The sequence below is a fragment of the Sylvia atricapilla genome, chromosome 3, assembly GCF_009819655.1.
Source record: "Sylvia atricapilla isolate bSylAtr1 chromosome 3, bSylAtr1.pri, whole genome shotgun sequence".
In the NCBI taxonomy this organism is placed as follows: domain Eukaryota; kingdom Metazoa; phylum Chordata; class Aves; order Passeriformes; family Sylviidae; genus Sylvia; species Sylvia atricapilla.
The window spans coordinates 56,560,396-56,681,986 of record NC_089142.1 but is presented as its reverse complement, the minus strand read 5'-3'; the positions used below and the strand labels follow the sequence as shown (position 1 = coordinate 56,681,986).

The following is a 121,591-nucleotide window of genomic DNA, read 5'->3' as shown; positions in this document are numbered from 1 at the left end:
AATTCAGCCATGCATACCTGTATTGATTTATAAGGAGCAACTTCTATTTAATCTCATGGTAAGCATGATTATAAGATTCAGATAATATTAACACTGTAAAATAGTTTAATTTCACTTCTTTATTAAAGAATTCATTTTTTGCTGTCTCCTTGACCTAGAGCTTTCATTTTTTTCTTCTATTTGGGAGTAGGACTTAATTTTAACTTAGTTTAAACTTTAGATTTAAGAGGATACTCTAAACCTTAAACATTAAGTTTAAGAATCATAGGTAGCAATTTAGTGTTCTTCCTCACCAGACATTTCACCTCACACTGCATGCACAAACTTATCCAGTGAGGGTGTCAGACTTTGTTCGTCTTTGAGTTATCCTGATTTCAACATCAGCTCACTCTGCATTTCCCAGGCAGCCTTTACCTTGGAAAAGTTGCACTGAAGTACCATTTCATGGCTTCTCATGCATGTTAACTCTCTGCTGTTGCTTCCAAACAACTTATTGAATCAAATGTGCTAGTGACTCACCAGAGGCAGGAGCAGGATGAATACTGGATGGGGAGAACAGACTTGAATGGCCACAGCTCCATCGTGCAATTAAATCTTCCGCAATTGAAGGCCAAAAGTTTACAGAATCAGGACTTGCTTCTAAAAACTAATGAGACTGTCCACTTCTGTGTCATCCTGCCTGCTTTAAGTAGAAGTTACACAGTACTTAGGGCTTGGGATAAAGCTGGGAGTGCAGGAGTAAATACGTGAGAGAGGCTTTCTAACATGAGAAGATTAATCTATATTTTATTGATTATGTGAAAAATTTAAAGCTGATCCTGCTTGTGGTCCTATGCTATTTTTCTCCTGTAGGGTAATATAATATCATACTATTTGGTTGCCTTCTGTGCTTCAATCTGTTTTAATGCAACTTGTGAACAACAACAAAGCAAGGGATATCAGTAGAGGTTTGGGATACCACAGATGTTAAGCCAGAGAAACAAAGCAGATGGGCCAAGGAGAGGAGCTGACTGGAGCTGGACTTAACTCAGGGAAACGTTTGAAGGGTGAGAGGGAGAATGGGTTGGGCATAATGCAATTATATGTGGGATCAGGCTTATCAGGTTTTAGGAATAGTTTCTCATTGAGAAAGAAGGGTAAAACAAAGGAGCAGAGCACCAGATAGGCTTTACTAGCAAGCGGGCTTTTGAGAGCTATTCAAGTCTGGTTTAGCTCCACGTTTTTAACAATCTTAACCTCATTTGCAATTCTAGCTCCAGATCCTGTTTTCTGTCTCTCTTGCTCCACACCCCCTGACTCCCTGGCTACAAACACCATCTGCTTACCAATCCCTGTGCCTCTTTCCCATCAGATACTATCAGATAGTGGGTCTTTTTGTTACTCCAATGGAAAATTTGTTTTCTGCTCAGCCCTGCCCTCTCCAGCGTCTTTGGCACGTTCCCCATTTTTCTGTATCTCCCGTTTCTACTGAGATAGTCATTGGGTTAGTGTGTTAGGTGCACATCTGGTGGTAAAAGTTGAAGAAGCAAAGATGCGTAAATGAGTGTGAGTGCAGCTGTTTCTGCTGCGTGGAGAGGTTTGAAAGGCTGTGAGTCTTACCTGAATTTGTAGAACATATCAATAAACAGAATCTGCTAGAAATTTTAATCAGATTAGCTTTTCCTGCTGGTTTTCAAAACCAAAGAAGCTAATTGTGGTAGCCAAAGGTTTGTTAACACATGTCCAGGATAGTTCAGGAAAATTTGCATGCATCAGGTAAGCAAACTCTTTTGCAAGCTTTCCTCATGTTAAAGATCTAGATATAGTCCTTCACAATCTATACTCCTTCCTTGTAGTCTATAGTTGTTGCCACATTTAGGCTTGGCTCTGGCTCTTCTCTCAATCTCATTGTCTCAAATCTGATTAAAGTGCACCTACATTGGTGTGAATGCTCTGAAGAAAGCAAAGAACACTTAGATTGCCATTTCATTCAAAGATGGCAATGCAGATTTGAAGAAATCTTATTAATCTCTGTCTAAATGGATCTGATCCTGGAAAACTGGACTTGAGAATATTGTCAGCAACTGTTCCTGGTAGAAAAACAGTCATTCTGTAAGCTTTCCAGAAGAAAATGACAAAACAGAGGTGCCTTATCTGCCACACTGGCACTCCTGCCTGTTATCTTGTGACAAGGATGTGACCTGTCAAGGCATTATGTTGGAGAGGATCTCTTGTAAACTGTTGATTTATCCTCTTGTGGCTTTCCTTCTTTCCTCTTTTCCCTCATAGATGCACACAGTATCTAAATCTCCCCCCAGTTCTGGTCTTGTGGTGTTTGTTCTCATTTATTTGATCACTGTGAGGCCCACCCATAGGTGGAAGTTTATCAGATCTTATTTCAGAGTCAGGGTACATTAGTTAGCATAGTGGTTAAAATATAAGCAACAGTAGGAGGCTTTTTAAATAGAAGTTGACCCTTGAAATTGGGTGTACTGTAAGTTCAGCAAAATACCCCCACAAAAGAAATTGCGAACAATGTAAGAACACAGAGCACATTTTTTTAAATAAAATTCTCTTAAACATAAATTCTCTAAATTTCAGAATCAGAAAATACCAGAAAACTGAGATATCACTTACTTGCTAAGACTAAAGATATTTAGTTATCTTTAAATACCTTCAAAGGAAGGAAAAATTTCAAAAGGCATCTCTAAGGCATTGCACATCTGCAAGACTGGAGCACGAAATGAAGGAATTCATGTAATTGTTCCGAAGAGTAAGGCCATGACATAGCTGGGAAAAAAGGAAGGTATTTTTACTTTCTTTTCAAATACCTTCAGAAAAAGTAACAAAAGTAAGACATGTGTAGCCCTGCTCCATAGAGCCAGAGGGAACTTTGGGCAGCAACCCCAGATGGATAATGTGGATGGCTTCTAAGAGCAGATGCTGTGAGTGTAAGCTGGGAAGAGTTCAGGAGGAGGAAAGGTAGCCAAGTTAAAAATAAATTCTGTCCTTGCTCTGCACATGAAAGAACACAGAGGGCAGAAGGTCAGCTAGATAACCTCATGTCTGTGATTTCTGGCCACAGAGGCTAATGGATCTAAGGTAAAGAAAATTACAACAAGGAGATACAGAGAGGAGTTTTTTCCCAGTAGCGAAAGCTTCTGTCTCTAAAATGTTCATTTGTTCTGGCTGCTGCCAAATCTAAGAAACCAGCAGAATATAGTCAGACAAATGAGAAGCTAGAAGTGAGTAAACTGAGTATCACCTTTATAGTGGAAAGATCTAAAGAATTAATTAGTGAGGCTTCTGCATTGCTGAAAAAGTGTCTGGAAATACAGGGGCTGTGCAATTGCCTTTAACAGAGGTGTGGAGAGCATTACAGCCATAGAGAATCTGACAGCCAGCACTTAGCACACAGTGTGCTACAGGTCTTTGCACATGGGGACAATTGCATCATGTTGGTGCTAGACAAGAGGGTTAAACCCATTCTTCATTTCCTAGACAGAGAAGATCAGAGAAGCCACAGCTAAGCTAAAGGACTGTGGACAGCAGAGGGATTGAGCAGCTTTGAGTTCTGCTTGAGTATCCCACCGTGTTACATCCAGCACTAGCACTGTTTTGGGAAGTGGCTCAGCAAAACTGCTGTGGTGGTCTGCTGTAGCCTGCTCCATGTTGCTGTCAGGGGGAGCACACCCTGCACCCAAACTTGTCCTTCCTTAATTTTGTTATTCTCCTGCTGTACTGCTGTCACCACCCTGCCTAAAGAGTGCTACCCACTCTGTACATGTGAGGCTGCAAAACACAAACAGAGAAGCAGCACATATTAGGGCCTGATATACAACCCATATGTCTGATTTTCTTTTTAGTTCTGTTCTCCTTGGAAAACTCTGTAAGAAAGTGAGAATCTTTTTGTATTCAGGCTCCTCAAAGAGGTCATTGCTGCACTTCATGCCAGGTCATGCCAGGTCATTCCTGCACTTCTTTGTGTTTAGCAGGCGAGCAGTTCCTGTCTCTGCTGTTCCAAGTCACAGGACTCAGCTGTGAGCTTCATTCTGGAGTCCATGCAGAGGGAGGGTTGTTGAACTCTTGTCAGTCCTCCTCTGGCACCTCCTGGTGTAAATTAACCCTTTGACGATCCTATTCAAAATGTTTAGAGTTACTGGAGTGTCTTTGGATGAGGGTAAGGGCAAGTTGGCAGCAGAATGTGGAAAAGAAAATGAAGAAAAGAAGCATAATGATTATTCCACTCCTGGTTAGAAAAGCAGAGCAGAGACTGTGTGGAGAAATTTTGCATTTTACTCAATGGTTGTCCAAGCGCTTCTAAAGACCCCTGCAAATGCCTGCTATTTGTAAGGTGCTGTTTGGGTCTTTTTCTACACACTTAAGCAGTTTTACACAGTAAATCCATGATCAGTGCTGCAGCGTTTTGCTAACAGATGGTTCCAGCTAGTGATGAAATCAACTGTCTAGAAATGTCATTGAAATAAGACGAATGTTTATAGTTCCTTACTTCTATGATAGTTTCAGAGAAGAGGGACAAGCCACCTCCATTTTCCACACAAAGTATATATTGAAATTTCCAAGTGCATTTTCTGCTTGTCACTTACATGTAGGTTTATTTTCACGCTCATTCTTGACTCATTAACTTGCATAAAGGAGGGATGTTCTAATTTAAAAATTTAAATTTTCAAAAGGTTTAATCTTTTTGAAAGTCAGTCTTGATAGAGTAAGGCAGAAAACGTTGTTAATATTCCATTCAGGACTGTTTGGAATGGGATCAGTTCAGGACACTTGGGTCAGAGAGATTTTCAACAATATGTCAGCAAGGTGAGAATATTACCTTCAGGTTTAGTTTAATATTTTGACAAATTTCAGTGTGTGTGTGGGCATGCAAACGTGTGTGTTCATGTGTGTGAATATAACCTACTATAACATCTTTGCTTACAAAAAGTTAATAAAAGTGTTTATGACAGTTTCAGTTAATTAGATGTTGTATAAAACTCCTCTATTCTTTAATCACTTTTATGTCCCTATGCAAAAAGACCTTGTCATTATATTCCACAGCTTGTGTTTGCTGAAAACAACATTCAAAAACTTGCTAGGTTCTTTTTATCTTGACTCTCATGTACACTCCCCAGCTGAGATCAGGAAATTTTGCATTAGAAATCATGCAAAATTTGCTGATCAGCTTTATCATTTTCTCCTATTGCATTTAAATTCAAAGTAAACTTCTGAAAGATATGCCATTTACACATGCTGTGTGTCCCAAAGACTGTAGCATACCATGTTCTATTTTTGGCATAGAAAGTGCAGAAATATGAGTAATCACAAACAGTGAGATGGAAGGCGGATGAAAATGGGGTAAAAATTTAAACAGATGATGCTGTCAGCAACTGGAATTATCTTGATAACATTTTCTAAACTTGTTTTTCAAACTCTTCAGCACCTTCCCTAGTTACAAACTACCCATTAGTCTTCTGACATCTTGTGTAAGATACCTTCTTGGAAAAAAAAAAAAGCTTTTCTAGCATTCAAAAAGCTTTAGAATTCTGCAATTATCTACAGGGTTAAGACACAGGGAAACAAAAAAAAATCCAGTGGTACTACATTTGAAAATGTGACAGAATATAAGCACATACAGATCACCAAAGCAGAAGAAATGAGGAGGATGGTACTTGTGTGCCAAGGATGCAGAGTCCCATCCAATGACAAAATCTTGGTGTTATCATCAGAATCAGAGTCCAAGTTCCTACATTCTATGACAATATATTGATACAGTCCTAGCAGTAATGACACAGTCCTAGTATTCAACTGTAAATGTGAAAAAAGATTTATTATTTAGGCACATGAAAGGCTGGAAAATGCAGGAAATCTTGCCAGAAGTATCACCTGAATATGTGCCTGAATTAGGACAGATGACTGATAGTAAATAAAAAATTCCCATGCTGCTAGAAAACAGATAAAACTGAAACAATTTTCTTAGCTGGAGAAAATAATGCAAGATATCCAGACTGTATTCTCACTAAAGCAAAACAATATCCTAAGTCACAAAACTACACATAGGAAAGACTCAACTGTGGAATCAAGTCAAAGAAGATTCACAGAATATTGCTAAGTGAAGGCCTGACAGTCATTAGCTCCTGAGAACATCCTATACTAAGAGAATGGGCTGTTAATGAGCGACACAGATCTCTGGGCAAGATACCTGATTTCCAAATGAGATGCTTAATAACATGAAAATTGTTATTCTGACAATCATCCCAAAACTACACCAAAGAGCATGGAGAGGTAAAGTGTCTTTTTTAAACTTTAAATCAAGGCCAACAGCCTTTGGTTTACATGAAACAGCAGCAGCATTTCAGTGACAAACACAGGGGGTTGCTGGGTTCCATGGGGAGTATGCTGCACGTCTGTCCTGCTGTGATCTGTGCCTTACAGGCAGACTGTGCCAGCCTCTGCAGGCAACAGCATTACCTAGCGGGGCACATCCCCAGCAGGCACAGTTCAGCCTCTGCTAGCAAAAGACAGTATCAAATACCAGAAATTTCCATTAGACAATGCCCACAGGACCTGCAGAATGTCTCACAGGAACCAAAAGCAACAGGAACAATTTTTGGGTCCGGCCAGTTATTACAGAGAATTGGTGCCAATGTTTTTTTAAAGAACAGCACTACTGGCAGAACTTTCAAAGCCAACAGTACATGGGGGATAGAAAGAAAGTGCCAGATGGCAGCAAGCCTTTTGTGTGCTCTGGGAAATGTGCTCAACACTTCTGAAAACATCCAAATTTACCGAGCATGAAGCTCAAGAAAAGCTTTTGGGGCTATAGTACAACAGGAGAACTAGGGAGAGACACACTGAGTACTATGCCTGAGCAAGGGGAGCTCGTTTTGAGTTCACATCCCAGGTTTTTCTCTGACCTTGTCCCACTGGTTGATTAGTGAGGGAAATGGTAACAGCAGGCTGCAGAGGTGGCTGTAGGCTGAAGCACGGTTCAGATGGTCGCACAGGAAAAGGTGGAGGGGAGCCACCAGCATTTCCAGCACCCTGTGTGAGAGTACAGGGGTCTGTGATGGTGTGAGAAACTCCACACTAAGGGCCACATGCTTTGAAAAGCTAGCCTGTTCATACGGTGGGGATACTAATGGCAGACTGAATGGGAGAGCAGGAACTTGGAGACTGGAACAGTATCCAGGACTTGGAAGGTATCCAAGAAAAAGATGCTTTCAAACAAAAGAAATTGATGAATGGGTCAGAATGGAAGCCATAAACCATTGACGAAGATTATTAAGGAGTGAGTGCAAACATTTTTTTTTTTTTGGCCGTAGCTTTTTTTAAATTCCCAAACCAAGTTTTTGCAGAGCCTGGTCTCCATAGGGTTCTTTATAGCATTAATAAAATACCTAAATACTAGGTATAAATTTATAATTTACTTTATATGAGGTGTTCAACAGGAAGGCTTAAAAAATATAGATATCCTTGCTCAGATTTAGAGGTCCATTTCTATTGGGCAAGTGTACATTTCTGTCCTATGTAGGTTAGTATATATTCTGTTTGGAAGTGGTATGTTTTTAAATGATATACAGAAAACTAGAACAACAGCTAAAAATTCTGGAATTAGATTTGATTACTGACTAGGGAATCTAGGTGTCAGGTGTATTTCTGTTGATTTTTGTTGTTGCTGGAACAAGCCCCACTCAATTTCCTTTGGTCACTGCAGTACTGCTTGAAGGACTAATGAAGACTTCCCTGACACTTCCAGTGGCAATTTCTTTCCATTGCTCTGGGTGGCACCCAGACCCAATTCTATGGTTCTGGGAGGCTTGACTAACCTCTGGGTGCTCCATTCTCCATTTCCCTGCAGGAGAGTTCACCTAGATTTACATTGATTTGAACTCTTTCAAACATAAGGTGTTTTCCAAACAAGCAAGCTTTTGTGAAACCAAGGTTGAATTTTCCCAAAGTACAGTTTATTTAGATGTGGATTCTGTCTCTGCTCTCCCTCCCATACTGATTTTGTGACCAAGCTGCATGACATAGCAGGACACTCATTCCCACTGCTTAAATGCAAAAACAGTGTGTTGGTTTTCCCATTCTAATAGACTTCAGAAGAAATCTAGACTGTAGCATTTGTTTTAGGCTGTGATCACCAGAAGATAGGAAGTAGATGCCACCATGCGGCAAGCTGAACAAAACCAAACCAAAACAAAACAAATTGCAAAATAAGAGCAAAGAAAAAGGTGAGAGGAAAGCCAATAACTACTATCTATGCCAGAGAAAAGTGTTTCTCAATAATGCTGATGATTTACACTAATATTAGAGTGACTGTTCTTGTATTTATTCTCATAACATCAGTTTTGTTGCTAAATGACACGAGAAGGGGAAGAAAGTACAGCAACCTCTGGAAGCTTTATGGTGAAACTCAGAGACAGGAACAGGTTCTCTTCTTATTTTTTGTATTTTTGGATGCACATACAAAGAAGAATCCTTGGCTTTGTTTTACAGGTGGAATATTAAAAAGGTGGGTCTGGCAAATGGGGTGGGAAGGACATCCCTTGCATATAGCTCAGCAAGGCCAAGTGTGCTTGTGGGAGTTAGTTATAACAGAAGAGTTATAAGAGCATATAACTCTTATAACTCTTAAACTCAAAGGACTACAAACTAAAGTCTCCAAACTGACTTGATTAAAAAACCAATCCTTTAGAAGAAAGAAAAGATATCTGATGAACCACATCAACAATTACTTTCTAAAACAAAACTAGTACATTTCAAAGAATAAATACTTTCCCGAAAAAAGATTGTGGGAATTAGTCTACAAATAAAATACTATTAACCACAGGATACAATAGGGATATTCAGGATATCTGTTACTCTTTATTCAAGCTTTTTGTATAGCTAATAAACAACACAAAAGGAAAATAATTTAATTAAAACACATCCAAAGATGGACTAACTGTACAAAGAAAAAAACTGTATTCTGAAAAGTTAAAAAGCAACAGTGCTGCACTTGGTTACAGACAAATTCTAGCTCAAATATCCAAAGCTTCCAGAACACTTCACAAATATTAGACTTAATAACATGTGCGGTTACAGTGCCATCCGGTGGCGAACTACCTGAAGTTTTCTGAGAACACAAGGGTTTTCCAAATGATAACCTGCTTTCAAAAAGACTTAGCATTCTTGTTCTGAAGACAAGAAAACATCAGTAGAGATTTAGCTATACCTCAGGATTTGTTGCTCAAGAAACACTAATACTGAAAACACAATAAAATTTTTCTTCAGAGGGTTCATGACCTCGTCGTCTGTACACACAATTTGAACCTGTGGCTTCTGAAACCTCAGTTTATGGCAGTGAAATAAAATGTGTTTACCTTCCTTTCCTCATGTTGCAAAATACATAGACATTCTAGTATGTTGTCATCCGTCTCTACCCACCAAAACCCCAACCAAACAAGTCGGTGAAAGAGGTCAGATTTATTCTCCTCTGACATGGAAAAATGGGCCTGACCATTGCTTGCCTCTAGATCTCAGAAGGCACAAATGCCTTGTGTTTGTCAAAGGTGTAGTGGTCATAGAAGTCTCAAAGATATTGTTTTGAAACAACTGTTCCTGGAAACTTGACACAAGCTTTTGGGAGTAATAGAAAACCTGTTGATGTCTCATGCCAGGCTTATTCAGAAGGCTTTATAGCCCATTACTTCTGGTCAAATTAGACAGTATCAAATCAGCTTCCTATGTAAATGATTGAAATTTACTTGATTTGAGTTTGCCATAACTGACACCCTCAGATGCCAAGAAGGCAGTTAGGAAGGAACATCTGGATTTCTGGTCCAATCTCTTGTTCAGTGCAAGGCCAACCTGAAAGTGAGACCAGGTCGTTCACGGCCATTATTTCATGGAGTTTTGGATACTACAAGGGACAGTGAGATAAAAGAATGGAGATACACTAAGGATAAAAAGAAGCACAAGAATGCTGAGAAGTTAGGGTTTGTTTGTGTTATTCCAAGGCAACCCAGGACACCTGCCTTATGAAACAAGAAATATTTCTACCTATCAGTTGAGTGCATGTAAGCATTTGAGAAAGTAGAGGACAGGTAAGTACAAAAAGAGACAGTAGTGTCTGCCACTAATAATACATGACGAACAAGGAAGCCAGGTTGCAGAAGGATCATCCTTTTGGAAGCTAGTGTAATTCACTGACAGAATTTGAGGGATGCAATATTTGGGAACTATGTCATAAACTCAGGATCACAAACATTTGCTGACCTCTAGTTTGTGCAAATTGCTGTCAACTGAAGGCTAATTTTACCCAACTTGACTTCCGAAAAAACCTAATTACGTTAATTGAAAACCTTGCACTGATTTCTCAAACCTTCTAGTGCATAAGGGACCTTCGACATCTACAGTTTTAATAAATTTTTTACACATAAGAAATTAATATACAGTTTTTTAATGACAATTATGCTTAAGCTTAGTAGGTAATTATCCCTAAGAGGAAAAAAAATCCCCCAAAACACTTCTCAAATCAACTACTAGATCAGGCTACAAATAAAAATTTCTCCAGTATCTGCACAGCTCGAGGACATCCATTTGCGCTGCTATTTGCAGAAAGTTTCTGTGCAATCCAAACACTTGTCACTTGCATTCCGAACACTTGTCACTTGCCCTGCTGAGCGCAACAGAGCCCATCATGTGATAAAGTGTGTTTGTTCACTAAATCTGGGTGAAGGGATATAGATGCTTTGCTCACTAGAAGGGTGAAGGGAAATAGATGTTTTATTCACTAGAAGGGTAATAGGATATAGATGTAATAAAGTACATTTGTTCACTAGAAGGGTGATGGGATATAGATTGTAATAAAGTACATTTGTTCACTAGAAGGGTGATGGGATATAGATGTAATAAAGTACATTTGTTCACTAGAAGGAGTGAAGGGAGATAAGTAAGGTATGTCCGTTCACTAAATCAAGGATGAAGGGAGATAGATAAAGAATGTCTGCTCACTAAATCAAGAGATAGATAAATTGTATAACTTTACTGACCCCTTCCTGTTGAGATAAACATTTTCAGGGACACGCTAATTGCGATGATTAACTGCATCTGAGGAAAGGCTAATCAAGACCCTAGCAACACAGGATGGACATGCGCAGAGTACATCGAGGACAGTCACGTCGACAAGGAACAGAACTGTATAAGAGGACACCAGAGACCCCGGATCGGCGCGGCGGGTTTGTGGGACGAAGAGCCCACCTGTCGCCCAGCGCTGAAACTGCTTTTGCTTTGCTTGCTGTAATTAATAAAATTTCAATTGGAAACCATAATTGGCTTTTGGTCATAAATTGGTAACACATCAGCCAGGGGCTTTAATCTTCCGCAAGCAACTTTGGTTAGTCTGAACTCTGAGAGGTAGAAGTACTATAATAGCTAATAGCTTTTAAGTACTATAGACACTTTTTTTTTTTTTTAAGGACCACAAATTACCCGTGGGAGTGCTGCCATTTCTGACGCTTTTCTTGTCTGTCTGTCTGTCTGTCTGTCTGTCTGTCTGTCTGTCTGTCTGTCTGTCTGTCTGTCTGTCTGTCTGTCTGTCTGTCTGTCTGTCTTAGTTTGGTTTTTTCCCCGCGTTTCCCTGCGCGCCTGCGCCGCGCGCGCCGTTTCCTTGGGAGCGGGGATTGTTTTGGGCGGAACCACCTGCGCGGCGCTGCGGAGGGGGGCGCGGGGGCCCGGAAGAGCCCACTGGCGGAGGGGAGGGGGGGAGGCGGGGCGGCCGCAGCAGCCGCCGGGACAGTCGCGGCCGCCGCGGGAGCGGACGGGGCCGACGTGAGTGATGCCGTCGGCGGGGAGCGGGGCCGCGCCCCGGGCCGGGCCCCGCCGGGCGTTTGCCGCCGCTCGTCCCAGTGCGCGGCCCCGGGGGCGGGTAGGGCTGGGTAACGCCTCCCCGCCGCTGTTCCCTCCCCCGGCTCCGCTTCCCGCCCCGGGGCGGGGGTCTCGGCCGGGGCTGGGCAGGGTCTCTGCCGCTCGGGGCCCGCGCCGGGAGCGCCGGCGTTGGCGCGCGCGGGCGGGGAGCGGGATCGGGATCGGGGCCAGGCCGGGCTGCGGAGCGGGAACAGCGGCGGGAGCGCGGCCGGGCCGGGCTGGGCGGCGGCCAGCGCGGGCCGGGGGCAGCGGGCGGGGAGAGCGGCCCGGGGCCCGCGGTGACTGCGCCGGGCGGAGCGGGCGGCCCGGGGCGCCTCGCTGTCTGCTGCCGGCGCCGTGGCACGGGGCAGTGCCGCGGGAAGCCCGGAGCCGCGGATCGCTGTTGATTCGCCCCACCGCGAATCAGCGCGGGCTTTATAGTTCACTGGGGTGACGGGCGTCGGCAGCTGTGAACTTCCAGGGCTTCTCCCTGCCCGGCACCTCGGGCTCCAAAACGGGGGTGCCTCCCTCGCAGGCCGAATGCACATCTGGATGCGCATCACATCCTCGTTGAATAATTCCGTCGGTTAGTCTAGTTGTGCTGTGTGGTCTGAATGTCCCTTTATAGCTTTTAAATCTACCACTATTCTTCCAGGCAAAGCAGAATGCCACAGTGGAAATTAAAAAACTTAGGGCGGTCTCTTGCTGAGAACACATTGTCATAATTAACATCTAAGATAAAACAGAAACTTAAAACTTCATAAACAATAAAAGTCTTCTCTATTTCCTTGCATAGAACTGAAGTCCATAACTGTGCATCAATCTGTTACATCTTTCTCTTGACTAAAGGTGCCAAATTTCTGGGGTAAAAAACCCAACCTGACACTTCCTATGAATCAAAAGCTTTCTGGTATGTTACTATTAGAAAAGAGTGGGTAGCACCAGCTTTTTAAAACATCTCTTTTTTATTAGTATGAGTGTAAGGCGCTTACAGGCACATCTAAACAGTAGAAAACTACTGCACTGTATTAGGTTTTATTTGACATGTAAGTACATAGGTGTTTACCTAGTCTGTCAGTTTTCTGGACTAAAATACTGAATGGTCATTAATAAAACTAGATTGGCTTTTGATGTCAGATTTGTCAATAGTGAAGAGGAACAGATTCATCTCCGTGCAATTTTGCTGTATAATTCTGAGCTGAAGCTTTTTTCACATTTCAGAGTAATGATCTCCTGTGTAGCTCAATTACAAACCTACTAGTAAAGCCCAAGATTTCCCTCTATGATCTAAAAGATGAGAAATAAACAAGGCCTGATGTTGTACTTGTTTTCAGTCACTGAAGTTTATGCTCACTTATTGCCACAAAAGAAAAATGACTGATTTAATTCAGGAAAATCCTAAGTGTGCAATCGTATTTTGTCAGCTCAGTTTCCTAAATAGTTATAATTAGGTAGGGAATTTTTCACTTCCCATTGCATAGTGCAAATTCTGTATGTCCTGCTCATTGTAGTATGGGTTTGGTTTATCTTTTATTAGAGGTCAGTAAAAGTGGGTTTTCTGTATGGTGACCCTTGTGGCATGTTCACCACATGAATAGAGAATCCCTGTATTACACATGTAGAATATAGCAACTCAATGAGTATTGTAAAATACTGTGACTAGAGCAAGACTTTAAAGTAGAATCACTTTTATTAATACAGATAGAGTACTGGAAAAGAGCAAACTAGGTTATTTTCAGGAAAGTATAGTTTTATAATTTTGTAATACATTTAATATAGTATATTATATATAGTATATATACTATATATATACACACTATATAGTAATATTGTATATTACTATAATATAATAATATAGTATTATAATATTGTAATAGTAATTGGAAGTTTGGGCTTTATGAATTTGTTTTGCTGTTTATTCCTGGTGGCTGGACTATGTCACTTTTCCAGGTATGTGTTTTGCCTTATATTTACTAGCATGGAAGAGATCCAATCTGATCAGACAAAAATGCTTTTTACAAAATTAATAACTGAGCGTACTCAGACTGGGGCATTGTGGTTGCTGAACTTTGATATACGATTAATTCTCTCCTGTTCTAAGGTGAGATTAGGCTAAGTAAACAGCCTTGTTCTTATCCTTGTTGATTAATGATCTATATTTACACAAGCCTGATAGTTCCTTTAATGCACCATGTCAAAGACTGTGAAGTTCTGAGTTGGAAATGCCTATTAAACAATAGCACTGTCATTAGAGGACTTTATCTCTTAGTTTTATTGCCACAATGGGATGGACACTGAATAAATAAAGAAACAATGATGCACTCATTGGTGAATTTTGCTAATTCTTCATTTTAAAGAGAGTGCATGTGAGGCAAGCCTAGCCATTGGTAAAGTGTGTTTCATTATGATCAAAAACTATCTGCAAAATTAATATTTTAACCAACCTATAGGTTAGTTGGCCTTTTAGGTGGACTAATTTGTTTAACCTTTGACCAGAAGCTTATTTCCATACTTAGAGTAGGTATGCACTTATTTCTTACTGCTTTTGTGTACTCTATTGTCTCTCAAATTTTTTGCTTTAAATTTAAGAGCCCTTCAGTATTTCATTTCTTGTTTCTAATTTGTTTTTGAGGGCTTGTTGAAATCATTCATCTAATTATAAGATACTTTTCTGCATTCCTGTGATCCTCAGTTAACGATTAAAGTGATAGAATCTGCTGTATTTTTTGAATTTATTTAGTTTTCTACTCTTCCAAATTATGTGTTTTCTAGCCAACTGTGAATTGACTACTTGGAAAGCAGCACTTAGTAACTACTTTTAAAATGAGTAAAAAAGACTACTTTTAAAATGGCCATTTGGTTTAACCAAATATACATTGCAAAAGCGGTTTTATTTTTTAATGGTGTTTTTTTCTTTTAATTTATTGTGAGAAGTGTTATTTTTAACAGTTACTGGTTTAGTTGTGACAGTAAAGCTTTGCTGTTGAAGCCAGAACATGTTTTAGATAGTAAAAATAATGCAGCCTCATCAGTGTCATTTCAAGCATATTGCAAAAGTAACCATTTTCTTACTGTGGGTGAAGTCCGTCTGGCCGACTTTGCTCTTTTGAAACATCCTTAGATTGCTGGATACTTAGTATAAATGGTAAAGACATGAAATAAACTAATTGCTCTTGGCATCTGACTAATCAGCTCCTCTATAATCCCAAACCAACCTGAACACTTGGCCTTTTTGTCCTTAATTTGGTTTAGTTTGGCTTGCCAGCAGACCAAGGCACTGTAAATAATGAGTGTGAAATGACCTGAAAGTAACAGGCCTTTGGAAGTAATGCTGTGCAAGAGATGTGAGAGTAGGGTGATGCTGATGCTTGGGGACCCAAGTATAGCCTCAGCTCTTCCCTGTGCTGGTGACGTGTGTCTGTCCAGGAGACATTTTTAGTGCTGAGGCCAAGAGCTGTGTTGGCTCACTTCACTGCTAGTTAACTCCCTCAGCATCAAATCAGAGTAGCTGCATGCAAGCTCCCTATTTGTAGTAATCCATAATAACTCCTCAGAAGTATCCAGGCATGGTTTGGGTAAGTGTTAGGTGGCTTGGGCCAAAATGGTGTGAGAATAATGCAACCACACGTCCTGGCAGTGTTTAATGCAATGTCTTAATTTGTTAGGATCAGTGTAGTCTGGGTGTGCAGTGAATGTGAGTGAGTGGTGTCCAACAGGAGGAGTTACCTAGGGAGAGCTTGGAGCTGTTACCTGGTGGGCTGTGGGGGACACAGCTGCCAGAGCTCCTTCCATGGAAGGCTAAGGGGAACATCACACCTTTGTAGGAACCTACACTTCATTAGTCCCACTGTTTACAAAACAGCTCTTTGTATTCAAGTTTTTTGTAGAGCAGTCAGAATTTTCTTGATGAAAAGATAAACCTGTGTAATATTTTTATTTGCCTTCAAGCTTTGTTTGGATTGCATTTGCAGTCTTTTCTCCACAACCAGGAGGGCCTAACCATTTTGTTTTCTTTAGGGAAATGAGTTTCATGTAGTTGCTCGTCTGCTTTATAAAAAATACAAATGCTTTATATAAACATAAATATTTAGAGATTTGTAATAAAGTTAGAGTTGTTGGCAGATACTAACCTTTGTGTTGAAAACGATCAGCTGGCTTCCTCAGTGATGCTGCCAGGAGAGGAATCTGCTTAGAAGGGCTTCAACATAAATGGTTTCATGGGTCATTATTATTTAAATAAACTTGGGTTTTTAGAAAATTGGAGTACTGCAGTCCTGAATTGTTTGGTTACTGCCCAGAAATATGACTAATTAAATTGCTGTAATGTTGTTTTTGTTTACCCTCAAATAATAAGTATCAGAGCTGGGATTTGATAGCATAAAACTTCTGATAATTTAAACAAGTCGGGAGATACTTACTTCTAAATAAAACATGCTTATCCCTAATATTTAATTATTAACTTGAAGACTATGGATGACTTATGTTAATGACAGTTGTTAAATACTTTAAATAGAATGGTGAATTCTGATGAAGAAGCAGCTGTTGTGTTGAGCCACTTCTGAGGAATGAAAATGCGAGCAGGTAAGGATACTTTGTGTTTGATTTCTAGTACTTGCTTTGTAGTTAGAGATAGGTGCAAATGTTTAAAGTTATTTCTGTCATATATAAATCTTTAATGCTCCTTTTTGAGTTCATGGTTATGGCTGATTTTCAAAGTGGTGTTAGTTTTTTTATTTTAAGTTCAAGGTCTTTTGTAAAAGTTGTACTGATAGAGGTAAATATGCTGTAGCTGAGGATTCAACAGCCTTTTTCAGCAATGTGCCAGGTTGCATTTTCAAGTCTTAGTTACAAATTAAGCATTACCTGAGGGGAACTAGAACACCTGCTGCTTCAAGGGTCGCAATGCTGCTGATGGCAGTATGATTCATAGAATGGCAAGAGTGCCAGCTCCTGGCTCTTACAGATCTGTCTCAGGATGGTGCTGCTCTGGTTTCCAGACCCAGTAAGAACCCAGAGCTGCTGCTTCTCCTGGAAGACTGTGTCTCTGCTCATGGACAGCGAGGGTAGTACTCTGTCCTCTGCTTTCGCTAGCCCAAGTTTTGTGCTGATCCTGATGCACGTGCTCTTCAAAATGTGCTTTCTTCAGGAGACAGAGTAGATGGTGCTGACTTCAGCAGCAAGTAAAGAATGTGTGTGTGTCTGTACAAAGGGGCTGAGTTACCCTTGGTATGGGTTATGTTTGCAGAGGAAATTTTTAACTGAATACAAAGTGAATTTCTTGGTGAACTTTCAGTGATAAATCTCATCCATTGTCATTTTAAAGCATGATTATGCACTTTTCTTAGCAGTGATGGTTAATGAGATAGCGAATCATACTCTTGATTTCTTTTTGCAGTTGAAAGTGAGGCAAAGGCAAAAACCAAAGTCCGCTTTGAGGAAATCTTCAGACGCCATGCTGGCCTACCAGACACAAAGAAATCAAAGAATAAGAAGTTTGACTCTCAAGAGAGTATTGTGGTGAGTTAGAGCACATGCAGGCTTTGTTTGGTTGGTTTCCTTAACTGAAAAAAGTTCAGGAAAATGTATTGCAGAAAGGAGATGTAAGCATTTTTTAAAAAATTAAGTGTAAAGTATGTTTTTGTATGTACCCCTTGGTTTTGGTGAGGCTTTTATTTTCTTTTTTGTGTATCAGCAAAGCATGCTTGTAACTTGGTATGGCAGAATTATAGAGAATATAATACTGGTGAAAACAAAGTGGCACATGCAGGCATGCACTTGTTTAATGTCCACCACTACTTGTTTTTCCATACTCCTTTTTCATAAAATGTTTCAAATTCAGTCCTGACTTTACTGGGAGTTAATTAGATGTGTGAGAGCTTTTAGAATTACAGCCGTGAAAGTATTTAATTTTGAGAGTACTATATCTGTGCTGTACAGGTATGTCTGTCAATTCACAGCTGTGAATTGAGAACTGATGAGAAAGTATAATAATAGAAGAGATAATAATTAACAATTCCACTTTCTACTTTTTTTTAAATCTCAGTAATCAGTGAATTTCTGCATGTGCTGAGCTTTGTGTCTTGAGTGGTTCTGTGTTCACATGTCGACTTTTTTTAAAGATTTTGACCTTAACTTATGACTTGCAGATTAGGAGGGATTCTATCACCTGGACTTTTTAGTTAGATGACATTTTTGTTTGTGGCATATCTGTCAGTAAAGGAGCCTCAGAAATCCCTCTGAACTATGGTTCACACTGTAGTCTTTTTCCTGCAGAGTAGAATTAAAGTTCAGTATGAACTTGTTCTATATAAACCTGATTATTGACTTAGAAGACTTGGAATTTGGAAAGAAAGTAAATTGTTTAGAAGACAAATGTTCTGGGTTTTTTATTTTCCTCCTGATACCTTTTATAATGTCAGTCTTTTTTTGTACAGTTATGTCCATATCAGATTCTGGAAATGAATGTTCCTTCATTAATACTCATTTAAGACAAATGAGTGGTATTTCATGTAATACCATAAATGTTACATGTAGTTGTATATATTAAGTATATCCAGGATAGATACATTAAACTTAGTATTGCTAAATATTTTGTCTTAGATTGACAATTTGGATTTTGTATGACAAGTTGGATTTTATATGGACTTTTAAAAAATTATATTCCTTGATGTATATGCTATTTAGTCAAGAGTCTGTATTATACAAAGAATCAACTTGATGTTCAAAAACAGTACAGAATTAGAAGGTGGATTTTTTTTCTTATTTACTGGCGTATATGTAAATAAAAGACATAATAAATAAAATAAATTCTTCCTCACTTAAGTTTACTTTTTAACGAAACGTGAATTTTTAATTCTGTAATATATAAGTATTTTTGTGCACATAATTGTCTGTTCATATTCAACTACATATTACTCATAAATGTTTTAAACTTGCTTTGGTATTAGAATTGGTTTCCATTCCAGAAGTCTCTGATGTAAAATGCTGGTGTTTTGGAGTTATGTAGAAGCACTTGAAATCCCAGTAGCCTGAATCAAAACTCAGTGATATGCAAGCAAATTGAGAAGCATTTTTAGGATCAGTTTGGAAGCTCAAATTTCTGGCTTTGTTGAGGCCATAAGTATTACAAATCAAACCACTTAAAAATTAAGGACTTGGGCAGGGCTTGTATTGAAACCTACTACTGAACATTTGGAGTATTTCCTTAAAGTGTGACAAAGTTGCAGGAGCTCAGTTAGATATTTTCCATGCTGCTTGCATTCAAGTAGAAATTTCTCTACAAGCTTCACCAAATAAACAGCCATTTCTCTGTAAAAAATAAATGTGTGTGGGAGTGGAAGAGTAGGTAGATGGACGAGGTTGGCTGGTTTTGTTCCCATTATCTTCAGTTCATATGATTTAACTGTACAGAGTTTCACATATCTTGAAATAATGTGAAATTTGTCAGTGATGGTTGGCTTCATGTCATGCGCTTGCCATAAATGGTCTCCCAGCTTTGATCAAAAACAGGTCATGGTTCAGAGCCTATTTCCACTTGAAATGTTCTGGTCTGTTTCCTTTCTTTGTCTCTGCTCTAGCCTTCTTAAAGATTAATAAGGCTTTTTCCCTTATAGTCCACTGTTTCTTTGAAACCTGAGTTCTGGAGCTGCAGGGGGTTGCTATGGTTTTAAACGACAGAGGTGAGGATAAGGAGAGTGCCTGCCTGCTTCCTTGCTCTGCGTGCCTACTGCCTGGAGAGCCTGCCTGGACAGCAGGGAAGCAGTCTGCTTGGAAGATGAATTGTCTGTAGGGCAGGATGAGTTTGAAGCCACAACTGATAGGAATGATGAGCTTGTAATGGAGATGGAAATACACATCAGCTGTGGCCAGTGCTTTGCTGTTCAGTAAATAACCACTGGGGCAGTGGGTGTGAAGCCTAAAGGCATAGTGGAAAAGACAAGCAGTTGAGACACAGTCAGAAAGTGAATTTGTTAATATCCCTTCTAGAGAAGTCAGTATATTTATTTTTTTCCAATTGTGCTTCCTATTACAACTTGTTTGAAGGAGGCAAGCTGCAGATCAGGCGATGTCCAGGTTCATTAATCTGTCTAAAGTCCTCATGAAAATGACTGAATTTATTTGGTTCAGTCTAAACGCTGTGGTTGAAAAGAGGATGTTTAAACATTTTCTGTCAGATTAAAAGGTTAGATTCCTCTATAGAGGCAAAAATTTCTTAGACTGTAGTCTGATCAGATTACAGTGTTGGGGTGGACAGGCTTTGGTAACTTGGGTTTTGTGTTCAAGGCAGGACTGCAACAGATTTATCTGGTTTGTAGGCTGAAAGTAACTGGATAATTGTTAAGATTGCCACTGGATTTTACCCCTTTGTTTCTAGTAGAGAACTAGGAGAACTAATAGGAGAACTAATAATAGTTGACTATATAATTGATCCATACATTTTTGCAACGTTTCCTGTTAGAATTTGTTGGAAAAATTCCAAACCTCATCATCTGTAAATTAAAGTTCTTCTAGCTTTGAGTGTCTATATTTTATAGCCTTACACAAGCAATGGCAGTAAAATTGGTTTCCTAGTACATTAAGATTTTCTTAAACATCCCACCCAACAGGCCATCCACACAAGTCACAGGTATATTCATTAACAATTCAACTGTAGGTTAATGGTCTTTTACAGCCAGTACATGTCAGTGCTTCAGTGGGCTGGCACTGTCCATCCTGGTGTGCCTGTGTTATTATGGGTGGAAATTTTTCAAGGCGTGCCTGTGTTATTATGGGTGGAAATTCAGGTAAATCTCTGTAAATCAGGTTATACAAGTTTCCAAATACCCATGACAAAGTCACTCTATGCTTTGCCAGCTTCGACTCACTGGTATTTGGGAAGTCCTTTTGAAAAGGTGTAAGATTCTTTGGCATTGTCTTTGCAATCAGCTCTGGGGCACGAGTGGCAGTGATGTGACTTGTGACTGATTGTGGTGTGAGCCTTGAGTGTCAGCCCACATGTGCACCTTGGCTAGTGCCCATCCCCTGCTTCTCTCAAGGCAGAACTGTAAGCAAGGCTGTTTTCAGGGGAGAGTGCTTCCTCTGCCCCGGTGTAATGTGGCCACAGAGCTGTTTTGAAACAAAGCCTTCTTATTTGATCTATATTTTAAGCTGAGAAAGTCAGTTTCAGGTCAGCAACCCTCTGGAGTTACTCCAGAGACAGACTGTCTTACTGAACTGCTTTTCTAGCCTAACTCCTTTCTCTAATTCAGTTTGGTGTTTATGTATTGGTGATTGCTCTTTAGTTGGTATCTCTCAGTACTGTGTTTCAGAGAATCTGTATCAGTATTCCCATCCCTGCCAGAATCTTAATCCGAAGGTTTTTATGTACCTCTTGGCTTTTACTTCATTGTTTTGTAACTTTGTTGCATCTTTCTCATCTGTTTAATTATGAAATGTAATTACAATGTGTGGGAAAGGTGACCTGAATTGAGATCATACATGCTATTTATCTCAGGAATTTATGTCTGAACTGCTGAAGCAGCTTTGTTCTGCCTGCAATATCTATTAATGTTCCTGAAATTTGCTGTAGTTTGAGACTGTGGTTTGTTTTCATTATAAGAAAGTGGCCTCACGTTGTACCAGAGGAGGTTTAGATACTAGGAAAACCTTTTCCATTGAAAGGATAGTCAGACATTAGTCAGACATTTCCACTTAGACATGGAAATGGTGGAGTTACCATCCCTAGAACTGTTCAAAAGGCATGTAGATGTGGCACATGGGGTTATGGTTTAGTGGTGCTGGGTTAATGGTTGGACTAGATGATTTTAGACATCTTTTCCAACCTGAGTGATTATATGAATCTATAATTTTTTGTTTATAGGCAATAATAGATAACAAGTTCTAGTAAGTATTTCAAGCCAGTTTTTGCATCAGGTAGGTTTCTTTAAGGAGATTTTTCTTGAATATCAGAGTTACTTTAGAAACTCTTGACCAGGTTATAAATGAAGGCATTTTGTTTGGGATTTCTCAAATAATTCTACTACTTGACTTAGTGGATTGGTGTTTTATTAAAGACAAAAGTCAGCATGACCTTAGTTATTGACCACTGTTGAGTTTTAATTGTCAGTGTGTTTTAATCTTCATTTCTCATACTCTACAGTTAAAGCTATTCACAGAAATAAAGATAAGGAAATGAGCAATCTATCAGGAACATTATTCTGTTTTGGTGTTTTCTTAGTTTATACAAAGCTTGCTCTTCAATTCTTTTATTTTCATTACTCTGTTCTGTATTACACGTTATTTATATGAAATTTTCCCCATCCTCTTGAATCATTGACTTACAAATAAAGACGATGTTAGTAGTTTCTTTAAGCAAGTATAAGATGAAAATACAAGGACAATTTTTTCTTACATATTGTCCCTTTTTGCAAATGTTTGAGGCAAACATGATTCTGTAACTGGGAGATGTATCCTGACTAGAAGGGAACAATATCTGTGTTTATTGAAGAAGAAGGCCTTGGCAAATCAAACTTTGTAGGCAGATATGTATATTTTCTCCGAACTTTTTAATTTGCTTTTGTTGTATTTTAAAGCCCTTTCTGATGTTTCATGTTGAGGCTCTAATAGAATCTTCTGTAAGACAACAGTGTAAATGAACCTCAGTGACTTTTTAGAAGTTACATCAAGGAACAGAGATCTCTGTGTTGACCTTACAGAATTAGACCTCAGTTACTTGCTGTGTTCTTTGACATTATCATAGAATGATAGTTTAGATTGAAAGGAACTTTAAAGGTGATCTAACCCAAGCGCCCTGCCATGATCAGGAACATCCTGAACTAGGATGCTCAGAGCCCTTTCCAAGCTGATTTTGAACATATCCAAGGAAGCAGGGATGTGGCATTATAGTCTTGAGTAATCAGAAATTGAAACTTGAAGGAGAGAGGAAAGTTTACAATGTGTTTTCTATAAAACCATCAAGAAGTGCTTAAACAAATGCATTAGCTGAAATTTAGGTCTGACAAGCAGCATTCAGTTTAAGAGACTACAAACAACAGAGTCTGAAATCTGTCTCTATCTTGGATTTTCAGTGGATGAAAGTATTTGTTTTTGTGGTGCATGAAGTCTTCTCATCTTCCACAGTGTAAAACACTGGCATCTGTTTACGGAGTAGACTTGTTGATTTCCCTTTTTTACTGAATATCTGTAAAAGTCATAGAAAAACGTAGTGTAACATGAAGATGAGGCTCCCAAATACCAAATACTGTGTTTTTTCAGTGTGAATTTTCTGTTAACTTTCAATTTGTCACTTGTCAAATTAAAACAATGAAATAACTAGATCTCTGACTTAATTTTACTTGGAGTAATATTGCTGAAGGAATAACATGAAGTGCACCGTTTATCCTTGGAACATGATTTTTAGTACAAATATGTTTTGTTTTCTTTGCCTTTATAGCTTGATACCTTTAGAAATAATATTGATCTGTCTAAGGAAAGTGTGAATGATGAAGCAATTATAAACAACACATATAATCCTGAAGAAGAGAGCCCAAGATTTACGAAAAATAAATTGAGAGAGAAAGCATCAATTGCAAAGAAAATAAACAATGATATTGTTAGTGGAGAAGAGAACAAGCAGCCAAAGTCTAACAGGAAGAAAAAGAAATCACTGTTACAAGAACAGTTTAATGAGGAGGAAGACTTATATGAAGCTAAATTGGGGAGTTTTGAAGAAAATACTAATGATTTTCCAAAGAAGAAAACAAAAAGTAAATCACAAACAGATGTACCTCATCAAGAAGGTGATAGAAAGATCAAAAATTCCTTTACTGAAGTGAGAAATGTAACTGAATTAGAAGAGGAAGAGCAGCTAATTCAAGCCTATCAGCTGCATGTGGCTGAGGAAGAGGCAAATGCAATTAAAAAGAAAATGAGAAAGAAACTTAAAGAACAGATGTCTGAATCTACCTCCACTGTTCAAAGGCATGAAATTGCATTGAATAATGAAGTGGGCAAAAAGAAGAAAAAGAAGAAAGAAAGAGCAGTTTTAAGTGAAGCTGAAACAAGGTAACATGACAAACTGTACACTGTGAATCTTAAACGAAATGTTTCATTTTAAGATAGGCAGCAGCTTTCTGATAAATTGTTCATATTTTCTAAGTGATTAACTGGATGATTCTATTATGAAAAAACAGTACTAAATCCTTTCTCAAAAGGCTGCCATGATTAATATTTAGCTCATGGATTATTTTAATTTTTTTTTATTTTGAATATTCTTCGTTGCTATTTGATGATGTTTACTGTGGAACTCACTCTTAACTAACTTAAGATAGTTTTGTGCATGTTTTTTTTTTTTTTTTCTTAGTGATAGGTGGTGGCCCTGATCCAGTGAAAGAGTATTTCTTTAACTCTTCACATAAGTGGTTCTGCAACTGTCTGGAAATTAGGGGGAAAGGAAGGGGGCAGAGCACTGGAAAAGGCAAGACATTAATGGGGCTGGGGGCTGTTAAGTTTTCAAGATACACAGATGATGAGTTGCAGAATTTCAATTGGATTAATAATGGCTATGAGTAATTGTGTCAATATATACAGTGGACTGCAGTTGCTGACAGTGATCCATTACCTTGCAGTGCAATGTCCCTTTCTGAGCTGCAGCATCATCATCCAGATGAAGGTGGCAATGAAAGTCAGTCACCTGAAAGACTATTTACATCAGAAGGACAGAAACTGGAGGAAAGCATGGATAAACAGAAACCTAAAACCAAGAAGGTTAAAAAGAAAAATAGAAAAGGTCAGCCAACAAAATGTTGTAATACTGTACTACTTTGTTGCCCTTTTTTTTGTGCTGCTGCAGAAATATTTGTCCATTGTAGTAACACGGAAGTGATCGAGCTGTTTGAGTTACTTGTATTTCGTAAGTTACTCAGTTGTACCTCTGTTCTTCCAATTTTGAGGCTTATTTGTGAGGATGTTTACTTGATAAATCAATCTAAAATTTTGAAAATTCATTTACTATAAGTGATTTTGAGTTGTAACAGAAGTTACTATGTTCCATCAATGACAGTTTGTTTACTTTGCTCCAATTTCTAGAAGAAACCACAGAAGTTGCTGCGGAAAATGATGAGGAAATGAAGAATTCAGAAATTTCAGCTCAGTCTAAATTTAGTTTTGGTGATGATCTTGTTTTGGGAGTTTATATCCATCGATCGGATCGACTTAAAATTGATCACTTGGTAACTCATCCTGTGGTTAAAATCCATGTTGTTGATCAGAGAAGTGGCTTATATGTGAAGAAGGATTATAGGTGATTTTTATTAAACTATTTCTGTTATCACTGATTACAATAAATAGATATAGTCTTCCTTACAAAATTAAATATGAAAATGAAAACAATGGGATATTTTAAGTTTGTATAGCCTTTTATATTAAGAACTTTTAAAATCATTAAATGAAGTTCTTTATATTTCTAATTACTTCAGTTGCTTGTTTTCACTGTCATTGTCCATAATTTTCCTGAAACCAAATTTTAATGGGGCTTAAGCTCCATCATGATCATTATGTATTAATTTGCTAACAATAACTTAATAGTTAGGATTTTGAACTTCAGCCTGTAGTTTTTCTACATACATTGCTAATCATCTTAAATTTTTGAGTTTAGAATTTTTTTCCCTGAATTAGACAAATAGTATCTTATATGTTTCTTAGCTTTCAGTAATTGAAAATATTGTTTCATCCAGGGTTGTTTTTTAAATGCTCTAACTATTGTAATTCTTTGGAAATCTTCAAACAGCAAGAAGGAAGATTCATCTTATGAACAAGAAGAAATAGAGCACATTCTTCCTGTAATGACACGACCATGTGACTTTAGAAAGTCTAAATCAACAATTCCAGACTGGGAAGAGCAAGTAATATTTAATGAGCGTTTTACTTATTTTCTTCAAAACACTGAGGAAAACCCTCAAGTTATTCTGTTTTTTGAGGTAAGATGAAATATTTAGCATCCAGTTTGTGAATGTTCTGGTTTTTTGGTTTGTTTCTTTAACAGTATGTATTTGACAGAATTGTGTGTTTTATGTCAGTTAAATTAGGTTAATAGCATAGTTTTATGGTACAAACTCAAGTGGAGATACCAAAAAGTGGGAATTTTTATAGGAAAGAATTCTGTTTTGATAGTAACAAGGAGTACTAAGGTTTCTTATAAAATCAGCTCTCAAACTTCTGGGGAAGCCTGGTAGGATATGGTGGTTATCACTCTTTTCACATTCTTGAAATCTGAAAAAAGAAACTCAAAGGTAGGATTTGTTTGTGTGTAACAGCACCTCATTGTACCAAGGAACAAACTGTTGCATTGTTTCTGTTAACATTTTACACATCCACCTCTCCTGTCCTAATCTTCATAAAGTAATTATTAATCTGTCCTCTAGTACAATTATGTTGAAAGGAAAAAATTTAGGTTATATATTCAATGTAATTTTTAGCTTAGGCATTTCAATATTTGTACAGAGAGATTCTGTAGAATGAACATAAAAATGGAAACCTAATACAATAAATATTTTCCATTCCTTGGGGTATTTTTTTGTATTTCAATTTGATGGAATATAATTTATTGCCATATGTTTCTTAATGTTTTGTGAGGCTTGTAAATGAACATATTTCTAGACTTAAGAATCCTTAATTACTTAACACAAAACTTATTACATTTGTATGTAAAGATTCTTCAAAGAAATAATGTTGGAACCAAAAGTATGATTCCACTGAAAAAAGTGGAATCTTTCACTGATCTGGTGAAAGATGTCCAAGCCCATGGCTCAGAACTCTGATCTTTGAAGGTTCCTTCCAACCCAAACTATTCCATGACTGATTTGATGACAAAAGTGATAAAGCTAGGAAAGAAAAACTAACTTTTTGACTGCCATTTTACATACAGATTAGTATGCAGCTGATTTTAGCTGTCAGAATTGTGATCTAAATTATTCCTGAATTATTAAGAAAATTACACTCTTTTTTTTTTTGGAGGCAAGTGCGTAAGGACCTGTTATTTTTATATTCGTACTTGTGTGGGAGAAACACTGGTTTTGTAATTTCTTAAAATTTAAATCTATTTAATTTAGTGAATTGACCAAGCATATTTTTAGCAGATTTTTTAAAATTACTATGAAGTATATGTTCATTAGAAATGCATTTATATTCCTGCTGATACTTCTAGATCCTTGATTCTCCAAGTATGCATGAAGTGAGAGCCAGCTCTGATACAAAAATTCAGGAAGATCGTTACCGAAAAATTTGTTGGGCATTTCTAAAGGTACTGTAAATCATTAAATGAAGAAACAAAATTCATAAATCCTTTTATCTGAAAATCTCAAACTTTACTAAGTAGGAAAGCATTTTAAAATATTTTCAGCAACAAAGGTGGAAAAAAGTCCTAATTTGCTTGGCTGTTCTCTCCTTTTCGTCTTCTTCCACTCCATGAAATCAACACAGTAACAGGCTTGACATTAAAGAATACATGTTTTTCAAGAGAGTATAAATTTGTGTAAATTTTTTTCTTTGTTCATAAAGTACAGAAGATTGTTTTCTTTTACGGTTTTCTTTGCATTTGTGTGATTGTGAAGAAAATTACAGATCCACTAATTTCTGTACCTCAGCTGTTCTGTATTCTAGTGGCATTTTCACTTGTCCAGTCTTTGAAAAAACTCCCTAATTTAATTATAGAATGCTTCTCATTTTCAGTTGCAGAGTTTGAAATGCTGTGGCAGTTGAGATACAAATGTGCCAAATGTGAGAAATGGGTAATTTAGCCGGCACATATGTACCTTTCTCCCCTTTTAAGAGAGCCTTGCATGTGTCAATTAGTTCTTTGAGAGCTGACAAGCTTCAGTTTCCCTGAGGATTGTTTATTTAAACCTACCTCTGTGTGTGATAGTCATTGACAATCATTGAGCAGTCCACAGCATAGAGGAAATGTGAGAAATACAGAGGAAGATAATGGACTGCAAGTATAGGTGAAGGGGTGGGAACCTCCATAGCAGTTCAATACAAAGATTCTTCTGAGCTCTGCCCAAGATAAATCTACTGGAATCAGGGATCTGCTATCCTGTGTCTGTTAGCAGAGCTGGTAGGAACTGTGCATCCAGGCATTCAGTACAGCCTGCACCTGGACAGAGGGAAGAGTGAATTTTCAGCTCATAAATATGAGTAAAATTGTTTCCTGTTCTTCATTCTTACCACATCTGCCTGGATTATCCTTTTATCTCTATCAGTCAAAGTAGAAATGTCCTGATTCAACACTGATCAGTAAATGGCAGTAGATACTTCTGGTATTCTTCAGTTTAGTAGAGAGGACTCTGCTCTGAAGTTGGAGAGATTATTATATTGATGTATCTTCTGCTCTGTACCAAAGCCTTACCAATGCCCTTCACTGCAGCATTCAAAGGAGGACAGATTTGGAAGAAGCTGTTTGTGGATTGGCAGTCCTTTGAGATTTGGTTCATTTTAGCAAGTAGTAGTTTAAAAAAAAAGAAAAGAGGTACTGTGGAGGTCTTCCCACTTTTAAGGCATTACTGCTGTGACACATCTTTTGAAACTAGACTGCCATCTAAGATTTAATCTTCATGATTTGATCCTGGGGGGATTAAATACCTACTTAGTTCATTATCGCTTTTAGAGTTAGTATAGTTCTGCAATGGGAAGTGGATTTCAAGAATTTATATTGTAAGTTAAGGTATTAGAAATTACCAGTTACTTTTGTGTTCATCTTTCTTCCTCTTTCTTCTTTTTAATGACCCTTCCAGCTTGTAGGTGCAAATGGAGTTCTAAACGTTGGTGGAAAACTTCGTCTGCAATTGTATTACCCACCTTCAAGGACCAAGTCATATTCAAATGTTGTCGAGGTTTATGACTGGTGGGCAAAATGTCCTAGAAATCGTTACCCATCAACTTTATATGTAACTGTAAAAGGCTTAAAACTGCCAGATCAAGTAAGTTAAATATATCATATATAAATATGTCCGTAAATATGCAGACTTTCTGTAGGAACTAGTACCTAGGTAGAGCATGTGAATCTATGGCTGTGTGCATGTATATAAAAGCTGTGCTTGCATGCAGTATATATGAATGTTACATCTCAAGGTAGGTTTTTCAAACTCAGCCCTTCTTAGGTATCTTTGAAAAGTAGGCATGCTTTTCTACCTACAACTTCAAATATTTTGCCACTGACAATCGGAGAACTTTCAGAATACTTTCTTGAAGATTAATGCTCCTTCTTATTAGTAGAAAGGCCATTTTTAAGTCACTGAACTCACAGGTGTATAAATTCTTTGAGAAAAGTTGCAAGTTACTTAACTTTGCTTCCCTGCACCCTCTAGCTGTATTGAGCTGTATTTTTTTCACAAATGAAAGCTTCTTTAAAAATAGGCTTATGCTGGTATGTGCTGAGGTGGGCATTGATGATAAATATGGTGTTTTCTTTTCTCTGATGCAAATACAATATCGTTCTATTATATAATTTCCCATTAGTATTTAGAGCTGTAATACTTTCTTTGGCTCACTTTTGTGCTATGAAGATTGGAACCCTGGTGAGATGTGCACCTTCTCAGTAGTGCAACACAATACAATAGTGGAGTGATTCTAATTTTCACTGACCTTGACAGTTACTAAAATAGAAGATTATTGATTATTTGAAAAAATTGTGATATCACTTGATTGACGCAGCTTTTGAAGCTTGGCTTACTCTCTGACTTGCTGGTTACTTTAAATGACATTTTGCAATGCAGTTTTAATGTATTAAGCTTTTCCAATCTCTGTGTTCCAGATTAAAAAAATGCAAGACATTTAAATTAAAAATACCTTTTAACATTTTACAAATTACATTATTCTCTTTAAAAATATTTTTTCCCTGATACTTAGTTTTGTTTGCCTTAAGGTTGGTCCTTCTTTTCACTCTATGTCAGCTGTTCAACAGGAACTAAATAATACAGCACTGTCTGAGCTCCAGAGAGAAGGATGTGAACCTTCTTCAGAGGAGAAAAAGGAGCCATTTAAATGGTCAAGATTGCCTGGACAGGTGAAGCATTTTTCTTTGAAATTAAGTGAAAATAATTTAAATATTTACTATATTTTTATAAGTATTATGAAGCAAGTAATTAATTAAAATAATTAACAAATACATTAATCAAAACATAAAAAACTCTCATAGAGAGTAGAAGAGGCTTAACCTTAGCAAATATAGTTGATTTAACCATTTTTTCACCAGAACAGCCAGGTATTTTTATCTGCAGAGTTCTCTAAGAATTTGAAAGAGTAGGGTTATGTGGGTAATGAAAGTAAGACAGGAAGCCAGTTCTCAAATTTCAGCTTGATTAGAAATATATTTTCTTGACTTTTCTTTTTGTTTGTTGAAGATATTTTTAAACTATAACAGAAAGAGCTTACATTGAACAACCAAACAGCTACTGTGGATATTGTCCTTTACCTTAAACTTTGAATTTAATTTTGGAGAAAAAGCCATTGGGTCAAAAAGAGGTAATACATTGGGAAAAAGGAAAGGAGTCTAAAATATCAGTTCAGTCTTTTGAAATGTTTCATCTTTGGTTCTGTCTTTAAAAGTCAGATGTTTAAAAACAGATGAAGAATGCTAAAATGATTTGGTAGAAGACCAAAGGTTTGAATGCCTTTGGTTTGATTTCTGAGTTCACACTGCAGTCATTAGATTACTAAAAGTTGTGCTTAGACTCCTTAAACAAGCTTCACTTACAGTCTAACTCCACAGCTTACATCATTGATGGTAGGCATTATTAAGTATTTCTTAAGATTCAGGAATTTATTTCAATTTAAATATTTTTTAGTTTTTTTAAAGTTACTAGTTGTTTTTAGTAATGATGCAGAAAGAAATATACATTCATGGGACCTAGGTTGTGCTGCAAAACCATCTCTGTTTATAATATGTTGAATTTTACTTTGGAATGCCATTAAGATGTCACTAGCCTTTTAGAACTTCTGCATGTCAGGAGCTAAGAGCGTGTTCCACACATTGGATAGTTAATATTCCTACCAATTGTTCCCTGAAAAGCCAGGCTTGCCGCATACCCAACAAGCACCTGTTTTCCCTGCGAGGAGGAGATATGGGCTGCTTCTGTATCCGCTTCTCTCATGATGGGAGAACGCTGGCAGCAGCATGTGCAGGAAGGAATGGCTATCCCATTGCCTGTAAGTTTAAGTACATTTTGGCTTTTTGCTTATAATCCATGTATTTGGAAAGTAAAGATTAAAGGAAGTTAATTTTTAAATTGTACTTTTTTTAGGGTTTCTGGTCTGTAGTTGTGATTAGAAGATTGTTCTGTGCATTAATGAGCATTGAGGGAAATGCTCTTTCTGTGTTGATAGAGCTGGAACTGGCTTTTCCTACATGATTATGTATACACAGTTTAATGGTATGAAATGACACCATTTCTGCCCAGAGGCCTAATGGAAATACTAAATCAGTTTGCAGAAGAAACATAGTTTCTCATGATATTTTAAGGGAAATAACGTTTTAAGCCTCCACCTCACACACTTTTCATCTAAGTTTTTCTCCTAACCCGTCTTGAAAGGTAGATACTGGAATGTTACTATCTCCAGACAGACTACTGGAAGCTGCTGTATTCCATGGTCCAATTCAGTCAAAGTACAAACATTCCTTATAACTCAAATTTTTGACTGCTTCATCATGGTAGCTTCAACTGCATAGTTCATAAACCTTGCATAAAATTTTCAGATTTAGAGAGCGCAGTATTTTAAGTGTGCACAAAGTAAGTGTTTAAATGCAAGAAACAGTAAATCTAGATTCCTTTGTTACACAGTCCCAGAAAATGACTTCGGTGTTAAAATATTTCTAAAATTGTCAATTAGTTGTCAAAATTAAAAAAAAACCCAACGTAATCCTAATCTAGTTCTCATAATTTATTGCAAATGAGGTGTTTCTTAAGGGGTAAGACATTTGTAACACCCATGAACCACTAGGTGGAAGTAGATGCTTGCTGTTTATTCACATCTAGCTGTTATTTCATCCTGTCGCCTCAAAATGAGAAGATAAAGAAAATGAGTTGATTTATGCTAGCTAAAAATCAGCCTAAGATTAGACTAAACTTTGATTCTAGTAACTACATCTGTTTGATTGCAAATACTTACAACTTTTATTTTTCTATTCCAACTTCCCCTAGTGTATGAAATTCCTTCTGGACAGTTCCTGAGAGAATTTTATGGTCACCTTAACATAGTGTATGATCTTTGTTGGTCAAAAGACAATCAGTATCTTCTTACTGCTTCCTCTGATGGCACTGTCAGGTCAGTATGATGAGATGTTCTAGCAGATATCATCAGAAGCTGAAAAGAAAGTGGTCCAATTCAGTGTTTTACTACAAACAATGCCATAATGTTTTAATGAAAGATTTGGTTACCATGTGCCTAAAATAATATAAAAATTGTGGTTGAGGTAATCACTTACACTGTATTTACTATTTGTAATGTATTTGTATTTGAAACCAAAGCTTTTCCAAAAACTCTAGTGTCTAAATGTACAGCGCAGTAAAAAACTAAAAAATATTTTATTTCAAGAAGACACCGGGACAGTTGTAATACTTTGTTCCTGGAGAAATTGCCATTCTATGAATGCAGTATTAAGTTTGCAAATTTGAACACTAGGCAGGAAATTGAAAATTTAAGATTCAAGTCATGTAAGTAAATTTACCACACTGCATGTATGTATGTTGGTGGTGCTCTTTCGGTTTTTCACACTTAGTAAAGTAATTCAGCTTAAATTGCTGTAAATTAATTTTGATACTGTTATAAAACTGAATCCTCTACAATTGAAATATACTTCCCTACAGTGTTAATGTTAAAATATTGATCTGCTCAGATTTAAACACCGAAACCCTCAGAGCTGTAGATACACATGGAAATATCACTGGGACACTGTACAGTTTTATTGTGAGCAATTTCATTGGTTTTCATAGAGCTTTTTTGGTTTTTTTTAGCCCTTCAGATCCCTATCTATTATTTCTGTTATGCAACTCAGTAATGCTACAGGCAGTTGTGTAATTGAAATGCCAGAAGAATTGTTAAATGATATATTGTATGTGTGGAATTGTTTTAGGGTTTTTTTGATGCTTATATGTAGGCATAAAAAAAGTGTGTTGAGAGTTCAGCACTTTTTTGTTTTTAATTTGGGAGTGGATTAAGTAAGAATGTTTTATATTGAGGTAAATACCAATTTCAGTTATTTATGTTGCCTATAAGAAGGCCAAGCTGCTCCTCAATTATTGAATTTGTGGTACCAAGTTGAAACTGCAGCGGTCTGCTTCCTTTTCTGTGTACTATGTGCAATCACTGTACGAGTTATTAGTTCCTTTATTTGTTGTGAGTTGCCTTCAACTCCTTAAAAAGTGTCAGCACCCCATTGCTTCGAAGTCATTATCAGGTTAATATTTGGATTATCTCATACTGAGTTCTAAGGCAACGTGAAGGTCAATTCATGAATTCTTCTTTACTCTCCAGTGTTCTATGTTATCCTCAAGTCTTCCCCAGGTTTAGTCCCACATTATTTATAAACAATAAATTAATTTTTATTTTGTAGGATTAAAACCATTCTAAAAAATAGGTAAACTCCTTGTGACCTTTCTGCATGAAATTACAAATTAATTGTTGTACTCCAAAGGGTTGAAATTTTGTAATTAAGTCACCTCTGAGTAAGCTTAGAATTCTTCAATAGCCACCAGAAGTGGTTGCCTAACCTGGAGGCATGCCACTTAAACAATTCAATAACATTTTGTAGCTGAATACTGTGTGTAATGTGCTGCCCACCTCTGTGGACTTATTTTTGGGGAAGGCTCACTGATAAAATGCATACCATCAAATAGAAAACACTAAGAAAAATCTGATCTTACTGCTATGGGTGGCAAAGGATAAGAAATATATTAATACTAAGAAGAGAATTTATGCGATGTAAACATCCTTGAGATTATTATCACTGTGTGGCTGGGAATTACTATTCTAAAATTTTCTGGGATTTTATTTCTATTTAGGTTTCTAAATGGGTTCCTTTATGGGTTTTCTTGTTCTAATATTGTTTTAAATGAATGATATCCCAGAAGAGCTTAATTTGCTTGTAACTCCTGAAAGAAACTAATTTATTCCGTGGGATTCTTTATGAATACTGTAAAATGAGAAATATAACCATTAAGTGAGTTAGTAGTCATTAATTTGCTTTGAAGACTGAATACTTTGTAAAGTAGTAAATTTTTCTTAATTTATGTTAGAAAATATCATTAAAGGATTAGATAGAGGTGGAACAAATTAGTGGGATAAACAGGTATTGTTTGCAAACATTTGCCTCTAGAGCCAGTAGCACAAAACATGGCCTAAGCTATACCTGTGTGTGTGACTGCTTTATACAGTAGAAATTTTAACTTTGTTTCCTTTTAGAATGTGGAAAATAGAAATGAAAGCAGCATCTGCAGTGCGAGTTTTCCCTCATCCTTCATTTGTTTACACTGCCAAGTACCACCCAGTTGCTGACTCGTTGGTCGTGACAGGATGTTACGACTCAGTGATTAGAATCTGGAATGCAAATGTGAAAGAAATCCATGGGCAACTGCTACAGGAGCTTGATGGCCATAAAAGTTTCATCAACACACTTTGTTTTGATGCAGAAGGTATGTAGTTAATATTGCTTTTACAAATAGTTGTCTTTCTATTTGAAGACAGCGTGAGTGTTACTAGTTTTTTTTACTTCATGGTGAGGTAGTGTATTCTTCTTAGGAAGAAATTGTTCACTGGGAGAGTGCTGAGACACCGAGACAGGTTGCCCAGAGAAATTATGGATGCCCCATCCCTGAAGGTGTTCAAAGCCATGTTGGTCTCGACTTTGTTCTTGTGGAAGGTGTCCCTCCCCATTTCAGGGAGGTCAGAACTAGATGATTTTAAGGTCTTTTTCAACCCAAATCAATCTATGACTCTTTGATAAAGAAAATTAGGTAGTAATATTTAGTGAGAATTTTAGCACTAGACTGAAGAAGTGGCAAGATGATGAACTCTTCAATATTGACAGAGAATAGGAAGCATGGAGAGAAAAGGACAGAGGTTTGGCCATTGTGAGTCTTGTAAAGTGGTACATTTACAGCTGAAAGTAAATGTTGTACTGACATGTAATAGTGGAGGAAGAGTTGAAAATGGGTGAAAATTAAAGTTTGACTTTTTCTAATATTAGTGACATCATTAGTAGTTAGGTAGTTCATTTTAGTCACTGGAGTAGGGACTACAAAGAGGAAAGGTGTATCTTTATCAAGAGTAAGTATTTGTTGTTAAAGAACAAGTGCTGGAAAACACAATTTGTACTAGTTCAAGGTTCTCTTAGTGAATGTATAAATAAGCTTTGAGCTATCATGTGAAGCTTGTTGAACTGTAAATGCTCACTTTTTGTTTGTTTTGGGATATGAATAAAAATTAAAAAAAATTAAAAATCTGTTCTGCACCTCAGTGTTTAATGTATAGGCTACATCCAGATTTATGGTATCAGCCTATGTCATGCAATATGAGCAAAAGGCATTTGCAATGAGTATATTACAGCAAAAGAGATGAAAGAATTGGTATTTGCCTATTCATAAAAATGAGAGAACAAAAGATTGTTTCTTGTTTTCTGTGTTATTGTTTTGTGGTTGGTATTTTACTTATAAGACATTATTTCTCAGGACACTACATGTTCTCAGGTGATAGCTCAGGACTAATAATAGTTTGGGATACACCTGTCAAAGGAAGTTCTCCACACCTTTTTCAACACTGGAAGATAAATAAGGTAAACAGGTTTCTTAAACTAACACTGTAATTTTTATGTGAACTGTTCCAAATCTAGTAATATGATTTGATGTACATTTTTTTAAAATACATTACTTTTGTTTAATTGCAGAGTGTATTTTCTTTTAAAATTGGTATAGAAGAACTGATACAACTATGATTCACTGACTTAGTTTTTTTAAATTGTTTTGCAACTTAATTGGGCTGGGCATTGGAACAGGCTCCCCAGGGAAGTGATCACACTACCAAGCCTGAGAAAATTCAAGAAGTATTTGGACTCTCAAGGCACATGGTGTGATTCTTGGGGCTGTCCTGTGTAGGGCCAAGAGTTGGTTTTTGATGTTCGTAGAGGGGCCCTTGCAACTAAGGATATTCTAGGATTCTGTGATTCTGTAAATTTTTTTCTATATAAAACATGAAAATACTTGAGGTTTGATAGCACTATTTTAACAGACAAATGCTTTGCTCTCTAGAAACAAAAATAAGATAGACCCCAGGCTTTAAAAAGCACTTTTGTTCATACCTTAGAGCCCTAATGTTCAGTCAGCATTTCTGTCATAAGCTTAGTTTTTTTTATATCGAGTCACAACAGAATCTGCCTCATGGTTGTAAAAAGTTGATGTCTAGGATGTAATGTCTTAATATGGGAACAACCTTTTTCCTTAACCAAATAAAATTAATTGAGCAGAAAGAGTAATGCAAGAGAAAAATGGGCAATCAGGTGTAAAAGCATGAGTTTTAGAACACAAGGTTATATAATTTTCTTTATTTTTCATCCTTCTGTAGGAAATAAAAGAAAATGATATTAAAGGAACACCAGTAAATCATTTGGAAGTGCATCCGAATGGAAGGCGTTTATTAATCCATGCCAAAGACAGTACCCTGAGAATTATGGATCTCAGAATGTTAGTACTTTTGGTGACAAATGTGTATTTCTTTTATGTTTTAAAATTGATGTGGGGAAATAAAATACCATACAGGTATTAGTGTGTAGCTGGGGAGAAAAAATGATGTCCTAATAATCAAGGATAGAAATGTTAGGGTTAGGAAATTATTTCAAAACACTGCTGTGTTACAGACCTCTTGGGTGATATTGAGTAAGTCTTTTAGAATAAAATATCTAAAAATTACTAGATTACTCGTGAACCTGAAGTGGCATGAAGAATGCAGTGTTAGTTTTCCAAAGATTGAAATCCCTTTTAAAATGCAATCTGGCCATGAAAAGAACTTGGAAGCGGTAACATATGTGTGCTAGTTTTGCATAAAATATCTGGGAATGATATTTTGATGATGAAATGGAAGATGATTGTCATCATAAATACTAAAAAATGCAGTGATGTACATTTTATGGTTTATTAAGCAGGTTGTGAGATAGTTTTGCAGTTTTTGACAATTTTCTCATTCTTAATTGGTATAAGCAGAATATTTTTAATGACAAACAAAAATAAAAAGCAAGGAGATTATAGACTGACTTGAGGTAGATATTGGAGAATGACCAGTTCAACCCAATAATCAACTCACAACAGCATGCTACTCAGAGACCTATAAAATTGGATTTTGAATATCTTGAAGAATGAAGATTTTACGACTTTTGTGAGCAGCATGCTCTAGGGTTCATTCGCCCTCAAAAGACTTTTTTCTTATTTTTAAACAAAATTAGTTATATTTCAGTTTAGCTCCATTCCCTGTTGTCCTTTCATTGGGTGGGAGTGAGCAGAGTCTCTCATCAACCACATGCATATGTTGATAAGATGCACCTGAACATTCTGTTCTGGCAAGTCACATAAAGGAAATGCTTTTCTAAAAAGGTTTTGTCCTTAATTTAATAGGTTTCTTTCCACCCCTCACCACACAGAAAATCCCAGGAGGTATTTAAAAGATGTGTAAATGTGGCCCTTAGGTACATGGTTTAGTATTGGATGGGACATAATAGTTGGACTTAATGATCTTGAAGGTCTTTTGCCAAGTTAGCAATTCTGTTATTGTACTGGATTGAATGTTTGAACTAGCTGAGGAATCTACTGTATTATGGTGCACATTTCTCTTTTACTGTCAATGATAAATTATAATGACCATGCTAGAAGCTAAACTATCCACTCAATAGAAGCATGAAATTGCTGAATTAAGAGAGGTAACCTGTAGTTTTTAAGGCTGCATTCTTCTGTTGCTCCTCTTTCTAAAATGTGCAGAGTTTTAGTTTGAGAGGAAAAGATGGGCATGCGTATTATTCTTTAAGAAAGGGTTTGATATGGGGTGCAATTTCACAGTTATTTTAAGTAAATTTATCCATAGGACGTACCATCTCCTGCAATCTCCCACATCTTTGGCCATGTATTCCTAACATTCCTTTTTTATCATCTCTAGAGATCTTTTGATGTGGAGTAAGTCAGATCAGTGAGCTGATCCAACTAAAAATTAGCCGACAAATACAAATGATTAATTTTCATTTTAATCAACTGTCTGATCAAACTCATCTGATCGCTGCCCAAACACTAGAGAAGAAATGAGGGAGAGCCTGGGAAAATAAGGGTGGAGAGGACACCACCAGGACTGCTACTTTGACCACAGCCCACAGTTACATTGACTTAAGTCTATCGATAAACCACAGGGTCAGATACCCAGCAGTGATAATTTTGCACGTCAGCATTAACTGTTCATTCCCTGCATGAGAAAAGAGGGGGTGGAGGTCACAGATGAACACAATTCATGTTGATTGACAGCTGGTTGCTCTTAACTTTCCTCTTTCAACTTGCTTTTTTTGATCTTTTTGGATAATGCTACTGTCCTGTCACTTAGGTATGCCATCAGACATTTGGTTTTGGTTCAGTCCTCTCCTTAGGGTTTCTTATGAAGTTTAGTTTTACATCTTGCAGGGCTCTTCTTATGACAACCCAGTGATACTATCTTTCTTATTCATACAGCTAAAACTCTTACTTGGCCTAAAATGGTCTTGCTCTGGGATCATTAAAGTTTCCTTTTCTCTTACTTGTGGAATAGAATTTCATCTAGAGGATATTTATTTGGAATATTGTTTAAAATATTTTTCCTGTCATATTAAATGGACTGCTATTCTCCCAGCATACTTCTATTGCTTTTGCAGTAAAAAAATGTGAAATAATACTATCTTTTGTCCTTGAGGGTTGTGGTGGCCTATTCCTGTTCTTGCCTCAAATTCTGCATTGTAGTACTGCTGCTGTAGTAGTGTCCATGTTAAACTTTTATATCCTTTTCCAGGCTATGTCTCATGTTTAAAATAGCTTCTTACAAGCTGGTTTATGCTTCTTTCCATCCTTTTGTGTATTCTCTCCTACTTGATGCCTCCAGACTGTTTCATGGTAGATCATTATTACTGTGCTGACCAATAGTGTTTCACTGAAAAAAGATTAGGATACCTAAGTTGCAAAATAATATTAAATATATTAATAGTAAATCAACATTTATGTCTGAAATTTGTTGATTCTACTCCTGGTTTTTTGACCAAGGAGACATTAGTCTGAAGAACTGAAGAGAGCTGCTGCTTAAGTTTAATCATTCAAGCTCAAGAAGCGTAATGAAAACTCTTCTGACAGAGCTTCAACCAATAGTGGCAGTTTCCCTGTTTTGCAAAGCCCGGAATTAAAATAGTGCAAATTACTGTGTCTCTATCTGTTCTCTAGATCTGAGGATTTTCTTTTTCTGCTGAAAGACAAGGATGTACATTTCCATCTATACTGTCAGGTGCATTATGAAGGTTAGGGAAAATATCGGGTAAATGAATACTGCACTCTGCAAAAACTCTGTGCTTGCATATCTATTTGGGACGCAAGGTGTACTGATTTTTCTGAGGAATAGAGGGGGAACTGACACTTAAAAAGTTACATTGTGTTTTCTGAATGTATCTTCTGTATTTCCAAACTTTCTTCAGCTTGGCGACAAAGAAATATGTAGGTGCTACAAATTACAGAGAAAAGATTCACAGCACCTTAACACCATGTGGTACGTTCCTGTTTTCAGGAAGTGAAGATGGAAAGGCTTATGTTTGGAATCCAGAAACAGGTAACTAATTATTTTATGGGCTTAAGGCAAATTGTCAGAGCTGAGAGGGAAAGGATTTTTTTAAGGTTTATTGAAACACTTTTGATATGGAATAAAACTTCCGTAAGATGTTCTTAAATCCTGGAGCTTTAGCTCCACCTTTTAAATAGCTGTTATTAATCTCTGAGATTTAATTCTCTAGAGGAAATTAATAGAGGTAACATTTGTAATATCCAGTATGACTGGAGCACCTGAGGCTCAGTTTTTTGTATACTGTAACTCTTTACATGTGGTCAGGATCTTAAGATGGAATGCACAAAAAATGTTTTAGGTCAGGTAAGTTTTTCTGTTGTATTGTTTAGATTTGAGAATCAGACTCTTATTCAGAACCGCTTCATATCTGTGGTGGGTGGTCAGAGACTGACTATTTTTGGTGTGTGGTATATAAATTTTCTCAGTGAATTAGTCTCCAAGCCAAGGAGTTTCAAAATAGTTACCAAAATCTTTCTGAAGAAAATGTGATGAGAGTGTAGCATGGAGTTTCTTGTACAGGTGGTAAAGGAGACAAAAATAAGAGCAGAAAGTAGCAGAATACCATTTTGGATTTGATGATGTTACATTCTGTTTGTTATTGTACTCTGCATAATTTTTAAAAATAAAGTAAATATTTTGAAACTGGCAGATAAGTAACAGTTCTGTTTTGAATTTCTTTCCATGTTTCCAACTATGTTAGCTTGCATCTCTGCTGTTATGTAATTTGCCTGACAACTTTAAAAAAAATAAAGCAAAAGGAAGGAGGAATTTTGTTATTAGTATGTTTTTATTGGATTTTGACTTTTGTTTACACACTGTATTTACATTTATAGTGCCATCAGCTGAAGAGCTAATTTTATTTTTTTTTTTTAATAATTCTCTGTTCAACTTTCACTCCTTTTATCAGTATTATATAGCTGAAATCCAGGAGTAAGATGGCTATCTTTGTACAATGCAAGCACAAACAAATACTGTGGAACGCCACCTTTCCAGAACGTGCTTATCAGAACAAGAGAACTCATCTAACCTGGTGCTTCCTCCTCTGGCATTTCCTACAGCTATTGCAACAGTACTAACTTTTTTGACTTACTGAATTACTTAAAAGCATGCAATATTTCCTTTGTCTTATGCCAAAATACTACTTTTCAATCAGGAAATCGACTGAATAACATTTATTTACAGTGGCAAACACTGCAATAGTAGAAGATTTAACGAACTGTTATCTTGCTGTGTCAAATGTTTCAAATATTTTTCCATGGTGTTAATAAACTTTTTACTTCTGTAGGAGATCAGGTGGCCATATATTCTGAACTGTCCTTCACATCTCCACTTCGTGATGTTGCCTTCCATCCACACGAACACATGGTGTCTTTTTGTGCCTTTGGTCAAAACCATCCAATACTTGTATACATTTATGATTATAAAGGTACAGTACAAATGCTCTTGATATTCACCTGTAAGTTTTTTATTTTTAGAAGCAATTTGTTAGTGTTTGTACTTCTTTTGAGAGAATTTGATGGTAATGCATATCTTTATTTTGGGAAATACCAAAACTAAATTGAACATGATCCTGCACAACGTGCTATGTGATGCTGCTTTAAGCAATGGTTTTGGTCTAGCCAAAATCAGCAGAGGTCCTTCAAGTTTTTTGTATTTCATATTGTGTGATTTTTTGCAGCACTTGATCATATATAGGCAGTATCATACAAAAGCTCTTTTTGCAATACCAAGCTGGATTATCGAGCCAGAAAATACAATTATTTGGAAAACTTACTAGTAGCTTAATCAGAATCTGAATAGTTTGTGCCAGCTATGTTACAAAATAATGTTGAGGAGCTGTATAGAAATCAATGAGTGTGTATAGACTTCTATTAAAAAGCTATTGCAGCTGTGATGTGATTATGTCAGAGACATGTTTATTCCCCATGTTATATTGAAGAGAAGATAGTAATGAATGCTAACTTTGAATTTTTGGTATACAAAATAAAATTCAGATTGTCTTTTGCAGGCTTTTTTGGTAGTTATATTCAATTAAGGATATTTCCATCTAGAGAGTTAATGTGTTAATATGAATTATGCAGTAATTTTTTTGTATGAATTACATTTGCTGAGGACATGGGATTAGCTTTACAGATCTATTTTTATACACTGGATTTTTAAGTAACATGTAGTAATAGGATTACTCATGTAAAATCTCAGTGTAGGTTATTTGTTGAATTGGTTGACTTTTACAGGAACATTTAGTGGAATGACTTTGCAATCAATGTTTAGTGCTACACTTCAATTAAGTAGGATATAGGCATTTTAAAAAACAATTAAATTTTTGGGAAGTGGAGAGTTTCTTCAGAATTTTTTGATTGTTGAGCAGGCAGTGAGTCTTAAAAAACTTTAAGTAGTAGCTTGAAATGTATATATATGTGTGCATACACTTTTAGAGATTACACAGCACAGTGGGAGTTATTTGTGTCTTCTGGCTGCTTAACTGCTGACGTAAGATTTTGCATAGGTTGTGGTCTTTTTTTGTATCATTGATTACTATATTTTTGTGCCTTTTTTAGTTAAAAGCACCATCTTTGGTTTCAGAAAATAGTCATACTGCCATAGTGTTGAAAGAATTAAGCATATAGTAATACTAATTTTTGTCACTAATGCAATTTTAAAACTCCGACAGTATGTGTTTTAGATACACCAACAGTTTTATTAATATCCTGGGCAAAACTTCCATGAAGAATTCTTTTAACCTTTGTTAACTTGAGGCCATAGTACAAAAAATTACAGAAGTCAGCTTGTCAGTCTGTATGTCCTGTGCCTGTATAATATGTCTGTCAACTTATGAAATATTGCTCAGGCATCATAAACTCACTTGAACTAGGCTGGAAAAAATGTGAAATGTCACCGACTTGAACTCAGTGAAGGCTTTATAACTTTATTGCCTTTGAAAAATTCCTTTCTCTTCCCACTCTTTCCCCCCACCCAATGCCAATATTTCTGCAGGAGGAACACTACTGCTGATAAGCAGTACAAAAATACCAGTTCTCTATGAGAGATTACTGAACTCAAATAACTGAAGTGAGATATTGTGATCAGAAGAGTTATGGGGAAGATGGGGTAGTAAGGTTAAAATTTCGTGTCACTTTCAGTTTTTCCCTATAGCACTATTGGCGAGGTTTCTGTTTGACTGAAGACATGGCTAGCAAAATTACTGTGGTCCTTCAATTTCTTTTCCCATGGCAATGTAAGGCTTCACCTGAGGCATTATTATTGCTTATTTCTACAGTTGCACAACAGGAAGCCGAACTTGTAAGAGATCTCAGTTCATCACTTACCACAGCTGCACCAAGAGGGCCACACTTCTTTAGCAGTTTTTCTGAAATTCCTGTACAAAAAAGCTCAGTGATGTCTCCAGCAGATCAGTTTGTCAGTGTTGCAAGAGCATCAATGAGAATGCAGAAGGTGAAACAAAAACTTGATTCTGTTACGGTAAGTCAAATTTAATTAATTTCAGAAGTGCATAGTCTTCCCATATTCTGGAACTGATATAATTAAAAAAATACGTGTTGTCATGGCATCTGGTCTTTAGAAATGAAATCTCTCACTTACACTAATGCAGGTGTAAGTAGCTCTTAGGAAAAGAGCAGTCATAAAAAACTTAATTTTGTTTTTCAAGTACTAATGACAAGGGATTTTTTTGTGCTAGTGCCTATTGCTGTTTGTCCATTTATGTGAAATCAGGGATCCATAGATCATTACGGCCAAGATTCCTATCCACCTTAAAAATTGTACATGGCATAAATGGTAGGGATTTTAGGGGAGCTGCAGAGTTGGGAGGAGAGCATGCCCAGTGCTGGGCACAGCTGTTTCAAGCCAGCTCAGTGAAGGACAGTATGAACTCACTGCATAGCTGAAACTGGAACCAAACAGAATATGGCACCTCTGAGAAAACAGACTGAAGAAAGGTTGGAACCTACTAGAGGGAGGAAACACCACAGCAGAGGAGAAATGCAAAGGAAAATGTGTCAGGGGGCACAAGTGAAGCTACAGGAGGAGGAATGTGAGGAGTCACGTGAAATGAGGAGATGTGAAAAGACACAGAAAGAGGCACGAAGGTGATGCAAGAGACACAAAACAACACAGAAATGGAAATACAGGGGAAATACTAGAGTAGGCTTGAACGGAAAGAGAAGAGATACACGAGGACACGCAAAAGAAAACATGATGATGGTACACCTCCACAGGGGCTGCAAACAATGGAAGAATCCTTGCTGGACAGGTACAGTCCCCAAAGGGATGTTGTCTGGTGGAGGATCCATACTAAAGCAGTTGAAAAGAGCATTTAAAAGAGAGTTAAAAAGAAAAAAGAAGAGCCAAAAAGAGCAAGTCACTATGCACTAACCTCACTCTACTGCCCCACCCTTCCATTGCCTTTCCAAAGGGACTGAGTGTAATGTAATGTCAAAATCAAGGAGACTGGGGATTAGAAAGGAGAAAAAATTTGCCTGAAGTGAAGATAAAGAGGGATAAAAAGTGCTTTCTTTGGTTGAGTGTTTTACTGTTTGTCTTGTTTCTCAATACCCAAATCAGTAATTAAAGCTTTTCTAATTGGCAATAAATTTAATTAAGTTATATTCTCCAACTTGAGATAATGCTGTAATAATAAATTTGCAACTACAATGCAGAATGTTTTTGAATAGCACTGTGAAGTTACAATTACTTTTCACAATGACACGAATCACATTTGAGTTTGCATTTACTGTTTTTCATTTTGAAGTACTTTTGAGTGCGTGTAGATTTTTTTTAATGTAGTTTTAGATTTTTGTCTGCATTAATAAGTAGTGAATCACAAAAGAAGCAGATGAGTAGATGAAAGCAGTTGTTGCTGAGGTTGCTGTAACTACTGTCATCATGCTTTAGGGGTTTTACTTTGGATTAGATTTAGTCTGGTTCCTTAGCTTTGGCATCCCCATTAGGTCTGAACTTTGAAACTGTCTGGAAGAAAGCTATCCCACAAACCTTCACACAGACCACAGATTTCTGAACTGTAAAATCCTAGTGAGCCCCTTCATGAAACATCACATGGTAGCTCTCATGGATAATAGTAGCATGCTGCTTCTACCTTTCAGTTACATGTGGCCTGACATAGGGAAGCAAACCTTGTTTCTACATTCTGCTCATCCTGCTCTTGCTCACCTACAAAGTGAGCGCTGGTGCTGTCAAGGTGTTTATCAGGGAAAAGTGCAACATGGAGAATGGAGCATATAGCGTTGTGTCTGGGACAAGTACTCCAGGAAGATACTCCAGGATAAATTTTTACTGTTCTGGGTGACGGGTAATATGAAGAAAAAGATGGGGTTGGAGAATTTTTGAGAGTCTTTATAATTGCAGCTGTTTACTCCCAGATTAACCAGCAGTTCTGGACTGTGGAAGACAAGTGTGGTTTAGCAGAAGCATGTAGAAGTTCCATGTTACCTTGTGACTAAATTAAATAGATAAGCCTACAACTGTGTATGAGAGAATAACTTTCAGCCACTGGAATTTTGTAATCCTAGATTTCCACTGGCTAATTTGGGAGGAGTAACTCCACTGTGAGCAGAGTAATGATCTGTGGTTTTGACAGCATCCTCCAAGCCCTCTACCCATGTGGGAGATGTCAAAAAGTTCATCTGAGTCTTCTCACTTGAGTTTCCAAACAGTACAGGACAGTGGTTGAAAGAATCCACTCCTAGTTTGATATCTGTCACATAGCAGTAGTGATTATAAACACTGGGAGTGCTTTCTTGCAGGGCTTTATGAACCACTGAGATATTGGGGAGGAGATTTCTTTGAAAGGAGTCTTGATGCTAATATTTTCAGTGATCCAGCATGAGACTCGGGACAGTGGTAGATACTTCGTAGCTGGGGCTAGGGTAATTTTTGCATACGGCTGCAGTATTGCTTGCCAGATTTATCACATTTTGGACAGCCCCAGAGTAAAATATACAACATTAAAACTTAAAATTTCTACTAATTTGTAATTGGGAATTAGTTTTTAATGTGTGTGCAGTTTCCTTTCTCATATGAAAAGTGATGCATGTGTGTAAGTGCAGGCTTTGCTGGAAGGCTAATTAGAATGCGTACTCACAGGAATAGTTTGCTGAAGTGTTTGTGAGAGTAGAACTCTTAAAAGTTGCCACTCAGCCCCATGTGTGAGAATGTGCTAATATTTGTGGGAACAGACAAGCGAAAATGGAGAAAGACGACTTTAGGAAACCACATACAGGGTGGCTTGCTGCTGTGTGGTCAAGTTGTAACATTAAAAATCCAGATGGGAACACAGGTGTTACCTTGTCTGTGTTTCACAGAATCATAGAATATGTTGAATTGGAAGGAACTGCCAGAGATCAAGTCCAGCTCCTGGTGCTGCACAGCACCATCCCCAAGAGTCACACTTTGAGCCCAAGAGCATTGTCCAAACACCTCCTGAACCCTGTCAACCAACCCTGGCTTGGTGCTGTGACCAGTTCCTTCGGGAGCCTGTTCCAGTGCCCAGCCACCCTCTGGGTGAGGAACCCTTCCTTTCCTAATATTCAACATAAACCTCCCCTGACACAGCTTCAGGCCATTCCCTTGGGTCCTGCCACAGAGAAGAGATCAGTGCCTGCTCAGGCTCTTCCCCTCACGAGGAAGTTGTAACTGCAGTGAGGTGTGTCCTCACTCACCTCTTCTCCAGGCAGAACACACCAAGTGACCTCAGTGACGCCTTGTACAACTTCCCCTTCAGGCCCTTTACTATCTTTGTTTCTGTGCTTAGCACACTCTCTAATGGTTTAATGTCTTTCTTACATTGTGGCACCCGAAACTGCACGCAGCTCTTGAGGTGAGGCTGCCCCAAGTGCAGAGTTGTTCTGGTCTTTGGGTGATGTTTGCATGCCCTTGTTACAGACATATGACAGCAATACCATGTTGGGACAAGCGTGGTGGAAGCATACCTTGTAGACCTGCCCTAAGGTCACACCTGCAATCATGTTGTATGAGACAAAGGGGCTGGAACACACAAACAGCAGGTCTGCCAACATGGCAGTCTCTGGTTTTAACATGTGCCACCAGCATAGCTACTGGATTTAAAACTAACTTTAGAGTTTGGAGTTCTGTGACTTAGATACAGGATTGGAAAAATTGATGTCAGTACATTAAAGTTTGGCTTAAACTGGACAGAGAGAGTACTCTGATCCTATATAAGCTTGGGTTCTTTGTGCTATGACCTGTGCCCCATTTCTAGGTCCCATTAGAACCAATAGTTTTATTTTTCTGTTTTTCTTCTTTTTACCTAAACATGAACTTTAATGAATGATGGATAGATGAAGTTTCTTTTCTTCTCTTCTGTGGCATTGCCATTCTTATCAGCCCAGAAATTAGAACCAAGAGTTGACTATTGTGCTAAAACTTTTGCAATTAACAAAAGCTAAGACTTTTTGATACAAAAGGTAAAAATTAATTTCTGTATGAAACCACAATGCAGAATTAGCTTCTGTGCCACATAGAGAAATGATAGAGTAGTGAATCCTGGCAGCAATTACTATTTGTCTCTACCTCGAGGAATGAATACCAATGTGTGATTCTATTAATGGAAGTTTTGGATAGGAAAACATTTAACTCATCTCTGGCTCTTGGAAGTGATCATGAGTGTTTTTCATTCAATTTTATTCAATACTATTTATGTTTTTTAAATTTCACTTCCATCTAGCAGTGAAGAAAACTGTTTATAACTATCCATAACAAGAGAATGATATATATATATATTGTATAGGTATAAGAGAAGGGCTTTCTTTGAAGATGTAGTATCCTAGCTCTGATATTGGGCTTTTAGGTGTCTGACCTCTTTGTAGCACTTATGAATAGCATCTCTATATACTCTGTAGACTTGGAATCAATTACATGTCAGCTGCTTTATCTATATGAACGCTTCTAAGTTAAAGTATGATTAGCTTTTCCAGTCCTTTCTTCATTATGTATTTCTGAAAAGTGTCATTAAAAGGTTATCTAAGTGGTTACCAAAATTCTGATACTCGGAGTGTATTAAATGCAGTGTTAGACAAGTAGAATGTAAAATACTCTTTCCTGTATACAGAAATTCTTACAACTGTTTGGGTTTTTGGGTTTTGTCCTTTAAGTGTATTTATTAATGTGGCATAATTCATAAAGAAGTAGGTACTGTGAGATAATCCAGAAACCTGTATCTTGGATCGCATGAAATGTACTGAACTTCCACCACTGAGTTGTATGTCTATAAAATATATTCATAAGTGATGCTTTGGTATAGTAGACATCATATACTATACTATTTAGTCCTTTGAGATGATCTCCTTTTAGAATTCAGTGGACATGCAAAATACATCTTTTCATGTTGAAATAGAACAGAATTTAAAGCCACTGCTTTTAAGAAAAAAGTGTGCAACCCTTTTGGGGAACATATAAACGTGATATTGAGCCATCAAGTGGAAGAAGACAGAAACTTGTGTTTTTGTCTACAACAAAGACTTAGAGGCAGAGCTGAATGCCCAGGTGGTGTGTATTTTTTTATGCTGCCATTTTCAGTATTGTAAGAATCTGTCCTCTGGTTCTTCTTAATTTTGGTAAATTCTGAAATACCATGCTTCTGGGGTTTAGTGCAGATCTGGAAGGTGAGAGTTCTAAAGTAACTTACTATAGCTTCTACCTAGAGATGGAAAACTGAGTTCCTAATACAGGAAGTACTGAGGACTCTTTAAAACATTGCCTATTCTGTGAATTTTCTCAGCCTAGTACAAGATAATGCTGCAGTGCCTCTGCAGGCTGAAATAGCTCTTTCACTTGTTCATGCCAGCAATACAAAATTTTTATCTACAAGGGAAGGTTCTGGTATTCTATAATCTTATCATATGTAAAAGAAATGTGAAGTATTTTTAAAACATCTTTTTTACTTTTTTATCATATTAATGGATAACATGATCCTGTAACACAGGCAGTCATTTTCTGTATGACTTGTACAATGCGTCTCACTGAATGAGAGCTTTTAAATTAAATAGGTGGGTTTCTTAATAGTGATGTAGGCTTTTCCCTATTCCTCTATTCCTCTTAAGAATGCTAGGAAATGCTCTTACTCTAAGAAATTTTATTGCAATTATTACTTTACACAAAGCTACTCCCAGGTGAAGACTTCTAAGGATGTATTTTATAAGCCATGATGCATCCGATATCCTGTAAACCTGTGCGTTTATTATGTTAAAATAGTTTTATAAAGCTCTTTTCTATTTGCCAAGCAGATACAGTTGAATCATTGTGATTTCATAAACTGATTGTTTGTATGAAATGGCTGAATTATTACTAGAAGCCAATTATTATACAGGTAAAATATTTAATACTAATATGAAAGTTTTGCCAGAATTTTACTTTGTATGTCTTTAAGAAATATTTCATTATAAAGTAAGGTTTTAGAAATCGTGATAAATTTTTCTTGTCAATTCATTAAATTTTCTAGGTTTAATGAAATTGTCTCTGTTAGAAAAAGTTGAGCAAATAGCTGATTTTTTTTCTGGCTTTTTTTTTTTTTTTTTTTTCCTTGATTCCCTCTCCTCTGCCCTCTGAAAATCTTACAAAGCAGATCAGGCTCTTAAAATCTTTAATATTTTTCTGTTAAAAGATTTTTTGCCTAATAAGTTTTTTTTTTCATACATTCCTCATTTTTAGCAACCACCAGTGAATTTTAACACATCACAGTTAAAATAGATGTTTGTGCTGGTTTTACCTGGCTTAGAGTCAAACCATGACCTCTTTTAGCACTGTATGTCTCTCAGTAACTTACATTTTACATAAATGGTGTGCCAGCCAGAAAATTAATTGCATTCATTTTAAGCACAAGAATATACCATTATAACAATTTTTGCAGAGGACAAAATAAGATGGTGTTAAGAATTTTTACTATGTGAGGATTTTATTGATTGGTTCTTTAATTTTGTTTTTAGTTTTACCATATTAGCTTTCTTGCCATGAAAGTTTGGACAGTTAAGGAAAAGTTATTCACTGATCAAGCATTTTTACTGTGTATGGGTTTTATTTATTGGTCCTATAATTTTGAGTCCAGTCTTACCAAATTAACTTTCTTGTCATAAATGTTGGTAAAATTACGAAGTTTGGTAACTCATTGTTTATTTTGTCCCTGCTGAACAAAATTAAACAGGGTTATCTGAGTACTGGTATGTTTATTCAGATAGTATTTTAAAGCAGAAAAAGCTGGATTCATTAATGTTAAAATCCACCAAATTACTTCTACTTCTGTCAGCTGGTTTGTTTCTCAACAAGCAAGATGTTGAGAAAGCAGCTTTTATTAGAAACTTAATAAGAGAAAATTCCATAAATGGGCACTGAGTCAATTAATAACATTGTTGACAATTTCATTAATTGTTATTGGGGCTGTGACAGAATTTCTTGCTACATGCAGAACATTCTTTGTGCCTGAAAGGAGGCTGTGGCAAGGTGGGGATTGGCCTCTTCTCCTGGGCAACAGGTGATAGAATGAGAGGAAATGGCCACAAGATGCATCAGAGGAGGTTCAGGTTGGACATCAGAAAGAATTTCTTCACTGAAAGTGTGGTTAAGTGTTAGAACTGTGTGTCCAGGGAGGTGGTGGAGTCACCATTCCTTGAAATGTTCAAGAAGTGTTTGGATTTGGCACTTAGTGCTGTGGTTTAGCTGAGGTGGTGTTTGTCACCAAATGGATCATGGCTCAAATACCAGCAAACTATAGCTGAGAGTTAAAGAATGATATAGGGGATTAAGCCTAGAGTATAACCAAATTCAGGGGGGATTGTGGACAGTGTGTGGTGTGGGGTTAAAAACATCTGAGTGGTTACATGATTGCCTGAAGCTGTGTACTCTTTTTAGTCATAATGTCCTTTACCAGCAGGTACAAATGTATTTGACAAAATGTATGTTAGGAGATTTTCTGGTGTCTTACTTTTCATAGCAGAGAAATAAAAGTATCTGTGAGTGTATTTTTTATGGGGGTTACATCCATCTTTCATTTGTGCAAAAAAGAAGCCATTTTAAAATTAACTACTGAAGTAATGGATTTTTTGTCCCCTAGTCATATGTTTTATGATAGCAATAATTGTAACATGAGGTCACAGTTTATGTAGTAACCTATTTGGCTTTTACTAAACAAGACAGATCTGCTTTTTACTGTTATTGGTGGGACATTGCCCATTTCTGCTAGGATGTGTACATCTAGGCATGTTCTTGAGCTGAAATGCCAGTTTTATCCAATCCAGGAAAGTTGTTCTCATTGCATGTAATGGCTAAGTCCTTTGTAAACCAAGCCTTCATTTAACTGCTTTGTGTCTTGTGCAGAATTTAGTACTCCTTGTAGCTAAATGAAAGAAGCTTACTATTCTAAGTGTTCATAGCAATCTTAATTTCTCCTTAATACATTTTTGAAGGAAAAAAAAAGGAAGAAAGTGTTTGAAGTAATCTATAATTGAAATTGAAATGCCAAGACTCTGGTAGAACAAAGGAACTGAATGTACATAATTACTTTGTAATGAGACTTAGCATTTGTAGACAGTGACTGAACTGTAGGATCAAGACCCTGTTAGTGTCAATTTTCATTTGTATGTCCTGGTCGCTTCTGGGCTTCTATTGGGAAAAACAGTTGAGCACTCAAGTTACAAGGAAACCACATTGCCGTGTAGGCAAGTAAGAGGACTGTAGGAAGCTTCAGGGGAACATACTTGCTTCAGACAAGCAAAGTAAATCTGTTTCAATTTTGTCTGTGTGTGTGGATAATATCTCATTTTAGCTGTGTTTGGCTTTTCTATTTAGTCTAGAGCTATGTAAGAGCAGAATAGATTATCTCTAAGTGACTGCAGGACCCTGCCACAATACAATCCCAGCTTTCATTTGAGTCCTTCATTTGAGTGCTACTGTCATAGAAATGATTGTACTTTTTCAGCAATGTAAACTTGATTCAAACTTATACTGCAAATTTGAAAGCTGTAGTGCCATATTCCTACTTTAAGCATTATTATCTGTGTGTTTTCTTCTTACATTGAGAAAAATATCAGATTGTGTTGTGGGGTTTTTTTATTTCAGATTCAGGTTTTAAATTCTGAAGAATAATGTCTTAATAATGCTTTTAAACTCTCTTTAAAAGCATAGTTCTAGAGACATAGGCTTTCAGAAGAGAAACCTAAAACTAAGAGATTCATAAGTAATATAGAGCTGACCAACTTGATTTAGCTTGCAAGTATATATGGAAATGTTGATTGTATTGATTGCAAAGGTCATAAAATTGCATTCTTAGGAAAAAGAGAAATTGCTTTTGCCACCTTGTCAAGTCTTAGAGCATTCTATTTTTGTCTCATGCCATTCACTTTTAATGCGAAAACTAGTTTCACTGAAAATGTGTATTTGCATGATTTGCATAGAGCTGCCCTAACACAAAAGAGAAAATGCAAATCCTGGCAAAAATTATGTAGGTGTCTTTATTGTGACAGAAACAATAAGAATGTTTTGACTCATAGTTTTATTCAATTCACAATAGTAGTAAACTGTGTCTTTGATAAAGCTGTGGTTTATGCATGAAGAAAATAGAGCCTGTTGTGAAAAATAAGTAAATTTGTGGTTGGCTATCTTAGCCAACTTTGATCGTTGTTGTAAAGGCATTTAGCAATGATTTCCCACAGCATGCATTTAAAAAAAAAAAAAGGTTGCTTCATATTGTTCTGTGGGTAGTCTTATGTCTGCCTGTTGCAGGAGAATTAAATATTTTTCATGGAATGGTGTGCTTCACCTGGAAACAGTTGTGCTTTAATCACTATTGCTCACTTATTAGCTGAGTGCTTCTCATTTCTCTTACAGTGTTGTGCCTTTTTTTTCTCCTTGGACCTCTTAGAGATTTAAATAATGCTTCAGAGCTAGTGGCAGAAAGGTCATTTAGACTCTGGTTTTATCTCTACTTTGGATGGGCAGTGCTTTATAGTTCGCCTGAATTCAGCTTCACTGCCATCAAGGGGAGGAATGAATCACTTCCTGTAAGACTGCTTAGACTTAAAACTTCATTTTTAATATCTCTTTTATTAAAAAGGCCTTTATCTTGTTTTTAAAGCCTTGGACAGGAAGGAAGCATTCTAAGAGAACTTATTCTGCATTTTAGAACAGGTGGTTTTCTTAATCCTCAGGTCTGCACATTCAGTCTACTCTTGTATGTATCTTGTTGCATTGGATTTCAAAGTGTTCCGTTTTGCATGTATAGTGATAGTGTTTGCATAATAGGAAAATAAAGAAAAGTGAAGTAAGTGTTGTACAGGAATAATTTACATAGAGTTCCATATCTCTTACATAATTTGTTCAAGGATCAAAACCTATACAAACTTTACTTCATAATTCTTACTTCCAGGATGAACTGGGGAGGCATCTATTAAGTGTTAGTTTTCAATAGTTTGTTCTGTCCTGTTCATTTTGATTTCTAAAGACCTGTATATTCAACCTGTCTTCATTTCCTGGTATTATCTGAAACCTAATTTTTGATGGCAAATTTGAAAGAGACTTCCATTAAAGTATTTTACTGGAAAGCCTCAGTTTGTCTTATGGTGTAGTGTGCACTTAGCAAGAAATTCATGCAAAGAGGAGATCTCATTTATCTAGGGAGAAAGGCTCTCCCTGGAGTTTACACAGGATTAAAGAAGATGAAACACTGGGAAGCTGAGCTCAAAACGTTTGCAGAACAGATTTTTTTTTTCTGTGTTTGAGTAAATATGTAAGCTAATGACTTTCCACTATTTTTTTTTGTATCAGAGAAAACTTTATATTAATGAAGCTTACTTGCTTGCATATATAAGAAAAGCAGATTAGTTTTGTTGTTGCGGTTCAGAAAAACAGACCTCCATTCTGATAACCTTTCCCAGTTACTGTTTACTAACATTCATTTAAATTTGTGCACTGTAATAAAATCTAGCGGGTTTAACGCTTTTTAAAAATAATTGTCAATTATTAATCTCATTTTCTATTTTGCTTTTTTTTTTTTAATCAGCTTTGCAGTATAGTCATCACAATTGTTCACCTTTTGCTGCAAGATTGCTCGTTAGTCAAAGATAGTTTTTACTATAAATTTTCCTCATCAGAATTAAATCCATATTCCTGCACAAAAACCCAGATACATTAAACTGAAGGTCAGGTGTAGTGGTGCAGAGCAAATTGTAGCAGATACCCTTTGGCCCGGTCAAGTAATTCAGCATGCATTTTATTGCTATATTACCTGCATTCCAGTACACCTGCCAATACCCAAATATCATGCATTATTGAGTTGAATAATATTTATTGAATTTCAGAAATAATAGTTATATAAAATATATGATTTTTGAGGTAGTTAAACCGAAGTGAATTGGTGATTGTCTCCTTTCTTTAAATAGAATTTAGAAGCCAGTATTTTGAAAATCTGTAAAATGTCACAGGTCCACAACTGAAGTTTAAGGTTCTGATCTGGAGTTTTCTGAGGCCAGAGGTAGTGCTCCACTGATTGGGAGCTTTTAGTTGGATTAAGTGACCATATGCTTTTATTCTATATGATGAAATAGACTTGACTTTTGGAAGGGTCGGAAATTATGTTGTCTTACATAAATAACTCTGAAGAGTTTTTGCATATGAATGCCTTGCTTGAAGAAAGTTACAAATATTTTTCTTCCGCTTTGGCTTTGGTGTATTAAGTCAATGAAAATATATTTAACGAACAGTAAAATTCTCAACTGGATCAACCAAAAACTTAAGATCATTACACTTTTTTTTCATGGACTTTCTGATAATATGGCAAGAGTAAAATTTGTGAAGGACTTTTGATTTGTAATAGTTGTATCTATATAGAGAAAGTATATAGGAACACAGATTTTTAACTACATCATCTTTGTTGCTATGGAAATCAGGACTGGAATTATATTATGTGTAATTTACATGTAGGATCCCATGTCTGGGATTTTGGTGTTCATTGCTTTGCAGAAATCAATTCTGTGCTAGGATTAGTTTAAGATTTTTTTTCCTGTAGTGATGAGTATCTCTTTATGGACATAATGTTGTTTGAGCACTCAAAATTGAGAAATTATTTTACATTTCAAGTTTATGAGCATATATACATGTGTTCTTACTTTTATATATAAAAATGCAAAAAAATGCTGGTTCAAAGAATTCTGCTTAATTGTTTGCAGTGTTTGAGAATCAGTGTCCATATGTAAACACACAGTTCAGTTTATAGCTGTGGCAGTAAGTTTTCCAAGTCTGTATCTCCAAATACAAGAAAAAATAAATATTGAAGTTATTAGTCATCATTGTCTTGAGTTTTAATTTTTTTCCTGGAATTTAATAGTTATTTACAGTAAGCAAATATTTCTTTTCTAGCTATTGCATCAGTAAGTCACCCAGGAAATTACACTTCACTTTCTGATTTGTCTTCCTATTACAGGCAAACTCAAATCTCTTGCTTCCTGCACCATCATCTCTGTCACCACACTCCAAGCTTAGACTGCCAGGCACTCTGAATATTCCACTGAATCCTCTGTATTCTTTCACTGCTGAAAGTGGTAAGTTTCTTTATTTCTTCTTTATTTCTTTGTAGGGAAGGGGTGATAACTTCTTTGAGGACTTTTTTTGTTTTCTGCCTTTTAAAATTTTGCTGTGCAGCTCTTTCAGGGACTAACCCAATTTTGTTTTATGTGATATTGTTTAAGTGCAGTGTGACACAGTCTTATGCTGATGAATGTTTCTTTGTAATATTTTTTTTTCTTTGAGCTGTACACCTATTTATTAGTGCTGTAAGTTTGTGGAAGAGGGAGAGATTGCCAGTTTTTCTTAATTTATTACTTTTACAATATTTTAATGCTTACTAAAGTATCTTAAACATGGGCACTCAAAAAAAAATAGAATTTAAAAGCATATATACTAATATTGAACCATAGTGCTTGATAGTCTATTTTCAGTTGAGTTTAATCTATTTTTAGATTTGTTTTCATAAATTTATTTTGTATTGATAGATTTTGAGAAAAAGGTAAGCAATGCAATTATGTACATTTGTGATGCTTACTTTGCTAATAAGATCTGTTTTATTGCTAATCACAGTATCTAATAATAAAATTTATAATTTCATGCCATTTTCTCTTTCTGGGCACCTGTAAAATAAGACAGAAAATTGGCACCTTAATTGTGAAATGTTTTTGTTTTGTATCCTTGAGAAGAGTAAAAAGAATTCGAGCGGGAGGGTGGAATTTATAATGAAATAAAAACAGGTAATAGAGATTTAAAATGTAGATAGTAAAGATAGGAATAATCTCTATAATTAAACAGAATTATCTCCTAAAGGCAGACAATTTTTTTCGCAAATGAAGTTATGAATACTTTTTCTGAGCAACTGGGGAAATGGTCCTTAGCGTGGTTCTAGAAGATTGACCACTGGTGTCAGAATCACTCTTAGTCACTAATTCACAACACAAATGGCCATACACCAATTGACTTCAGTATTTTTATTTTCTACCTAAACAAAAGACCTTGGAGCCATAATAATACTCATCTGTTGCTCAATGGACGCATATTATTTCCACAGTGTGTAAATCTTACAGAGTCAGTAGGACACATATGCTTGCATATTGTGAATACTTAAAGTGGACAAACTCTTTAAAGAACATTAACATATACTTTTAAGTTGTTCTGCATGCCTATTCCTAGTATTGCTCAAACCAAGGAATTTTATTTCCTTAAATTTTACTTTATGCAGAAGCATAGATAAAAAGTCTTGCTGGAGATTTCCTAAATGGCATGAGCGAACATAGGTGTATGTTACAGTTGATGATGAACACGCTCAATGTTTTTGTTTCCAAAACTGACTGATACTTCCAAGGTGATCCACAGGTACAGGATAGCATTTATACCAGCATAGTACAAAAGGAAATACAGTAAAGAAGAAGCCATGAGAACAGGAAGATTTTTAAGGGAAGGCAATCTTAAAAATATTTGTGGGCCACAATTGAAATAGATTTTTCTATAAGAAAATATTTTAAAATTGTGAATTACTTCTCTGTCGTTTTTTGAGCCTCCAAGTTTTTCTACTGTGGTAGACTTGTTTTCAGTGAAACATGAAAAAGACTTATCTATTTCATCATTCCCCATTGGTTATAAACTGTGAAGATAAGCGCTGGTGTTCATAGTGCCTAACTGCCAGTTAAATTTTGCTTTTGAATAATAGAAAATCTATACTTAAACACATCTGTTGATTTATTGATTGTACTGGAAGGACAGAACCTTTATTTTCTGTGTTGGTTTTATATACAAAACATATTTTCATTTTTTACCTGTGTTAATTGTGATGTTGCATTGTTAACAATTGCCTGTACTAGAGATCCAGCAGATGGTTACAGACTCCTGAAGGTTATGTTGACAGTTCAGTTCTGTCACCCTTTGCTGTGCATTTAGTGTTTCTTAAAACAAAAAGCAGAATTCCCATTTACATGCACAGACCTCTGTTAGCAATCTATTTAACCACATAACTGGTGTATGTGCATGCTCTAATAGTTAGGTAAGGTGGTAGCTGGTGTCTTGTAGTATGGGCAGTGTAGTAGCCTGAATATATGCAGCACTTTTTAAAAAAAGACAGTTTATTTGTCTCGGTCTTGCCTGAGGCAGGAAACAGTAGAAAAACAGTGTTCCCCTGTATGTGCTATATGGGCAGTAGCAGTAATACAGCAGATCTTTCCTGACTTTTAAATCTTTTCATATTCAGGTACACTTGCAGAATAAGCTGTATGTGACTTTGTAATATAAAATATATTTTTATTTCAAATAAAAATAATATTCACTGCTATGGCTTTTAAATATGTGTGTTCATTTTTACAAATGAGTTCTGTACACCCTGACATACCGTGTATTTTGGCTTTTCTTCAAGTGCATAATTTCACAGGCTTATAGGCTTTAATGAAGTCCCAGTATTATTCTGCTATTTATTCTATTTCCCTACTTCCCTCAAGATCAGTTAACTCATGGATTATGAGGCAAGACTGCCTTTGTTTCCAACCAGTTTGCTTCAAATTAAGTAGCTAATTGTTTAATCATCTGATAGAGAGCTTCAGTATCTTTCTCAATGACAGAATATTCTTTATGTGAGATGAGTAAAGACAAGATCATGATATTATTGACCATGGAGCCTGACTCTTAAAGTGGAATTGCCTAGAGCTCAGGACTGTGTCCATTTGGGTTTTGAATATCTCTGAGGATGGAGACTCCAAAACATCTCTGGACAACCTATTACAATATCTGACTGTTCTCACAGGAAAGATTTTTTAATTCTCTAAAATTTTTATTTTGTATATTTCAGTCTGCATTGATGCATGGGCCTATTTCCCCCCTAGTTCAGGACTTGGCATTTCCCCTTGTAACATGAACTTCAAGAGATTCTTGTTGGCCCATTTGTGTGGCTCATTTATCAAGGCGCCTCTGAATGGGCAGCATGTCCCTCTGTCCCTCCTCCCAGATTTTTATCATCTCCAAATTCATTGAGGGTGTCCTCAGTCCTACCATCCAGGTCATTAATGGAATGACCTTAATTAATTAAGACACTTAATCCATCAAGTGTGGATTCCAGTAGTGACCTGTGAAGTGCACCACTGGTCTAAGGTCTTCAGTTGGATTTCATGTGGGTGGTTACAAACCTCTGAACTCTCCAGCTCAGCCAACTTGCAGTCTGCTGCACTGTCTGTTTTACATAGTGCACACTTGAGCTGTTCATCTGTGAGAATGTTATAGGGGACACTGTTGAAAGTCTTGCCAAATTCAAGGTTAACAACGTCTATTGCTTTCCCATTGGTTCTGTGCAATGCTGTGCAAGATACAGTTTTGTCAAGAGCATGGTTAGAATTACTAGAAAAATTTAATTAATTTTGTCAAATAGTAATTAGCTAAATAAGTGCCACAAAACAGGTACAAGACATGGATCCACTTATTTTTATGTATTAGGTATAAAGCACTTCATCAGAGACATTTAATCAGATTTAACAGAATTAATTAAAGAAAATGGGTATTGTGTGCTTTACTCTCACAAAGATTGTTTTAAATTTGAGGTAAGGGCATGGAACTTAGGTTTTCTTACCATCCATCATTTTAGCCTGTTAGCTGAAATTTTTCATTAAGAATGTGACTCATTTTACCACATCAGGATAATTTTTGTGTCTGCCTCAGTATAGTTCTACAACTCATAGCACTGCACTCATAGCTATTTCAGTAACTTGAAAAGTTTGCTAGATGTTTGTCTTTTGAAAAAGTCATCCCCTTTGAGTTTTACACTTGTAATTTAGATTCACAAGTCTTATGGGTGTTCAGTACTATAAGGAATCTGTCCTTAAAGGCACATAATATTTATGGTTGCTGAACTTCTTTTCTTCTTCCTCTCTCTCTTTTTTTTTTTTTTTTTTTTTTTTTTTTTTTTTTCCTTCCTTGGTAATACAATTTGATTAGGATTTATCTTTGATAGTCCACATTGAGGTTTTACCTTGCCTGTGCTGTATAGCTCTGGCTATGCTCATGCTTAGTGCTAGTTTTATCATACCTGGCCTGTAGTGCTATTTTGCTGCAGTGCACTGTGTGTTATGCAGGACTTTGTCTTAAACATTCCTGTCTCTTTCTTATCATATGCTCCTCTTTCATAACTTCTTCCAGAGTGACACATTTTCTAGTTATTATTTTTAAATAAATGAGGAAGTAGCAAAAGCTCCAGATTTTCAGTTGCTCATTCGAGCTGACAGACATTAAAATCCCCTCTGGTTTTGTTTGCCTTTCCTCCTTAAGACTGTGAGCATCTTTGGACAGTGAAATCACCTTCTCTATGAGACACTGTTTTGCAGGTCTGTGGCATGCCATGAAAGAAATATCCGGCATCTTTTGGCTTTATTCAACAATGACTCTTCAGTAACTACCACTATGTTCAGGACATGCTTTCTAAAATAAGTTTTAGGTTTCAAGTCATTGTAATTAACAGTGACCCTAATTGTTAATTATGTGGGAGATTGAAGCTTGACTATAAATACTACACAAATCTGTTCACTGAAATTTGGACTTCAGTAAAACCAGTTAATTAAACTTGCTCTTAAAAATTAATTACGTATGTGCTAGAAACGTGATGGTTCTTGTATCTTTAAAGAAAATCTCAAAAACAAAAAACACAACATTTTGGCAGGGTTGAGAACAATTAGAAATTTTCTCTCCATTAACACAACTGACAATCAAAGGTGTTTTCCACCTATATAAAGGGAAAGCTTCAAAGCACTCTTTATTGCTCTCTAAAGATATTAACAAAACTGACTTCACCTTTAAGTCCTCTGTTAGAGTTGATAGACTATTTAAAACTGCTTCTTTCAGTCTCAAGCAAATGGTGAAATAGATTTCTGCATCAAAGATATCAGAAATATTTTGCATCAATTAAATGTTCTTAAAATACTATTTTTATTCTTGAGGTTTTGCCTAGAATCAGAAAAAGGAGGTACACCAAAGAGCAAAATTCACATTGTGCAGAGATGCTGCAGAAACACGTTAAAAGTCGAAGTCTCCTATGTATGTTAAGTCATTGATTTTTTTCCCCAGGATTTTGTACTTTCTACCCAATTCTGTAATATTTATCCTGTACTGCAACAGCCCTGGAAGAACTGGATAGTTTGTTTGGGTTTTTTGGTTGGTATATGCCTTTCACATAGTTTAGAGCTACGCAACAAAGAATGTATGCAGAAAGCTTGTTCAGTGTAGCCTTACTCTTTTTGTCTCTTACTAGGAAACTCTTAGGGGAAAGGAGGCTTGCACAAACTGTAATTAAAAATGTATCAAATCAACATTTAAATTCAATTTCATTATTCAAATAACTTATTTTTTCGAATTTGAGAATAATCACCAACAAAATATTCCAAAGAGATACTAAAAAAAGATAACAGAGTATATATAAATTGGAGGGTGCATGTATGTGTACTATATAGACCAAGTATGAGATGAAATACAATATTTGTAGTATCTCTTAAAAGAAGTGATTGAAAGACGTAAGATAACTAAAAGAAGCCATGTGGTACAGGTGGCAGCATTGCCATCTTCCCTGCACTAGTCTGCTGAAAGTACATAATTTTGACCTTGGCTGGGGGGGAAACATTTTTGTTTAGAGGGAGTGCCAGTGGGAGTGCCCATTGGAGAAATCTGTTACTGGGATTCAGTCTGTGCAGGCAAATTGAATGGCACACAGATCACTGAATACATACTTTTTTCATTTTTAATCCTAACATATTAGTGTTAATACTGTATTTTAACAAATAGAATTTTAATGTAGGAGTAAAATATCTTCCTGTTAACTTTTTAACAGAAATATCTTGAGTGTGTGTAAAAGACTTCTTGCCAAGAATACAAACATAAGAAAAGAACTCAATTCTGTTATGAAAGAATGTGGGTATATCTGTTCCCTGTTGAATTGTAATGTATGCTGCCTCATTAGCTCACCCAGCAGCTTCATTTAGATTTGCTGTGATGGTGAAAGCAATTAAGCCTGCAGGGCTGCACAGATCAGAGCTATGGAAATGGTGTAGCAATTTGCCATAATGTCCCATTGACATTTTTCTTTTTATCCCCACATCTTAAAACTGGGGCAGAAGCATATTACAGTGAAGTGAACCAAATACACACCTAAAAGTGGTTCAGAACCCACACTATTAGTTGAAAGTGGTTTGAGTGTAGTGCAATCTGCTAGGAAGAATAGGTAATGATAGGAAGCTAATTTTACTTTATTTCATTTATGAAAAAACTTACAAAAGGGAAGTAGGTAATGTATAATAATTTCACGAAGTTTCTCAATTGCATTAGCATTGGTGAGTCTGCTCGCCCTTTTTTTGTGTTGTTGACTGAGACAATAATGGAGTGATGTTATGGAGCCTGTGCAAAATGGTTTAGTAGTCTTTGCACTGGTTGCCTGATCCGTGTATCTTTTCTGTTTATTCTCACTCCTTCTACTCCCTCCTTCCTCTACAGAGGGAGAAATGCAAGTTTTCTGTTCACTAAAGGGATAGTCCTAATGGCCTCAATGTGATCAGGCAGTCTAGTGGGCAAGATATGTTTTGATTAGCAGTCTGCTACCCACTAAGTCTGGAACTGGACAGAAATGCAGAACACTTTTAGTATGTCCTGTAGAGGTACTGCCAACATAGGAAGTGATACATGAGAATGAATGCTTGCAGAGTGGTTAGCTTCCTGCAAGCCACAATCTGCTGCTAGTAGATTATGTCATGTGTTTGAAAAAGGGGAATGTGCATCAAGATGAAAGAAATAAGGGCCTAGTACTTGTCTCTCACTTTTCAGTTATTTTTCTATGTTCTTACGCAGTTTGCTGTCTTCCTGCTCTGTCATTTGTCTAAACAGCTAATTCTGCCTGACACACTTTTCAGAAACTGAAACTTTTAAAAATTTCCAAGAGAACTATTCTATTATTTTATGGGGATATTTTTTTAAAATGTGACCCTTTTCATTTAATTATTCTAGTGGGACATTGATGCCAAAAAATTAAAAATTTTGCCTAGTATTTTCTTTTACATTCCTAAATGTAAAAATGTGAGTTACTTTCTGTTAATACAAAAAATATCTTATTGCAGCTTTGCAAAATTCTCACATTTTCTGTAATTTGTAAGATGTAATTGATTTTAACTCTGTGGCTGGATCAAGAATGTATGTTTTCTTTCTTTTGGAAACGGAATTACTTAAAGATCCCCACCACCACTTGTTCTGGATAACAATAATGCACAATACTAGCACTTTTCAAGTGAGTAAATGTAACTTATTTTAGTTCCTTGGTTTCTGAGTATATTATTCTGTTTGAGGATTTTTTTTCCTCCTATTAACCAAAGATAAACATACCCTTACAGTCATTACAAACCTTTGTTTTAAATAAAGATTACTCCATAGTCACTGAGAATTTATTATAATGAATTAAGTTTTAGATCTAGTTAGCAGATTTCCTCTTTATTTTTCAAAAGATGGTATGAGAATTCAGGAGAGAGAAATCACCAGCTCAGCACCACAGATCAGCTCTCAGAAAGTCATAACTGATATAATTACACTGATGTTTGCTAGAAGTATTTTTACCATTAGCAGAAGAGTATTAAGTCTAAAGTGCTTTTTATATGTGTCTGTTAATTTGAATGGGAACTCCCCTGGGGAAAATGATCATTTATTTTAAGATATTTATATCTCTCACTTTGACTTAAGGGAAATGTAAGAAAAGGGAGAAAGGAAAAAAAAACCACTTTCTTTTTGTTATTATTTGCTTATAACACAATGGAAGAACTGAAAAATACAGCTCACATATATTTTTCTCAAAGTTAGTTTTCTTTTAAAACAATGGGAACCTCTATCGCAAGATTTTTTTTTTTTTAATACCTCCTTCTTTTATAACCTATTTGGCTATACCGTTTACATTTTGAAGTAGCTGTGACTCAGTTTCTTCAGCGCAAATAAATTACAAAGGCTCATGATGTTCCAGCTTAGAGCTGACTTTGGCAATAAATAAAAATTGAGAGTGTCAGGACACACCTGTGCCTTCATCATGGTTTCAAGGCAGCTCAGGTCATTCTGCAGGGGAAGGAGCTTCTTCAGAGCTCTGTGACCCTGCTGTGCTGCCCACATCACTGGATAATGTCAGAGTTCTGGCTCAAGGCACAAATACAGGACCTTGTTTTAAGGTAGAAGAGCTGGGTGTTTACATTTATAAAATTAATAGTAAAAATGTTTTCTTAATTTGAAAATATAAGTTATATAAATAGATTCATCTAACCACAAAAGTGTTCCAAAAGAATAATAAAGACAGAGAGACATAACCATTAACATTAATGACAATCTAGTTCTTCTATTGTAAAAGGTTGCTTATCCAGTTTCTTCTGTCTGATTGATAAGATGTTATAAATGTCAGAAGAGTTTGTATTTTCTAGTTAAACTTGCTAAAATTGTTTATACTAAGATCAAAGATACCCATGTTCCTTTATTATATGTTCTTTTTCGTGTTTCTTCTAGGTAAGTTAATTAAAATATTTCTCTAGAAATTACACTAAATACAGAGCACAATAACAGCAATCTTTGAAGATTCCAAAAACTTTATCTAAAGAACACCATTTATATTTACTTGAAATTGGTGTATGTTAGGATAATTACTGCTGAGCCTTCAGGCTAAAGGAAGTACTCTCAGCCAAATTATACAAGGGTGTGGATTAAATGAAGCATTACTCTCTGTTTGGCAGCAGTGGATATAGATTGCAAAATCAGGGTGTGACGTAGTACTGTGGAAAGTCTCTGCCAAAAGTGATTTGGCCTAAGTGTGCCCTTACTTTCCCAGTTATGTGGATCCTATAACAACGAAATGTAATTAATTCCTAAGTAGAGAGGTCCTGTTAACTGTTTTCATTCTGAGCTTGTCTATAATTTTGAGTTATTGAGCCACAAGACAACAACGTGCTTGAATGAAATTTCAGCTGGCCACGGAAGGGGAGACAGTCTTTCTGCCAAGGACTGTCCAGTAAAATTCCAGTTCTCTTGTCCAGCAGAAAGCTCATGTCAGCAAAGATGCTGTCTATACAGCAATAAACATGAGTGAATAAAATGGGAAAATTGATTCCTGCTTGTATTGCTCCAATCCTTCTGTTCCTGTCATTTCCAGAGGAGATGGGAGGACTATGCAAAAACCCAGTAGCAGCCATGATGCACAGGAGGGAGACATCTCCATCTCCCAAGAGGAGATCAAAGTACTTTGACTTCATCGCTGGTTTTGACAAGTTAGCAAAACCTTATTGCATCAAAAAAAAAAAAAATATGTTTTGGACATACATTATCCATCCTATTTTGGTCCACATGTATACTTTTTCAACTGCTCTAAAAAGCCTTTGCCAATTATGTTGATAGATTTTTATGTGTGAAGAAATTAAACTTCCATGGATTCATATGCACCTTGTTATTCTCATTGCTGAAGCACTAATTTCAGTGAGAGCAAACTTCCCTGACATGATTAATTCTATTCATATAACACCTTTCAAGTTAACTTTGGTGTATGCGGTCTGTAATACGCTCTGCAGGAGGTTGTGGTACTGATGCAGTTCGGTCATTGCAGTTTGATATGGATCATGCTGGTCCTGTAGAAACTAATGATAGAGGATGGTGGTTTGGGAAAGCATTAAGAAAGCAGAGGTCAGGTACAGAGAAGTGAGGGTCTCCATGGGTATGTAACTCAGACATTGCTGTTGTCACACAGTAGTTTGCTGTTACATGCAGAGCTGGCCTCAATGTGCTGCCTCAATTCAGATGAATTGACAGTTTCACTGGAGCCTGCATGCTTATATTCAGCTTGCTTTCTTGCTTGCTGGAGGTTGTAGGGAGCAGTAACTCATTGCTTGTTGACCTCAAGTGAAGTGCTAGAATTCTATTAATAGAAACTGTACTTCTGAAAACTTGTATTTGGGTGTTTTCTGCAACCTTATGGCACGCAGTGAAGGAAGAGATTGCAGAGGTTCCTTTCTCATGTTTTCCTCTCACAATTAAGGCTCAGTTTCTTCAGTTTTTACTTCTTCAGGCAAAGAAAAGGATTCCAGTGACAAACAGGTAAATTGAAAAAAACTCTTTTAGTGTCTCCCCTGCTTACTTGTCCCTGGGCTTTGTTCTGGCTTGCTGGACAGTTCTTTTGCAGAAGGCTCTTACTTGACCCTGTAACAAATAATATTTGACACTCTGTATCTCATCTAAAGATTGATTCCAGCATACTGATTCCCATGATTCTAGATATCACATCCCCTTTTCCTATCCTGTCAATCTCTACTCCAGCTGTCTGTCTATGCTAGCTTCTGGTGCCTCATTGATTGGGGTTTTTTTACGTATTAGCTAAAGGGTGTTGCAGTGGCATGAGCTGACACAAGTCTTTCTGGAATCCTTTCAGAGTCTGACTGGTCAAAGGAAGCGGACTGTTAAAGCTAATATGGCAAGTAATAAAATACAGAAAATTGGAGCTTCTTTCTAAGTATGCATTGAGCATCTTTTAGTGTGACAAATTGCCTAGTAACAATTTGAAATGTCATGAGAATTCATTTGCCAAACTTCTGGTTGTTACTGTGCACCTGCAGAGCATAAGATTCACTTTACTAAGTGTTGTATTTTCAGGTGAAGACCTTGAATAGGTTTCATTTTCCTACTCCTTGCATCTTTTATTTTTCATTAATGGATAATCACATTTAAGCAGAGATCACCTCTATTGTAAAAAAGGATGATTCTGTCCTTTTGTGGGGTTTTGTGACTGTCTCAATACAGAGGAGGTATCCATGAGACGTGTCACCTCTTATGCTGTTCAGGAGACTGTTGTAACAGTTATACATGTTGCTAGTTGAAGAGCTTCTGTCATGAATGTCCTAGCTAAAACCAAGCTAGTGTTTCTTTCCTATAGGGACTCCAAGCATGTTCTTGGAATTTTTCATTTTTGAAATAATTTAAAATGCAAGTTCTGAATATATATATTGATTAGTTAGTGGTAACTTTTCACCTTTTGTGTCCACCAGTTCAGTCTAATATAATGTATATTCTGCCAAATTATGTTTGCTTCCCATTTGGCTGCTTCTGCATAAAAAGTAGCAACAAGAGGAGAAGAAAAATAATTGTTCTACTGTTATTTGCAAGATTTGGAGTGTAGTGCCCACCTAATGCACATCTACGATATACCATATCATGTGTACCTTGATAACAGTATTTTATTGGGAATTTTTTTTCCTTCTGGTACAGAACATAAAGGAGACTTTCATCTTTGTTTGCTGCTCACACATGTAAGGGATCTTCAGCAGTTGTAACGGTGGTTGTAATTAAGACTATTCCTGCAAATCAGCTTTTCTTACCAAAACACTTTTCAGAGTAAGTTCCAGGAATCACTCAAAGAGAACAAGGTGTGTCCAGGATTGTCTGTATCACCAGTTCTTGAGTTAATAATTGGCACATAAGTGTGTGCAAAAACCATCTAGGAAGGTTTACTGAAAAAGGCTATTAAAACATATGCTTTGAGACTTCCAAATTTAAGAGTGTTGCTAGACAATTTGACAATTTTCTGTGGTTTTCAGTTGTTTGGTCCTTCTGAAGAGGCAAATATTTGTAGCAATTGGCAATGAAGTCAGTTTCAAAGAAACTCAGGTGTCATTCATAATGCATATAAATGGGGGGTTCCTTTTAGAAAAGACTGTGGAGAAGAATTTCCTGTCCTTGAATAACCAGACCTTAACACCTTCCTCTTACTGATGAATATGAAAACTTAGCACTTGCTGCATATGTCTGCATCTTCGCTTATTGGAGATGCTGTATGAGCATAGTCAGTAGTGATTTTAGCTGCAACTGGTAGTCAGACCAGAGTGGATGGGTCATATAATTAGGCTTACATGTTAAAGTATGCAGGTTTGAACAGTTTGGCACTACCTATGTGATGATGTGAAAAAAAGCTAGTATGGTATTGTATTAAGTATTTAAATTGTATTTCATGATACTGTAAAAAATATTGAGTCGAATGGTATTTCTTCATTCAGAATTTAATTTTCATTATTATTTTTTGCTTATATCTTTAGATTTGCTGTGCAAATAGTCTTGCTTGCAAAATTCCTATACAAACAAGATACTAATTCACTGGATAGGACTGTTACTTCTACCTTCTGGCTTGCCACTGAGATAGTGAAAAGTCTTACTGTCTTGTAATCCCAGCTGTAGCATTTTGTACTCCTGATTGAATCTTGGAGAGAATTCTGTTCCCTCCAGGATAATCCAGAGTTTTAGAAATGTGGTCTTAGCTTAAGGCTGGGCACAGATACTCTATGAATCTGCCTGTATTGATTTTCCTTCTTTTATCTCTCCTCAGATCAGGTACCACTGTTGTAAATTAAAGGGAGTATTGCCTCCTAATTAGGTTCATTACAAACGTTTTCAATTTTTTTTCTTTTTGCATACTGCCCACCTAAGACCCAAACATTCTAAAAATCAACTGCTGTAAAAGCAGTAGCAGATTGCTGTTGCATTCTAAAAACCTTTGCAGACCTTGTAGGTAAAGGAAACTGAAAAATCAGTATCACTATTGAAAAATCAGTATTGAAATCTGTGCCCCACTGGATTTCCAATGTGTTGCTTTAATGTTGGACATAACATTTCAGTATATTTTTCTCTATAACAGATTATATCAATATTAGTCTCAAGTGCTTTTTCATGTGTTAGTTACAAGGAAGTATATTCAGATTTTTGTTACCAAAGTGGTTGAAGGCCAATATTTTATTTTCCTATACAATTAGATACTAATTAGAAGGTGCTTACTTATTCATATATGTTCTAATCACTGATACATAGAGAAACTTCTAAAAGTAGTTTGTTTATAAATTTTCTGAAAACTCAAAAAGTGTCCATGTGGGAAAACTCTCACGGAGTAGATTTGTGTCATCACACATATATTTCCATGAAATACCTGTCCACTCTAATTTCTGAACTACAAAAGGGAAAGTAAACTTGAGGGTGTATTTTAAAGACATGATTTTCTATTTCTGAATATAGATGTATGTTTGCCATGAAAGTTTTTCCTTACTCTTTTGATTTGAGATGAAATTAAAAAACTTATGTAATGGTTTCCTGGTATAGTGTCTGCCAATGGTCCTGCATTTTTCAGGTTTGATAATGTATGAATCGTTTAGGTATTTCATGCAGTTTTCTGGTAATATTTTGTCAAAATTAATATTCAGTACTGGCTGAAAGTACTTATGTCATAGAGAAAGTCGTGGCTGTTCTAGTCATGATAAAGACCTGAAATATCAAGCTGACTTATTTTTTCCAGCATATTGCACATGATGCTGGTGATGCTATTTTACCTTGCATGTAAACGTTAGGAAAACGCTAGGTAAGTTCTTCAAGATTTGAATTTTTCTTTAGGTTTTTTTCCAATCAAGATGTGATTTGACGTTGTGAAGCTTACTAGATAATATAGAAATTCAGTAGTTTTTGCAGTAGCTGGTTGTTTTTACTTAGCTGACAAGACTTTGCATTGCAAAAATGTGTTAATGGCTGATTTTGAAAGATATTTGTAGTATTCTAAGCATATTTTCTTACAGCTTTCCACTTGTAGACTGGCAAGCTAATTTGATTTAAGTAACTGCGAGTAACTAGCCAATGCTGAATTCCTGTTGTGGGAAGAACCATGCAAAAAATTACTTTGTTTTCCTTTCCTGCATAATTTTCATTCTTTGTCTTTTATCTGTAGTTAGGTATGTTTTTTTAAAGACATGAGTAGAGTCATGAGGCTGTAAGATACTTGACTGAGTTGCAGACAGTTAAATTCTATTTAACTGTATCACATAGGAATTATCTGTATTAATAAATAAAAATTAACTCTTCTACATATTTTTAGAAAGCAGATAATAATAAATTGTCCTTAAGAACTCCATTTCCTCTGATTCAGGGAGAGTGAGTTAAAGCAGAAGCAAAAATATTACTAAACCCAAAAGTGAAGGTTGCTACTTCAGTGTTGGACATCTACAACTCCAAGGGACTGCAGGTTTTATATTTGATGAAGTATTTTTTGGCTAGACAGCATACACAAACTACATGCAATAGAACACAAAATAAGTTTCTTTTCTATTTTATTTTGTTTTGTTTGCTTTTAAATAGTCCAGATGAGCTTAGGAAAACTAATAATGACTTTCTCAGGATATCTGCAGCACTAGAAGAAAAATAACTCTTATTAATACAAAGAATGCGTCATAGTCTGCATTTTCCTTACATCTTTTTTATCTGTTATCTAAAAACTTGTAAATAATGCTGCCAATCTGATTTCAGAAAGCTGATGGTATCTGTGCAGGCTTATTGATGTTTGCTGTGGAATCACTTTCTGTTCTCCAAGTTGTAGAAAGAAACAACTGGATACTATAACCTCTGCTCATTTTCAGTGATATCTACTGCCATTGTGATGTAATGTTAGAAGTTGTCGTAAATTAGCACGTTCCTGATTAGCATGGATTCAATAAATGTTCTTTACTTCAAAAGAATGCCTGGGACACGTGCTACTACTTGCATTGTTTATATATGGTACTGTAGAAACTTAACATTTGCAAGAAAAATGTAAGATGATGGTTTGATTAGATTACTCAGAAATAATTAGGTGGGTGTGTAGGCTGCTAAATGTATTTGATTATAATCTCTAATTAAAAAGTTGGATTTTTTAATTGTTTTTGTGATGCAATAGTTTTTACTTCATTATGCTTTTTGTAAATAGGGGCCCAATTCTACCTCTTCGTTATGCCTAAGTACAGAATAAAAGTTTTCAAATGAAACCCAAAGCCAGTGACAGACAATCTCTATAGTCCTCCTCATGAAGGATTATCCTCTGAGCAAACACATGTATGTGCCCTTGTATACCTTGAACCAGGAATGAAAATGATGGCTAACCTTGAATGAATCTCTCTATGCATTCTTTTGGCTGATGGGAGATATAATTATGTTGTGGGATCTGGCACTGCCAGAAGCATGTTAGTGTTTTCATGTTAGTGCTGTCTGATTCTGAGGTCTCTTATATGAGGATTGGAATTGGTTGATGTTACAGCAAAGGTATCTCTCTGTGGATCTGCAGGTGTGAATTTAAGCCCTGCTCTGTTCCACTGCTCCAGTGTTCACTTAACTCTGCTGCAAGGACAAACTACCTGGTCACTTGAGCTGTGGAATCAGACAACCAGATGTATTAGCTAGAGATAACTGCATCAGTCCTTTGATAAGGAGGTTACTGTGTTAAAGCACACTAGGCAGTTGTGTCTCTCACATCAGGAAAGCTGTGACTTGCTCATGGTTTGGGAACACAGGATTCTCCTAGTAGCTGCAGCTGGGGCTTCCACTGGGAAATCATATGCTGTGTTAGAGAAGCTGCAGCACAATATATGGAACTGCAGGGTCTGGATTGTGTAACTCCCTAGAGGCTTTTTTTCTAGATAACTCTTTTTCATACCATGTTTAGTAAACAGTTGATTGAAAAAGTAAGCGTTACTTACTTTTTCATTGAAAGCTTATCCTTCTGTACAGACTTTTCTATATTATGTAGTATTTTGAATGGTAAACAAAGCCAATTATTGACATAATTTCCCAAGATTATTTTGTTAGTTTACAAGTTTTCATTGTGTTACTAGTGATGGGGAAGGGAAACAAAAATAAATTATGCTTTTCTACCTATCAGCACACCTGTTTCAGCTGAACTTGGAGAGGTTTTTTTATGCAGTACAGCTGCCAGAGTTTTTTTGTTTCTCATTTTACTGAAATGTATGTAGCTTGTAAACAGCTCTCATAATCAGTGAGCAAAATAAAGTAAGAGGTATTTCTCTATATAACTTTGAAAAAGTGAAACAGGAGAAGAGAGGGATTCTATTTGTCCTATAGACTCTGGGTTTTGGTTTTAAGTGGATAGATTTAGGTTCATAAATTGGAACCCTACTTAGAAAGTGAGAATGACATTGAGGAGATAGTTCAACCTTTTCCGGATGCTTTGATAGAAGAAAATGTTAGGGAAGAGAAAAGGAGAGGTGCTATTAATGGCATGGGCTGACACTGAGTAGACTCCTGTCAGTGCAGAATACACTTCAAAAATATTACAGCTGTTTGTAGAAGACTTTTCCATTAGGTAATGTTGCCACCACAGCACCTTTGTATATACAGCATGTGAGAGCTGCCTGTTGTAAGCAAATACATTTTAAATGGTTTGTAAGAGCACAGAGTCACAGCATTCTTTAGTTTGGAAAAGGCCTACAATATCACTGAGTTCAAGCTTTACCAAGACTCACCGTGTTAACTAGACCATGGTGCTAAGTGTCACATCCAGTCATTTCTTGAACACTTCCAGGGTTGGTGATGACTCCACCACCTCCCTGGCCAGCCTATTACAGTTCTTAACAACGACCTCTTCCATGAAGAAATTCTTCCTGATGTCTAACCTGAACCTGCCCTAATGCAGTTTGAGACCCTTTCTTCTTGATCTGTCACTATGATACAGATTAAACTTCACTAAAACAGTTTTCAATATGCTTTGGTCCTGTCAGTTCTCCTGGTCAGTCTGGAATATCTTCAAAATCATAGGTAGTAGACTAGGTTATGTAGAGCAGAGTTGGAAGTGGGTTTTCACCTAAAGCAATGGATATTAGCGGAACATTGCTTTGCTGGTAAAACAAAAAGGTACGCTTGTGTTAAGTACTGCATCCTCTCCTTTCATTTTGTGTGAACTGCATCTGAAAATGTTTATAGTGGGTTTTAAATATATTTGGGATCCTCTGTTTAAATAAAGAAAAACAGGTTGTTACCCAGTATATAAACCATCTTTTTATGTAATGACCTGATTATTTTTGATCTATTTGAGCATAATTGGTTTGAGGATAAAGTTTTTGAGGGAAGATTAATAAATATTTATATCGTTACAAAATTATCTTCATTCCCTTACATTATAAAGAGTTTGAAAAAAAATGCAGAAATAGCTGAAAGCTTTTACTTTAAAAACCTCTGAACTTTTCTTTGAAACCTTCAGAACCCAAAGTAGAGATTATATTGCATATTAAATGATCCTTCTGTCATAAAGGTCATACTTTTGGGCATACTACTGTGACTGTGCTGAAAACATGAGTTTCAGTACTGGAAACAGTTTTAAAGCCACAGAAGAGAAGAAGGAAGAGGAGTGAGGTGGTCTGCACATACTCATATCTGACTTGACTTTTTTCCCAGTGTTTGTTATTTAATTGGGTGTATTTTAACTACACTGTGTTGCAAGAGACTATGATATAATTCATAAGAATGTCTGCAATAAGAAATACCATTTCCTAGAGGCATTGTTTATTTTCATGTCTTCCAGGAGTTTTTTTTTTTTTTGTGGTTTTTGAGACATTAACAATTAGTATAAACCTAAAGTAAAACTCAGTTAAAAACAGAATAATGTATAACTAGAGTAGGTAAGATTTTTTTTTTCGCTCTGCATACTTTAGAGGTGTTTGGCACAGAAATGTCTGAATATTAACATATTTCAGTTTTCTTAGATATATATCTGTCCTTTGCTCTGTGATTTTCTGAGAATTTTCCAGGATTAATTTTTGGATGATTTCATGATCTATAGATTCTATATGACTGGAATCCTTAGAGATTTATTATGCTCAAATACCTTTAGTAATTGAAAAATTGATTAATCAAGAGCATTTCAGAAATGCTCTTGATAAAGTAATCCTTCTTTTAAAAAGTTAAAAGCCTTCTTTTGAAAAATTCATTAAAACAGGAGTTCTGTAATAAATGCTCTCTTAAGATTTTTTTAAAAAGCTTTTTTTTGCAAAAAAATTTTACATTGAGTGGTTATAGAGTGTCCAGTAGAATAAAAGTGGAATTATGTGACTGCCTAGAAAGACTTTTGTCCCTATTCTTACCTCTTATGCTATTCGTTTAAAACAAAATCACTAAAGATACTGTTATTTAAAAGGAAATGTTCTTAATTATTACAAGTGCTATTCTGGGGCACTGTTGCTGCTGTCATATCAATTTCTACATAAGTCTTTTTGGTAGTGAACTCATCTAATTTATGCATTTCAGACCAACTACTTAAAATTTGATCACACTGATGTGTTTATCAGAGGGTCGCTTTTCAGTGGAAGCTTGCAATAAAACTGGGGACTTGGTATTACAGACACATTTTGGACTGGACAACTGCTTGGCTTCTGTCTTCTTTCCTCTAGGCTGCAAAAAAAAAAATTGCCAGAAGTGACCAAGGGGAACTGAGGATACTTTCAGTTTACAGTTCAAATTGTATAGGAAACTGCCATAGTTTCTGACTCCTCTCAAGGCAGACAGATACACTGTTTTTCAAACCAGTTCTTTGATAGGCTTAGGACATAATTGTAACAATAGGATTATGTGGACCCTAAAGAAAAGCTGTCCTGCCCTTAAACTGTGTCAATGTGAGAATTCTGATCATTTGAGGTAAAGGATTAGCATCTATCCTTTTGAGATGCCTGATTTGCAGCTAGAAATTGGCAGTAGAATCTCCTAGAAGTGATATGTTCTTCTCATCTAAAATTCCATTTAAAGGAAACCACTGAAGAATCAATGCAGAGTGATAAGAAATGCAAATTCAAATGTTGAGACTTTCATAGGGAAGATTAACTTCTCAAGATGTATATGACTTGGAAGGTGAGGACAGCAGATAAGAAAGAAGATTGTTGGAGAGTACAAGTAAAACATCTGCGTCAATAAAAATGCTTCTCCATTAGTGATTCTGAGGCATCCTTAAGACAGGACAGTCTAGATTACGCTGGGTGTTGGGGGTGTTTCAGGCTTGACCTTACAAGGGATTTAATGACCTTTCTATAAGCTCAGACTAAGCGAGAGTCCCAGCAGGTCACGGTGTCCTGTAAACTTAAGGTTTAGATCAAGTGGAAATGTCCTTCTGGAATGCGGCCCTCAGTCTCAATGTAGTAGTTGAAAAGCGTGTACAGCCTGGATGAGAGAGAACCAAAGCAAGCACTGCTGAGGCTGTTAGTCACACCTGCTTGATGTCATTTACATGCTTCATCTAGCATGGAACCATATCAAGCCTGTAGCTGTGGAACATTGTTTTAAAATTCTACTGCTTCATTTGGGGAACAAGGGATGGATATTCCCTTGCTTGCTGAATGGTGCTTGTTTTGTGAAGGAGGAAGAAAATGAGGAAGGTTTGAACAGATTTTTTGTTGGTTTGAGTTTGTTTGGTTTGCTTGGCATTTTTTAATATGACCCTTTTGAATGTAGGGGCTACTAAAAGAATGCCTGATGATTAAAAACAAGTAACAGATCACACTAAAGTCTATTTTGGGGTAACCAGTAGGCATGATCATAGAGTATTTGTGCCCAGGTGTGCTGTGATCAGTCTATACCTCAAGCAGAATAATAAGAATGTTCTGTTTGTTTTGTCTCTAGTCATGGAAAACACTGAGTCTGAACCAGTGCCAGCTTCTAGAATTCTGTACAGCAGTCCTTGTATCTTTGAGTTACACATCTGTCTCTGTCCTATGCTTGCAGTGTAGCAGGTCTGTGCTGCCCTTTAAGGGGGCTTATTTGGGAATATTGGTCTAATCATACAGTTTTCAGCTGAGAAGCAGCTGAATATAGAGGCTGCTTGTCAGGAGTACTGACATGCATAAACATACAGTCCAGGAGCACTTGGTCAATGATGTTACTGATAAAAATGCAGATTAATGTTGTTAATTAGAACTTGAATATTTTTCCAGACGAACAATTGTTTTTATCAAATACTTTATAAATCTTTTATCTTAGTAGGGTTTGTGTGAATTGGCACAATACTCCCATGCTCAAACTGGCTGTTTATAAAGTAAAAGATTTTATCATACAGATGTTTTATTGGTTTTCAATTTGTTTGTTTTTTATTCAAAGACTTGATACAATGTGTATGTAACAGTATATCCATATGTTGTATCATCTCTGTAGCATCACATTTTCTGACTTTGTGAGTGTGTAGATAACAATATTAATAGGAGTCATATCCCCACTGACTTTTGCTTAATGCTGAACAAATGTTCTGGCAAATAGTTTATTTGAAAAAAGGTTGCCTTCAGGACTACTGTCTTTAATATGGGTTGAATTCAGGAAATGGTTTATCTTCTTGTCTCTTTCTTCTTCTTAAAGGTGGTGGGAAAAAGTAATAAAGCAAAGTAAGCCTTTCAAAATAAAGTATTTCAGAATTTGTTCAAGATTTTTGAAATTACTAAGATAAAAATGCTTTTAATAATCCATTATTGCATTATTTAGAATTTCTCACAAGTAAGAGATTAGTCACATGCAGATTTGCAGGAGCATGGTTTAGCTACAGTTATTTGAGCTTGCAACTTTTATTCTAGTCAGAAATATCTAAATATCTTAATATCTTAATGATTAAACATTTATGAGTAAATCTCCTGCGAAAGTCAAAACCACTAGACTTTAGAAAGTATACTGTAGGTGGAGTTGTGCAAGTTTCCTTGTGGAGCTCTGCCAGTACATGGGAATCTGGATCTGAAAAGTCCTCTTTATTCAGATACTCGACTCCTCAAAAGCAGGTTTTTGGTGTGGCAAATGAAAAGAGTTTTCAGAAGTTATTTTTCTTTAAAAACAAAACTTGTTTCAAAGCTAGTGTCTCACAGAGAAAATCCAGTGAGCTTAACTCTGTGTTGCCTGGCATTTCTGTACTTAAGAAACTGTTCTCCAGTGAAGCGGTTGCATTTTTCACTGTCATGTTCAACGATTTTCAGATTTTTTTTGTATCTTTTCTTTTTAAGATGTTTTCTTAAGTGTACAGCTGAGGAGACCAATAACAAAAAGATAAATCCATAGATGATGAAAGGATTTTCCTAAGCTTAGTAGTTAACATAATAGTCTGAAAAGAAAAGAATTTACAAGTACTTGTTCAAGTGTGCTATGTAGAGAGTGAATAAAATAAACAGCAAGATGTGTTGTGATAGAAACTCAGATGATCAAAGGGGACTACTGAATAGGAATAGTTATTCTTTCAGATAAAATAAGGAAGTAATTCCTTTGTGAATTTTTGTGATCATTTCTGTTGGAAAACTTTGTATGCATTACTTGGAAATTCAATGAAGAGAAAGGCAATACAGCCTAGATAATAGTGTCAGCTTTGAGCACGAGGTGGCATGTGGACATAGCTTGAGCTACTTCTCCAAATCATTTGAATGGAAATATTGGATTAGTTAACCTTGTGTCAGGTCTGTTAGTTAAATAAACCCTCCAACTGTTCCTGACTGAAGGATGCATAGTTGTGACTGAAAGATGCTGCTGCTTTTCATTAGAATTTTGTCAAACATACCCTGCTAACATAATGATTTTAAAATAAAATGGTTTATTCGATGGAAAAGGATAACAAGCAGAAAATTCACAGCCTTTTCTTTTCACAGGGTGCTTCAGCCCAGTAGGAAATCCTCTTAGTCGAACCCTATTGGGTAGACTACAGAAGGTAAGGAATTCTCTCTGCATTTTTTTTTAAATTGATGTTTAACTATAAAATGTCATTATTCACAAGTTCTCCTTGTAGAGAGGTGGGTTTTTTTAATCCTGTCTTTATTCAAAAAAGAGGTGTCTTCAAACCAATTGTCTACATGGCCAAATTAGCTTATCCTGTGACCAGCTGGTAGTGAGATCAGATATCTGCAAATCAAAAGCTTTATATTTTTTTCATTATTTATTTTTGTTGTTTAGAAATAAATAAAATACAATCACGCTCCCAGTTTTTACTAATAAAACAGATATGGATGAGTAGCTGAGAGAAAAGCTAAGACAATTAACTTGGAATGAAATTCTCATTGCAGCACCATGTTTTCATTGTTTACTTCATCTTTCTGTAACAATTTAAATCACAGATATCCTCTCTTTACTTAATTGCTTATCTGTTAAATATTGATTGTAAACTTACTCTGATTATATTGGTTCTTTTCTTTATTTCTGGTTTCCTGATCACCATATTAAAAATCCAACAGAATCTGTAAATGCCATTAATTGCAACTATACATTTGATGAACCTGTATTAAACACAAAATGTATTCAACTAGTGAAAACTAGTGCATTTCAGTAGAGAAACTAGTGAAGAAAAAACAAATGGTGCTTCTAGATACTGAATGCATTTGTGTCTCCACGAAGCTGGGCCTGCTGTACTGGAGGTGTTGAACTTCCTGCTCTCATAAACAAAATGCCATGGTTTAATATTCTGTTGTAATTGCACTAATTTTAATTCTTGAGAGAAATGTTATAAATGGACGTAAATTAACTTGGGTCATTTACATCTGTTCTGCAGTTTCAGTTAGGGGTTTTGTTTGGATTTTTGGACCTACCTTTTTCGAACAGAACCTGTTAAGACAGTTGTGGAAATCTTGTAAGATACATAGGATTCACTAAGAAATTTTGAAAGCATAGTTTTAAGTTGGTGTTGTGTTAGTTGCTAAATTATTCCTGTTTTCATGTTTTCAAATTTTTATTCATCAATATGTAAATTTTGGGGGAAAAATACATATTGTTCAGCCAGTACTGTAGTACCACAGCAAGTTTGATAAACATTCGTAGGATCAACTGTTTTGTGAAATACCAAGTAGCAGCTAATTTTAAATGTTTTTTTCTGAGATGGCTAAATAAAGGTTTTGAATAATTTTTTTACTTCTTCCATTATAAATGCATTAATATATATAAGTGCAGGTTAATGGAGTAATTAATATCAAAATTTAGCATTTTTAGAAATGGCAAAATAGTTGAAGAGGTTTTGAATAATTTCATGAGTTGGAATATTTCACATGCTTTTGAATTGATCTTTTTCCTTCTTTTCTTTTCTTTTCTTTTCTTTCTTTTCTTTTCTTTTCTTTTCTTTTCTTTTCTTTTCTTTTCTTTTCTTTTCTTTTCTTTTCTTTTCTTTTCTTTTTCTTTTCTTTCTTTTCTTTTCTTTTCTTTTCTTTTCTTTTCTTTTCTTTTTTCTTTTTTTTTTTTTTTTTGTTGTTTTTGTTTTGTTTTGTTTTGTTTTTTAAATCCATGTTGGTTTTACTGCAGCAGCTGTGTTTGCATTTCTGATTTCTGTTTGTACATTGCAGGTTTCAGTAAAGTGCAGCCTGGTGCAGTTTTGGTCCTTTCTTCCTCTAGGCAAATGATAGATTCCCATGCTTATTAAATATTGAAGGGCTGTAATCAAATCAGGATTGTAGTCATCTGAAGCCTAAGGAAGTAACTTTACAGTGTCTACAGACAGATTAATTATTATAGAAGAAGAGTTTATCATTCTTGCCAGTTGATACTTTCAGCGTAATTCTAATTTAGCTATTAATACTAGTATTTATATTTCTGTTTCCCATAGACTAAGTCTGTAGTTAGTTGTCCTGAGCTAGGACCAGAGAATGAGAACAGAAAACAAAAGTGCTAACAGTATCTAGCTGTTTTCTTCTAAGTCTCCATAAATTAATTTCTTATTCTTTCTCCTTAAAAAAAAAAAAAATCAAGAAACTAAAAGCAGCAATAAAAGAAATCTGCAAAAGGTAACAGCCTCAGAATGTTGGCTATTTCACACAGATTTACTGGACAGACAAGAGAAGCTGTAACACACATTTCTTGTGTCTTTTTTTGAGTCTTTGAATTAGTAATATTCCCAGTTTCTCTTACACTGTGTCAGATAGCAGATATGGGGAGGTGGAGTGGAGGGAAGCAGTGCTACTGTGAAGCATCCAGGAAATAGATATTTGTCCTTCTTCATGGCCCTAAGTCTGTCACTGATGGGAAAAGGAGGGAGGGCCCTGTGTGCATACACTCTGGAGTACACCCTGGTATGTGTAGAGTCTGCCTAAAGTCAATCTTAGAAAAGCTTATTTTCCGAGTGTTTTTATTGAGAGTTAATGGTTAATTAAAAGTGAGCCTTAATCTGTATGTTTTTTCTGTTAAAATGAATATTATGTTTACAAATAATGAAGAAGCACATGAAACTGTATGAATAATTAGAATTTACTTGTTTTTCTTAAAATTTTGATATTGTGCTAATTGAAGTATATTGGTTCAGTAGTAGACATGAAGTGCTGAGATTTTTACAGAAAGGCAGCAATAAGATATCACTTGTTCTTTCTCAGTGCTCCTTCTCTGAAGGGAATGAGTGCTATCTAATGCCCAAATCCTGTTGGTCACCATACATCTGCATCAAATAAACCAAAACCTCCATTTGAACAATCACTGAAACAGACCCATTAAAAGGAAACTATAAACATTTTAACTAGAGCTATTATCAGGAATCGATAAAACTTGATACAACAGTGGATCAGGTCACTTTCACTCGCAATGTTCTCTTCTGTCTTAGCATCTTGAAATATTTTTGTTTGGTTTTGAGTTAGAAATGTCAAGGGTATATAAGTGGGTTAGTCATGGATAACCAGCGTGATACTCCATAGTCTAGAACTCTGCATCAGCTGATGGACCTATATATCTTCATCTGAAGATGTTTCTTAATGCTGAAAGCTCCCAACAGCTTTGTTCAACCAGTCAGTGTGACATGGCACACTTTTGCAGAAAGCATTGTATTTCTGTTTCTCACAGATGGTCTGCTTCCCAAAATGACCAACTCCTCAGAACATAGCTATAGCCCCACATCTCTTCCAGTGCAAGAAATAGCTAGTTTCCATGAAAATAAAGAGACATTAATATTAAGAATGATGTATTCATACCATTCAGTATGCCTGTTGCTTTTTTGAAATCCTGAAAACGTGCCTTGATCCTTGTGACACAGCATTTTAAAAATGATGTTTCTTAGCTGAAAGGCCTCTGGTTTTTGTTGGGTGTTTCTTGTGGTCTAACTGGTACTTGGCACTATTTGAGGAATGGCTGGGCACTACTTGAGGGATGGCACGGCACAGCAGAGGCAGTGTGTGTGTGTGTGTGGTAGGCAGCCATGGCAATTGCCCTGGACAGCTGGAGGTAGAGGTGTGTGCAGCTGGTGACGTACTCAGAGCACCTCTTTAAGAGGCACCTCTTTGGATTGTTGTTGCCTTTAAAAGTTTAAGGCAGTGTCTGAGAACATTCAGCATAGTCTCGGGGTGACTCATAGATGTGGCTTGTTATTTCCACACAGCTTGCTCTCTTCAAGCTGTTCTCGGGTGTTTGAGAGCCACATAAATACTTTATTAAAAAAAGAGAGAGAGACAGACAGATTGAGACACAATAATGGGGCAATATGAGTACCTGAACTAGATACCTAAATAATACTGCTAATAATTCTGATGAATCATTTTTGAGCAACAGGAGGCACTCCCATCCCACAGGCTAAGCACATTGCTTGCACAGTTCTCTTAACTTTGAGAATGGAAAATGAGAATTAGCTGAAACCTGTACAGCAGTGCTGACTACTAATAGACCACTGAACAAGCTGTGTACTCTGAACTGCAGCTCCACCAGTCTTTGTTCAAAATTTGTTTATCAAATCAGATAGTTACACTTTTTTTTTTTTTTTTTTTTCCTTCTGTGCATGTATATAATTATTCAGAGCTCTTTAGGTGGTAGGCTTAGATGTTCTGGTAGATGATAAGAACTGAGTGCAACTGTTCACTTTTATACTGAGTTCATCTGTAACTGCTATGTGTGTCTGCAACTACTATGGCAGTACCAAAACCATCTGGAGACTGGATGGAGTTCAGGATAGTCAGTGGTTTCTTTCCCATATGGGATAAGCCCAGCTAAATTATGAAAGCAACACTAAGGGCAATAATACCTGTTCACAAGAATGGTATTTATTCTACTGAGGATTTGCAAGGATTTTCTCTGGAATTTGTAATGGTGTTCCTTGGACCACCGCAATTAAAAAAAAATAGCAAACATTGAAAATAAAAAGAACAGTACATTTTAGATGTATTTTTAAAAGCAGAAGAGAGAGAAATTTGTGCAAAACATATGTAAAAGAGTGGCTGTAAAATAATGAAAGAGATGAAGTATGTTGGATTCAAATTTTCAGATTTAAATGGTTATTAGGCAGTATATCTGTTAGAGGTGGAAATGTTTACGTCATAAAGCACACATTTGATGCTTCTAAAATATTTTAATTTCTGTGTAATATTTCTATTCTGTATGGTAGTGTGTCTCCTTTCATGCACACAAAATCGAGGGGAAATTGGTTTCCCCTTTGTGAAGATAGACCATTGAAAAAAAATTAACACCTGCAAAGGACTTCCAGCTCTTCCTTTTTTTCCCTACTTTGTTGTTTCTCTGCTAATTCTCATAATTTTTCTTTTCTAAATCTTCTTTCAGCTTAAGCATTCAATTATTTTATAGAAATTAAATTTTTTTAAGGTACAGCCTTATCCTCATTATTGCAATATATATCTACTATTCTTTTGAATTCATTGTAAGTCTGAGGAGCAAGTGGTAAGGATAGAACAATTTGAATTAAAGTACTGGTTGTTAAGACCACCCTAAAATTCTCCATTATGTGGAGGTGACATCTTTTGCATACTGGTTCAGAGGTAAGGTTCACTGCAACAACTTCTTAAATATGTGCTGTAGTGTTTGCAATGCAAACAAGCTTGGACTGCCTAGTCATCAGTCCAGTTGTGTCTTTTAGTGCAGTGCACATACTTGAAAAATTTAATATCTTTTTCTAAACATCTACCAGCCAATAGCCAATATTACTCAGTGTTGCTTAACATTGCTTCTGTTTTTTCTTCTTTGAAAAAAGCATTTTGTTGTAGATAATTCTTACTGTCTTGCAGGAGAAATGAAAATACAATCATAGTTTAGCAAAATGCTTCATATTAAAATTTAAAACAACTTATTCTTCTAGAATGATGACAGCCTGACTGTACTGGGAGGGGGAGGAGGAAACAGTTGTCCACCCGGGCAAGAGACAGTAAGTATTACGTAATTTTTTGCAATATCTTCAGTACCTGTTATACTGTATCTGCTTTTGAAAGTGTGCCCATTTTTTAGCATGATCCCAAGGACATTATTTTTTTTTCTACTGTAGATTTTGTAATTCCTACAAAGATGTCCTTAACTGTATAATTACATAACTTCTGGATTGATATCAATCTTGAAAAACAATTCCGTAAAATTTTGTTGAATATAGATTTTTTTCTTTTTTTTTGCTTGGACTTTGACCCAAATAGAACTTGACAAATCTTTACATTTCATACCAGAAAAAAGTCCACTGCTTTAGGTGTAAATGTGAGTGGTTTACATTCTCCTTTGGTTCTGAAGTGCATTTCTTATATCCTGTTATGGTCATTTTTCTGACCGTATGTTGACAGAGAATATAATGGCAGTTTCCACATTTTACTGAAACTACTAAACAAGTTGTATTACATTGGTATATTAATGTCTTATTTCTGAGAAACAGACAGTAGGACTTACTTGATGGGTTCGAATGATTTGTGGCAGTTTCCATGTGACTGAATTTTTGTAATTTTTTCCAAAAGAACACAACATATCCACCAGAAGTATCTTGCAAACACACTGCAAAACAAAATAGTTGTTGCTCTGCCTTTCATTGTTTTTCATGCTGCCAAGTAATTAGTGTTGCATTCCTACGTTCCTGTTTGGGTTTTGGGTTTTTTTACCTTAAGTGACCTTATGCTTTTCATGAGGTTGTCACTTAACTGAACTGGACACTGTTAGAGCACCTCTTACTGGACATGGTCATGGTGCTCATTAGTGTGGCTTAGTTTGGTTCTGTTCTACAGTTCATATTTCAGTACTGCCAACATCACCTGTAATTACTGTTAGCTTTCCTAAGTGAGGATTGGTATGATAAAACACATTTCATGGTTTACCTTCTTTATGTAAATTCAGGATTACAGAATGCATATTTAAGTAGCTTTCCTGTCTACTGAAAACTATGCTGATACTAATTCTTTGGTGCTGACCAGCTCACAAATTGCCACATAAAATTTACGATGGTAGAATAATTTCCATCTTTTCCCATTCATAACTGATTTAATCTGTTTAATTGGTGACATGGAATTATGAAAACACAAGTGACATTGGCTATATTTTTACACACACAACTCGCAGGTGATCTTGCGCAAAGCAGAAATACAAATATAAAAAAACATTGTGGAATTTAGCAGTGTTAACATTTAAATGCATGCATGAGTGATAAAAAAGGAGGTAGGGAAGCGGCATTCTGTGTGTAAAATAGGTCATAATTTTGCTCTTCACTTATGATACGGGAAGTGAGCAATTCCCTTATTCTTTCAGTTCATTTGTATTTTGTTCATGGTTTTCTGCTCAGAGTTCACCAGGACAGATTTTTGTTTACAGAGCATAGGAAATAAATAAGAAATTGTACTCAATATTTTCATATTCAGAGTAGAAAGCAGGCTTCTAGTAGTTTATTATATGTAGTATGCATGGTCCTGATAATTGTTAGTACTCTTTTTCATAAAAGTATAGCTGTGCTGGATTTCACTGTCAAATAGATTTATTATGTGAAATAGAATATAAAGTATTCTTGCAGATATTTATAAAATTGTATATCCAAATGCTTATTGCTAAACAAAACAAAAGAAATTTTAAAAAAGAAAAGAAAAAAGAAAAAATAGAGTGATCAAAGCAAAACTTTGCAGTGTCTTTTTGTATTAAATTTTTCCTTGGATAAAGCTGTCATACTGTTGAAGTATTTATTCAGACACATATGCTTCATGAGCACACAGAGAATGGGATCTGAAGGTGGTGTAACAATTCTGTGAAAGTGACTGTATGAAGTTTTTTTTTCCCTTTTGCTTCACAAGCAAATTGCTTATAAAACTAACAGCTGCTGTTTTGAAGCTAATCTTAGTGAATTGAATGTTCTTAACCATTTCTGCAATCCCACAGTCCTTTATCTTGCCTCTCCTGCTGCTTTCCCACCACCCCTGATCCCATTAGCAAAACTTGAGGCAGCCTCAGCTTTTACCAAAGTGCAGCTTTGGTTTCAGCTGCTTTTCTGCAAGAGGAAGTGAATGTTGCGCTTTTTTCTCTGTGGCATGGTTGTGATAAAGCTGTGGTGTTCTTATCTCTCTTTTAGGTAGTGGCTCTTTATGACTACACAGCGCATCGATCAGATGAGCTAACCATCCATCGCAGTGACATTATCCAAGTGTTATACAAAGATAATGATAACTGGTGGTTTGGCAGCCTAGCAAATGGACAGCAAGGCTATTTTCCAGCTAATTATGTGGCTGGTGAAAGTAAGTTTACTGCTGTCTTCCTGGTATACCGGTGTGGGTTTAACTGATGCACCAAGATTTTACCATGCTGTTCTGCTTATTGTTCTGAAGATAGGAATTTATGTAGTACACGCGTGGCATAATGATGACTTACTGTGGTACAAAAATTGTATAAAGTTAGCTAACCATTGCACTTGGTTAAACATTTCAGCTTACGGAATAAGTCAGCTTATTACTGTCTTAATTATCTGTCAGATGGATTGATCCCTTGTCTCTTCTAATACAGAGCCACCTTATTCAGGGCCCAGCCTTAGGACAGTTTTAGGACACATCAGAGCATTTTGCCAACATCTTGTGGTTTTTGTCTTAGGCAATTTTCATTAAATCTAGCTTTTGTACAAACTCTTAATTTTCTGCCTGTTCTAATGGAAAATGTTCAGTTCCCAAATATCTGAATTACAATATGAAGTTTTAAAGAACAGTAATGGTTAAATCTCACATCTGAGCATCGAATTTGCTACCAGGTCCTTTTCTTTAAAGCAGTTTTGATTAAACTGATACAGAAAAACCTAGATGAATTTTAGCAAATAATATAGGAAGCATCCTACTTAGTCCACTGCTGTAAAGATGCTCAGTGTGCTGTTTGTTGTAAATATTCAGCTTGTGGACACAGCATATGATTGCACACTACAAGAAATTCATTTGCCTTCCTAAGCTATCAAACTATCAGTTATACTGGTATTTAGAAATCTTTTAACCCAGCATTTCTCAAGATGGTTTCCCCCCTTTTTTAGTTCCTCCCTATGTCTTTAAAGTGAAATCTAGTATTTAGGCATCTTTCCTAAAAAACACTTGAGCATAACACTGTGCTCACTTGATGAGGTTAATTAAAGTTAGATTTACTATGCCATTCCCTGTTGTCCTCTCCTTGTACATGCTGTGCATTTTGCCCTGTCTTTCTTCCTTCCAAGATAACCCAGAGAGAAGTCTGAAGGAAGAGTCTTCAGTGAGGGCCTGGAAACTGGTCTGGAAAACAAACAATGACAAAAAAAAAAACTAAATAAAAATTTTTGAGGCAGTTGTCCAACTGTGAAAAAAATATCTATGGTAAATAATTTGCTATTACAGTTGATGGTCGTCTTACTGAATCAAAAGAAATGTGTAAGATAGATTTTTTTTTTTTAAGTATCAGCTGCTTCCTAATAGTATGGGCCTTGTTCTTAGGTGAATGTGTGAATGCTTTTATACAATAACCAATATATAAATCACATTTAAATCTAAACTTGCTAGTATAAATAAAGGTTTATGGGAGAAATTTTCATAAATTCTCATACAACATTTGCCTTCCAACATTTCTGACCTGTTTTCATTCACATCCTGTTTTTGGCTAGATTGTAATGTCATGGTGGTTCACAAATTCTTTCATAGCTCTAATAATGGCGAATTATGGTTCCTCATTTCAGAAGAGTATGAAGAGCAACCTTCAGGATTAGTACCAGATTCTGCTCCTCTCTTACCAGAAGGACCAACAGAAGCAGAGGAAGGTTCTCTGACACTAGATAAGGTAATAATTTGAGAAGGAAGGATTCTGTAAGTAGTGGTAGATTGTTTTTTGTGTGCGCCACATGAACTGTATACATTTTTGATCTTTTATGTAAAAACTTCCTATGTGTAAATCTCATTCCAGGCAAACAGGTGTATTTTCAACAGAAGTTTAATATTTATTTTGTGTGGAATCAACTGTTCCATCATGTGGCAATTGAATATCCTGCTTACTTCCACAATTGTAGTGGCTGGCAAATCTCCCATTGACTCCAAGTTTACAGAAGTTATGTGTGCATAAACATTCCTGTTTCTGTGATTTTTGTTAGAATATAAAGTATGTACAGAAGAACAAAGAAACAGGACCCGAATTTTTAGTCCAGGAGAAAACATACATTTGCTTTTTATGAACTGTTTTTTTTTTTCCTCTGAATTTTAGAGATTCCACTATATGCAAAGCAGGCCAATTGACTTTCACTTCTCCAGCGGGTTAGAAACTTTGCGTGCTTCTTTCTCTTCTGTGAAATAAGACTGATGATTGTCTTAAACCATGGGATATCTTCTAGAAAAAAAAATAAGTTCAACAACTGTTAGAATTCCAGAAACTTTTATTTCAAAATGTATGTATCCTTAATAAGTGTACTTTCCACAACTATTCATTTACTGAGATGGTACTAACAAAACTACTTTAAAATTGTTGTTTACATTTCTTTCAAATTATTTGACTTTTCCATGTACTTTTCTAAAATTGGATCTAATATTTCATGTCTGATTTGCAACACTCTAAGCATATTCTGTGTTGCTTAGTGACAGCTTTTGGGGACTTCTTTTCAGATGATTTATCTAGTCTTAGGTCCACATACAATCATAGAGTTATTTAGGCTGAAAAAGACATTGCAGTGTTCAAGGTTAAAGCACTCAAGACTATTTCTATTGACCTTTTTTGTGCAGCTTCTGTTTTTAGTAAGTGAATATAGCATTTAATAGATTATTGAGTACAGATTACTCATTTGGCAGTCTTGTTGAAGCAGCTGTCTTCTTGTAACCAACTGCTATAAATCGAATTCCTAAGTGTTTTGTTCTTAACTCTACTTGATAAAGGGAATTAATCACTACACTAAATAGTAGTAATTAATCTGAAGTATCCTTTACCTCTGTAGCTGAGAAATCCCTAGCCAAACTGTTGTCCAGGAAAGATTAGTGTGCACTACTTCCAGATACATCTGTAAAGGCAAACTAGAATAAATGTAGGAAAAACTACATTACTGAAGATTTCTTGAATTTATTGTCTATGTGGCTAGAGGCAAGGAGTGTGTCCCAGAGGATGTTGTTGTAATCACCCAGTTTCATTCATACCTAAATTAGAAGAGAGAGAAGCACTGAGATACCTATTGTTATTAGACTTGGTCATTGTTATCCACATATTTTTCTGCTTTGATCTGGTAGGAATCTAGTGAATTTACTGTATCACAATACTTTCATGTACACCAGCTACTGTTACTAACATTTGCAACCCATATTTGTTATTCAGCTTTGTGAGAAGCAACATTTGATTAGTTTTGACTGCTTAGAATTTCTCAGGTGTCTATGGGTAACATGTTTTTCTAACACTAGTTTTTGTATTACTCGCAGTACTTGTTTTAGTAACATTCAGCTTTAATAATACTTAATTAAAATGCTCTTTACTTGAATTCTGCTTGTGCCTTGAGTTAAATTAACTACGTATTTAATAATTAGTTGGAATTTTGCAGTAGTCTATATAGTACTTAGAGACATAAGACATAATGAATCAAATGTGCAGTAACAGTACAAAACCAAGCAAATACTTTGCTTTTCATCTTGCACAGCAGCTAAGGGCAGACAAATCATACAGTCTAAAGGAAAGTTATGAAGCAAGTCCTGGAAAAAATTATGTAAGGGGGTATACAGATGAGATTAAACTAGCAAAGAGTGAGCACTGGAGAGAGTTTACAAAGTAGTACCTGATGTGAAGTCAATACACTCTTTCCTTTTCTTTCCTTCTGCTGTTAAACAAGATCAGGGATCATTAAGCTGGAATGAAACACATCTACTATAGGTAGAAGGAAATTTTTGTTTATGCCATGCCTTAGTTACCTGGGTGAACTCAACTACTGCAAGACGCTCTTAAATGTGTGTGCTTAGGGATTAATTCCTTTAATAACACGTTTTAGGGTGAGGTAATGCTGAGATTTCAAAAGCATGGGAATGACTGGGAAACATGATGTGGAGGATTTTTTTTTTAATTTCAAGTCAAATCAGCACTGTATAAACATTAAGAAGATAGTGAGTTGAACCAAATGACAAATCAAGTCTCTGTAAGACTTATGATGCCTTTAAGTGTAATAGCTTTACAAAGGCTGCAGAGTTCTGCATAGAAGAAACAACTTGTCATTCAGCTGTGTGCCAGAATGGATGAAGGTTGTACAGGGCTTTGGCTTTAAGCAATGCCAGAGGCTTCTGAGACAAAACTGGTAAGATGACCACTGAGGGGGCTCATCGGTTATGGCAGTTCCTGTCTTGCAGCAGTGACACAGCAACTTTTCTTCCTATTCCTTTCTTTTTTTTTTTTTTTTTTTTTTTTTCAGTATATGACCTGATTAAGGGAAATACCCATTTCCTTTATATGGGAAATTAAGAAAAACCATTACTTTGTTAAACCCTGTATTTTGTGGGAGTTTTGTCAATTTGTTGTTGTTTTGGTGGTGGTTTTTTTTTTTTTTTTGCTTTGACAGAAAAGCATTTATTTTTTTAATCTAAAAATATTTATTGAGTAATTAGGTTGTTGCTAAAGTTGTTGACAAAAGTAGGAAAATATAACATAATATTTCAGTTGTTTGTTTTTTTGGACGCAAGCATGTTTTCCCAAATACTTAGTTATACCTAGGTCTGATGTATCTATTGTTCTTTCCAGGTTTTTTTTAAGTATACTCAATTGTTTAGCACTGTTAAGACTGCAAAACAATTACTGTGAAAATCATCCTAGCAATTACTTGTTAAAATTTGCTTCTGTTCAAGACTAAATAAGGCACTTAAAATATTGACTATGAGTATGGTTTTAATTACTGAGAATACCAGATAGCCTAATTAAGAATAGTTTTCCAACTGCAAATATTACAATATTACACATGCATATCTAGCTAATCAGCAGAGCTTTATGACTGAATAAAGTGGAATTATTAACATTAGACAAGGGCATAATACTTAAGATCCAATATTAATCTTTGCAAATAATTTTTAGAAAAGCTTTAGTTCAAAGAACTTTCTTTCAAAATGCTTTCTACCATCAGTTTTGCATTCATAACATAATAATTTTATGCAAACCTTGTTTTCCTGCCTTATGAGTTACTTAACTCCTGAGCCACAAAATTAGGTCATAATCATCTTTAATTACAACATGCATGTAAACTGCCAATAGAAATTTCATGGAGTGAAATTCTCGCTGCACTGATGAAGAATTCCAAGAAATAGAGATGGACTTATCATCTGGCTGCTCCAGTTAATATGTTGTTTTCAGGTTCCTTAAGATGAAAGTGGAAAGGACAGGAATTTAGATAGGGTTCTGTTAGAAACCAAAATGTGGGTTTTTCAAAATTTTGGCCAATCAGAAACATTTCAAAGCCAATAGAGTGTCTTTTTTTTTTTTTTTCCCAGTAATTTTCTGCTGGCTATAAGATCTTGTGAACATATTTTATAATTCAATGGCCTGCCACTCACTACATGAAATATATGTAACTGGATTCTGAATTTTAAATATGCAATGCCATGTTACAGGAGAATAGTAAGAAGTAGTAATAGACAAAACAGTAAATTTAAAACTGCCATTACAAGTGTAAGAAAGTATTCTTTCTGGTATATTTATCTTTGGAAAATTATGCCAGGATGTACAATAGAAAAACAAGAAAAGGCTTACTGACAAGAACCACAGTATTATTGCACAATATGAGTAATCTACCCAAAGGTCATCAAAATTTGGTTCCTTGTATATTTAAGCAAAATTAGGGATTATCACTGTTCACGTAAATAATTCATGGACTCACTCTTCTTCCCCTAGAGGAGGTTGTTGTCAAACTTCCTGAATGCTTTAGCCCAGTGTGTCTGAAACTAACCTGCCAAGCAATTGATGCTTTTCCCCTGGGCTTGAGCAGTTTATGTGTGGATGATTTTGTGGGTTTAAAATGTATTTATTAAATCTAAAAATTTAAAAAGCATGGAAAACTTGTTCCGTATTTCAAAAATAATAGCTAGATATTTTTCTGTTAGTTTCATCAAAACTTTTATTTCATAGTTTGCACTCTTTCTATTTTCTCCATTAATGGTACCTTTCTTCAGTTTACTGGGGAACACTTTAGAGACTGATTACGTTTTAGGAAGAGGAGGGGGAAATAGGAAGATGTGATTATGCTACTAAGGGAAACACTAAGGAATTAATACAATGAAGTTCTTGCAGTGAATAGAGCTGAAGACTTTTGACACATCATGAAATGTGTTCATTTTCAAGGTTCAGAGAGAGCAGATACGAGAAAAAGTGATTTTCAATTGAATTAGATTGTATTATAGTGAAGTTCATAATTCTGGGCGTCATTCCTAGTTAATATGATTACAGATCTCTTTTTCTGAAGGTATTGACATCTGGGCTGAAAGAAATTATGCTTTTCTAGAATCAATCTACAAAGCTACTGTGTAGTCTTCCACATAAATTGTTAAATAGCATCATAAAGTAGATACATCTTTATAAATCCTAATTTTGAAGTAATAATGACTTTGCTTATTCTTCAAGAAATCATTCATATGAAGGAAGTGTTAGTTCATCTATGAAGAATGAGCCATTTTTCTTAATCCTTACGCAACATTAATATATTTTGGCTTTTGAGTTCTTTAGTTTCCTGTTTCTTGGTGCTCTGTTTTTTCCTTTAAAATGGAGTTTGCACTGTTCAAGATAAAATCTTAGAATGTGAAGGGGTTGGAATGGACCTTAAAGATCATCTAGTCCCAACCCGCTCTGTCATGGGCAGGGACACCTCCCGCTAGACCGGGTTGCTCAAGGCTTTATCTGACCTGGCTTTGAACACTGCCAGAGTTGGGGCATCCACAGCTTTCTTGGGCAACTTGTTAGAGTGTTTCTCCACCCTCACAGTAAAAAATTTCCTCCCAGTATGTAACCTAAATTTCCCCTCTCAGTTTGTATCCATTTTTCCTTGTCCTGTCATGACAGGCTGTTGTAGGAATGGTACTCCCCAATTCAGTGCCCCCACCAAGTCTTCCCCAATCCACACACCAGTCTCTTGCTCCCGTTCCTCCCCGCTTTTCCACTGGGCCAGGATGAAGTTGAGAATTGGAGACACAAAAGGTGAAAATCGTGGGTTGAGATAAGAACAATTTACTGTAAACAGCAATGAGATAAAAAAATGAACAGTAATATGAGCAATGTTAATACCAGAAGTGTACAAAAGAGGGAGGGATTCGCATCCCAAGATGGTCTCTGTGGAGCCTGCTATAATAAATTAGGGCCAAATGGCTTCGCCCCACCAAGTTTCTGACTGGAAGGAGCACCCTTCTCCAAGAGAGTCCTTTTTCCTCCACCCCGGCAATGATGTGTGGTCCTATCATACCTGGGTCCTGGCTGTGCCCCTCCCAGCTATTGAACAAAATTTAACCCTGTCCTGGCTGAAATCAGGACACAGAAAAAGAATCTCTCTCTAGTTTCTCTATAGGCCCCCTTCAGACACTGAAAGGTTATGAGATCTCCACAGAACCTTCTCTTCTCCAGACTACAACAGCCAAAACTTTCTCAGCCTGTCTTTGTAAGGGATGGTGCTCCAGTCCTCCAGTCAACTTCGTGACCCTCCTCTGGAGTTGCTCCAACAGTTCCATGTCCAGAACTGGGCACAGCACTCCAGGTGGGGTCTCACAAGAGCAGAGTAGAGGGGCCGAATCACCTCCTCTGACCTGCTGGCCAGCCTTCTTTGGATACATTCCAGGATTCATTTGGCCTTGCGGGCTGTGAGCACACATGGCTGGCTCATATTGAGTTTGTCATCAGCCATCACCCTAAAATCCTTCTCTACGAAACTGCACTCAGTCACTACTCTGCCCAGCCTGTAGGTGTGTCTAGGATTGCCACAACCCAGGCTTTGTACTTTGCTTTGTTGAACTTCATGAGGTTTGCGTAGACCCGGCTCTCAAGGTCCCTCTGGATGCATCTCTTCCCTCTAGCATGTCAGCTGCATGTACAAGTTGAGTTAACTCTCTCTTAAGCATGTGTGGTGCTACTTCATTTGTAGCTGGTAGCTACGTGTTCTGTCTCAGAAAGTATTTAGACCTGTGTCTATGGTATTACTTGAGTCATTGAAAGAGAAGCTATCTGGTTTATAACCAGATTAATACCTGTTGAGAGGAAAAAAGAAAAGGTTAAATTTCATGCATAGATGTTTACTGTAGGTGGCCAGTCTGTTTAAAGATAGGAAGAATCAGGCTGAGCTACTGAGTTGGTCAAGCAGAACCAAAAATGCTCTTGAGTGACTGAAAACAGGTATTCTAAACCATACTGCTTCAATCTGAAGCAATCTTGTCTCCACTCTTCCTCATCCTCCTTTTGTTATCCCTCAAAAACCCACATAGTGGATTTGATTTCTGAGATGCAGTATTTGCTGGTGTTAAGCCATGACTACAGTTTTCACCCAACAGAATTTTCCTTTTATGCAAAAGAGAGAAATTCATGCCAATGTCTGTCTTGTATACAGAGCCATGGTTCTGCTGGATTCTCACAACTAAGCTAACACTGTTAGGTATAAGGGCCAGAATATGGCTGGTCTGATTTAGATAGACTTGCTCTTCAAAAACACTAAAGAAAGGAAAAAGCAATTTTAAGTTAATTGCATTTTAAATAGGAAGGTCATGGTAAAGAAATACATGTAATTCTGCTAGCAAAGGTCTCTGCCAGTTGTTGATTTAATGGGGAAATGGATGAGTGCAGAATAGCAGGGAAGAAAATGGTGAGTGAGGTGTGGTGTCACATGTCTTCCAAACTCGACTTAGAACAGTTTTGACAGCAAGTATTGGCATAGTTTTGGGTAGTTAAATAAATACATGGCTGTGAATCTTTTATCCATGGATTGCGTGATAGAAAACAAAATACAGACTTAGTACTGAGTGTAGTGTCCTAAAGACAAGTCTGAAAAGGCAGAGACGTGTTCATTCTTGCCATCTGTGATCCAATGAGTTTTTAATTAGATGAAGTTCTGTAGAATCAGCTTCTATGGGAGAGTTCCTCTGTAGGCTATAGAGCAAACTCATTTACTGTCATGGCTTGAATTGTCTGAGTAGATTTCCTGCACCACTCTATTCTGTCCATCGACCTCCTAGTTTGCCAGAGAACCTCTTCAGACCATCAGTCTTAGAGACAACTCTGCACAACCTAGAGGAAAGCACCACCAAGAATGTAGATTTAGGATGAGACTATGTCCTTAGTATTTCCTTTAGATAGATGCCCTCTGCTTCAGGCTCTTTTAGAAAGTGTATTCTGAAGTATCTGGTGGCTCCCACAAGTTGCAGAGGAAGAGTTTAGTGCTGTGGATTCTACAGCAGGGATCAGGAACTTGAGATGCTTTTGTGTATTTTGCCTTTATTTATACTGCCTTGGTTCCTTCTTATGTGGTAGCAAGAGAGAATGTTAAGCATAAAATAAAAGAGCTATAAAGCAGGCAAGCCTTTAGAAAAGGAAAATATGTACTGTATATGTACTGTATATTTTCCTTTCTATGTTCATAAAGCAAAAAAACCCTTTAGAAAATCCAAGCTTCTACAGTAGACATGGACTAATATTCACTTCTTCTGGTGGCCTATATCTCACAAACAAGGGGAGAATTAGAAAATGGCAACAGAATTGAGCTCATTTTTTTGTACTGTGTTCAGTATTTGTTCTTGTGAACATAAAAATATTCATAAGTATCTGAAGCATTAGGGTGTTTTTCTTTAAAACGAACGCTGCCCTAATAATGCTATATTAATGTTTAACCTCTGTGGTCTAGAGGAATACCATGGCTCACACCATGCCCATTCCAGCACCAAGCTTTACTGTGTCTAAGTACAGAGGCAGTGACAATAGTGCAGAGCTTTTTGGAGCTTTATGGGAGATCTGCCCATGCATAACTAGTGGTTGAGAGGTTTAGAAATAGACAACGATGAGATCAACAGGCTCCTCATCTCCTCCATACTCCAGCCTTCCTTGGCTTGTTCCTTACACTGACAGGTCCTTAGTGAGTTCCCAGTGTGTTACCAGACCTCCTTTGCCAAATATTTCCTGCCTGTTTTTCCAGCCTCCACTTCTTCCCCTGATGCTTCATCCCCTTGTTTCACCAGCTCCTGCACTGCCTCCTTGCATCTGCTGCTGATCCCCTCATTTCTTCAGTACTGCTACTACTAACATCATTAGGATGGGAAAAGAAGGTCAAGGAGTAGGCTGAGAGGGACACAAAGGTGTGTGAGACAGACAAAAGGGGAGGTAGTGCAGCGAGATCTGCTTCAAAGAGATCTGGGATCTAGTTCCTCCTCAGTGTCATGCTTGAAAGTTTGTAGGAATGGAGTAAGCAAGCTGTCATAAACAGTACTGTGGAATGTTGGGAGTCTGTCTCCACAGACCTAGGAATTCTCATGAGTTGCCATGGGAGATGAACAGTTATTCGAATGTCTCCAGTTGTGTGCTCTGCTTTCCTTGGTACTCATGCTAAAAAGCTGTGCTTTAGTATATGAAAGGCTATGTGATGAGTTCTTTTTAAAGCAGATCATAAGAACTTTCAGTTAAGCTGCTTAATTTAGTGCTTTAATCTTCTAATAGTAAAACAAGGATAATTTTCTGTGTTCCAGTGTCTGAAAGCATTAAAAATCTTCATCTATTTTTTATAAGAGGTCGGTCTTCTGTAGTAGCACTTTTGGGAATTCCACTCTACCTTTCTTTGGAATGGTTCATATTTGATTGTAGTATTAGTATAGTGAGAAGATTCTGTAATATTTACTCAAAAAAGTGCATAAAAATGGATCAACATTATTCACACAGGATTTTCTGAAAAGGCTTTTGTTTTGACTGCAAGCAGAGTGAATTCGTGATTGTGTATGGCAAGGAACCACAAAGTTATAAATGCTGAAGGAAGTATTAATTACTTGGAGTCATTCCCTATACAACACTCCCTTTTATTTTCATATCAGTGGTATTATAGTTCCTTCTTTTGTGTTTACTTTTGCCATTGACTTAGTCTCAAGTTTATTACTGTATTAACAAGGATTTTGTGTGTGAAGTAGATGATTTTTCTTCCTAGCCCTGCCAATGCTACATTATTGTATTCTAATAGGCTGACTTTTGTCTAAACTAATCCAGCAATCTGTGTTTTTACAGCAGACTAATTCTAATGACTAATGTTTGAACATAGTTGTTGTGGGCAGTGTAAATGTATTAATTCAGTAAGCCAATGGGAGCTTGATCCTGTTTATTCTAGGTCAGCAGAAAAATAATATTGAACTAATAAAATTCTGTCCCTAATAAAAACTGTCCCTTTAAGACTCAGGAAGGGCATTCACATTTCCTTATGGGAATTCTTTCATTAAATTTGGAACCTGTTAGAATTAGGTTTGTTTGTAGAGGGAGCAAGTTTTACAGAGATCCTCTAATTAAGCTGGAAATAAAAGAATTTACTTTTCTAGATTTGGGGAATCTTTTTAGCCCTGAATTACAAAATAACCTAGAGTGATTTGTACTGCTTTTGAATGAAACTTGCAGGCTTAAAAAAGACAGGTTTTTGTTGTGAAAACTATGCAACAAGAACGCTTTATGGCATTCTGCTTTTTCACTTGTAGTAGCACAAATGACAATTTTTTAAAACAATGTTTGTTTTAAGCTGCCTTCAAGTAGATTCATAACCTCTCATTTCTACGCAAACCTGAAAACTGTCTTTTCTTTGCAAGTAGCTTTTTTTTTTTTTTTATAGCAGGACACTCTTTCCTTGTTTGTAACCACATAGGAGTTAACATTTTATGGCTGATAGACATTCTTTTTCAAACAAGGTATATTCTGTCCTTATTCAGGAAGCTGGTGGGTTTTCTATGCACATGTGTTGGCCCCGTTGTCTGTTGTCTTTTTACCTTCCTGGTTTTTTTGTTTCTTTTACAGATGTCACCAGTCACCAGTAAGTCAGGGGACCTGAAATTTATCTCCAAACATGACACAGATAGAGACTCACCTACAACACAGTAAGCAAGAAATACTTAAAACAATTTGCAGTGTTATTCCTACAACTGTTGTTGGAAAACTTGGGAAATATTGGAAGAGTTTGAGGGTTTTTTTCAAGCAAAACAAGAAGTCAGCTTTAGGGTGATCAGTGAGAGAGTGCTTCACACCCAAAATGCAAGGAAATAACAGTTCTTATACATATGCACACCCTCAGAAAAGGAAGGACTATATTGTACATGACTATCAAAACTCAGGGATATAGAGTTGCTCACTGACATCCCTTCCTTAGCTATGTATTAGGATTTATTGCTGCAGACTGAAAGCTATTTTTGCACCTTCTGAAAGTCAATTAATGTAAATTCCAAAAGGTTTTCACATTCTAAAAAGATGCTAGCAGCACCTCTGGTTGCTAGTGACACTTGAATTCATCTTAAAAATTGTAGGTCTCTGTTTCCTGAAAGCTGTGGGCAGATAAGATCTCAGTATTTTGAACAGGAGCTTCCACAATATCTTTAGCTTTTGCAACCATTTCTTCATCAAAAATTGATATCTGAAAATACTTGTCGTGTTTGCCATTGTATCTCTCATCTAAGCAAAGTTTTTTCACTGATCATTTTCCAAACTGGTTCCTTCCCCATATAAATAATCTGTACATTATGCTGTAGATGCAGATACATACCTCATTTTAACCTCCCTTTAAATCTGAATTTAGTATCTCCAGCTGTATGTAGATCTGAAAATAAATTGTGAGTGGAAAGTTTGACCCTCAACTATGATGAGGAGTGGGCTGTACAACTACACATTGACAGAATTCAGGGTTGAATTTTGGACACTACTATTCTAGTAGTATATACATTAAGGAAGGAAATGCCTTAAAAGCACAGTTACTGTGACAGTTGACAGTCTGTTAGAAGTCAGTATCAAAAATTTGGGATGACTCAACTCTATTGGTAGGACTTCAGGAAACAATTATTTTGACTGACCTTTCCAGGGCATCCACTGAAAAGTGTGGGATTGCTAAAGATTTAAACAAATTCAAGAATTTTGAGTCATATTAAATATAAATGTTCATTTTAGTGGAAACTAGGGCTATCCTGAGAAGATGTCACACTGAAGGAACAGAGCCCAAAAATGACTTCACTTACAGTTCAAAAAGGTGAGAGAAGACACCTAAATGCTTGAGTCACTGGCATGTACTCCCTCACCCTGAACTGCAGGGAGCAGGAGCATCATGGAGATTCCAGTCTGAATTCATGCATGCTCCATGTCATGCATGCTCCTTGCACTTCATAGCAGTGACCACATGTACCAGATTTTTTTTTCCGAAAAGACTACAACCCGTTGCCTTATTTTGAGAGCTAGAAAAGAATCTTCGGACTCTGCTGATGCCACTAGTGTGAAAAACCATCAGTATTTCTGTTTATAGGTATTTATACAGCACACATCAGATAATAAAACAGCTCAGAAACAGGGTTGCCTATTTTTCATGAAAACTCCCACTTTATTGCATACCAAAAACATAACCTGCCAAGACTCTAGTTTTCTTGCTCACTGCAGTCAATGTGTCTTGAAATAAAAATCTTAAAAATTTACATACATGCAAGTGTTGCCGTCTTAACTGGAAAAGATACATGTTACAGCAATATCGACATGACTTGAGATCCAGTCCAATCTGTATTTAAATAGTTGCTCCACCTAAAACATGCTGTTATTTTTCTGTGAAAATATACTTAATATTTATGTCACATTGACATATATAATATGAAATTTATTTACTGAACAATTCCTAAGAATCAAGTGGCTGCCAAGTACACACTTTCAGTCTGGAGGAGTGAAACATTACCACCTGCACAACTCACTAAGCCAAGTGAATGATAGCTGGTTTGTTTATTAGAACAGTGTTGTTCACTGCAGCCACAATATCTGCTGCAAAAGAACATGAATGGCAACTCCTTCTGAAATGTCTATTTCTTGAGAATTTCTGGTGGTAAATATGGCTTTGCAATAGGAAAACAAATTTTATACAAGATGGTAGTAGACTTTTGTCTTAGCCAAGCAGTTGACTGCAGTCTTCTGCAGACTCTGGAAGAAATAGAGAAATGATGCTAAGTGATTTTAATCTAAGTTTTGATACATCATCACATCTGATGTTCAAATAATAAAAAGATGTCAACTGCTTCTCACAATTAGAGTAGCTTTATATTGGAAATAGCATAGTAACCTTACCCTTTGAATATTAATGATTAGCTCTTACTTGTCAGCACAGCCAGTATGTCCTTCAGTATGTTCCCACTGTACAGCTTTCTTGAGCTGCACTAGGTAGTGCTCTGCATAAATTTATGCGAGACCCAGCTGAGCACTGGGTTTGGAACATTGGTACTTGTAACACTGAATAGTTATGACTTTGTACCCTAATTTCCTCATGCAGCAGTACTCCTCAAATTGTTCTAGGAATCCTAACACAGAGGGTCTTAGACTCCCAAACCTTTTCCTTAGGATGTCCAGTAAGAACTAGAGTTGCAGCAACTCACATATAAGTATACAGTTTAGCTTTAAAAAAAGTTCTAACTACAGGCAGATATTCACCAGTTCATTAGCAAGGCTGATGTGTAAACGTTTTCATCTATAAAATCTGATTGCCTTAGAACAATACCATCAACAGTGCAGCATTTGTAACACCATTTTTGTGAAAAAGACACACATTACATCCTTCAGTCTTGATTCATCCATTTGCCAATGTGTTTCAGCTGCGTTAAACAGTTTAGGTCATAAACCAAGACCCTTTTATGCTAGGCACATTATAAATTTTGAACAAAGACAATACGTTCCTTTGAAAGGTTAAAGTCGAAGTATTGTTACATATTTATAGTTAAAGAAAGATACAACTTCTGCCAAGAGTGGGAATTCATGGTAGAAGTGGTGTAACATATGCCATCATGTGCAAGAGCAGTTAGAGGCGTCAACTGGGATACAGGATTTGACTGATCCTTTTGGCACTGTATGAAGGCTGATAAGTATAAATAGACATGAAAGTGATTTCTGGCTCTGTCCTCGTTAAGGTAAATTAAAATGGAAAAGCTAATCTTATGCACTTTGAATGCCTGTCTTATTCTAGTTGCATAAATAAACCAGGAATCTCTCTCTAATTGTAAGTATTTTGGTGTCTGAGCTTAGGAAAGTGAAAAAAAAACAAGTGCAATTGCTTTTATGAGAGGAGGAGACTAGTAATTTGTATTTTTTTAATTACATCTTTTGGCTATTGATCAAGATGAGCTGATTTTTAAGATCGTGAGCAGTTCTTTTCAAAGCAATGCTATGATAAAAAGTAGACTAGTGGAGTGGTCTCATATTTTGTCTTCATGGTTTTTCTGTCTTTGTTCTGCTGTGGAACAGTAGTTTTTGTAGTTGTTTCAGCATTGTGCTCAAGAGGACAGGCAGACAATTGCTCTAACACATCAGCTGTAGGTGGAAAAAGCTCTAAATTTGGGCTAACTTTGTGTTTCTTTTACTCTTTTTATATCCACCTTCCTCTAGAGGTACAAAGAAAAAGAAGAAAAGGATACAAAGGAATGAGAGAGAAAATCAGCACAACTTAATGAGTGTCGATACTCCTCTGTCATCAGTTACAACTAATGGTGTTGAAAACGAACCTACATCCCATGGGGTGGAATTGAAGAAGAAGAAGAAAAAGGCAACGAGAGGCTCAAACTTAAGCACAAATGGAAGGACAAATATTGCCTTTGAGCCCGAATGCCATGACGCAGAGGCATAATTTATTTCTGAATACCGGGGTGACCTTCATTACACGTGTTGAAGGCTGCAATTATGATCTCTCTTCTAGGATTAACAACAAACAAACAAATTAAAATACTTAAATATGCAAAATGGTACCAGTTGTGACTTATCAATGGTGCAAACCTGTTTTGGATGACTTTTGCCCTGGCTTCCTTGAAATCAACAGAACTTGGAGGTTCAGCTCCTCACTGCACTGGAAAAGAACTGAAACTGTCAAATACAATGTTTCCTAATTCGATATCTGATTAAACTGTCACTTGGGCATTTGTGTAGACTGTAGATCAATCTGCTGGGAGCAAAGAATCAAGTGAAAAAGCGTGATCTGGAGCAAAACAAGCCCAACCACTACGTGAATTATTAAATTAGCATTTTAAAGTGTGCTGTAAGCAAAATAGAAGAGTATTCAGAATAGTAAAATACCAAAGCAGTGCTGACATTAAGGTGTATCTGAAAACACAAGGTTTCAAAAAATATTTTCCTGACGTCAAATATCTGTTTGGACTGCATTTCGCAGCTCTGAAAGAAATTGTGGAGTAACTACCTATGCAACTACACTGTCTTCAGTAGACTACTTGTTTTTATCAAAATAAATTAGTGTTGCAAATTCCGGGCAGTTGTATTTTTCAAATGAGGTGTGCTGCACATAGTAAAGATTCATTGCAGTTTTGTCAGGGTTCCTGGCTGCTTTGGCAGCAGTCTTGCCAAATATACTTTGTTTTCTCTGAATGAAATATTTCATATCCAACTATGCTGTTTGTTTTATTTGTAGTCCTTATTTACTTTTAAGCATCAGTAATTTATTTTTCTCTACTTGAGTATTATTTTGTGAACTTTTGCTAATGATTTCACTAATTATCTGTGGTGTTAAATAATTTATCTTTTATATTAAACAAAACACTTTTTACCAGTTAGTGTTGGTATTTTTTCTGGCTGATGATGTCCAGTTTATTTTTACTCTGCTAGGAAATTCTTTCTCCTCCCCCTCTGAAGCAATAAATAACATAAAATTAGAAAACCCTTATTTAGTAGACAGGGCACTTGATTCCATTAAAAAAAGAAGTGAAAATAACAATGCTGGGCACTGATGTGTGAAATGCACCCAGATGCAGAGGACTAGTTGCTGTGTATTGTAATATCTTCCTTCCACTTGTTTTGATGCCAGAAAAATCTGTAAACTTTTTTCTTTCAAGTGAAGCACAGCAGAAAATCCTCTTTTTTCTCCCCACTGGTATCTGTTATTTGTCAGCAGTCCTAACTTTGCTCTGCCTAGAGTGTGTGCATGGAGCCCGGCCCTAAATGAGGCTTGCATATGTGGAAACTTAGTAATGTCTCTTTCCCCAGTCAGAGGTGGTGTAAAATTACCTCGGTCCTGGGGCTGCCTGATTCTGTCAAGGCTCCCCACCTCTTATGTCCCTGCAGTGTGTTTCAGCTCATCATCCTGTGTGACATGTGGCATTTAGAGATTCTATAAAGGGGAAAAATCTCAACATCTTATATTTCTTAAAATGTCCTGGGTCACGTTTAAAACAAGGGCAGAGCATGACATCAGGCTCCACGTCAGGGAGAGCTGAGCAGCAGCCAAGATCTGAGAGCTCATTGGAAAGCATTGTAAAATGTTAATTTGCCATTGTCGACACTGAAGACAGAAATAACACTTCAGATAAACACCACAGAGAGATGGAAGTTCTAATCAAAGGCACAGCACCTCCTTTCATGCTTGCGAACTAGGGCTCCAATTATGTTCACTGCTCTGAAGCTGAATAGAGCTGCTTTGCCACACTTTCCAAATTGAGAGGAGAGGCAGCAGTAGTGTCTTCCAAGGCACAGTTCCAAACAACAATTAAGCAGAAGGAATCAGATAAGAGCCAAACATGAAAATGCAGGAGTTGAAAATAAACTTTTCATAATGTTTTCTTGTAATTGCAATAGCTTTTGTTTTGCCTCTGTAATTTTTTTTCTTCCCTACCACATGGTTGGTTAGAGACTTCTTTTCCTTTATACTCAGTGTCACTGTGGTGCTAGTTTTCTGCATTCATTTAACAGAAAAGGAACAAAAATATCTGAAATTTTAAAAAGTCTCTGATCTTTCAGTATTAAAATTAGAGCCTTTACTCTAAAATCTTTTTAACAAATTATGAGCATAGCACAATAGCAAAGACAGTTTTTACCTCTTGTTCAGAAATACGGTTGATACATTTCATTTTCAGAAGAACTGCTTTTTGGTATTAGTAGAGTCTTTATTCTTCAGATATTGGAATTTTAAACTTACTAAAGAAGGATAAAACTTTAAAACACTTTAGATTCTTGTAATGGTTTAAAAAAAGAAATTTTTAAATTAAAAACTTTATATAATGCTTCTTGTTTCTGTGTTAATGCAATCTACATATTTTCTAAAATCACATTACAGTGACTATCATGCATGTTTTCTGAATATTGCCTAGGTACTTAGAGGACTTAAATTTCAGTGGAAGAAAAGAATTCCAGAAGGATTCAGGTTGCCTACTGAAAATTTTCCTTTTACATTAGATGAAGCATTATGAGTGAGTCCTGCAGAATTGGTACCAGAGCCATGATGTGTGAATTAAAATGCAAGAATTATGAAAGTCTCCGTGAGACTCCTTAGAAGGTGACACAGGTTCATTGCTGGAACAAACCAGATAAAATGTTGCTTTAAAAAGTGTGAATATTAGATATTTATAGCTGCCTGGCAATAGCAGGGTGTTTGTAAGTGTTGTGTGTGTGGTTACACCATAGAGTTGCTCTTACATTTTTATGATAGGGCAGAGATATTGATAACTCTGTAAATCAGCAACACAGATGAAAATGTGTGCCCGTGTTTTTCCTGTGTTTCCCAATAGCCATCATACTGCATTCAGTTTTTTCCTTAAAATAATTTGAGGAACAGACATCATAAGACATAGTAAGTGTATTTGTAGCATCACTTAATTCAGAAGGCAGTAGGGGATGGATCACAGTCAAACAAGGGCTAATGAGAACACAGAGGAACATGACAACCGAAAGTCTCTGTTGACTAGTGAACTAAATCTGCCGGCTGGACGCAATTGTCTGACAGAGAATTGAATGTCAGGATCATTTAGGGTTAACAATGGCCCATTACAAGCAAAAGCAGACAGCTATGAAAAATAGCCGGCATGGTAGTCATTCTGCAGGCACCGTGGATGCAAACTTGATAATGAGGCACTTCATTCACTACATCCTTCTGCTCTAATTACTCAGGTGAATAGGAAATACTTCATTTAAGGCGGGAACAGACTAGAGCAAAAACACTTGTTTGGTAAACACAAAGAGTGATGGGGCTTTTTAATGATCCGTTTCCAGCACATATGAAATTAGTATGTATGCAGTGCAAACTGTTTTATGGATGTAGAAATTGGGAGGGGATAGAAGTATTTTCTGACTAGCAGAGGGAGGCCAGGAAGATTCATGTAAAGGTTGGTACTCCAGGATTTTTCCCCTTAGCATTCTGTCCAGTGTCCATATAGAGTATTTCAAACAACTTAATAGATGTACACCTGCACTTGTAAAAATATAGTGTTAGTTTGAGGGGGTTTATTGCTTGGAGTTTAGCCTATATGCTTTAGGAACAAAACTGCTGCGGGTAGGGAATAGAAACAAGAGGAGGTCTGACAGAGGGAAATAAGCAACTTGAGGAGAAAGCTGCTGCTTGGGGAGGACTTGCAAAAATGTGGCAATTAGAAATTGGAACTTAAGAAGAAGGAACAGAAGATAGCATGTAGGTGTGTTATAGCAGAGCTTTGGTTGCTTCAGTCATGTTTTTTAGACTTTGGAAATTCAGATATTTAACCACTTCACTTTTTAAAACATTTGTTTTGTGCCATTTACAGAAACCTTCTGGATGAACTCTCAGAGCCCATGAACAACATTCTGTGTCTCTCCAGTCTCTCTTAGCTCTCCGGTGTTCTAAGTCTGAGCTACAGCCTACAAAGTTCCATGTAGTCTATAAGTTGCAGAGCTGTTAGGAGGGATGAAGCTTTCATTGCCTGACTTCTGGTACAGGTTTTCAGGAGACACCTTTATAGTTTGTTGCAATGGGCACCACTGCCTTGAATCAGTCCTTTCCAGCTTCTTCATCAGGTGCAAAACAGCTGCAGTAGAGATTGGAACTTCAAGAATCAAGTTGCTCTTTCAAATGTTTAATGTCATACGATCCCTTTCTATGTGTAGATGTGTTCTACTCACAGTGGTTTTGACGAGAGTTTTGTCTTTTGTTCATCTATTGTATGCATGTTGCTTGCTGCCCTTCCCTTTGGAAGGGTTTGTTTACCAGCACCGGGATGTTTATGCAGAGTCCCAGTCCTGCAAGCTGCTTGGAGTAGATGGACCCTTATGCTCAAGGCTCCAGCAAAATCAGCAAGGAACAGGCTTTGAGCCACAACATCTTGGCTGCAATTAGTGTACAATCACTTCAAAGGCTGGGAAAACATTTTCTCTCTTGCAGTCATAGATGAAGATGTCAGCTCTGCATTTCATATAGAACTTCGTCCACCTGATTGTTTGTGAGAACTTTGTCTGGCCAAATGAATTTTCACTATGTTTGCCTGTGACAAGCAAGTTTACAAGTCCTGTGTAATGTTCAAATACAAACAATCAGCAGAAACAGCAGATGCCACTTTCAGTTGAAAAAAAAATGTTTCCACATCGGTAAAGCAGTATCAGTAAAATCTATGCTCTGAGCAGACTTCAAATTTTTGTTGCATTTATATTGCCTGCAAAGGCAGGGAGTATAATAAACTAGTGTGTAGCAGCTGTAAATTTTCTGAGGATTTATCTAACCACAAATACATCGAAATGGGGAAATAGGTCTATATTAAACTGTGCAAGATGCTGCTGGAACTCGGCCACTTCTGCAACATCCTGTAATTAATTTATTATGACAGGTCTGGCAAACTGAAACACCCAATACGCTTGCGACAGACTGTTATGATATAGCTGTTTGAAAACTCTGTAGTCACATAAAATGCAGGGATTAAAGGAAAAAGAAAAAAGGTGGCCCAGTATTACCATTATTTTTCTGTTATGTAGAAATTTTTCACCAGACTCACATTCACCAGTATCCTGGAGTGCACATGGCAGAGTCAGTACCTCTGCCTGCACTAGCTGGGAAGGAAATGGTTGCAGAATATATTGGCTTAGAGCTTAGATCCTCCTGTTCTGGGATCAGAAGGAGAGTTAATGAAGTTCTGTGGACATGTTTGTCCAAGGAACCTCTTTTCACACATTTTCTAAGTCAGCGCAGGCCTAGCCATGTCTTTTGGTGATGAAGTTAATAAGTGGAGCTGAGACACTCAGTGCTGGTTTAACTTTCTTCTTGGTCAGTCCATATTTGTTTTTCTGCCCATATTTAAGACTCTTGGTTTTGTTAAATAATAGTGAAAGGGTTCCAATGAAATTTTCTGTGCATTGCAAAGAGAATTAGTACAGCTTTCTCACAAATCAGTTTTTTAATGTCTCTAGTTCTTACAGAGGTGACTAGAACAGGCTGTCCTTGCATTCAGCTGCTTATCTGAAGTTCATTGCCTCATCTCTCAGGTAAAATAAATACTGAATTTCATCTTTTTCTGAGGGTTATCTTCAGCTTGAACTGAAGGGTTATCTTCAGTTGAACTTGAGGGTTATCTTCAGTTGAACATCCTATTATTAATCCACAGCTAAACATAGCTAATTCATCACTGTGCAACTGTATAATTTGAAGAAAATCATCCTTCTCCCCTCCAAAATTTTTGAGAAGCACAATAGACTGGTTTGCTCCATTGCTTGCACTGCATGTTTTAATGTGCACAAGTTAAGCCTTTGCATATCCATTGCTGCAGGTGAACCGTGCAGAGTACATGCAAGTAATGTCACCAAGTGTTGCTCACTTGGCAGTGCTGGATTTTTACGGACCATAATTATTCCCTTAGTTTCACCTCAACGTTTTTATTTTATTTTGCCATTGCATCATCAGCCTGCTTTATTTTTTTTTTTTTAATGTATGTCGTTCAGGATTTTGACACCTTTGTATAGACACTGTATAAAGCAACTTCATGTTATGTTCCTCATTCATTTTAGCACTTGATTGGGATATACAATCATGGGTGTAATAGTGACATCAGCTTGAGGCTCATTAAAATAAGTGCCATCCAAAGCCAAGCTCTAGCAGCCTGCATAAGCCTATAATAAGCTTATAAAGGGGTGGTTAATCCCCATTGTGGTTTGGTATAATGTCATAATAAAAAAGTGACATCAGGGAAAGGTCAGAAGGGGCAGAAAATGTGCTCTGCATTGTGGCCAAGGGCTCCTGACATCCCTGCTCCTTAAGCAACAGCATGAGCAGAGCTGAGAGGTCCAGGTTGCAATGGAGGGTGACTGAAAATTTCTCTTCTGTTAACTGAGACAGCTACAGAGCCGTGAACATCCTGGCGTGGCTTTCCTTGGTGATGCACAGGCACACAGAAGGTGTGGAGCAACACGTGGCCCTGTGCTGGCTTGCTTCCCAAGGACACAGCTTCATTGGACCTTGCAGGCCCTATTCTCCATGGGAAATATCCCAGAATCAGGACTCCCAGTTTAGACTGCAAAGCTCTTAATTTGTTGCCTGTATCCAAAGGTTTAGATGAGAAGGAGGTGGGCTGCCCTTTGGGTCAGCAAGGGCACCTTCACTCCTCAGAGCAGGGGCACCCAGGGCAGCCTCGCCAGGGGCTGGTACTGAGCAGGGCCAGGGCTCAGGCTTCCTGATCCCCAGGGATAAGTGCCAGTCACCAAGCCAGCACTGGAAAGGAGGCTGGGAGCTCTCGACAGCGCTTTTGCCTCACACTTGGTTGAAGTGGTAGCTACAGTTGTTTTTTCATGTTGTTCTTTTAGTCAGGGTTAGATTTTCTCTGAAAGTGGAAAAAGGCCTCAATGGCAGCTCTTTGATTTCAGTGTCTCTGGCACTTTGCCCTTTGTACTCTTCGTCAACACAATAGTTCAGGTTTTCAAGTCATGTTTGGGAACCTGGGCACCTGGCTCTTGCTGAGACTTACTTGAGGCAGCGTTTTTGACATCAAGTTTGTGGGACAAGAGAGACTTGACTGCCTCCAGTTAGATCCCTGAGTAGCCTGAATTCACAAGGAAAAAAAATATCTGAAAATTCTGAGGTTCTGATTGTTTGTCAGGTTGAGTGTTGGAGGAAGAGACCTGTGTAGACATGGTCTAAAATACAATTTCCTGATGGTTTGTGCTATCATCCAGCAACAGCTTGTTTCAGTTTGCTTCATCAGGAGAGTTAATACTTTTTACAATGCTTAGCATTTGTTGTTTTTTCATGCCAGTGAAACAGAAGACAATACAGGACAAGTAATGTTGACAGCCATTACCAACATCATTATCAACAAAAATTTCTCCTGAGCCATGATAACTATGAGAAGAAAGCTGGAAGACTCAGATATCTTCCAGCTTAAATGTACATGCAAGGCCTGCCACCAAAGGTAGTAAACCTAATATTTAGCTCAGTTTGCTTGTTCTAAAGACACATTTTGCAAGGAGAGGAAAGAGTGACTAGTTCAGAACATTGGAGCTGACATTGGTCAAACACTGTAAAGGTCTGGTCTTTTTGTAGGTTGAGGTTGCTTCATTGAGTCATTTAAACTCCACCAGTTTCCCACGCTAAGATCAGTGCTGTAACATCTGTGAATGTTTTGGGTTATCTTTTTTCTTTTTTTTTTTTTTTATGGTTTTGTTCCTTTTTTGTTGTTGTTGTGAATGTGTAGTAAAACATATTAGAAATTTGTCTAATTGAAGAAATCTATTCCTATTCCATTTGAACAGTTGGTATGTTTTTCCAGAGTGTTGCCCTATTTTCCTAGAGCTAGAATTAGTTAAATTTTCATACTTGTTTTATTAGGATCCAGCAATGGACCAGCACAGCTTCCAATTTGAAGATGCATGTGTTTGCACCTGTAGCTGAATGCTGGTTAATCTCACTTGCAGAGTTCCAGTGTGAATTGGAGTTTCTTGTGATGAATACATCTCACAGAGGCAGATTGAATCCTGTAAATTGCATAAGAACTCAGCCAGAGAGAGGAAAAGAGAATTTGCTGCCATTTGAACCTGTGCAATACCAGGAGAGAAGTGCTTGAGCAGGGCACTGGCAGTCTCTCTGCACAGTGCAGCAGTGTGGAAAACAGGCCTGGCTCTACGCAGATTTGTAAGCAGTGGCACATGTCACACGGGATTAAGGACTCCTGGAAGGACATGCAATTTGTGGTGCTGCTGCCATTCTCCCTCCCAGCTGCCCTCAGTTCCCTGCTGGCCTCCTGCCTCCTGTGTAAAACTCCAGCTGAAATGGAGAAATGGGATGGGTGGCAGCGTGCCAGCTGCCCGGGCACCAAGCGCCGCTTGTCCCTCTGACGGACACCCTGCCGTCCATCCCGGGGTGACTCGCTCCTTCAGGCACTCGTGCCTCCTGGAGCTCAAAGAACTTACTCGTGGAAAAATCTCTGCAAATATTGATATAGCTGCCTTGTTTTACATTGGCCCTTTTGAAGGTTGGCTTTTTTGTACAGGCAGGTTGGCTGCTGATTTGTCACAATCATTACAACTTTTTTTTTACTAGAAAGGTGTGAGTAGAAGTAGTTTTTGCTTCTTCTGTGCCAAGATGCTAAAGTGTCTGCTCTAGGAAGAAAAGCATTTGGAAATGCTTTGGAAATTTAAATTTTAAGTTGTGGTCTGCGTTCTTAGTGCTGTCTGAAAACCAAGAAAGCCCTCTGTCAAAAGATGTTGAAAAGATTATTTGTTTCCACTTTGCTGATTTTAATTTACAGCTGGGTTTTTTTGAGTTTCAACTGAAATCAGATTAGTTAACTTTAACCTGAAACTTGTGCCTAAATACTCAATGACCTAATTCATTAGATATATTTTGTCAGTATTTACTAAAAAATACCAACAGTGATTTTACAAATTTTGAAAAAGATTACACTGTCAGAGGAAATACTGAGAATGTTGACAGTTTTTCAAAAAGAAATTCTGTGCTTTTTAAAAGACCATTTTGGGAAAAAATCTTTCTATGAAAAGTACTGATGTTGGATATTCAAATGAACTCACTTATTTGGCAGTAAAACTAGTCTAAGTGAATAAGTGACATGAACTCATTGATTTCAGTAAGATTTTTGATACTGTCTTATATGATGTTTTTTATTGCCAAAGGCAGGAGGGGGGGAATATAGTCAACTATCATAAGGAGTTGATGCATAACTAATTAAAAAAGAAAAGCTGCATTCAAAAAAGAGTTATCCAAATTTAGTTATCATACCAGGGAGATATTGCAAGTGAGGTCCCTGAGGTCAGTTCTCTGTCACTTCTATTCACTATTTCCATGAATGGGCTGGATGATGTAGTTGTATTTATAAAATGAATGCGTGACACCAAGAGTTTGCAGGCTGTTTGTAGGACATGATCAGAATTAAAAATTATGTTGGAAAATGGAAGTAATGGTGCAAAACAGTAAAATAGGAGCCAGTAAGATTTGTACTAGAGGAAAAAGGAACTAAAGAAAAACAATATAAAGTGACTTTTCAGTTTCATTGCAGAAAAATGTGAAGGGTGACAGGTTCAAAGGCAAACTAAGTGAATCATCAACACACTATGTCTCTTTGGAAAAAAGGATCACCTGAGTGATATCAGAAGTGTGTAAGATCAGAAGATTCCCAAGTTATGCTGGTGAAGCTTCAGCAGGGATACTTTGCTTTAGTTTTGGACACTGCATACTGTAGCTGGCAGACATGCTGAATATGGTTCAGAGAACAGCAGTGAGTGTGATGAGAGATTTAGAAACCTACAAAAAATGTGCAAGTGGTTGGAATTGTTAGTGTAGAAGAGGTAAAGATTGGGAGACACAATAGAGATGCTTAAGGTTTTTACCTTAAGAAAGCCAGAAGTGAGCCGGCTGTGTTTGGTACAATCTATGTCCATGTGATTTCATTACAAATCTTGTCTATTATTTTTTCTCTCTCATGGAAAAGTTTAGTTTTATCTTACAGCAGTGTGAGGGAGAAAAAAAAAGTGTTTCTGGGTCCATTTAAATTATATGATCATATATTTCCTTTCTTTCTCTTTGTTATGTCTACTATTATTAGTTGCCTTTTTCCTCCTCTAGAATAGCATCTGTAAGACTCACTTAGATCAGTGTTGATGCATAACAACCATTCTTTGAGAAGAAAATTGCAGTGAAAATGTTTTATTCATTATCTCCTCTGTCATAAATCTCTAGCTGGAGCAAAAATCCTGACCCCGAATCTTTCTCCGGAACTCGTGAGCCCATGGCTATTCAGTTTTAATTGTGCTTCTCCAGTGATTTATGGCATGACCTTGGGTAAATTCAACCTTCACCTCAATTTCCTTGTCTTTAGCTGAAGATACTAATATTTCTCCCATGGGCAGCCTGAGAGTTAATATATGTAAGATTGTCTTGACAATGTCCAGTCCTCAAGCAGAATCTTAAAAGTTTAGCTGTCACATACCTATGACTCGGTAGTTGAATGGTAGTCTGTATTTATGGTGGGACTAAGTTTTGAGGGTTTGGGGATTTTTTTAAGTTCTTCTGTAAAATCATGTTTTTCAGTCTTATGGCTTGGCATATTTTGATTATTTTAATTTTGATTATTTTATTTTTGGCAGTGGCACTATCAGGCAGGAGAGGAAAAAAGCTCTGGAAAGGGCCTTTGTTTGTAAAGGTGGATTACTCAGCTGTAGTTGGACACTATAACTTATTACAATACACTCTGCTGGCAGCTATAATAGAGAAAGCTCCACTGGAGCTCCAAAAATGTGGGATGGGAGTCTGGCCAGAAAAACTGAAACCCTTGAAGTATGTTCCATGGCAAGGAAAGAGAGGTTACTTCTTCCCTCAGGTTTCTTGCATTCAAAAGTGATAATTACCATCAAAACAGAGTGAAAAGATAAATGCTGGATAAGCTGGCAATGAGAGGACCCAAGTTTCTGTCCTCTACAAACAAGAATGCCTGCCCAGCACATATGATGGTGTCTCGATTTGACAACAAAACAGAAATGCGTTAAAAAGTAGCTGAGGTGAGCCTGCTTATTTTACAGAACGTGAAATAACAATGTCCTATCCATAGATAGAGGGGTCATGCTGCAAATCCAGTATTTATCTCAATTGTAACCACTCTCTCATTAGAGGAGTAGAAGTATCTTTACTTTGAAACAGGACTAATAAAAGCTGTGGCCACTTAGGCTTTTGAAAAATATGCAGACTTATATGATGACAGCAGGTGGAGGATGGTATTTCTGGTGGGTCCTGACCTCTGCACCTTCATTTCATTAATTCACTGAGCCATATGTTTAAACTAAAAGAAATACTGTGGTATGGCTGGAAACGTCTCACTGTTGAAGAACTTGGCCTTTTCCCTGTCCATTTCTCTTCTTTTGTGATCTCAGCTGGTGAATGGTTTGTAATGTTCTCACATTATTTCTTCGTGGGGGACTCTTTCTCCACAATTCAGAATTAACAAGATTTCTGTTCAGGAGACTAGGTAGTCTGTGAATGCAACCATTTGGTAGACAGGAGGGAAATAATAGTCAGGAAATAAACTACATAATGTTACCATGTTTTGGTTTTGTTATTTTCCCTACCCTTTCCCATTCCCACAAACTACCAAATGAAAAAAATTTGAATTTAAAAGCACCAAATCTACTCCAAGTACTAGTCTGAGAAATCACTTTTTGGTTGCTAGTAAAATGTATTTTCTGCACCAGTGTTTTTGTTTCACGCTACATAGAATACATGTGGATTTTATGGCACATACATTGAATAATCCCACCAGCCATTCAAATAATTTGGATTTTGGTGTCAAATGACGGAAGCTGGACATTGTTTCTAAAGGAGTTGCTGATGCACAGCTGAGTGCACATAATCAGTGCATTTAATTGTCCACAGTGTGCTGCACATTTATCCCTGAGAAGGCTCCAAAGTGCTGGAGCAGCTTTAGGGGCAACTTTCATCTCACACCCCATACTCAGACCAAGGCCTTGTCAGATTTGCAGAACTTCCACATTTCAAAGAGAGATGTTTTTGAGCTTCACTGCTGGGCAAGCCTTGCTGGAGTCCCTGGGAGCTGCTGGGCTTTCCTGCTCTGGAATACCCTGATGAGGACTCCGATTTGCCTCTGCCTGAGCTCTGGCAGCTGGACTTCAGAGGGTCTAAACCAGAAGGAGCCCCCAGAGGCTGGGCCTGAGCAGCACTGGCCCCTTGCCCAGCTAAGGGCAGGCACAGCCCTTGCAGGGTGCCCCTGGAGTGCTGCCCTTGCGCTGCCACGGCTGCAGAGTTAAAGTGCAACTTGGGAGTCTGGCTCCTCAGCCCCTGGTGCCTCGTGCAGGTCATGTTGGCAGCACCTATTGTTCTGGAGCATTTGAAGGGCATCCAAGTTTTGGCATCATTAGATTATTGCCATGGTGCTTGGGCTGCAGATCCTGTACAATAAAAGGGGTTTTACTTTATGTTCAATCACTATTAGTTGTTATCTGCAGCTTTCATCTAGTCTCCATTAATGAAAGAACAAATAATTCCAGGGACTAAATAGATGTTTGACCATTCAAATATATGCAAAGTGATATGATTTATAAATGGGAGGAAGTTGTTTTGCAAGTCTAGAATTCCATTTGCTGTGGAATTTCCATTTAACAGTGGGAATCCAGTTAAATCCTGAAATACTACACCTAAGAGAGCAGGTTTTGTCATACTTCAGCTCCCTTTCAGCTGAAGGCTCCTAATGGCTGATATTTTTAAATTCCATTCCATTTCATAAGAGGGTAATTATCTGTTAGTACTATTAAAATTGCTGCAAAGAGGAAAAATATCAAGCTTTCTCTATGATTTTGCTGATTGAAAAAGAAGGAATAGGCTTGAACTGCAGCGAGGAAGATTCAGGTAAGACTTTGAGAAAACATCGTGTGAGGAGGAACTGAGAGGTCTGAAGAAGCTGGGCATCTCCACCACCAAACAGTGTTTTCTATTTTTACGGTCGACAGAATATCCAAGACTTGCTTTTGCCGTCTCCTGGCAAGGGAAATGTTTTCCCTTTCACTGAGTCTGCACATGGCATTCTTCAAAGCGAGGGATATAGAAGGCACAACTGGCACAGCCAGGCAGTGATACGGCGGCGTGGCCGATGATTGCCAAAGGATTGCATCACGGCCCGGCTTTCCAGCAGCTCCAGCCCCGCGGCGGGCTCGGAGCTCTTGGGCCTGGAGGCATCGCTTTCCCTGGCGCTGCTCCTCAGGGTCGGAGTGGGAGGATTCGCTGAGGGCCAGGAATGTGACTGCAGCTGAAGAATCCTCCAGTCCGGGCCGGTGAGGTGTTTGGAACTGGCCTGTTTGAGGTGAATCAGGAAGGGATCAGTAGCTCTGACACTGGCGCTGAACTCCTGCTGTAGCAGCACAACTGAGCATTTGTCCCCCATTTTCCCCTTGTTCTCCCCAGACCTATGCATTATTCTCTGTTTATCAAAACTGCCTTATTTACTACTACAGAGGCTTTGGCAGAGCTAAGTCTGGGTTTTGTCACAGCTGAAGAGCAGCTGCAGAGCATCCTTACAAACTCTCCACCCTGAAAGCTGAGGCACCAAAGACTGAAGGTAAAAACAAGCCCAGATGTTGCCTGAGTGTTTGACTTCTCTGTCCTGCCATCACTCAGCTTTCAGTGGTGGGTAGGCAGCTGTCAGAATTTGTGACAAATCAGAGGGACAGTTAGCTCTAATTCGAGTTGCTATGGAAAAACTGATGTTGGAGGGGAAAGTAACCTGGACCAAATAAACTTTCTGGGAGGGAAGAAACTGCACTGCTAGTGAGGTTAGACATGCACTCAGCATGTGACTGGAGAAGGGGAAAATAGCCCAGTGCATTTTGAGAGGAGCATTTTTGAGGTATCAGATGATGGAAGCAAGAAATAAGGACCTTTACCTCTCTGCAGCCGCTGCAGTGAGCCTGGTCCTGGAGGGCTGGAGGGACCCTTCACTGATGGGTAGATTCCACAGAGGCCGTCAGAGAACTAAATACACCCTTGTTAATGACAGCTGCTTAGCTAGAGAGTGAAAAGGGGGCAAATATGTATAACACTCAAATGGTAATGATGGACATTTTGTTTTTCATGGAAGGAGATATAAATAGCAGGAATGAGATGAAAATGAGAAGCAAAACTTGGGCTACATGTAAATGGAAAAATCTTAACATTGGGATTATGGGATCATCTCCTCAGGGCGGTAGTGGAAGCCTGTAGTTTAGGACTCGAACAACCAGCCAGAGAAGGAGCACGAGGCACCACATTGCAGGGAACAGTCCTGCCTTTTGTACTTGAATTTCCTCATAAGGCTCCTTTGCCACCACCTCTCCTTGAGGATCTGAAGGAATGTTTAATGTGGACCGCTCAGCCAAACTGCAGCTTTGGGAATTCTTATCTATCCTCAAAGTCTTATCTTTTATTTCAGTTGTTTAGATTTGCTGACTTCCCGTCTACAGTGCTTATCCAAGTTTATTGTTCAGTTTTACTATTCCCTGCTAAACAATTGCTCCTTTACTCTTGACGGTGCTTCTTGAGTGATTTCTCAGTTTATCTTTACCACCTTGTTCAGGTGTTAGAAGTAACATGCTAACCTTGGAGCTATCTCAGAAATCCAAAGATGCAATTTTTCCCCAGAGATTTGCTGGTTTTTTTTTTACTTAGCATAGCAATATTTTTATTTGTAGCACAGTTATGAACTAGATATGATTCTTGCATTTCTCTACTCATGTAATTTTATTCTTGTTTGGATTTTTTTTTTTTTTTATTGGTTGTTTCTTTCTCCAATCCTTTCTAGGCAAGAAAGGGTTAATTAGCCTCAGTAAAACATTGACAGTCACTGGAGACTGCTGCAACAGAGATGAAAAACAAGACTGCACCTGTATGCTGGCAATTTCAGATAGATTCTGGTCAACTATTTTTCTCTCCTGCTTTGTTCTGCCAGCTGCCTCAGAGCTTTGGATGCAGGTGGAAGGATGGACTTTGCTATCTATAAAAAAATTAAATGGTGAAGACCAACTTCCGTCTCACCTCCCCAGGGATCAAAGTGATTGCCACAGAACATGGCAAAGCAGGAAGCAGGCTGCACATGGTCTCCATGTGAGACAAATAGGCTGAGAAATTTTTCCCTTTTTGCCTCCCTCCTTTCTTTCTCACCCCTTTGTTTTCTGGGATTTTTTTTTTTTTTTTCCGGAAGAGACAGTGGAAGCATGGAAGGAATCCCAAACTGATTGACCGTAACTGAGGGAACAAACAAGCCACCAAGGTATAGCACACACCCTGCACTATCACTACTGCATGCAGTTCCTCGATAGAGGAGCTATTGCAGCTCCTCCAATAAGCAAAAGCAAGGGAAAAGATTCCTTGGAAGCTCTGGCTGTATGTCTTGATGCATGTCTACGGAAGAAGTTCTCACAGAAACTGTGTCACAGAAACTATGTCATAAATTTATGATATAGATTTATGTCATAATATGTCCTTGTATGATGAAAATGAGTAGTCCCACCTGCCTGTGAAGGTGCCTTCACTGCCTGTTGTGAGCAGCAGAAAACACATGGACTCTTTGAAGGTGCAAGATCTATTCTTATTACAATATTTTACTAGTAAATGATTCTCCTAGCTGCAAGTTTTGCTCGATGCAATAGGAACTTTCTGGGGTTGTGCTACGTTGTCTCTTACAGTCAGGCTTTCCTTGAAATTTTTGCCTGGTGCTGTGATAGAAATGAACAACAGATAAAGAGCAGTAGTAAGATCTGAGATATTTAAATGTGAGTAGAACTTGCAGGATAACAGTCTCCAAGAAAAAGCTCTCTTGGGGGAAAACCCCAAAATATCCACTGGAAAGGTTAGAGTCATGCACCGTTTGCGTGGGTTTTGAAAATTCTATCAGAAGGAAAAGACATCTGATTTTTCCCCTCTTTTTTTAGTGATATGAACAGATGCTTAATTTAGGTTGTTTTCTCAGATTGTTGTTTTACATCACTTCTCTACAAGCCCACACCTTCAAAGTGCCATTAAAAAAAAAAAGAGGAAAACCCCAGAAGTTGCTAAATGGAGATCAGTGAGTTACAGCAGCTGAAATTAACCCACATGCATATTGCAATGAAGTGTGTGGGGACTTCGGAGGAGGTAGCTGGGTTGGGTTTGTGTAATTTTATTTTGAGCTGCCTATGACCTTGTAATGCTAATCTTTAAACAGTGTATATTTATGTGCATAACATGGGTAGCTGGCTACAAAATAACACTTGTTATTAGGAAAGATTAACTAAGTCTCACACGTCAGGGCATGCAGTACCCCAAAAAGAATGTCTTTGCCTCTCCTCTACCGCTGCGGAAAATACTAACCTGGTTTGCAGATAACTCTTGCCTGCCCCTACAGCAGCAGGTACCACCACCTGTGGTGTGTGTGAGGCAAAATAGGATAATAGCTGGATGGAGGATCTTCCCTGCCCTGGTACATGCACAGGGTGCTGCTGTGCCTCTGTGCAGTTTGGCTTTTCTGCCGGGCGGTGTCAATGCCACCCTTACCTTTGTGTAGGAGGTCCTGCCAGTGCTCGTTTTGCACCACCACTGCCACGTGCAGTCATGGGACAGCACTTTGTCCCACGTGTGCCATGCAATTAATGAATGATCCCGTACCTGTGATTACCCAAAGGTGCAAGTGAGGTTATGCTTTCTGCTGCAGAGAAAATCAAAGTCTGTAATATCTTTGCATTAGCTCAACCATTGATCTAAGAAGCTGTATCAGGCAGTCTAATAAAAATATTGCTCTCCTTGTAAACCTTGTCTGACTCTGTAGTAAATGAGTTACTTTTCCTGATAGCTGATGAGAATTTGCTTGGTGCTTGGATGGGTTTCTCAACTTTCTATCCAAGCCGTGGAGTTTTATCTTATGTTTGGCAGAATATTGACATCATTAAGATAAATGACTCACTGTTTTTCTTTGGTAGGGAGAGTTACATAAAGCAGTTACTATCCCATTCATATTCCTCATTTTACATCCAGATGCATTAGTAATAGTTAGTTTTGTCTTACAGAGGACGAATTTAAGGTTATGTTTAGACCCTGTATTTTTTACCAGAGGTGCTATTTGTAAACAGGAAATTATATGCTGTTGTGAGCTCGTATTTGATGTAATTTTCAAGTTATTTCAAATTGTTCTCCAATGCAGATGTGTTCAGTATAAGTGCTGTAGTCTGTGTAAAACGGTGGAGCTGAAACCTGAAATACTCTAATCTGTGAGCAAATTGTGGTAACAGGAAAGTGAATGCTCATTGTTTGAACAAATGAGCAAGTTTTTACCGCAAATGGACTGTGGCTGAAATGCAAGTGTGATTTCCTGAGAGAACTTCTTTCTTCCTTTTTAGATGCATGAACTTTGGATGGGCTCAGTTAGTGGAGAGGCCTGAGTTGGATGCTATGTTGTTTTGCTGTCAGCCTTTCCCTTGGCAAAGCTTTGGGTTTAGCCCATGTTGACTGGGCTTTTGTGTGGGATGGGCTGGGAATGGCATCTAAAGGATTTGTTTTTTAGTGTGAATACAGAAATGTTCTTGGCAGGTTGGTGGTACTGGACATGTCTGATGATGAGGAGAGGTTTGATACTCCACTTACTGAGCACATTAATGATTCTCTAGTTCAGGCCTTTGTGCTTTACACATTTTAGTCTCTCCTATGAAATATTGAGATTTTTCTAGGCAAAAATCCTGGAGCTACTAGTGTCATCCTTGCCACACTGAGAAATGAAACCTGACCATTCATTCTTGGGTCCCTGAAGAAACTTACAAAAGACTTTTTGTTTAATGAAATACTTAGTTACCATTAATAATGATAACCAAATCCATAGGAATGTACATTAGTAATAACCAAATCCATAGGAATGTACAATGCTGATTTTCAAAAGTAGAAATTACGTAATGAATCTTGACATTGACTTCATATAAAGTGACTGCCATAACTTTGAATCCTATAATAAGATCAAATGAAGGTGTCGTATCACTTTCCCAGCCAAATGTTTGTTTTGACTGTCAGAAGACAGTAGTGAACAACTATTAGTTTTTTTTTCTTTAACAGTACTCACCTCTGAGGCTTTCCTTCATGTGGAAAAGGTGCGTGTGTCTAAGTGATAGAAGCTGTATTTCCTTTCAGTCCCAAAGTACAGAGGTTTCTGAAGTATTGAAACAGTATAGAAGTGCTGAAACAGCATAAGTGTTTCTGAAGAGGTTTCAGAGATTTCATCCCTATCTTTGCTCTAGCTGCAGTTCTCTTGTAAGGCTATTGAACTATTTCAGTAGCCTTAATATGATCAGATATGAATATGAGGAATAAATGCTGATCTTCATGATGAACAAGTGCCTTAAAATATAAATAAGTGTGGTTAGTGAAGCTTTGCCTACATTAATATGCTTGCTCACTTTACATTAATGCAGATGGGCATTCTGCATATCTGTTCAGTAAAGGCATTTGCATCTTTTCAATTACTTTTCTTAAATGTAAACTATTGGTGTCAAATGTTGCCCATCTTCTGAATAATCAAAAGGTAAAAGTTATCATTTAAAGTATAAATTAAAAGATCATTAAGGCTTGGGAGTGCAATACTTCAAAGTAAGTGGAGTCAGAACTGAGGTTTGACATGCAATTAATTCACCCTCCCCTCATTCCCCACTTTTCTGTATATTCATTACAATACTAATCTTAATTACACAGTCACATTTATGTGTGTGCACACACTCATGCACATATTTACATCTGGCTCCTAGCCAGTAATTCCCATTGCTTCCAGCTTGCCTTTACACCCACCTTACCCTGCATCCCTCCACACTGGTGGTGTTGGGTAACCTCATCCTTCCCATGCAGCAGGCACAGTGTGGAGCAGCAGGAGGGACCAAGGCAGCTCAGCTGAGCTCGGTGTCACATTGCATCGGCCCCGACAGCACAGAGCAGGGTGGTGACTGGCCAAGAGCAGCCCCTTACCCTCAGAGGGGTGCTCTGTCCTGCCCAGGAAAGGAACAGCCAAATGGAGGTGAGCCCCTGGTGCTCGTGTGCTGAGTGAAATGCTCACAGGGCATGACTTGGTCAAGATTATAGGAATCCTCATAGGAATATGAGTCACACTCCTGCCTAAAATTCTAAATCCCTGATCCACAGCATAAAGGCAGGAGATTTTCTTAATTGAAACCAATGTAAGAATATTTAAACTGGTTCATATGGTTTGAGACCAAATGACAGTGGGGAGCCTAAATGGGTTTTTAATCACAGTATATGCAATGCAAAACAAAAAGTCAGTTAAAGTTCACAGATTCATGCTATGCTAACCAGGCCTACCAGGGCAAGGAAAAACGAGTTTTCCTCAACCTCGTTCTCAGAAAGAGCTGAACTGTTTTTGCTACAACTTTTTTTTTCTCTTCGATATTTCTCTTTATTTGTTTTCCATTCTAGAGTGTGCGCTCTAGTCATTCTCCTACCTGTGGTTAGTGTTATTCAAAGAAGACACACTGTAACTGAAACTCTGAGTTCCCTCCAACTAGTCCAGTACCACCTCCATTGTCTGAGAATCCTGAAAATGGTTAAAAATAAACATGTTTTTCAAAGTGGACAAGGCTGCCTTTGTAAAATCAGAGCAAAAAAAAAAAAAAAAAAAAAAAAGCTTAGCTAAGAAGAGTTTGGGCTTTCATCAGAACCATGTACATGACCAACTACCCTGAAATGTGGTGATAATGTATGTAAATATTTTTCTACTGAAGAACATTCACCAGGTACATTTTTGGCTGAATATCAGCAATTTTGTGGTGGAGGATGATTGTGTAAGGCACATGAAGATGCAAATGCTTCAGTTTTCCCTGTGTATAGAAGAAACTTCTGACTGAAGTGTCATGTCTGGAGTACAAGTTCTGATTTTTTAAAAAATCTTAAGCAGTAACTTGCTCAAGCCTAAAATAATCAGGGCTCAGACTATTCATGTTTTGCAATATTTTTAGCAGCCAATAAGTAATCGGTGTGTCTTTTTTCACACAACCCTGGTGAACAATTCTGAAAAATAAAGCTGTGTCATAGATTACACCAGTCCCAATGAGAATGCAGCAGTTGTACAGCCCTGAAAGCTGTGGATTCTCTGAAACTCGAACCACAGTGGGAGGCTAGACATTCGCAGGATGTCCTGAAGCCTGTGATTTTTTCAGTCAAACTTTCTAAGTCCTCCTGAAGAAGATGGCTGCGACACAAGTTGACCAAGCATGTTGTCCGATCAGCATGGACAGCTGTGGCTTTAAACAATGACAGCCATTGTTAGGTCAATTTTAAAGTAGGTCCTTAAAGTTAATGTGATTATGCAAATGTTGCCCTAACTACCATGGCTGTCTTATATCCTTCACAAATGAGTGCATTGTCACTTTTCATTATGTGCATACAGTCCCGGTGGTTTGGTGGTATCATTGTATCTCTTGGAAATGGACCATGTAAAGGCCATTCACTGTTGGCACTGCATTGTGCTTTCCCCAAGCAGACCAACCTTGACCCACAAATGAGGGTGGTAGAGATTTTCAGGCCGAAACCTGTGTATGTTATTCACATGATTACTCCCATTGAGTTGGCTGGAAACTCTTGCAGCACGTATGGAAGAATTAGGTTAAAATACAGTTGTGAAATTAAGTCCAGTCCACTCTAAACCCCGATGTATCTGAACCAACCACTGACAAGCTTACTTATACAAGATCTTGTGTTAAATCACTTGCAGCATAAATTGAAAAACTGACACATTATTCATTGGGAAAAAAAAAACCCCAAACATGTCAGACAACTTCTGCGTATGATTTTTTCCATGGTATCTTTATGATTATTATTACTATTAATTTGATTTTAATCATAAACCACCCTTCTACAGAAATCTGTGATCACAAATGAGGAAGCTGAGAAATCTCAGGATCTGTGTGTTCTGGAAGGTGGCAGATTTCAGACGACTCATCAGTTGGGGGACATGACTGATTTCAGACTCTTGGTTGCATTGCTTTCAATGAAAACCAGTGACTTGCAGTTTCAGTTCTCATCACAGAAGATGTTCTCACAGCAATCTCTTGTTTGGATGGTTTTCTCTTTTTCTGAGTGCGGAGTCTGGTGTTTGTCTGAGTTCTGCCCTTTGTGAGCTTTTGTTCTGGTGGACAACAGACTCCATAAAGCAGGCATGTGATACACAGCCTATAATAGATTCAGACTGCTGGTTGGGATTTGGGCCTGCTCAGTAAAATATCCTTCCTTTATTTCTAACATAATACCCTACATATATACGTAATAGATAGACACAGAGAAAGAGAGATTTGCATGCACTTACTTAGTATGAGTAAAGGTAAGGGAAAATCATCACCTCCCAGGGAAGTCCTTTGCTGACTTGCAGCAGCCGCTTTATGAACACAAACTTCCTCAGCAGTTTGAAGGGCTTGGAAACTGCAAGGGCAGCACACTCTGTTGCTTGATTGTGTTATTCTACATGAAACTTCTCAAAAC

General features: G+C 37.1%; 1 protein-coding gene across 2 annotated transcripts; it reads left to right on the top strand.

The window, feature by feature from the left end:
- The first annotated feature begins 12,441 nt into the window (after positions 1-12,441).
- On the top strand, positions 12,442-100,830 carry AHI1 (Abelson helper integration site 1). 2 transcript variants are annotated; one of them, XM_066315434.1, is made up of 25 exons: positions 12,442-12,460; positions 16,388-16,455; positions 17,270-17,391; positions 23,306-23,916; positions 24,480-24,640; positions 24,940-25,153; positions 25,640-25,829; positions 27,056-27,151; positions 28,641-28,826; positions 29,771-29,911; positions 30,921-31,053; positions 32,046-32,169; positions 34,306-34,535; positions 35,571-35,674; positions 36,460-36,578; positions 39,578-39,708; positions 41,006-41,146; positions 42,998-43,200; positions 55,181-55,298; positions 76,701-76,759; positions 82,088-82,153; positions 84,311-84,473; positions 85,916-86,016; positions 96,175-96,254; positions 99,769-100,830. In XM_066315434.1, the coding sequence occupies exons 2-25, from the start codon at positions 16,440-16,442 to the stop codon at positions 100,004-100,006; spliced, it is 3,747 nt and encodes a 1,248-aa protein (XP_066171531.1). In that variant the 5' UTR covers positions 12,442-12,460; positions 16,388-16,439; the 3' UTR covers positions 100,007-100,830. The 2 variants fall into 2 exon arrangements, with proteins under 2 accessions (XP_066171531.1, XP_066171532.1); XM_066315435.1 differs by lacking the exon at positions 12,442-12,460 and adding an exon at positions 13,806-13,824.
- The last annotated feature ends 20,761 nt before the right edge of the window (positions 100,831-121,591 follow it).

Bases quoted from the DNA above. Each gene is read 5' to 3' on its own strand.
- AHI1 (XM_066315434.1), top strand. The intron at 76,760-82,087 runs GTAAGGAATTCT...TTATTCTTCTAG, and splicing joins TATTGGGTAGACTACAGAAG to AATGATGACAGCCTGACTGT. The intron at 96,255-99,768 runs GTAAGCAAGAAA...ACCTTCCTCTAG, and splicing joins AGAGACTCACCTACAACACA to AGGTACAAAGAAAAAGAAGA.